Source organism: Amblyomma americanum, chromosome 7 (genome assembly GCF_052857255.1).
Source record: "Amblyomma americanum isolate KBUSLIRL-KWMA chromosome 7, ASM5285725v1, whole genome shotgun sequence".
In the NCBI taxonomy this organism is placed as follows: Eukaryota; Metazoa; Arthropoda; class Arachnida; order Ixodida; family Ixodidae; genus Amblyomma; species Amblyomma americanum.
Genome location: NC_135503.1, coordinates 93730709 through 93874887, shown reverse-complemented (window position 1 = coordinate 93874887; position 144179 = coordinate 93730709). Strand labels below are relative to the sequence as shown.

Genomic DNA, 144179 nt, shown 5'->3' with positions numbered 1-144179 from the left:
TAAAAAAAGGCAGAGAAGAAGAGCAGGTTTATGATACAACACATGAGCATCACCGGCAGGCTAGGTTCATCATCATCATCAGAGTAACTCTCAGCACTGCATGACAATGTTCTCTCCCATCTCCCTTTAATTAACCCTGTCCTTCCCCTGCCAATTAGTACTATATTCGCCATAATGAATTTCATGAGTACCCGTCAATTTTCATAGTACATTCAATGCTTTCCGACATGGGCAGGTGGCCAAGTTATCATTCTTATCCACGATTACATGGAAGCCGCCAGGCACGCCGTTCTTTGAGTCACAGAAGAGCTTTTGCGCATGCGTGTAGCGGACATATTTTTACCTGGAGGCAGATTGAGGACTCAGTTCGGTTAATCCGATGTTGCGCTACGATTTCGCCGCCTTTTGGAAAACTGTACATGATTCAAGTAAATATATCTAAAGCACTGCGCTGTTCAGCGCAGCTCACGTACCACATTCAGCTTCACTGCCAAGTGCATAATTTTAATTACATTAAAGCAATCTTTCTTCGGACGTGCCTTTTCGCAGATGAAACCACCGCGTAGTGTCGCTGTCTGTTTAGAATAAAGAAAAGGCGTCGAGTGTGCACGAAGACAGGCCCTTACAGCATAAATGCTAGTTGTAGTCGTACAGCACAGTCCTGTAGACAGTTGTCCTACAACACCACTTCCAGGGGATCTAATTCTAAGCGCGCCACTTGTAGTGTTCTTCCCGTGTCAATGCTCGTGTTAGCAAGTGAGAAGGTCAGTTGAGAGCGGCTCACCGTTGTGAACAAGCGAGGTAAGAGCCATCGCAAATGCAGAGGCGAGGAAGCAACAGGTCGTCGTGCGCCGGTGTCCGTAGCGCTCCATAAGGGTGTAGCCAACGATCACGGAGGCCATGTCGAGAGAAGCTAGCGTCTTAGCCTCCATAATACTGCGCCAGGTGGGCCCAACGTAGAGCGAAGTCAAGGCCAAGTATCCCAGGGTGCACGAAAACCTGCGATAACCATCCAAACAGCCGCCGGCTTCCAGCACATGCTGCAATGCCCGCTGTTTCGTTGCGTTATGACTCAATGGATGCAATCTTGAAAGGCCCGCAGGATGCAAGGTCCGCGGGTTTTTTACTTGCTCTGTTGACCTATGCTCTCCAATGTAACCAACAATATTCTTGTTCAGGCAACAGCGCGAAAGAAGTAAAACAGAACAAAACATGCCTTGCGCTGCTTGCTGTGTCGTCTTCTCTCCTCATCCATGTTTTGCACTCATGTTTGAATAGGTTTCACCAACATGGTAGTCTTGCTAGCGTGCCTGGTAACCTGCATGCACTGCGTTATAACCGCTTTTACAATAATTACAAGCAGGCTTAATTGCACTGCATCGATCGTAAGTAAAAGCATTCTTGTCAGGTTCTTTCGCAGTACCATAATTTCTCATTCCTATGTGATGCTAATATAATGGACACTGCATGTCGTTGATTGAGAAAGAGGACGCTGAGCTGAGCAACGGATAGCGTCTTTAATTTCAAAAATTTGTGAATGCGTTGTTCTTCGTATTTCCAGTCACTTCTTTGAAATCGAAAATTTAAAATTGGTTTTTGAGGTAAGGAAATGGCGCAGAAATTGTCTCACATATCGCGGTTGACAGCCAAACTGCGGCGGGAGAAAAGGGAGGAAGGTGCAAGTGAAAGAAGAAAGGAAGAAAGAGACGGCGCAGTGGAGGGCTCCGGAATAATTTCGACCACCTGGGGATCTTTAACGTGCACTGGCATCGCACAGCACACGGGCGCCTTTGCTCTTCACGCCCATAGAAACGCGGCCGCCGCGGTCGGGTTCGAACCCGGGTACTCCGGCTCAGTAGTTGAGCGCCCTAACCACTCAGCAATAAAACTCCCGCGTCTTTTAAATGTTCCCGGGGTGGCTTTCGCTTCAGGGCTCCACGTTGCGTACTGTGCAACTTGCTTAACAAAGTACTCAACATCTCAAGGTTCGTTCCTGTTTACTGGAGTATGATGCTTTCGAATGATGACGTCTCCGCCTGCAGCAGTACTCTAACCCGCTCAGTGGGTAGAAAATGTCGCAGGCGACTTTCCTGGTCGGCCAGCTGAACACAATGCTCTATACTTTCTATGAACGCCGAGCCGAATGGTGGGTAGGCACGCTGAGACGCACCTACCATAGCTGATGACTGAAATTTTCCTATTGCTTGAGGCTCCAGGATATAAGTCCCGGCATCGGACAAAGCTCCTCAGCGGGACCATTTCAACTGAGGCTGAATGCAGAAACGCTCAGTGGCGCCGATGAGCTCTTGGTGCCACTGATAAAACTGCAGGCGGCTGTAACTATAGTGTGGAACACTTCGTAATGGCTTCTGTCTTGGCGCTCAAGGCATTTCTGGGGCGTAAAATGTAGGACTTGTTCAGTTACCCACCTGGAGACGAACATGACCAGGACGAAGCGAAAGTGATTCGAAGACAAGAGTACGCCGCGGAATGGTGCTCGGATGACCGTGGACCAGCGCTCGTGGCTCTGCAAGAGGAGACAATCTTCACGTTTAAATTATATTTATGGTAATACTTCAGCACACCTCATTCTAGTAGGATGGACAATAGGCATGTTGGTAAAGCTTAAGTTTGGGTTCAACAGCGCAAAGGACGAACTACATAATATTAAGGAACATGTAGCACAGAGACGAGCACAGTCCAGCCTAATAAACCAATAGTCCTCATGCCTCGACAAAACTTGTGTACTCGCTCGTATACTACTGATATAGCTCGTTTTTTAACGTTTCTATATTTTGATTGAATTGAAGCCGACATTGAAGCCGAAATTCACCGCTTTCTGTGGGACCGCCCTGCTCTCAAGCCTACAAGGATCCGGCACCTGAAGGTAGCGGGTCTTTCACCAACCAACCCTGCTTCGTATATTGCCTGGACGCAGAGACCATACCATTGCTCTATACTGGACTTCATCAAATCAGCAAGAATTTTTCCATTAATTTATTCATTACTACATCTTTCATCAGACCTTCGCCCATCATTGATGCCCTGAGGCATTAAATCTCGCTTAAAAAATCAAAGAAAACTAATGAACATGTTCATTTTTATTTCTCAGGAGCCAGGCTATACGGTCAAATTGAATGCCGTCAACACAGACAGCGTGCCTTCTTTTGTAGCGATAGCTACATTATGGTAGCATTTCGAGCCTTCAACGTAGCGGAGCCGTGGCGGTGGTGGCGCCACCACCTAGTGGCTGCGCCGCCACGCTGTCACGTGGTTGCTCACGTTGTGCGGAGCAGCTGCCGGCGGCGAGGCGCCGTTGCTGGTCACCTGGTTGGTCACGTGACCAACCACATGATGCGGAGCAGCTGCTGCTGCCCAGCTGCCACAGCTGTGCGCATGCGCCGTGTCAAGTGGGACGAAGATCAATAAGGAACGCCCAGCGAAACAGAGCGGCGAAGGACTAACTTTTCAATTTAACTAGGGAAGTTCCACTCGGCCAGCTGTAGCTATCGCATCGCTCTAGGTTTAACCAGAGCTAATCCACCGCCAAGTTCTTTTAACCGGTGTTGCATTTTCAGATATAGAGCTTAAAATACACGTATTTTAAGGCTTGTTTAGGTGCCTTCCGTGTGTTGCCTGTTTATAAAACGGTGTCTCTCGCATTTCTTGAGCCCCAAATGGAGACTGCATTTATTTATTTGATGACCTAAATGCTAACTTCATTTCGGCGACGATACCACGCGTAGCGGCGCGTTTTTAGTAATATGCAATGTGGGAAAGCCAATGCATCCGGATATGATATATGTATCAGTTACGCGTCATATATCGAACCACATAGGCTATTAAGAAAATTTTTAAAGTACGTTCCCCAACGATGTTGATGGCCTTCAATTTTACAATATAATCTTGTTCCCTTTCATAATTCGTTTCTTTATTGAGCGCCACGCCTATACAACGTCCGCCTTACTACACAATTCACATTCACAGACCACGCTGACCGTACATCCCGCTGTTTCTTTAATAACAATCTGTGAAATTAAAAAAAAATACCACCCTATCTATTCTTTTTCTTCTCTTTCTTTTTCTTGGTCCAATTCTGTGGCGAATCACCCCATTAAGAAAAAAAACTCTTAGAATGAAACGTGGCTGGCTGGGTAAAGTGGTTGCCTTGAAGAGGACCTCCGCTGGCGATTTTTTACTCGTTTTCAGTCATTCATTAGCCTCGGTACCATCTCTCGGAGATCGACAGCAATAACCTGGTCCGGCTGTGAGCGCATTATCATTTTTACCAGCGTTCCAAGTGCACAATCCGTCTTTAGTCATCGGCGCTGAGTGCTCGAACCATTTCGCATCCTGTTTAGTGTCTGTTCGCCGTTGACAAATGAGTTTTCTCTGCTCGTCTCTACGAATGGTTCGCTGTCTAAACTTCAAATATCACCGCACCTATGCGGCGCCGGGACGTTGACGAAACGCTCACCTTTTCTATCTCGTTCCGGGCGTTCCTCCAGAGGGCCATGGAGCGGTAGCGGCTGATGCCGTTGACACGGGCCGCATGCATCATCACCACCTCGGCCTCCTCGAACATTGCACGGGCCACTAACCACCGCGGGGACTCCTTCGCAACCCTAAGAATCAGGGACAAGACCGGTGGTGACACGCATTAGCCGATCGCTCAGCGCTCGCAAGAAAACAGCCCCACATCAGGTTTCTCACTATTTTTAAAGAGAGCACGTTTGACAAAGTATTTCGTTAAGACTGCTAGGCTTTCAAATTTTCAATTCTGGGTGCAGCCATATTGGCACTGCGCTTTGGCCGATACGCTCTCTCATATGAATTTCAGAGGCACCCTACTGAGCATGCGCAGTACAGCAAACACTACAGTGGTAAGCCGGGAAACTGTCCGTAGTGCAACGAAGTAAATACGGCGGTCAAAGGAAGTAGGCGAGGACAAGTGTTGACCTTTGTCCGCGCCTCCCATCTTTCTTGCTCATCCTTTCTACTTGATACTCCCGTCAACATTATTGAAATATTGATGTCTAGGGTTTAGCAGCAAGCTAAATCCTCTGAAGGTTTCGAAAACCATTGGACCGAGAACGTGCAGCTGCTTTCAGGTTGAGTTCGACTTTGCGTCTTGCTAGTTCCGCTGTCATTTTTATGCATACGTTGGGTCGAGAAATTCACCCGCACAGGTGAAGTGCAGAATGAGAGCATCAAATGAACCAAATTAATTGTATATGCTTGTTGTACAGAGAGTATTTTGAGAGGTTTTTGCAAGGTTGTAAAATATAAGTATTTAACAAAGTTCACCCTGGTGGCACGCGACACACTTTTTAGCAATATGAGTTGAGGCTAACTTTGCGCGGGGAGCATAATTAGCAGCGACTTCTCAATTGACACACAAAAGTGCGTAAATCTGATCAATCATCAATCTTTGTTATTTTGTGCTGCTTTCGACCATTTCAATATAGCCACCGACAGCATAAAAATCTTTGTCAGGTGTAGAAAGGTAATTTTGCTCAGTTTGTTCTTGCTTTAAAATGATACCCGAGGCATTCGTTAAGTTAAGTGCCATGTTATTTATCTTGCTGTCACGCCGTGATTTAGCCTTAGATTTCTCCTTTCATGTAGTTTCACTGTCAATTTCAGTATATGAATGATGCTGACGCCGTCACAAGTAGGAATTTAGTCACTTAAGGCCTAAATACCAGAGCATATTCGCATATTCACTGCTTCGTCACTTTATACGACTCAGTTATACAGTAGCCTGCTCCAGAAGTCGGAATGGCAGCGAGTTAACAAACAGCATACATTCTGCGGTTTTTGCATGCGTCATGTGATCTCATAGTTGCGACGCCACAAGAGCCGACTGACTGATGAAACCTAAATAGAATCTACGCGCGATAAAAACAGAACTATAAATTATTTGCCGACCGTACACGAATTTTGCGCGGTAATCCAAGCTTCCTGTTACACATCATTGCAAATAAAAACATTCAGTGCGCAATTTCGTGTATTTACACCTTTCAAAAGAACGCGCTGACACCGGATTTTCTGTGAGTGACCCGTAGCCTGCTCGAAAATTTGTCGAGTCGCATAATTCGACACGGCTGCATCAATCCTAAATCACTTATGTTGGCAGGTGTTGTTCCTTTAGAGAAGCTCAGATATTCGACTGAACAAAAAAATATGAAATGGCGCACAGAGGTTTCGTTTTTAGTAATAAAAAAATTACATTTATACTTGAGCGACCTTCGACTGATGTTCCGCTGCTCGGTGCTCGAAAGAGAGAAAGAGGGAGAACTCACAGGAACGCGATGGCGCACGCGAAGACAGGCAGCGAGCAGCAGAGCTGGACGGCCCTCCAAGAGAGCTGGTGTTGGTCCATCACTGCCACGAAGAGCAGGCCGAAGGAGAATCCGAACTGGGACAGCATGACGTACGCGGCGCGGTACTCGCCGCCAACGATCTCAAACACTGCAACACGCGGGTCGCATACAAGGGAACGCGTCACAAGTTGTTGCACTACATCGCTTGAGGGCCGGAGGTGGCACTCAGTGCTCTGTCGCACATGGTCGACCCAGTGTTTCTGGCTGCCTGAACACTGTGTTACCGCTGTAGCAGGCCCCGCATTCTATCTAATAAACATTGACGAAAATTAAATATTTCGCATTTATGACAGTAACCACGAAGGAATCGTATACTTCACCAAAACGCGCTGGCATTGTCGTAGACTACGCACGCCTAATACTGATTACTCATGCGATTACATTCCGCCTCTTTCGGAGAACATGCAAGCTTGTGTATTCCGTTGACACGGACCCACGGCTTACGGCCAGCAGTAGCACAGTTGGCTTTCCCTGAGCGAATATATCCTGCTGTATTCGATGCCACTTTGAAGAGAAGCAATTTGGACGGCCAGACACAGATGTCGAAATGAAAACATAAGAGGCCCTGTAACGTTTGAAGCAGGTGAGGGGCCCTTCTGCATGCGTATCATTGTCGCGAGTGCGAGTGTTAGCCAAGGTTTTAGACGTCTTCTTACAGAAAAACAGAATTACCAGTGCTTATGAATTTAAATATGGGTGGCAGAAAGGCCACAATAGAAGGTTGCGAGTTTCGCTTGAAAAATAAAAACAATTTCTTTTAACTACGGAAGGGGACCCCATACCAAGACACCGCTTTATTCTCTACTTAAAACCAACTTACATGAGGTGAACTTGCACCTAGAAATTTTGGCGGTGCAAACATCAAACGCAGCGCTATGCCGTGAATTGCTCGCTCAATGCTTTACGCGAGGAAGCAGAGAACGAGCCCTGCGGGCAACGCTACCCAGCTAGGTGCAGCGTGAGATCGCCGCAGCGAGGCTGCCATTACACGAAGCGCCTGCAGGTCACGAAATATGCAGCTAAGCATAGGAGCAAATAGCACACACAAACAAAAAGAAAAAAAAGAGCCTAAAGGAACAAAGAGCGCACGATGCCCGCATCGTATCCAGTAAGTTTCGGAGTAGCAACCGGGCCGAAGGACTGCCTTAACCGCACGCTACATGGTACTTTGCTTGCCACAGGGTTCTGCTTATATGTGAATCATTAACTTTTATTTCATGTTAACCTTGCAGGGCACTATTTCCTACGAGCTGTCGAAGTGACATGGTTTTCAACGTTTATTCAGCGTTGGCCGCCAGACGCAACGGCCCGAAAAGCGGAAGCAAATGCCAATCTTTAGAGTGCGTGCTTTCGAATCACGTATGTGGTTCCACATCACAACCGAAACAAGTCAGAAGATTGTACCTAACCATCCCTTACATTGTTTGCATTACCATCCCTTACGTTGCTTGCATTACACCAGAAAAACCTGAGTCATTGCAGAAATGATAAACTTGCATTCATATCACACGAGAAGCCACATCGCTACTCTCGGCGTCGACACCTCTTTCAAGGGACGCCCCTGGTGCCTGAAGAATATGTGCTGCCTTCGATCCGATATACGGTTATATTTGATCAGAAACGTGAAGATTCACGCCAGATGAAACAATAGATTTAGAGATAACTCCAAAATCGTGTTCCAAACAGACTGAAAGCCGACGGCGGTGTGCGAGCGGATGGGTCGGAAACGCGGAGGGCGGGCAGCAAGAATCAATTCTTCGCGCCCATTGGCTCATGCCTTCCAGCGCGACAGCCGACCGTGGGCGGCGGACAAAAATATCTGAACCAGCTAGATTGAGAGTCAAGAGTATGTTTTTGAGCCGCGTAAAAAGGAAAAACGCTGCCTGGTGAAGTTGCGTTGTTCGAAGGTTTCCCGCTTGTTCAAGGTCGACCTTAACGCGAATGGTGACATCGTTTTTATGCCTCTTCAGTTTTTTTAAGGCTGTTCAAACAAGCTTCGGACACGAAGCTTTGTTTGTACTTTTGGTGCTGTGATGAGTCCGTATTATTGCTCCCATTTCGATTTTAACGCGGTAGCCTTAAAGAGCTCGCGTCGCCGAAAAGCTGGCGCAGAAAAGCTGGGGGTCACTCTGTCTCACTACTTTGCCCATGCAAGAGTTGCACTATGGGCTTTGACGCTACTGCCGCCACGGCCAGAACACTGCATGGGGTCCGAATGCTTAAAGCGGATGTGGAGTTACCCCGACGTGGAAAAAATTAAACAATCAGCACACCTACAAGATCGAGCTTGGTGCATGACGGCCTTAGTTGCCTATGTGCCATAGATACCAGCGCAACACAAAGCCTACCAAAAGTAACCGTAAGAGGTGCAACCCATGTGCATCGGGTTATGTGCCGCCCGTAATGCCAAGGGCACCCCGGATTTCGTTAAAGCTGACGAAGTAGCTGTAAAACGTTAAACAGACATTAAGTATGGTACAATTAGTGCGTACACCTTTCAGGGTACGGAACACGAACAAAATTTTCTATAAATATATCACAGAGATAACTCATGGCCTGACATTGGCGTATGCCTACGTTGATGACATCCTGGTCGACGGTACAGAACCAGTGTAGACATTAACATTGCCCCGCACCAGGGTCTTGGCACTTCGCGTGTGCTGCGTACTCACCTGAGGGGGACCTTCCCGTACATTGACGAGCTTCGACAAGGTCTTTTGTTTCTAAGTATAAAAATTTACTATTTTTGAGCGCTTCGTTTACATGACGTTTACATGACTAAGCGCGGTGTGTCGCTGTCTGATCCTCACACGTTTATCTTGGTGCCCATAGGCATGCAGTTTTCTCACAATAACAGCGACGGCATTAATTATGCCCACGGCGTGACCTAACTCCGCAAACTGCCAGTTTCCAAAAAGTTTATCCAGAATACAGCCCGCAGTATAGACCAGGCATACAAGCATGTGTTCGCACGAATACTTTCACTCAGTGTGGAATAGATAAAGAGGTCCTCTATGCACATGTTTTCCAACATAATGTAAGTGAAATATGTACACTGGGAACGCTTTGATAATGAGCTGACTCGCCTCGACGATGTCCGTCATTGCAAAAATAAATCCGGCAATATTTCCTACGCGCATGTGTGACCCGGCAATCAATCATACAAGAACCGCAATTATGGGAGAGAATATTGCAGGAATTGTAAAGAACACTAAAATGTAACAGAATGTTTTTCATTGACAGTATCGACCGGTAACAAATGTATTTTTTTAATTACACACACTAAAACGTAAGGAATATCACAAACGTGTTCTTACGGAATACTGCCAAATTGTGTGATGCAGCGTAAACTCTATCAATTTATCTCTGCTATAATGCAAAAAGTAAGCGTCGCCACATAAAAAATACTTTTTACATCGCATATTGCTTAGCTCCGACTACAGGGGTAAGCAATGGTGGCCTGCAGGAACAGCGCACCACGCACAGTGTGCGCACCCGTGAATGCTGTTCAAGGAGAGAAGGTACAGCCGCTTGAGTAAAGCGCCATTTGCTTTCAGTAAAGGAAACACGAAACATATGCTCACAAAGCACGGAGCTGGTGACGAAAGTCACGGCCAGGCAGGACCCCAGGGCGAAGCGGAACAGCGCGAAGAACATCAGCGACTCCACGAAGTAGGCGGACAGAGAGCAGGCCGCCGACGCCACGACGGACGTGAGGATCACCGGACGCCGGCCGGCCCTGCGTCAAATTCGGAGTGAGTGCAAATTTAAAGAAAAGTAGGGAGTTTTAACGCGGTAGCTTTAGAATGCATGTTCGGCGGAAAACCCTGTAGCGTGAAAACGAAATTCACACTGGTCGATAACGATGTCACTTCACAAACGCATGACATAGAACGGGTAATTCTCCCCACAATGATCACAAAGTTCAACAATGATGACGTCACTACACCATTGCTGCTTTGTCTACAGGGTCGTGACGTCCTGCCATCACCATTACGTACAGAAGCACTCGCACTGAAAATAAAAATGGTCGAGGCGCCTTGGGTCCTGAGCGACTTAGCAAGTACGTGTCATCCGCAAATCGGATATTACAAAGGTGTTATTCATTAACTATTATCTCAAACTGTTCCCAATCCAGGCCTCTGAATACATCCTGCAAAGAGGCGGTGAAAAGCATCGGCGAGATCGTGTCTCCCTGGCTGACACCTTTTATTACTAGGATTTTAATGCTTTTGTGGAGGACTACAGGGTTGTACAGGTGTTAAATATGCCTTCTAATATTCTTACATAAGGCTCCTTTACACCCTGATTCCGCAATGCCTGCATAACTGCCGAGACATCGAATGGGTCAAATGCTTTCTGCTAATCTGTGAAGGCTATATATAGGGTTTTATTATATTCTGCACACTTCTCTATGACGGATTAAAAGTGTGAATATGGTAAATCATCGAGAATCCTTTACGAAAGCCTGCCTGATCATTTTGTTGATTGAAGTCTATAGTTGTCCTGACTCTTTTAGCGATTACCTTGGTGAATGTCTTTGCGAATAGTGAAAGTAAACTGATCGGTCTGTAATTTTTCAAAGCCCTCGACGTCTCCTTTCTTACGATTTAAGGTAATGTTAGCGTTCTTTTAGGCTTCTGGTGCACTCGAAGTCATAAGGCATTGCGTATACAGGCTCGCTACTTTTATAGCACACTCTCCCTTCCATCCTTCAACAGATGGGCTGTTATGTATCAGCTTCTTTTCCCCTTTGCATTGCTCCTAAGGTTTTTCTTCTACATCTCTTTCGTGTGGGGATATCTCTTTGCTGTGTGATACTGCCTATCTCATTTACCTACTGATTACATCGGCTAGTTTATAGATTTGTGTAGAACTCATCCTTTAACTAAATCTTATTCATGTTGCTAATGACATTGCCCTGTTTGCAATGAGAACACGCTCTTCAAAGAGACCACTCACTACTTTTCCCATGCAATTTCTCGTTACGGCGCTGAGCGAAATGCGTGTGACTATTCGATCTGAGTGTATAACAACGCAGTACGCTTACGCGCCTCTATGTCGTCACGTGGCGAATAGCGAAAGAGAAAACGAGGCTGTATTTCTGCAAAGATTACTCGGCTCAATATACAAATAAGGAGCGTTTCCTTCTCGCTACTTTTCAAAAGGCGATGACAAGTGACTCTGTTGACGGGATGGAGGGAAGATGCCAGCTGAAGCAGTAGCGTTGAGTTAATGCCTCGAACCTGCACGAGTTTTAGAAGGGACGCCGAAGCAGACTCCAGATTCATTATGACCCCCTGGTGTTCTTTAACTTGCACTCATGTCGCATCGTACAAAACTCTACAGCACTCTCATGAATTTCACCGCAATCGATATGCGGCCGTCGCTGCAGCTTTTCGAACCCGCATCCTTCAGTTCAGCAACCGAGCGCAGTAACCACTGAGGCTGCTGGTCGCCAGATTAAGCCTTAGCTTATGTATAAACCGATTCCACGAAGGGACCGTTCAGTCATCTGAAAAGCGCGGACCTGTGCACAGTAGCTTGTTAAACGGCTTCAAAACCGCCTTTGGTGTCAGCAGCGTCGTGCGAAACTGTTTTATGTTTTATGTAAACTGTTGGAAAATTTGCGTGCAGTAGAGGTTGTAGCTTCCTTCTCGGGTCAGTCGTCCGCGTATCAAGGAAAGTAGGCGTGCTCACCAATCGACCAGAAAGGGCAGCACCCATGCGACCAGGCCACCGGCGAAGAAGATAACCTGCAGCAGGGGTCGCACGCGCTGCCGCGAACACACCAGGTCCCACTGAAACGGTTAGATTGAAAGCAAAGAGAACTAACTGACAAATTAACTTTTTAATAGTCGATATGGTTCGCTTATTACTTTCACGAGCGGCTCTGTGCCTCGACTCGAAACAAATATTTCCCTACGAGAACGCATATCAAGGCTTCAAAAAAGTCACTTTATTTTTTTTAGCCCACAACACCAAATGTTAATTATTTACAAACATGCATAAAATTTCTGTTAAGTGTCAGAAGGGTTCGTAGTCACGATGTCGAAATTCCAATTTGTGCCAAGTAGGCATTCGAAGTGCAAATAGCGGTGGGAGAGAAAAAACCGAAAAAACAAATTGCCACTTCGTTCTAGGATGCACTTTAAGAAAAACAAATATTTTAACTGGTGGTCACCTGCATGAAAATTTCGAAGGAAGTGGTACCATTCATTTTGACCTAGACAATGCTACCAGAGATAGAAAAGGTATAATAGTTTGACTGAAACTCTAACTCATCCTAATTATTTTTGCACTTGATTGCCTTCTGCCCTCGCTATCACTAGAATCAGTCCGGTATATTGCCGGATGGCACAACTTTAATTGAATCGAACGGTTTCTAGCCGTTTACTGATTTTGGCAAAACTGACATCGCAAGGTTCGATGCTCCTAAACTATAGTCCGCGGAAAGAGACGACATGATTGCTATCGGTTTGTATAACTACAACGTAAGAAATCATTATTCGACCTTAGAGTATCGTGTTTAAAGAAACAAGGTGTATGACTGAAAACTGAGCAGTTCGAGAGCTGGCTATATGATTTGGAACACTTTGTATTAAATTGCGAACAATTTTCTCCGATAAGACACCATTATTTTAATAAGTCCCGGCGTTTCGGAGTCGTCTTGGTTCTTCAGGGATGCCAGGGAGGAGGAAGAATTGGGGGCTCAATGCAGCCTTGTGAAGAGATCGGAAGGACGGGGGGTGGTGTAGGCTTGAGATCTACGCCTGTGAGCCACGATGCCCATTCTTGAGGTATATACGACACTGCATGCGCCGGCTGCAGTGCACCCTTCATTGGCGAAACTGAGAACAACAAAAGAAAAAATAGAGCGCAATAACGATGCTCGCAACTTCGCAGCTCGCAGAGATGAAGAGAGGAAGAAAAGGCCCAAGCCCCAACTCCGCATATCTCGCGGGAACTGGAATAGCGACTCAAAGGTATAGGACTCACGTCTGCAACCCTTCACCCCTTCCCCTTCCGCAACCTTCTTAACGCCGCAGTCCATCCTCAAGCAACACTCCCCTCCCAGACACATCCTTCAACTTACAGCTAACCTGCCACAGTGACTCAGTCGTTAGGGCGCTCGGCTACTCAGCTGGAGTAGCCGGGTGCACACCCGACCGCGGCGGCCGCCTTTCCGGAGCCATCCACAGCGCGACCTATTTCTCTCACTTTCACCCCCTTCCTCTTTTTCCTCACGCCGCTGTGGAGTTCTTCACCAAGAAGTGAGACAGTTACTGCGCCTTTCCTTTCCTCAAAAACAAACTAATTAGTAATCATAACAGTATTATTGTTATATAGTTACTAATATTATTATATTTGTTATTATTATTACACAAAAAGAGCGCACCTCCTGAATGATGTTGTTGTTGAATGCAGGCATCTCGTAGACCCATGCAGTGCAAGGCGTCACGTGGTGGAGCGTTGCGTTGTGGGCTTCCCGGACGGGCAGAAAGCAGCCTCTCTCGTCGTCCTTCGCCCATCCGTTCGTCTTCACCCAGAAACGGGGAGCCTTGGATCCGTTTATCTCGGCCGGTGGTAGGCATGCGAAGTTCACGTCTTGAGCTGGGGGAATTGATCATGTGACTGAAAACAGCACTCCGCTTAAGCACGCTACTATGAAACGTTGGGCTCATCTAAACACGGCATAGAGAATGAGACTTAATTGAGAACATCGGAAGGCCCACATTAGCGAGTACAACTGAGTTGTCGGAAAAGTGCAAACGCTGCGCGAAACTGTTGAGCAGGGGCTTGTTAAGCGGCAGAGTGTGCGTTTGCCGGTGCATAGTTGCCAGAACCGATCAGGGGCAGTGTTTCGCCCTTAATAGGTGAGGAATCGTCGCATGCAGGTACGGGTGTCTGTGCTACCGCGAGCCGCTAATACGCAGTGCTAACAGCGCGAACTCTCGTGGCCATCTGTATACAAGAGCTCAAGTCGGTGTGTAACTCGTGAGGTCGATCAGCTATCATCAAAAGATTGTTGTATTCCACATGTGACTGCTGGTCTCCTCGATTTGGCTGCACTTTCTGCACCAGTTCAGGAGGTGAAGGACTCTTGCACTCGAGTTGACAGTGTAGCTAGCGCTCCCTGCACTTCGGCACTCGATTCAACTTCGTGCTGCACTTCTGCCGCGCTTCTGCACAAGCCTCCCGGCGAGTTCTGTTCTCGTGGAAGTAGTGCAAGGTGCTTGGCGCGTTCCGTAGCAGAAGGCTCCGCGGCCATGCTTGTTCTAGTGAGCGGTGTTGAGACCATGGTTGAGACAGCCGCATACTCATACTAGACGGGCATCTGCGCCGTGCCCTCACCAAAAAGCTGAAATGACACTGCGCGTACGTGTGTGTATGCGCGCCTGCGTGTGCGCGTCTGCGTTCGTGCGTAATCGACTGCGTATAGGGCGCACTGCGTATGAGTTCTCATCTTTATGTACAGCCTCGCACGTAGCTTTACATCATTTCTCCTTTGTGTGCAAATATTACTATTGCGCGCAGCCCGACGGAGCCTTTTATAAAATGCAGATGGTGACATTGTTTAATACGTTTGTGATCGCAACGTTCGTGATGGATCGCTGCGAGATCAGTACCTACAGCAGTGACTGGCATTTAGGTCACCGTCAGCCCAAGCCTTCAGCTGCCAATTGGTTTCTAATAGTCGCTCCGTCGTCACCGTCCGCCGACAGTGAACGCGAGTTGTTGAGTTCAAATATAGCTCACGTTATCGAGACACTCTTTCATTTTGTGATTGGTCGACAACCGAAGTCACTTTTGGAATAGAACCGCAAAAGCCTGATTCACTCGTTTAAGCTGTGAAAGGTCGCCTCCAGCGGAAGTCTAAATAAGCTCTTGAATTCAAAAGTTTTTTGCGTCTTCAAAGTACCTGTTCACTCAGCGACGGTGGACTGGCCTGCGACCTTTGCACAACGCAACGGAAAGGATAGTGTTAAATTCTTCATCACTTTTGAAATTAACAAATTCCCTAGCCGCTCCACGATATGCGCTGCATCGAAAAAATGAACCGCGTTCCATACAACTAGCACAATCCCGCGCATATGCAAAACAAGGCAACAAACCTCAACAAACCGCCTCAGCCGACGAACGTTTCAACCCTGTTGCACTCGATTTGGCCATTTCACCGAGAGCAGTGGTGTCAGGCTACACTCGCGCCACAAGAACTGACAAGGGTGGAATGTCGGGCGAGTTGCCAAGAACTGGCGCTGGACTGGCACGGCACCCTTGTAAACTAGTGCAGAAAGTGCAGCCAAATCGAGGAGACCTTTCATCTGTCACCTAGGAGCATTCACCAACCTCCCCGCCTCCGACATTCACGCTTCAGAAACTCCTTCCACCTCCAGCCTCCTGAACGCTTCTTCAACCAGTGCTAGCGCAGAAGCAGAACGAAAAAGCGACTGCAAAATCGAATTCAAAGACGCAATGGGAAGGTGACCAATACAAAAGCAAAATGTGAAATCATTATTGCTAACGCAGATTCATCGTTTCGCATCGTATGATCGCCTCTGCATTAGTTTTTCATTTGAGTATGGTGCATGATGAGAAAAGAATGGCCTTAAACTGGTCAATACATCGACAGGGATCCGAGCTGGAAGGAATGGATTGCACTAGTGTGGAGCTAGCGAGGCTGCCCTTGATCTGAAAGGCGCTTTTGACAACGTTTCTCACGACGCCATCTTGAAAGAGCTCAACGCCCTCGATTGCGGACCCAAGACCTTCAACTACATCAAAAACTTTCTCAGCAACCGCACGGCCACGACTGGCATGGGAGATGTCCGCTCCGGCACAGAGCAGACACCCAAAGGCACTTTCCAAGGCTCTATCATATCTCCTCTCCTCTTCAATATAGCTATGATCGGCATGGCAAAAGCACTCGAGGCTATTGAAGGCATCGGCTATACTATCTACGCTGATGATATTACCATCTGGTCTACCTGGGGTTCCCTTGCCAACAAAGAAAACACCGTACAAGAGGCAGTCAATTGCGTAGAAAGACAAGCAGCCAATTGCGGCCTCCGCTGCGCACCCGACAAATCCGAAATTATCCGCATTCAGGGCTATGCCTACAAATCTCCCGGCGACATCGACGTTTACCTCGAAGGCACGAGAATAAAGGAAGTCCCTCTTAATCCGCATCCTGGGCCTTTGGCTTCAGAGCGACAGGAAAGCCAACCACACGTTACAGCGTCTCCGGACAACTGCCCTCCAGATCTCCCGCATGATTCGGCGCATCACCCGCAACCGAAAAGGCATGAGAGAGGAGGATACAATTCGACTGATACAGGCTCTAGTTATGAGCCGCCTGTCATACGGTCTCCCATTCCTACCACTTCTGGGGAATGAGCGAGACAAACCTGATGCCATCATCCGTACCGCCTACAAACATGCGTTAGGCCTCCCGATGTACACGGCCAGCTGCCACCTCGAGGACCTGGGACTGACCAACACAATAGAAGAAATTTGAGAAGCCATCCTAGCATCGCAAAAGGAACGCCTCCTCACCACCAAAGCTGGACGCCCAATCTTGGAAAGAGTGAGTTCCCCGGCTGACATACGCGCCGTCCAGGACAACAGAGAGCTACCCTCAACTCTGCGAACTCGCGTGTATGTAGCTCCACTCCCGAAGAACATGCACTCAGACTCACAAAAGGGACGACGAAAGCCGCGAGTGGACTATCTGCGCCGCACACATCGACAGGCACAAAATGCTGTATACGTCGACGCAGCCATGTACCCCGATTCAACAAACGCGGTGGCGGTCGTCTTGGACACCAATTTCAAGGAAATCGCCAGCGCCTCCCTACGAAACTGCTCTCCCACAGTAGCAGAAACTGCTGCAATTGCCCTCGCAATCCAGCACGGCGATGCTACGGGAAATGAGTTAAAAATTATTACCGACTCCCAGTCCGCGGGTCGCCTCTTCCTCTCTGGCAGACTTCCACACTCCGTCGCTCCCATTCTGACTACCCCACAAGTTCAAAATTCCACATGCAAGCACCAAATCACTTGGACTCCTGGGCACGAGGGTCTCGAGGGAAACGAGGCCGCGGACAGTCTAGCTCGAGGATATACTAACAGAGTGACTAATCTCCCCGACTTCACCCCTCTCCCCTCTACGTACGGCAAGCGCCTCCTCCTTCTCCGAACACAAATACAAGTCTATCCCCCACCACACCGTAAGCTAGCGGCGGCAGAGGCGAAGGAATGGCGACAACTATTCCCCGACAGATATGACAGCCACTGCCCCTGGTGTGGCGGAATTCCAACGACATATCATGTAACATGGGGCTGCTCCGGTCTCAAGCCTCCCGAACTAGACAAACATCACTCCGAGGAACAGTGGGAGTCTGCCCTGCTCAGCTCTGACTTGGCGGCGCAGCGAAAGCTGATATCCCAAGCAAGAGCAACTGAGGTGGATATTGGGGTCCTGAAATAAGGACTCCACCCAAAATCTGTATTTTCGCCTCTCTATCCTACCTTTTAGGAATAAATGTTTTCTACTACTACTACCTAGTGACTATTCCAAAACGAACTTCTCACATAACGATTTCAGCGCCCCTGCAGGGCGGATCTCTTCTTGAAAGGCAGGCAAACAACATAGCAAACTTCATATCGCACGCCCTTCAAGGCATTCATATCTCTCTTCCTGAGTAGATCTCTCAAGCTAGGGGCAAGTCTTGAGCCGAAAGACAGGTTACGATGGGTTAAATTCTTCAAGCTCTCGGCAGAAGAGGAATACTCTGGAATAGATAGGGATTTACGCTTATTACGATGCTGAACATCCAAAGAACATACCGATCACCATGCCGATGAAGAGATGTACCGCCAAGCCGAAGTAGGTCATCATGGCGAATCCGAGCGCCAGCCGCTGGTAGGTGCTGTTCCCTCCGAAGATGGCCGTGATGGCGGCCTCGCCAGTTGGCAGCCCCTGTTCCTCATACCGCCATTGCTGTTCATGGTCATCTCGTCGTGAACCAGCCGAACGAGAGCCAGATTGGTCCCCCCGCTGCGAACACAACAAGCGGCGATGAGCAAACGCCCAGGTTTGGAATCCGCGCTCGCCTGTGCCGCCATCAACCACTCAGTAAAACGCATACACAAGTTTATAGGAAAATGGGGGTTTATTCATTTGTGTAATGGCAGCCTAAATAGTTTTTTTTTGCAGTCTGTGACGAACAATTTTCGAGAAGTTTCTTCTGATGCTCATTCTTTCCCGACGCCCGAAGTGTAAAGGGGGTAGGGAGGAAAAGGCACAAAGTAGCAACAGTGCAGGCATAACATTTTTTTTAATCAAAAGCTTTATTGGCTGCAAACTCGCAATTTCGCCCTGGCGGTACTCCATCGAGGCAAGTGACGTCACAACGCGTGGCTCGCCGCGGAAGGTTACTGTGCTTGGCGCGCTCGCCGCGCCATCTGGCATGACGTCACACCGCGTCGCTCGCCGCCGCCTCCGTTTGGTAGGACGTGACACCGCGTTCCTCGTCGTTGCGCTCGCCTCCGCTCGCTTCGCCAGCTGCGTCGCATGCGTTATAAGATGTCACAGGATTTAAAAAGAGAGCTGGTGTGCACCGCAACCACAGTTGAGGTGACAGTATGGACGGCGACAATTCTGATAAGCTGGAGGAGGCCTGGAATCGACAGCGGAACGAGGTGAAGAGGAAACGAATCGCCCAGGAAACAGACGAACAGCGCGCCGAACGACTGGCTAAACGCCGCCGTGAATATGCCGCCGCGAGACAGGCATGTTTAACGTCCGGCGTCTCGACCGCTAGAAGCAGCTACAGCAGCCGGAGGAGAGACCTGAGTCCTGATTCAATGTAGACGGCCCGTGATGAACGATGGAATGCCCAAGAGACTTCAGCGGCGGACTCAAGAAACCGAATAACAACGTGCCATTAGCCTAGAGAATAGGCGTAAGAGTGACGCGACCCCTTCAATCCTTTGAGAGCCTCGGTGCTGAAATCAAACATGGACCTACAGGTCATACTGGACGTTTATGCCTGTGCTTCATACGTAGTGGAATATGTGAACAAGGAAAACCAGGGAGTTTAACACTTGCTTTCGCTACATATATCCTGGCATAGCCGAGCTAAGCCACTGCCATTTTTTCTCCAAGTTCCGTACCCTGAAAGGCGTATGCACTAATTGTACCATACTAAATGTCTGTTTAACGTTTATAGCACCTCCGTCGGCTTTAACGAAATCCGGAGGTCCCCTTGGCATTACGGGCAGCACATAACCTGATGCACAAGCGTTGTACCTCTTACGGATGAATTCCTGTGGTAGGTGTGTTGCGCTGGGTTCTATGGCACATAGGCAAATACTTGCTTTCGCTACATATATCCTGGCATAGCCGACCTAGGCCACTGCCATTTTTTACACTAGCTGCTGCAGCTGCAATGATATACGTGATTTAAGATGCCGGAGCACTGATATAACCCGTAAATGAGAATTTCCGAGTGATAACGACCTCTCAACGTTTCCTGCTCTACACTGATAACTCCGGCACTGATAGTCGCCGTGGTTGAGGCACCGGGGCCAAGTTGTACAACTAAAGATTCGCATCACCCTAGGCAATGTGAATGCCATGTTGTATGAGATCGTGCAAGTATCTCCCAACTACAGGTGTTCATTGCTGATCTTTTTGAACTAACTTCATACGGTTGTTGATTATGAGGGATGTACGGCTGCATGAATGCTTCCTCGATTTGTGACGAATTAAAAAAAGTAGAGGTGAGCCGCGCTTGAGGTTTACAAAATGACCACTGAAAAAATCGTTCCCCGACCCACCCACCTCCGCATTTTTCCTGTTGTCGGCCGCTGTCTTTGGTTGGGACGCTAAGTTCATGTGGTCCCCCCTCCTCTTGCACAATGAGGGAACCGAAAGCGTCCCGGCGTCTTCTTTATCCACAGCCGTCACCGGCGCCGTGTTTGCGGCGCCGCCCCCGTCGATGGTTGTTCCAGCTTCCAGGCCATAATTCGCTTGCTGTGTGGTCGCGGCTCCGGGTGTCTGCTTGTCGACCTTGGTTTCCTGTTTCTGCTCAGCCGAGGGCATCGACGGCGCAGGCTCCACAGCTACTTTCGCTGGGGTCGCTTGGGTGCGAGGCGTTTCGGCGGTCGACTCCACTTGTCCTTTCGCTTTCGTGGGCGTAGGCGCGGACGATGGCGTCAAGACCTCCGACGCGTCCCCAACGGAATCGGGAGCGACGCGCTTCTTTCTCTTCCGACGCCGAGAGCGACTTGGAGGGGAGACGGCTACATCTTGTCCCTCCACGTTCGTCGCTGGGAGCGAAGCCTTAGGCACAGACTTCGAGGGCTTTTTCCGTCTCTTCGGGAAACCGATTCCAGGCCGGAAGCGACCGCATCGGGTGTCTCTTCCCCTGGAGTCGGAGCCGGTAGATTGCGCGCTGGAGCCGAAGTTGTTGGCTCGTTTTGTTCTGCGGCGTTCTCCATCGACACTCGGGATAAGTGGTCTCCAGAAGAAAAGCGTCTGACCGGCAATTCTTCTTCTTCTTCTTCTCCTCAAGTAATATGGCACATACCCACAATGCGCGAGCAACTTCTTCCTCTCTTTATGATGATGTCGCGTGCTGAGGCATTTTTCTCTACCTCGTGAGAACCTTTGTATTATGCCTAATCTTGTCCACCTCAAAAATGAGTTCATAACATGAGATTTAAAATATTGAGGGTCGTTTAGAGTAGTTTGGCCAAATGGGAATTAGGTGCGTTTGCACTTCGCTTTTCCTTCGGTTCTGGGGCTTAGATGCGGTGTTCGCGGATGGCAGTTGTTCAGGAGGCATTCATAGATTCCTAGGAGTCTTCCTACTATTCCTGGTGCAGTGGTGCAGCGGTTAAGATGCGCTACTGCCCTTCTATGGCAAGTGCTACCATCGGTGGGACTTGAGTTGTTGAGTTGCTTGAGTTAGGGCGCGAACTAGTATATATATATATCATGGCAGGTTGCTCAGCACACCAGCGAGCAGGCGAGCAGCCTGCCACGAAGCCGGCTTCATTCCAACTGACGAACAAACAAACACAAAACGGCTAAATGCGAGGAATGGCCACGATAAGTGCTAGCACACTAAAAATTGCGAATAGGGGTACCTACTAAGATATGCTGAAGACCGAAAGCAAGAAAAAAAGGGATTGCAGGTACAACAGCTTTAGTAGAGAAAGCATAGTTTCCTCTGGCTGCAAATTATGCCGACAATGTTTTTATTCAATACTTTCCATATTAGTGGTACTTTACGCCGAATGCCTATCGATACGCGGACTGTTACATAATCCATGCCTGACACCAGATGAATGCAGTGGCTTTAATGGCTGCGAGCCTGAGACTAACGGGCACGCACCGCCTTTCAGAGACCACTCGAGCCCCCCCCCCCCCCCCCCCCCCCGCAACAACTGAAAAGCAAACAAGTAAAAAGTTGGGTAATAAAAGGCAAAAGCTCCTCGCTTGTAAATAACATTATAGGCGACGATAAAAGCACGAATAAATTACAAGTCGCGTGGGGTCAGACTGTCGGTGCGTGCTTTCATTGGTTCATCGTTCCACCGAGTGCATTACCTTTGCAAGTAAGTTATAAAAACGCTGTTTGGGCGCATCTTTATTACGCACTTTACGGCGCTTCATAAGCATTTTCCATTGCGCAAAATGCGAACTGAATGTGGTCTAAAATAATTGTAATTCATTAGTTTTTCTCTTTAACCGCGAGCTAACGCTAAGGTCACGTCGTCAGCTGTCGTGGCATTGATTTCACGTGAAAATATAACGGAGGTCGAAGCTTCTTGTGGTCACGTGATTGGCAGGCGGCGCGCGTGACTTTATATGATGGAAAAAGGTGCTTTCACGCAAGATCGAGTCGCAAGCATTGAGTAGAACACAATTTAATGTGACTTTGAATGTTTTGTGAGAAGCCGCCCGGAATTTACACCCGCCTCGAGTGATGTCAAGGTGAACCATTTTGACGTCACCTAACCCAGGGGCTGTTAGCAGGAACAACCAGGTCTTACCGGCGGCGCCGACGTCATCAGAAATGGGGGGCTACAGGCTACTCGGGCTCGGAACAGCAGCTGAAGATTGTACCATCGGGGCAAAAGTGACAGCCCTCCCTCCAAGCTCTGGCCTTTGCCACTCTGCGTAGGGGCGTCACCTGACAAAGCAGTTCTAGTGGCGAAACGGGTATACTGCGCCGGTCTGTACACTAGGGGCGCCACATTTGTCAGGTGGCGCCCCGCACAGAGTAGCACGGGCCGGAAGTTTTGGGGTTGGGTGTCACTTTTGCCCCCGATGGTACGTGGTGATGAAATAGTAATGGTGAGGTGAGTAGCGCAGCCATTTTTTAGGGATGAGAGCCTGACGGGCTCGTATTTAACCCACCCAGTTTAAATTGATTCCGAAACCGGAGCTACAGAAGGTGTCCGTTCTTGCGGAGGCAGGGAGCATACGAGTTACGCGGCAAAGCACACGAATGGCTTCAGCGGCGTGGATGGAAACTGCTGTGCACGCTATACAGAGTAGAGCTCACAAAGATACAAAGACAGCTAGAGAAGACAGAGCTTGAGGCGTAGCCACCAGTTTGGCTAAAAAGGAGGCAGCAGATTTCATTGTCAAAAGTTTAGCTGAACGATTAAGATCAGGCTTCGTCAGAGCACGCGCCTCTACGATTTTGTGGTCAGCAGGAGCGTAGTCATCCGAGGAAGCATCTGTCCGGCTATGAATCAACGGAGTGTTGCCACAAATGGGCGTGCGTCTCATCCCGTGTGTTGTCGAGCTTCATCTATCGTTCCTGGGTCCATGCAGCAACAGAAGTAGAGCACCGCTCGCGGCACAGAGTGCATCAGATAGCGTTCGCTTCACAAGCTGTATTATGAGAGATCATTGAGGCTGTGTGCACGCGCTCCAACAGCATACTCCAGCAGTATTCCTTGCTATCAGACCATGTTTTATGCGTTCACACTCGAGCCCACTTATAACGGCCGCTGATATAAAGAACGCTCGCTTATTACGAGCGGGTGTGGTGCTACAGTAAAATATGCATAACGGTGATGGCAGTTCGTCGCAGATACAACGATCAATTATGTCCGCATGCACCACTCGGTTATAGATTACAAGCAGGCGCCATAAACGTCCGTCGATGTTGCAGAGGTCGTGCTTCCAGAAAATGCGGAGATCAGAGAGCGACTCACAAGGTTCACGGCACCGCCCCGGAAAGAACATGTCGGCCCAAAAGTGCTATAAAAATGCGGCACTGAAACAGTGAGTACCTGCCAGCCAAGCCCGCGCCGATGGTCTACTAGGGCAGTCATTGCCTCAGTTTTCGCCGGCTGGGCAAAGCATTTTATGTGGAAGAACTGCGGTGTGCGCGAGACAAGGCAACCGTCGAAAGCGAAACCACTGACGATGGTCGTGGATGAACTGAGAGCAGCGACGTGAGCATTTTCAAAGCTTTGCTGGTCATGCTGGTCACGTGATATGCATCGCCAGCCCTTTGCGCTCCATCTTTTGAGCTGCTACAACGCGCAGACAGACAGTACAAGTGATGCACTCTGTGCCACGAGCGGTGCTCTACTTCTGTTGCCGCATGGGCCCAGGAAGGATAGATGAAGCTCGACAACACACGGGATGAGACGCATGCACATATGTGCCAACACTTGGTTGGTGCATATATGGCTATCCAGATGTTTCCTGCGATGACTACGCTTCCGCAGTCCACAAAATCGCGGAGGCGCGTTCTCTGACGAAGACGTTAAACACCAAGCACGAGCAGTCCCCTAGTGCCAGGATGTGGCCGAGCTGCCACCAGCTGCCGTGGACGCTTCAACCGCAATTGTTTATATCCCGTCCCCAAATTAGGTAGGTTGGTGCAAGGGCCTAGGCGAGGATTAAATGACCGCCTGGAGAGAGCGGCGGCAGGCTCTGGTTTGCACAAGTAGGCGTGCATAACGCAGTTTTTTTTTTAGAAATAAAAACCATTTTTGGCGGCTTAGTATTTTTGGCCGTTATACGCAGAGTCCATATACTACGAACATCGAACATAACGAAATGAATCCACGTGACCGTCAGGAGTGTTAGAAGTTGGCTCGAATTTATTACCCATTTATAAAAAGTTATCGGTGGCCTCCATCTTTTGTCGTCCTATGTCCATCATTCTCGAATCAAAATTTTGAAAATTAGAACATTGTAACACACTGTTACGAAAATATTCAAAGTAATGGTACATTCTTCTGATATATGGGTAAAATAATTTTTTTTTGAGCTTCCATCGGTCGCACCGCAGAGTTAAGGCTTCCATAGATATCCACCGTGGACAGCTTTTGACGAGAGCCAAAACGTTTATCGAAAAAAAATATTCAAGACAGCCGTCGGGTGACCTGCGGATATATTGTTAAAAAGATCTTACATGATATTAAAAATTGCGTTAATCTACGATTTGCTGAACAAAAATGCTTTTGTCCAGAATTGTTGCGTATTTCTCATTTGCTCCCGCATATGCAATTGAGATGGTCGGCAAACATAGAGCTTGTAAATGTTGTTTTCTTTCACAACTTAGCGTCGCCTATGGCTGAAAAAGTAGCGTAGCAAGCGAGAACCAGCAATGCTCAGATCCGAACGTCGAGGGGCCAAGTAAAGCGAAGTTTCCGGCACAGACAGCTTGCCGTTTGCGGCGATGCTCAGTACAGTACTGGGCGCGTCGCGGTATTTTTCCTTTTCCAATTGTCACTAAGCACGTTATACTTAGTGAAATGGGAGGGGACACTATTTTAATTCTTTTTACAGTCCCACAATATTTTTTGTCCAATTAGCACGTTGTGCCTTAGGCGTTGCGGGCTGGGCAACATCTCTCTGCCCGCACTAGAATATGCCCAGTGGCTTTGCACGGGCAGGGACACTTTTTTTTATTATTTTTACAGTACCACAATAATTTTTGTCCAGTGGCTTTCAATCAGCCGTGACGTTCTCCGGAGAACCACCGCGGGGCCGCCACGCTGTCCGAACAGTATTAAACAGGTGTGACACTCTGCCAATAACTTCGCTACTTCGTGTTCAGTGCGTGCATCTGCGTCAGGTGTGCATGATTGGATACGGTTAAACTCCACCATGGAAGGGCCCCTAATCGACATTAAGCTTAAAAGGTGAGAAAACAAGGCCGATTGAGCAAAAGAGAATCGACGTCGACAAGAAAAAGGTAACGGTAACTGTTGAAACAAAAGGCGGCCGATGCGATTTGCCCATGATGTCTTCTACGGCGGGGCACACATTCCTGGTGGTACTCAAGCATCGCTGCTGAGAAATAGAAAGCAATAAGACCCCTTCAGTTTTCAGGAAACAGAGTGTTACATACAATGCAAATGTCTTTTAAAAAGCTCCTAAAGAAATCGATTTATTCCTTCAGCACACTTTAATACGCTACTGTGGATCTGCCACTGTCGTTTCCCGATAATGCCGCTTCCTTCCGCACGCGCTGTTGCATGCGGAGACAGAGTCGAACCGGTTCGACCCGACCAGACACCGTCGCGTTAGCAGCGTGCCTTTCGACGCCCTGACGCATCGGGCGCTTCCCTTGGCGGTCATGTCGGCGAAGTACGGAAAGCGCATCTGGCGCAAGCTGCACGTGGCCCTAATGGGTGCATGGCAGTGGGACTGCTGATCGACACTGGAGGCGAAGACATCCGCGCCGTGGTGGCGCCGGAGAGTCGCGCAGTTCCTGGTGCAGTCCTCGCGAGACCTGAACGTCGTACTGCCGTACGAAGGACAGCTACCCCGCGGGAAGTGCCACTGAACGCAGCCGGTGCTGTCAAAGAACCACCATTCCTCGAGAACATCCTGCCTGCAAGTGTAAACATCAACAGTCAGAATTCGCTGGGTTTTCTCTCCAATGTCGAGGCTCACCAGGGAACGCCTTCTCTCGTTCTTTCTGATCAAAAGAAAAGAAAAAGGAGAGAACTTCTATACAAGCTCCTTCGAACCTCCTGTCGAGCTTCTGTTTAATTTTCGTGTCAATCCCAGCGACCCCAGTTATCACTCACAAATGCGTCCAGTTACAAATTGTAGCCATCCAGCACAGAATAACGCTCCCAGTGCTCTGGAGAAATATGTCACTAAAAGGCTATTTTTTGATATTCCTCCAATGTGTTTCTGTAAAATCAGTTTTTACTGGTAAAGATTACGATCAACTGAAATTATTAATCTGCTGAATGTTGTTCGCGTTTTCGCGGAGAACCCGCAGCCAGTTTTTATTTATCCTGCCCAGCTCGACGAAGGCATCGTCTTGATCATCATCTTCCTCGTACCTTTGTTAACCGACCTGCGCATACCTGTCACGCAACACAAAACGTATGGCATCGAGGTTATATAGGTGCTGCACTTCTTCTGAACATTTATCAGCGACCTCTATATGGAAGCCCTCAGCACTGAAATATTTGTTTTCAGTTAACCTCCCTGCTTTTGCTCTACTTTTCTTCCCACACCTCCAGCAGAGAGAATATAAGGGGTGGCACCTTTGTATCGGCGGTATGAAAGGTCCCATCCAGCCGGTAAACTAAAATCGTAATGTGTATTCTTTCCACCCCGCGTGGAAATTTCCTCTCTCCCGACCTCAACTTACCCCATTCATGAAACTGTTCAGGCTATTTTGATTTTCCTAAAATTTATTACACAGCAGCTGATTTTACATGCCATAGGAACTAGTACATCTATATCGGGTTACAGGGCCGTACTCTGAGAAAATGCCCAGTCGAGCTCCATACGGCGGCAGCAAGTTATATCAATGGTGCCGAATTGTAGCGGTAGTAATGCCTCATTCTCTGACACTTTTCTGTACTCTCCAAAATTGAACCTTCTTCGCATAGCATTAAACAAGATTCGTTCTAACTTTGGATTCATATTTAGATCGGAAGAATGCTTACCAAGTAGCTCAAGTCATTTCTTCGCGATTATTTTCTGAGCTTCCTAGTTTCCGCTTCTCAAATACACTACAGTCATTGCCTTCCCCTTAACATCCTTGTTGTAAGCCGTGCAGATTTCATGCGCAACACAGCATCATGAGAGCACATATTGTGCGACACCGCTTCCATGTCCGTCTTTATTCCAGGACAGCCTGGCACTAAGCGCTCGAGCCTCCGAAAAATTTCAGCGATGAAGTAAAAGTTCGCGCAATGCGCTCACACAAATTCTTCCGGCAGGAACAGGCCACCCTGGCTGCAATTAAGATGGTAGAGGGTTGGCGGGGCTATGACTTCATGCATGACATGTGAACGTCGGCGACGATCGGCACTGGTGCGGGAAGGGGCAATAGGGTATTTTAAGGGAGATTTTTGTTGTAATACCGTCTATGGCCGAATGAAGCGATGTAGAAAATTTTCGCACAAGCCAGGGTTGCGGCCATGTGTCCAAAGGAGAACTTCATCACCGGGTTGAAAGGAGAAAGTACCGTGGTGCAGGTCGTAATGGCGTGTCCGTTCTCAGTGGGCGACTTCAGTGTTGACGCTCGCAAGCTGACGACAGTGGGTCATACGAGGAGCAAACTGTTCGCCCAGTGATGCGGGCGGAGAAGAAGCTGGGGTCGAATACAAAGGAAGATTGGCGGCCATAAACCATGAAGAAAGGGCTCTAGCCCGTGGTACGCTGAACTGCGGAATTATATGCAAGGGTGACGAAGGGCAAAATGTTGCCCCTGTTCCTGTGGTCGGGGCTGGTGTACATGGATAGCATATCGAACAACGTGCGGCGAAAACGCTCGATGAGGCCATTTGTCTGAGGTTGATATCAGGAGGATGCCTTTTGGATGGTGTTGGCTGCGTGAAATACCTCCTCAAGTACATGGGGAAAAAACGACTTCCAACGGTGACCAACTAGGATACGGGGAGCACCATGGCGCAAGATTATCGCGGGCAGGAAGCCGTCGCCGACTTCAGAGGCGGCACTGCATCGTAGAGCGGCTGTTTCAGCGTGCCGTGTCAGATGGTAAATGGCGGTGACAACCCAGCGGTGGCCGGCTAGAGTGATGGGTAGAGTGCCAAACAAGTCGATGGCGACAGTCAGTAGACGCAGATGGGCAAAGAAGAGGTTGCAAGATTGACAGGATATGTACTTGGCGATAAGTATAGTGGCTCTTGATACAGTCTTACGTTTTGCGGTGACCTAAATGACCGGCTGTGGCGTAGCTGTGGTATGCCTTCAAAATTCGATGACGAGGAGACCGAGGAACAGCGGATATCCGCCGGTGACCCGTACGGTGGTGAGAGTAGTGGTAAAGTATTCCATGCTGAAATCTCAACTGGGTGAGCTGACGTCGCAATATTAACAACCAACCAACTTCAGCCACCCAACGCCTTTCAGCCACTTCCCTAGACTATCTTGAAACAAACGTCGTTGTCAACTTCTATGCAGACTCGAATTTCTTCGAGTAGATGCGCCTCACACAATTTCTGAGAGATCACAGGCACAAAACAGCAATCGCAAATGCCGAGCCTCACACCGAATCCATGCACCAGACCGAATCATGCGGAAAGGTTGGCTTATCCTTCACTGCAAGAGAACGACGACTACAATTTTCTTTTTTTTTCACCATCGCGTGGCGCCAGTGCCTGGTACAATACAAAGAGACACAATACTTCGCAAACACTCTAGATCGTGCGTATTAGGAGCGTAGAAACGCTTGCAAGAACCACTAAGCTAGTGACAGTACACAGGTAGTAAACAACCCGGGCGCGATACTTAAACGTACTTCAAGATTTTCGTGAACATTTTCGTCTAGCCACGATTACATTTAAGTGCTCCAAGACAGTGGCTCACCATACTGTTCAATATTCTGTAGACCGTATTTTTTGCCCTGTTTCCCACCTTTTAAAAATCTGCAGACACCATTTTAAGCGCCCTCCTTAATCGGGTCGCGTCAAATGCACTTAACTTTGCTGAAGAATTTAAAATTAAGTCTTGGCACGGCCTCAGTACTGTATTTATTGAACGAATATTTTTAAAGTCCGAAAATTTTTTACGCATTACAAGCCATAAATTCTCCTACAGTTTTGTCTGCAGATACCATCCCGAATCTTTTCTGTGCAAGGAAGGCAGCTGTCCTCCTGGGACCTTTAAGACATCGCTGAAGTATGCTATAAGGAAAAGTGATGGGTTCTGTTTTCTAGCATTTATTCTAATTCCTCAATACTTCCGCAAAGAAATGAACACAAGGAGCACGACATGGCAGGCTGACAAGCTGTTTGAAGTGAAGTGTCAGTGTGAGGAGTCATGTCAGACAATGATTCAATTTTGGTATATATATATATATATATATATATATATATATATATATATATATATATATATATATATATATATATATATATATATATATATATATATATATATTAAAAACATTAACCTATGCACCTTGGTTTCGGTGACCGTTAGCTTCCTTAATATATATATATATATATATATATATATATATATATATATATATATATATATATATATATATATATATATATATATATATATATATATATATATGAAATTGAGATAATACTACTTAAACTTACCTTCTTCAGCGGCCAGTTCTCACCTCGAGCAGTCGGTGAACAAGGCACTCTCAAAGCAGCGGTCGCGGGGTACACCCCGGGCGCAGGTGTCCAGGCAGATTCCCAGGTTAGGGAAGCGGTTGGTGCCCCAGTTGCACAAGCTCGCCTTATCACTGGCTGTCCAGACACAGGCGCGGGACCGGCCGCTGTAGTAGACCTCGTGCCTCGAGCGGACGCAGTACATGTAGAAGCGAGGTCCACGCCGCTTGTGCACACGGCGCTGTGCAGGCGAAAATTGAAAAGTATGCGTTAGAAGACGCAATTTCTGCTGGATTGCCCTGAATACCGCAAGTGGCGCTGCTATGATTTAAGCGCTCCAATTGCCCGAACACAGCACATGTGCTTTGAGGGTTTAAGCTCCGAAAACCATTTCATAGGCTACAAAAGCTTCTGTAAATATGTCATCGGCATCATAGGTCTATATAATCCCACTGCAGAATGAGCGCCGCTACAGATCTTTGTAATCAGCCCTGACTTGTGGTGCCTCGTAAGCACTTTGCCGGGTTCGTAGAGGGCAAAGGATAGACGGCTCTCTTCGACGTAATCATTATTCCATCTGTTAGAAGCTGCTGTCACACGTAATCTGTTTACTTTTATATATCCAAAGCGCATTCCATGCTAATGGGTACCAGTATATAGTTTTTCAAAATACAATTATCAATGTACAATTAACAGCTGCATCGCCGAATTTCTGCGCGACTGCAGGCCTAGGATTTGTCTTTCTGGGGCTGTTTCTCATTAATTTACCTCTCAAGCGCAGAGCACCGTTCTGACCGTCACCCATCAGGGTTATGGCTGCCCAATCTTATATTCCTGGATATATTTCAAGGCTTAAGCAAACTTTTGCGCCGACAAATGTGCTCATCTCTGGCGCGCTTGGAGCAGTCAAGAACACCTTATCACAAGGCGTTAGTGCAGTAACTTTGTTATCTCGAGACGTTGAGCCTGTCTCCAGCACACGACAAATACGAACTACTTCTCATCGCGAATACCCAATCACCACCAAAAAAACCAGTTCCTCTCTTTCATTATGGTGGATCACTTCATCTCTGTTGTGCAGTCCTGTGAGACTCACAGGCTCCATCTTAATCAAGCGATTGTTACTACCGCCTTAGAATTTTGACATCAGCCAATGCAACTCGTTCTCCACATCGCCTTCGTATACCATCCCCGCCACTTCCACTTGGCGCCGTGCTATCCTCTCTCCTATTCAGCAGAGACATTGCCCCTCTCGCCCACAACCTCTCCACACTCACCGACATAAGATGTCGGAGATGTCATCCATGCGTATGACATCACCGTGTGGTCCGGCCGAGGATCCCTCACCACCAAAGAGTAAGACCTACGAAAAACCATTGCTATGGTCAAATATTTTTTTAGGCCAGCGGTTTGCAGTACGTGCCGGGCAAATCAGAAATTATCCGTATTCATGGTCCCGCTATAATTTCCGCTGCCCAGTCGTGCTCTATATTCAGGAGCACTCGATTGATCAAAGATCACTCATCCGAATGCATCGCCTCTCGGGCCAGTATGATGGCAAACCCACCACGCAACACTTTCCTTATACGCCCGCCCGTGCTCGACATCGCTGGTATGATAACACGTGTCGCTCGACATCGCAAAGGCATGCGTGTAGACGACACTATCCGCTTTGTTCCGTCTATTGCCATCAGCCGCGTTCAGTATGATATCCCCTATTACAATGTTCATCGCATCACCCAGAACACTATCGATATCCTTATTCGTGTCCTCTTTAAAGCGATTCTGGGCCTCCACAAGTGCAAATCTACCACTATATTCCTTGCTCTCGAGGTTCACAACACGTTTCCAGAAGTCCGGGATGCTGTTTTGAACTTCCAAAGCATACATCTCCTCACCACCTCAGAAGGTAGGGTTATCCACTCAAGAACAGGCAACCCGCAAGCCACTGGGATTCTCTCCAGTACCACCTGCTCCCGCCTTCAAAAAACTCTCTCGCTCGTCGCATGCACGAGTGCCAGCGCCCCGCAGTCAGGCCGTCTTCGCCACTTCCATAGGCGATACGGCCATGACACTGTGGCCATGTATAAGGATGTGACTTCATTTGCAACGCCCCATAGATACGGCTGCAGTCCAGTCAATTACGCCAACAATCCCAATCTTCGAGTGTCCTTCGCGGCCTCGTGCCCGCGGCCGCAGAAGCCATTGCTATAGCCATCACCATCGAGATGAGCGGCGCCCAACACCACAGCCCCCACACTTTTAAATGATTCCAAGCAGCCTGTAAATCCTACACGAGTGGCCGCGTCCCGCGCACAGCTATTTATGTTGTGGGTAGCACTGTGCAACATAACCATGTCATAAATTTGGTCACAGGACATGCAGGTTTTAGTGGCAACACTGGGCCGACGCTCGATAATTTACCTACCGAGCAGGGCACACCCACTAAACTTACTACTCCCTCTTAAACCATTTTTCCACCCGTCTAGAGAAGCTCCGCCTGAATTGGTGCCTTTCCCGCCGCCAAACAAGCAACTTTCACCGGCAAACTCCAAACCATCAAACACATCCAAAGACTTACTTTCCCCAGTCTCCACTACCTCCAACGCTTTCGCCCAGCACTATACGCAGATACCTGTCGCTGGTGTGGGGATATTCCTACAATCACACTGACTACCTAAACCCAAACACTTAAAGCCGCCCACGCGGCCTTGCAGCAGTGGGATGTGACGCTGGCCAGGGGCAACGTTGCAGGCCAGGAGGCCCCAGTCGCCATCGCCGAGTGCAGGCGGAAGCTAGTGGAGTCCTGGACTGAGGACCCCACCCTCAACTCGTCCGGTCAGCTTTCTTGCAATAAAAGCTTATTCTCTCTCCACATGATCAATAAGCATGCTGGGCTTCGCAAGAGTAAATTCACGCAGCTAGTTGTCCAAAGTGACCTTAAACAATACCTTAAAAAGTTCATTGTAAGAATAGGTTAACAGGAAAGGAGAGTCGCAGTAACTGTTTTCCTTTGAAGGAGTCCTAGCAATTTGGAGCAGAGTTGCAGAAAGGGGTGTAAAGATGGCGTGGGCGAGAGGCGCCTGAGAGTTTTGGGTTAATTGCGAACTCCTGGAGTTATTTAAAGGGACAATGAAGAAAAAGATAAGTTAGCTGTATAAATCGTGTTGCACGTTTAATTACCAATAGGCAATTGTCACAGAAAGCAGACTTTTTATAATCTAGAAGACAAAAAGTCAAACCTATACGGCAGCTATTATATGCGCTGATACCATGAACTACTCTCTTGCTGCATTCATCTCAAAAAATTTGCCAACCCGTCTTTTCAGTAAGTATGTCACAATTTCGTATTGACTGACGTGAATATTTTTAAAATTTCCCTCTAAGTAACTGATGTTTGCTAGCGCACAAGCGTCAACACTGCCAGAAAGTGTCAGAGAAAGTCTTTAATGAAAGTATTTTTATGTGCACCTGTTGTCAGTGTCCCTTCAACGTGCGCTCACATTGAGACTTTTCTTGCGTTTCATCCCCATCTACACGTGTCCCTCGGTGCCGGCATTAGTCTTCCGTCCTCGGGTTTAGCAGCCGAACGCGCTACTCTATACATTTTCATATCTTACCTTAACCCCACACTGATAACATCAGATTTGCACTTTATACTTTTTAACAAGACCACCCTGAAAGTTCCCATACGCATGGCAATGCCCGCACAACAAGGCGGGACTCCAATTCTACAGGATGCAAAATTTCTCCTGCGAACGCCCTTGTGACACACCCCGTGCAGCGCCGCAAGGCAACCGCGCCTTAACGCTCCCTTAACAAACCCAGATGCTGCGCCGTTGTACAGCGGCGCCTTATGAAGAAGCATCGGCGAGCGACATGCCCAAACGTGCAGCAATTTGCTAGACAGCGAGGCGCCGGTTTCCCTTTCGCCCTGGAAGTCACCGTGCGCGGCAAAATTGAAGCGGGTGTCCAGCGCGGTCGCTGTTTGGACCTCTCGGACAGCCGGCAAGTGCCGGCTTTGCATCGGGCCGTTTCAGGGGCAATCGTTTCTCCGGTTTGATAAGCCCCAGCGCTGCCACTTGGAGGGAGAGACCGATCCACCGAGAGACCGGCCCACCGTGAGCCGAGTGCTACTCACGAGTGGAGTGAGATGGTGTGATGCGTTGGAGTCTCCCCGGACGTCGCTGTGCGAGAACAGTCGCGTTTTCTGTTAGCTGCCGGACCCCGTACCGATCTTGTCCTGCATAATGCCCTGTACATAGTGTATAAAATCTTTTTTCTTATTATCATCGACGCCTGACTCGGAGTCTTCGCTACCACCAAGAGAGCTTGCCGCGCTCAGTCACAAAACGGGTGGCGAGCGCAACGGGACCACCTCAATAGCACAACAGCATGTCCATTTAACGTGTGTACTCCACAAGACTTTTCATACTACTGGGAGAGATCCTAGAGCAGCATCGAGACCTGCCGATGGCCCGTGTTTCCTGCATCACTGAAGAACACTGGATACTCCAACAAGCTGCTCTCAATTCCTAAGCGAAAAATTGGTGCACTGAGAAATGATTGTTGATGTTATAAGAAAACACCATTCACATTGTTGACTGCTAGCTCTATGAGAGGCGCCATATCAGATCAAGTAACATCAGTACTCACAGATCACACGAATAAGTAGTCCTCATTCCGCTGCTGTATTCCCTGCACATAAGGCTTACCACGTTCCTGCAGCGACCAGTGCAGTCCGAGACCCCCGCTAACTGCTAGATTGGCTTACTATATCTTTGACACACCTTGCCACTTTTGTCGCCATTTTAGTGTACAGTTCTAACGCTCAAGCTCCTCATGTGCTAGGTTGTGAATTTGAAATGCATAAAGAGAATGCAAAGAAACGCTGCCCCTACCACGATAGCGTCCCTATTTTCTATCAGTTTTTTTTATTTCTTATAATCTTGAAAAGAATACCAAGAAGGACCCTTAATAGTATTCTCTGTTCATGCAGCAGAAATCACATAAATATACATACTATTTCTGTGGAATTTCAAATTCTAAGTGAACAGAATGACAAACGTTTTTAAAAACTCGTCGGAATAAAATTGAAAATAGTGAATGATTTCTGAAGTCCAAAATACTAAAATATGCCATGAATTGTCAGCCGAACTGCCTTCAGTGCAGGACAAAAGCTTCTCCCCATATCAATCTATAAAACCGTGCATTAATAAATTAAACAAATGAGTCAAATGATGCAGCGTTAGAGTCCCTCTCTTACCGCTTTGTTTCTGGTGCGGTGCTGGAAACGAGGTTGCGTCATTTTCATCACCTCCGGAGGACCTGGGGTTGTCACATTCACCCAGTGTAAAGAGCGTGTAGCGACCTTGTGTCGAATCATGGCCGGAATATCCACCGGTTCCATAGGGGCTGCCATCTTGCTGCCGCTTCCAGCCATTTTCCCAGCCTGGACAGACAATGGCGGAGCGCCACTGTCGATCGCCTCCGTCGGTCGGTCAGCAGTGAGCGCCAGAGTGAGCACAGCCGCAATCAAGGTCACCACCAGCTCACCGATGCCAAAGTTTTGCAGCCACGGCACACCAGAGCCAACGTGTTGACCTCCATCTCCTTCCCGCATCAGGTGCATCTTTGACGCGGCATTGAAACCACCTACACTAGCTCTGGGCGGTGGCACGAAGCCTGGAAAACGGGGGGGCATCGGGGGGCCTGCCCTGATGAAACTCGGCCGCAGTGGCGTTGGCGTCGTGAACAGGGCCCGCGTCGACGACGCCTTGGGTTTGGCGTCGGCGCCAACATCGGTCTCACCGCGGATGCGGGTGCCGTGCATGACGCCGCATGGACACTGCTCGGTAGGGAGCTTCTCAATGTCTGGCCGACCGAGAACCTCTGAACGATGCCGTCTGGTCTTTGTCCTCTCCCTAGGACGTGGCTCGGAAAAGGAGACCCGCCGAACCAACCAAGAACGCGTGGGTTCTTGAGGTTTCCGGCTCTTGGAAGTCGAAAGCATTGTTCACGGCGATGATTCCCGGCTCTAGGAAGGAACGAAGGAAGGAAGGCCTCAGACGTTGCTGGCACATACCCACTACGGGGGAGTGGCCAAGACACAGGCGGTTACTTACTGGATACAGGAAAGTTTTGACGGGAAAAGGAGTGGTAATAGTATGTAGCCTAAGAGATTGGAAAAGGGAAGGAAAGGGGTCCAGTTAACTTGGAGATCAAAGACGGGACAATTGCTTAATGTGCATAATAGTACACAATGCCTGTAATGTTGCAATGTCGTACTGATTGTGGGCGGGAAAAAGAAATTAGAATGGGAGTCGCTGCGTTTCTTGAAGAAAATTTTGCACAGCAGAGCGCACACTCCTGTCGCTTCGTCCAAGCAAAGAAGCGCCAATGGAAAGAACAACCGCGGAAGACACAGGCAAGCCCAGTTGATGAAATGGAATCTGCAAAATACTCTTCCTCAAATGAGAAAAGCGGCGGCAGAACAGCAGGAAGTGATCTATTGTCTCACATAGGCCTAACTCTCATTCTTTGCACGTGCCTTCTTCTTCTCTACTACACATTGGAACAAATCCTGTGAAACTTCTAATCAGAATTTCTAAGGCTGAAAGCCTTCAAAACGAAACGTAAGAGCACAACCACGACAAAAAGTCATCCATTACTTTAGAAACTAAAATTAGCCCAACAACTATTTGCAAAAGACCTCAACCTTACGTCCAAAACAAACAAAATAACCACTTAAATCAAGCGTTGCAAGGCGCATTTTCGCTTAACAGCTCAAAGACAGTGACTATTATCGCTTATGATTCACGACGGAAGCTACTTTCGCAAAACTAAAATCCTGACACAAAAAATACAACTCATGAACACCATGCACAGTTTCGCAGGAGCACGCAATACGACGGCCGAGAATTGTGAAGACGAAGACCATACAACGAAATTCGAAGAAACCCGATTCTTGGCCGATCCCTCAGTGTGGGCATGTGCCATCTTTTGATAGGCTAACAACAACAACGAAGAAATGCTACGACTTCGGAACCGAAACCAGTTACCGAAAGAGACTCCTGATGGAATCTTGGCGTATTCAAACCGCTCCAAATAATCTCAACCGCAGAAGGGAAACCTCGCCCCTGTGTCTGCGTAGGGACTTCCCTCCGCAGCTAGCAAAAGAGAAAAGATGCCAACAGACATCTGCGCACAGGCCGGCACCGTGGCTGACAGCCGTAGACTTCAAGTCGGCGCCCCAACCCCTCTCATATCCTTCACAACGCCCCACTCCTACTTCTTCACCACAATGTACTTTAAGAAGCAAGCCAACAGATCTTCAAATCCCTCATGAAGGAGTCGAGGTGGCTCCGAAACGTCAGGATTATTAAACGAATATGTTTTAGTTTGCGCTGTCTCGCAGTTTACAGTTATTAATCTCAACTAGGCAGGCAATTCTGTCGTAATATTTAGTTTTCAAAATATATGCTACTCTATCGTCTCTAGTGTCAGAACGTACATGGTTGTGGTTGGGCACTGATTATGGCAGGAAAGCGGAGAATATTTACGCAATAATATTGTTATCTACGGCTAGTAAGTCGATAGGAGGCAAAAACCTGCAAGGCGTTTCAGATTAACGACATTGCGGTAGGTCTGGTATTGGCGTGGGCGACCTGAATCAAGTTCTCTGAGACTCACAGTGACGTGACGAATGACGTCGAATTGTTGGACATGAGTATTTATATGAAATAATCACGTAACCAAAAACAACTAATCAGGTACACATACAGGTTAACACGTAATAAAGCAAATCCAATGAACCATAGCCACAACCGAAACTCATTACAATGGCTTCACGTGTCAACGCATTGCATACTTGAGTCTACAATGTATGTCATGCCATCGACTGCAGACTCCAGCGATATATTCCCTCGTAAATACCTCTCTGAAGCAATACAAAACGAAAACATTCAAGTCATAATAATGTTTCAGGCTGCTTGAGGCTTTCAGGGAAGAGCATGCCGCAAACCATTTCAAGTTTTAAGCCGGGAAAGCCTTTAACAGTTAAATTTTCACCTCTATTTGTCGAAAGCATTTTGTCCGTCCAGCCGCATGGCTGGACAACCACGAGAAAACTCGAGAAAATAAAATACACGCTGAAAGGCATAGGTTTCAGTGGGATTGGAACTGCTGTTTTTTATGTGCAAGTATCGTAGTGCCGACGCGTCGATGCGAAGACCGCGCTGCTGCGCCTTGCAAGTGACATGCAGGCCGTAGAAGCTCATGCAAAGAAAGGGCATTAACTGTCGTAATAGTTGGCTTGCAGTTAGTGTCCCACGAACAACAGCAGCTTTGATTAACCCTCGCGCTTATTTCGCACGCAGATAGGCAAAAGAATGGAAGCTAGCAAAGGTATAAATCATCAGAACGCTGGCCTGAAGAGTGCTAGGAAGTAGACTTCAGCAATATAAATGACACCGTAGGAAAGATGAATTATATCCGCTTTTAAATGCACAATATGTGCCCAAAAGATAACCAAAGAGACACACCTTCAAAACCTACCAGCTTTTCCAGAGTGAGAGCCGTATCTTCGACGTTCCGCTGAAAGCATCGGGCGTCGCCATATATACACACGCAGGTCGTGCCTCGCGCAATCTGACACAATCGTTGTAATCGGATAGGACACGCCCTATGTAAACTTTGCGGTCATTGCCTTCGAACGCTTGCAAATGAATCGCGGACGCTCTGGGCGCTTATGCGTTGTCTTTTGAAATCGTCGAGCGGGGCGAGCGTGCGTTAGACGCCGCCTGAACTTTCAGCGTTGCCCGGCGTTCGCGGCAGTGCCAACTGAAGGGGGCAGTACGAACGCTTGGATCGGACGCGCGGCGGGGTCCGCGTCCGAATCAGGTGGTCGTGAGGCGCAGATACACTGCGGCGTAGATAATTTAACCAGGGCAACTAAGACTACCTACATGCTTCGAATGTGAAAGCATTGTTTTAAGGGGAAAGCGTTTCTTGGCTCATGAGTGGCGTGGACGGAACTTGTAGGCGGAAGTTGTAGACGGGAGTTGCCCACGCGAACTGTCAATCATAAGTTGAGTCGTAAATAAAACAGAAATGTAACACTTGATTAGGCAACAGTTCTGAAGCAGCTCATATGTAAGAAATAAACCAGAAATTTAAAAACATAAAATCGAAAAGTAAAAAATAAACACTTAAAAATCAAAATTAAATAAATGAAAAACAAAACACCTAGAATTGAGAAATTAAAAAAGCAAGATTAAAAATTAAACGAAACCAAAAATTACAGAAAATAAAAAAAAAATAAAAATAAAGGATGTGGGAATCCGGGCTTCCCGCCGTTGCCTTTGCGCGGCTGTTGCCGGCATCCCGCGTTCTTCTCCTCTTTCCCTTTCTCCCGCCTCAGGCGACGGAGAGGCGGCTGGGTGACTAATCACTGTCATTCGGCCGCAGCTCGCCCCCCCCCCCCCCCCGGCTTCCCAAGGGCCTCTGCCATTGGTGCCTTTTGGCGGGAATTCGGGACCCACTTGGGCGGCCGCGCGACCGTCCGAGCGGAGCCGAGAGAGAGACTCCTCAGACCACAGCGTAAAGTGCGTACGCTGCTGTTTGTCCTGCCCGGCCTTTGCCCTTCTGACCAGTGCATACTCGAGCTCGCCAGCATGGGTCCTCGACCTGCAGCGGCTCGAGCCTGTCCAGGGGTCCAGCGACCTCCGACAGGCGCACCTTGCGTTGACTGCCCACTCTCCCTCGCAAACGGCCCAACGGCCGACACGAGCGAGATCACAGCACTGCCGCGGGGACAATCTCCTGCAGCGTCGTGCTAGCGACGCACATTGCTCTTGTCGCTCCGAGCGCGCAGCGGGGCCTTGCTCCGAGCGCGCCCCCGGGACGGGGTGACTGTTGAGTCTGTGTACCGCTGGAGGACGGCGTGAATAAACGTCTCCTTCGTGAACTTGGAGGCCTGCGTCTGTGCAGCGAGTCGCTCTCCTCTCTGCAGAGGTTGAGTGTGCCGCAGCGGTGCCCCAGGCTGCGCGTGGTGACGGCTGATTGGGGCCCTTGGCTTGCGCGAATCCTGAACCCGCGGTGGTTAGTGGCCTGTGCCCACTGAGAAACCTACAAGGGAGAATGAAGACATGGAAAGGATTTCGCATTCGCGCTCTTAAGCAGACAAGTGCCATCCTGTAATATTTTTCATTTTGATTCTCTTTTTTATTTTAGTGTTATTTATTGTTACTTTTCTCTCTTCCTTTCTAGTTACATCATCATCATCAGCCTGACTAACCTACTGCAGAGCAAGGCCTCTCCCATGTCTCTCCATTTAACATAACTTTCTGCCGCCTCCTGCTACACTTTCCATCTCTTGGAATTCACTCCCTTACCCATCAGGACCAGCGGTTATCTTGCCTTCGCATTACATGCCCTGCCCCAGCCCATTCCTTCCTTTTGACTTTGACTAGGATGCCATGAACCCTCGTTTGTTCTCTGACCCACTCCGCCCGCTTCCGGTCTCTTAACGTTACATCTAGCATTTTTCTTTCCATAGCTCGCTGCGTTGTTCATAACTTAAGCTGAACCCTTTTCGTGAGCCTGCACGTTTCTGCCCCGGAAATGATCACCGGTGCTTACTACTCATGTAAGTAAACGAGTGCATCAAGGTAACTGTTTAGTGACACTATGTGCTGTGCGTATACGGCAACGAACACGGCAAAGTACGAATGAATTCCTGGAGTGTCACAGAGTTTCTTACTAATCACTAAAGGGGAAAGCTGACGGCTCGGCACTTCACCTAACATGGACGCCCGAGGCATGCCAGGAAGACAGTGGTTTCGGATTGACAGCTGGTGGCTTGTTGAGTGTGCTAGGAATTAGATTTTAAGAGCGTTAGCTCTTACTCATCACGTTTCGAGATTTCGTACGGTCAGCTACCACCCTGAGATCACAGTGCCCCCTGTCCCAGCAACTAGAAAACAGCCCATCTGGCACTTAGACTTGTAGAGCCATATACAATAGCATTGTAGAAACAACCACCTGCCGCGTGCCAATGAGGACGTCCTGGTCCAATATGGTAGATAGAGGTGGAACTATGTGAGTACGATGTCAGGGCACGAAATGGCGGTATAAGAAGGACATGCAAAATACCTGCCCTAATCCAGCAGCTGTGGCCGACATGAATGAACCAACAGTTTATTTTGCCCTGTGCAAATCGCCGGACCATGACATTCGCTCCCCCGCTTGTCCAAAGAAGACGCAAGCGAGGAAGTTTCACAAGTAGCCTGCAAAAATGAATATTCCTACAAGTAATCGCTTTGCAGCTCTCGCATGTGACGACAACGACTTCCCTGAACTTCCTTTATCTGAGCCCACTGCTCACCATACGTCTCCTCACCAGCGTACGTATGCACAAGCGGCTCACCTTCCCGGATCAAATGGTACGCCAAAACGTCCAGTGCATCCATCACATGTGGATACCACAGATGAAGACACAGCTTTAGACAATGCAATCGCGGAGGCTCGCCGCCGACTAGACGAACTCACCCAGCGCCGGGAACAGCGTCGTTCTCAATCCTCTGGAAGAATTCTAATAACTCGTGTGCAATCATCAGAGGAATCACCTAGGATAAGCACTGGCCCACAATCAGGTGCCGACCACCTGTTAGCCGTGACTACCCCGACAGTGGATAAGATATTAGCACTGATGAAGCAGGTGACATCCCTCATCGTGGAAGCTCTTCGGCCTCGTCATGGATAGCGCATCATTATTGGTGGTGGTGCAGTGGAACTGTCGAGGATTCGCTAATAAGGCCTCTGAAGTGAACATCCGCCTTCGCGACGGAAAGCTGAAGGCATGGGCGTTCCTACTGCAAGAGCATAATGCACTACCATGCCTTTCAGGTTTCTGCGCATACCATTCACCCTCTATCCCTGATCGCCGTTGCACCGCCTCCTCCCTCAGCCCAGGTAAATCTGCAATTTATATTCACAGTTCAGTTCCGCACACACCGCTCGACCTTTCACAGTGGTGCAACACACGTCAAGAGGTTGTCGCCCTTCTCGTAAAACTTGCACGCACACCCCTTATTCTAGTTTCTTTTTATAGTCGTCCTAGCTCCGCATCTCCCAATCTGGGATGGGTTGATTTTCTACGTTCTACCAACTCGGGTATCCCTATTCTAGTTGGTGGTGACTTCAACGGCGCACACACTGCGTGGGGTTACCCATCGGATTCCTCAAGGGGTGCACACATCCAAGGGAGCTTTTCGGATCATTCCTTTCAACTTTTAAACCACCCGAATACTTCTACCCGCCCACGAGGTGGCCCGTATTCACCTGATTTGACTTGGTGGTTAGGCCCCGGTAACCATCGTTGGGCTGTTGATTCTGATACTTGGGGTAGCGATCACCGACCTATTTTTATCTCCCTCACGCCTACGCATCTACGGAGAATACGCCGCACTGTACGAATAACATAATGGGACTCTGCACGCGCAGACAATCATTTATCTACATTCAACCCCTCTTCAGCATTGTCTACTCCCTCTGCTGTTCTCGCTACTCACACTATTACCACTACTGTAAATGAAGACGACCCAAACCCGGACATACATCTCTTGAATCTGTGGGCTCTTCGTCGCCAGGCGTATCTTCACGCTACTCGTCACCCCGATGACATTTCGGCTCTTCCTACTCTTCACCGCGCTACCGCACGGGCGCGGCGCTATGCAAAGCGGCTAGGCAGGCAACGCTGGGCTGCATGGTGTGCCCGCCTGTCCTCTGCGCAGGGCAATCGACATCTTTGGAGAGTGTTTCATGCCATGGAGCGCCCTTCTCAGGTTGCAGATTACACAGAGAGCATTCGCCTCGCGCCAAATGTGGATGAGGACACATTTGCACAACATGCGGCCCGTCAATTTTTTCCAAACCATGACTGCACCGCTACGTCTCCACCTGACTTATCGGTAACAGGGTCCCCCGATGGGATTACTTCTGACCTCACCATGGCAGAGCTGCTGGCCTCCATTGAACGTTTAAAAACTACTACTACTCCCGGGCACGACGGCATACCTAACTCCTTATTCCGTAACTTGGAAGGGAGGGCTTTGCAAACCCTACTTGATACTTTTAACGAAGTGTGGCTTTCTGGCGTCATGTCGGGAGACTGGAAGCATTCAATTTTGGTTCCAATACCCAAGTCAGGTCAGCCTCCAGTATCTCTCTCGGCCCTTCGTCCAATTTCCCTTACGCCTACCATCTGCAACCTTTATGAAAACATTCTAGCCGCACGCTTGTCGTGGTGGCTGGAATCCCATGATTGTTGCCCAGATTCCCAAATTGGTTTCCGCCCTCAAATTGGAACGGAGGACGGCCTTGCTACTTTGGCTGCTGACGTGCTTGACCACTCTCCGCAGAGTCACCTTGTACGAACGGCAATCGCTACAGACATAACAAAGGCATGTGATAACATCCTTCACTCTGCCATTCTTGCCTCCCTTCAAACTCTTGGTCTCCCTCACCGGTTCCTCCTCTCCATTCACGCCTTTTTAGCAAATCGAACCTTCAGCGTGCATGTCCACGGAAAGCCCTTTGGTAATTTCACCTCCAATAGAGGAGTGCCGTAGGGCTCCGTTCTCGCCCCCACATTATTTAATGTGGCTTTAATTCCTCTTGTTCGAGCCCTAGAGACCATCCCTTCTATCCGCGTGCTTGCATATGCCGATGATATCACCTTGTGGTGCTGTCATCCAGATGCGTCTATTCATCAGTCGGTCCTTCAACACGCGCTGGATGTACTGACATCTCGCCTCCCACCTCTGGGTCTAACACTCTCTCCTACTAAATCATGTTTCATTCGAATTGGAAATAAAGCCACCCTTACGGAAAACTCCCCCTTTAAATTTTACGGTACATAATTCTCTGATTCCTCAGGTAGAAACTGTTCGTATTCTTGGTCTTCTCCTCCATACATCTGGAACTGGCACCCCGTGGCTGACAGCCATCCGTAAATCGGCTCACGCTACTCTAGGTCTGATTCGTCGCATAGCTATGCGCTCTGGTGGCGCACGTGCTCATACGGCCCGCCAGCTTGTGCGCTCTATCCTTCAGCCACGGATAGTATATCAGGCACAAATTCAACGTCTCACCCGCAGACAGTGGGACTCCCTTGAAGCTATCAATCGTGAGGCTATGCGCGTCGTAACATATCTGCCTCGTTTAACACCCATACCAGTGCTACAGGAGTTCGCCCAACTTAATACACTCAGTGAAATCATCGACCAACGGGTGGCAAATAGAGCTCGAAAACAGTCTCTCAAACTTCATAGTTTAAAGCCACTTCCACCGTGGTCCTATCGCCAGCTCACTGACAATCGCCCCACTGTTTACCCGTCGGTATCAGCAGCGTATCTGCCTGAATGGTGCATATTATACACGGATGCATCACATTCTGCACAGAGGGGAGTTACTGCTGTGTATAGTCCGTCTCATCCGCATCTCAACTCTCGCGCGAGGTATACTGCGGATACGTGCACTCCCCTGGCATTGGAACTTCAAGCCATTTATAATGTCATTGCTTCCCTTCCGCTCGTTCCAACATTCAATACCGTTCATATTTGCACCGACTACCGCGCCGCCCTTAAACAGCTTAAGGCTGTTCGACGAACGTTCCAGATTTCACAATCTATTGATCTGCGCTGCTCAAAGTATCCATGTCCTGTGCGCATACACTGGATTCGCGGCCATGCCCAGGATCCACATAACATTCAAGCGGATGCTATGACTCATCTTCATACATTAGACGATTCGCCACCTCCCCCTCTTCCCCCAGATCCGTCCCTGTCCCATGTTTCCGATTCCGAAGCTCTGCGCCAGCGAACACGCACTCTAATTCCTCCGTGTTCGCACCCTCTCCCCCGTAGTCTTACTCGGCAGGAGGCGGTATCCGTGCACCGGATTCGGGCAGGGGCGGCTCTGACACCATCTGTCCGTCATCGGTGGCGTGCCAAAGATCTGCCAGCACCTGACAGGTGCCCTCACTGTAGCGCTGCACCGGACATTTGTGATGGGCGGCACTTGTGGACATGCCTAGCGACGGGTGCTATCAGAAAACAGCTCCTGAGGGAGGTTTGCCTGCGGTGTAACCGCGAAAGTGACTACGTGAAGTGGACAATGGACAACCGTTTCATCAACAACCTCTGCGACTACCTCAACGCAACGGTTCTTCACTCCTTCTTTTAACTTTAAATCCCGTGCATTCCTTCCCCCCTTTCCTTTTTCAACTTAACCCTCATGGCACACTTCTCGAATAAAAAAATGGCGGTATAGTTTCGGTTTCTCGAGTTTAAGACGGCGGCCATTAAAAGTGCTTGTGCTTTCCCATTCCTTTCCCCCTCCACTCAAGAAATACCCTATAACGAGAGGAAGACTGTCCCGTAACGGCACCGCTATATGTGGATACATTCGCTACTGCTGCTGATGTTGCTGAATGGAAGCAAGAAAAGGAAAGTGCACGGGCCTGCCTACTGGCTCATGCCGAGCCACGCTCGCTGCCGCGTGCTGAAAGTAGGAAAGTTAAAGGAAAGGAGACCAAAGATAGAAAGGAAAGGCGCGCGCTAATATGCCTCGGGCCGATCCCGGAGGCAGTGCAATACCGGGCCGACCCGTGCCAAAGTGCTTCAAGTCGAGCAGTCCGCCATATTAAAAAATAAAGTTTAATATCTTGGGTCCAAGGACCCGCAGCAGATATTAAATGAAGCATCAGATATCATGATGGTGATGGTGTTGGTGGTGTATACATTCGTCGGTCTGTCTGTTGTTGCCAGGAAGAAAGAAAAGGAAAGTGCACAGGGCTGCCCACTGGCTCAAGCCGAGCCACAATCGTTGCCAAGTATACATTCGATCCGCTATATATGCTCCGACAACAAGGGGCCCCCATCCGGGGACAGTTGTGTACCGAATTTGGCTGGCACATAAAACCTTATGGGTTGTGATATAGAAATAAAACCACAATTAAATAATAGGTAAACATTGTATGCATGCAATTACTGATTGAAGCGTTGCCATATCGCACCGCAAGCCGAATTCTAGGCCCACCTTGATTCCCCAAACGAAGCAACTTCCGTTTGGGACGTGTCTTGAGGGCATGTAACTCGACAACGGATGCGTTCTTCACTTTCTTCCTCTAGTAAACCAAACAGCTAACGCTCATTACTGCAACGTCTTCCAGACGGTGGCGGCCTTATTTTTTTTTGTTCAGTTTCGCTTCCATCACTGTAGTTTTTACTGATGTTTTGCATGCTTTGTGGTGGCGCAGTTATCCAGCTTCGCACGCAGTTCATTTCAGATCCCCGCTCGAAGTGAGCTGAGAAAAGTGCCTGGTGCCTGCAAGGCCTCAAGCCCGTTTGCGCCATCGCTTGGAGCCATTTACGCAGCACTGGGTTCTGTCCAGCCGAAGCCTGTGCTAACTGTACACTGAAAGATGAATGAAGGGAACAAAGATTTTTGTGAATTGAAAGATGAGCAGTCTGCTCCTGGGACCACTCTGCACATTTCTCGTATGAGTCTCGGATCCACTTATCTTTTAAAAGCGCGAAGTACTTCGACAAGCGCAAGTTCTGTTATCAGTGTACTCGCCGAATATTGCGTTTGATTCATTTCGAAGACTGGCGGTGGCCACGCATTGCATACAGGACCGACTTCCACTTGATGAATTAATTCACGCAAGTACCCGCATGTTGTACTTTTCAGCGTGAATATATACGGACGCGCCACTTACGGCTAGAACAGGTTTCTGCTTGCAAATTTACATTTTTCTTGTCAAAGTCGGTAAGCGCAACGTCATAACCGGCATTTATTGCGTCTTAACTAGTTTCTCATAGAAAAACGAGGGCTCGGGCGATATCTCATGGCACGAACCATAGACTGTGCACGGACATTCGGCGCGAACCCTCAATACCTGACTACACCAATAAAACGTTTCTGTTTTTCACAATACGAAAACGAAAGCTTCTAGAGTTGAGCGGCAACAGTTGTTTTTGGCAGAATATCTTCTCTGAAAATTGTGTTTTTTAAAGGCAAAAAACTTCGAACCCGACTACGGCGGCTGCGTTTTTATGGAGGAAAAACGCTAAGGCGCCCGTGTGCTGTGCGATATCAGTGCACGTTAAAGATCCCCAGGTGGTCGAAATTATTCCGGAGCCCTTCACTACGGCACCTATTCTTCCTTTCTTCTTTCACTCCCTCCTTTATCCCTTGCCTCACGGCGTGGTTCAGGTGTCCAAAGATATATGAGACAGATACCGCGCCATTTCTTTTCCCCAAAAAAACCAATTATTATTTTTATATTATTATTATTATTGTTATTATTATTATTCACTCCCTCCGTTATCCCTTTCCTTACGGCGCGGTTCAGGTGTCCAACAATATATGAGACAGATACTGCGTAATTTCCTTTCCCCCAAAAACCAATTATTATTATAAAGGCAAAAAACTACATTTGGATCCGGAGTACCTCGGTCAGAACCCGACCACGGCGGAGGGGTGTCGATTGAGGGGAAACGCTAAAACATCCGCGTGCTGTGCGATGTGATTGCACATTAAAGATCCCCACGTGGTCGAAATTATTCCAGAGCCGTCCACTACAGCCCCTCTCTCCCTATTTATTTTTTCACTCCCTCCTTTATCCCTTTCCTTACGGCGCGGTTCAGGTGTCTGCCAGTATGTGAGACAGATACTGCGCCATTTTTCCCCCAAAACCAATTTTAAATTTTCAATTCATGAAAAGAAAGCCCTCTCGCTATTAGCAAATCCGGTGCTCGTTTACGCCATAGCTCTTCTGCTCATTTATAGCAATGTGCATTAAGCATATTTTATCACTGGACATATTGGTTGTAAAACAACGTTTCCTTGCAACATATCGTTTTTAAAAATTAGTATTTCTGCAATCGTAATCATGCTTTAGGTCAAGCCATGTACGATACGCTGTTCCCTTTAAGGAACTCTCCTAGACGGTGGCGCCAGCTCTATGTGCAGTGACAGAGACGATATGCAGCAACCCTAAGAGCAGTGGGGTAATCTAGGCGTACCACACATCAACGTTTTTAGATCCCACACATTACACGGCAACTTTCCCTTTTTTACCTGGTTGAAGATGCAACTGCAGGCTTTAGATTTAAATCACAGGCATTTCCAGAAATATGGTTGGCAGAGACAAGAGTGCTAAGGGATCGATCGCGTTAAGAGCAGGAAAGGCGTCATAAATACTCGATAATGTTCGCATTTCGGGGTTTTTACCAATCACTTACGACTTAAATAGCTAATTTGAATCGCTCGAAGAATATCTTTTCTTTAATCCGGGACGCTGTTCTCTGAGGCCATTTCTTTGCACTCAGTAGGGTGCACACGCTGTCAGTGTTTTCAGCTGAAAGCTAATAACATGCGTCCATACAATGCTATAGGAAGCCTTCATTGATTATGCCAGTAGCTGAACTTCGCTTCCGAATATCCACATCTGTTGGACCACATTTTAATATCTAGCGCATCTATACGCCATCTGTGAAAAGGAAACAGCTGGGTAAATCCGAGCTCAATAAAAATTAGAACAGTTCCTGAGCTTTCTTGTTTGCTCACAGGTGACGCGATGATCGGTAAACACCTATACTTGGCGTTTTAGCGTTTCTTTTTAACGCGTTGGTTTTGAGGGCGAACTAGGATTTGTTAAGACTGAAGAGCTATCTATCAACACGGCTGTGGATGCACAATCGCTATTCGCAATCGGTTTGGTGCGGTGCCGAAATGTCCTTAAACACCGCCCACGCACCGGGAGGAGTCCTGGTCTTCACAGGCGAGCTGTAAGTAATCTTTCGACTTATGCTTACAATGGCTCCTGCTAAAGTGTCCCATCAGCAGCTTGGCCCATTTGGAAATTAAGAAATACCCGCCGCGGTGGCTCAGTGGTTGCGGCGCCCGACTACTGATCAGGAGTTCCCGCGTTCGAACCCGACCGCGGCGGCTGCGTTTTTGTGGAGGAAAAACGCTAAGGCGCCCGTGTGCTGTGCGATGTCAGTGCACGTTAAAGATCCCCAGCTGGTTGAAATTATTCCGGAGCCCTCCCCTAAGGCACCTTTTTCCTTTCTTCTTTCACTCCCTCCTTATCCCTTCCCTTACGGCGCGGTTCAGGTGTTAGACGATATATGAGACAGATACTGCGCCATTTCCTTTCCAGATAAACCAATTATTATTATTATTATTATTATTATTATTATTATTATTATTATTATTATTATTATTATTATTATTATTATTATTATTATTATTATTATTATTATTATTATTTAAATTAAGAGATGATCTGTGCCAGTGCCACAAACCCGCTGATGCTCCGTATAGTCTAGGCTCTATCTACCGAACAACGCTAGTAGCACCGGAGAAGAGGGGAAGGGAGTGTCTAGCGTTCCGTCCAGACGGAACATTTGCTTCTGCTGCAGTTCCGTCCAGAAGGAAATATTTGCTGCAGCTAGAGTTCCTTCATGTTCCTTTATGTTACGTTCAAGCCCACGTCCCGATTGCCGGTATCGAAGTCGTTGTCAGCGAAGCCAGCAAACAATCCAGCGAAGCCGGCTGAGAGGAATAATTAAGGCGCAGTTACGTAGTTGAAACTATTAAAAAGTTCAAAAAGCAGAAATCAGCAGTCAACTGTAAAATTTTAAACTATAGCTCAATCATTCAAGACTAGTAAAAGTTATTGCTTGTGTATTTTTTAACATGCTAACCGTGCCAAACATAAAGTAACTCTTGCGCAAATTGGAGTTTCGTCTGGACGGATCTCTAGCCACAGCCAAAGGGGAAACCATCGTCGAGCTACGTTCTCCGAATGATGTTATTGTGCATGCTGCCTGGGTGGCCCTCCTAACGATAAATTAATTAAAGGACCGGGTACAAAAATTCCCAATCACTACATTCCTTCGCCTCGCAAAAAAGGAAGGTCCGTAATCTTATTACCGCAGACACGTCCACAAGAACAAATATTAAACCACACCTTTTATTAATAAATTTTCCAACGGTGTTGAGAAGAACAATAAAATGAACTATAGAAGAAAAAGCAGACTAAGTGCAGAGATTAACAGAACCGTCTTAAACAAACGAAAACAGTATTTTTCTTCTCAAGTGAGAGCCGCTGTGCACGCAGAAAAAATTGCAAGGTGAGCGGAAGGAGTTATGATGGCAGATCCTTGAAGTGGAAGCGGATGAACACATCATGCATTCATAAATATAGACCCAGATGCGTTTTTGCACAGATCTAAAAAGTTAACCTAATGAATACATAAGCCTACTCATTGCGAGCGACCTGAAGGTACGTTTCACCGCTGTGTTACACAGAGGGATGTTGTCAGTTCTTCGGCATATATGACATTGTGGTGCTTTTGTAAGATCGTTACTTAAAATTCTGCAGGTGAGCTCTTTCAGGAGCTGCTTAGGCAATATGAATTAAGAATGGTTGAAGTGAGCTCTTCTAGTGACCAACAGGTATTAACCGCTGGTTGCATGATTTGTTACCACAGCGTGGCGTGTCATCCCTCCGAGGAACATCCCGAACAATTCAGAAATCATTCCACACTTGAACACCCTGATAGACAGCTGCGAGACTTTACTTGTGGGCCACTGGTCGCGCTCGGTTCTTGCAAGATAGGGTAGCAGGGGGTGACACTGGAGCTATTTAGAATTTCACTGACAAGATTTCGCTTTCTCTCGGCACAGGTCGTGGCAGCAGGGTTGTCATTGCAATAAGCAACGACAGGCTAAAACAAGGTGCGATTGACCTATATGCATGCCGTGTTATATACTAGGGTCAAAATTTCCTCTACAAGTATCACTCCTTCGTCTGCATGCAGATGGCTGTGCAAAACGCGGAAGTGCATCGGCTACCTCGCTCTGGTATCTTTGCTTTTCGTTTTACTTACGGTGCTGGGCAAGGAAGGCTCGCTTCAGTCGACGTGCCGAAAGGGTGCGGTCGGGGATGGGTAAGCGCAAGCGTTTCTTCCCTGACGAATTTGCTGCGAGTAGCCGATGATGGGATGCCTGTGTGAACTTTTAATACGCATTTCTTTTTTCACAACATTGCGCTCACAGAAAAAATCAAGTTTTCTTTTTTTCTCCGCCTTGAACACTTTGCCCAATGTTAAGTACATGATTTTGCTGATAACTAGATAATAGTTGGGATATCACCGGACTGATATGGAACTATTGCAACAAGGTCCCGCATTTACCAGAACAATTAGTTTCGTCGAATATTCTATGAACGCTGAGAAATGGCCTGAAACAGCCGTTTTTGTGCTCAAAGCATGGCGGGAATTTCAAGTGTGGCCTTTCCAGTATTTCTTAGCCTTTGCTGAGAGGAGCCTATTTTGCTTGCCTTTTACCCTCCGTAATGGAACTCTGAGTCGTGCTGCGGTTGTCGGTCGTTCCAGCGATTCTATTTGGTGCGCTACGTGGGATTTCTTTCGGAACTACAAGTCGTATAATGATGGACTCCGAGTTAAATTCCTCGACCCGGGGTTTTTCAATGTACACTTCTATCACACAGCACACGGGCGTACGTTCAAGATCGCCTATACCCGAATGCGGCTCCCGCATCCGGCATTAGACCCTGCTACCTTGTGCTCAGCACTCAGATACCACGGCCACTGAGGCACCGTTACGGGGCGAACCCAACATTCCTTTCAAAGCTTTCTGCATAGGGTGCAGGATTTCGAAAAGAATGGCTGTGGTTTAGCTCTGGTTAAACCTGGGGTGACGCGATAGCTACAGCTGGCCGAGTAGAACTCGCTGAGTCCAATTGCAAAGTCAGTCTTCGCCACTGCGTTTCGCTGCGCGTTCCTACTGCATCTTCGTCCCTGAACGCGGATTCACTCTCTCCCCTCTCTCTCCGCTCCTCCCCCACTCGGTTTAGCCGGGGCGCCGCGCCGCTGGCACCTGCTCCGCACCACGTGACGAACCATGTAACCAGCGACGGCGCCGCCACGCTGACGGCTCGTAATGCTAGCGTAATGTAGGCGCGGGGCGCGCACACCAGCTGCGTGCTCTGACGTCACTCCGCGCATGCGTACAACTGACGAGGCGGGCGGTGTCTGCTCCGCCGTCGGCGCAGGCGAGGCGCGCGGCGGGCTATGGCGTCACTCCCCGCATGCGCACAGCTGGCGGAGCGGTGCTGACACGGCTCAGTGCGCAGCCACGCTGACCTCGCAAAGCGGCTGGGCTAATGTAGCTCTCGCTACAAAACGGCAAAACAAGTCTGAAGTGAAATAGTGTACAGTTGAACATGCATGCGCCGCACATGCATAAAAATTCCGAATGAAAATTGCATTTTTTGATACGCAAGGATAGTGTTCCCGAGTATGCTACGAAACACTACGCAGGAGTAAAAACAGTCGAGAGTGCAGCTTAGATAGGTCTTACAATAGTGCCCTTCATTGTAACGTCGCAGACTGCTTTTCTCACTACGCCAAAGTGTGACAAGCAGTGTGTGGCGCCTTATGTTTTTGATTGATTTCAGAGTCGCAACTTTAAATACGAATACTTGTTTATCCTGTGCAGGTTGAGCGTATATTACGCGTCAATAAATATTTGCTTCCATGCCAATCAAAGAGTTGTTCTAAAAAACTTAGGGATGGTCAACTGGATTGAAGCGGAGAAAATGCGATGGCATTCTTCTTTCACTCGCCAATTTATTACCATTCTGATTATATTACATTATCAATTCTATTTCACTCTTGATTCTAATTCATTAATGACGCTTTGAATTAGGCTTTCATGAGCCTAAACGGTCTCATAATTTGTGGCATAATCATAACGACAAGCTGGCGCAAACAATATTGCCGCAAATCTTTGTAGTATTTGTTCATTCTTCAAAGCTGCCAGCGCAGCGCTTTATCGTTTTGTTTGCGATGCAAGACGCGACCAGATTTATCTCGATTGACCGCATCCAGGCAGAGCTGATTCTACGTTGTTCCAGAAAGTTGTAGTGACTTTGCTCGCCGTATCTCGAATGTGCGATGTCAGCTTTAAATTGAGCAGGGCCGAGAACGGCGGGCATTCTGTTCGACGACCGCCGAACACGGTTGCTCCTACGCAGCCAACGAGTGATTCAGTCCACTGCGAGCGCTAGTCAGCCCAAATAAAGAGTTTTCTTCAGACGCCATTTTCACTGTCTTTCTGCTATCCGAACTGCAGTCACCACTTAGTGAAAATATATGGGGAAGCGATGTGAATGATCACTCTGTCAACGATCTTCCAATGTGCACTGTCAAGCGGTAAGAGCTCTTTTATGATTTCGGATTTTAGGACCATCACGCACATACACCCCAAAAAGTGCACTTTGATGTCCTGGAACTGAATGGTGCTGTTTTATGGTAATTTATGGGCAAAGACATGTCATTTTCCTTCCCATGTCAAGATCGTAAGTACGCTGCTGGCTACATCAGGCTGTGGTGCGCATTTGTATTTTCACGCCTCCGCGCAGTTTAGTGAAATAACGGCTCATAGTTGCCATATCTCTCATCTATTGAAGTGTGACGCTTGTTTGTTTCGCGTCATCATCAGTAACAAACTTTCCTGTGTAGGTCACTTGATTGTGAAGTTTTTAATACACAGACTTCGTGCTGCGTATGCGCCCTACTGGAGATCAGTGTTCCGTCCCTTGAGAGGTATAATACCATGTGCTATAGGCGCCCTGCCACAGCACCGCTGGTAGCGCTTAGCTGTTTTGCACGAATATTCTATTCTTATCCGAATCGATGCTACTATTTTTCGATCCATATTCGATTCGGCTTTTAGCTACACTAATCGTATTCGCTTTATTTTGAAAAAGTACTATTCGCACACACCTGCTACGCGTGGTTCCTCGCAAAAAGATGTGCTTAGCTGCTACGCCTGTCAGATCTGGCTACAGCACGAAAATAAAAAAGAACTGGAGGGGGCACCTAAGCTCCGCCTTAAGGGCATGGCGCAAAAGCGTATTGGGTCAGTTCTCATAAATGCCGAAAGTTATCTTTAACATTACATTCTTAGGTCCCTGGAAGTCCTCATATGCCTCCTGGCGTAGTAGCACAGCGGTGAAGCGATGTGCCACTGCCCTCGAAGGCAGGTGCTCCAATTCGTTTGCCTTGTGCGGCCCAAATGTCTCTTCCCGACCAACCAATTATTGATTTAACTGCTATCTGCCACTGTTGGAGATTGCTCACTTTCCGGTGGGCAGGTTGTTGTGACGCCGAAGGGTCACGTGACCTAGGTGGCCCATCTGCCTCCTAGGTTGCTCTCTGGGCACCGCTTTCCAGAGTCATGCTCATGACTTTTCGCTCGCAACGCCGATGCCGACAATGCCGACGCAGGATTTTATCGACAACGGGGCCTTTAACTCTACAGTATTGTCACTGCGAAACGGTTGGCGTAAGCAGGGCTGGTTTACTTGCTTTAATTAGACGCGCAAGACGTTGGAACGCGCAAGGCAGCAGGCAGCACGAGAGATGAAGAAGACGAAGCATCTAGCCCCGAGATGGCTCAAGCCTTGCCAACTGCCAGGAAATGCAGTTTAGCCGCTGTATGGCGCCACTAGAGTAGTTAGTAGCGTAGCATTGCTCCCCCTCTCTTGAAGACACCGAATCGGTGTGGTAGCAATTGCAGGCAGGACCACAAGGATAGTCGCGCGTATCTAGCGTGTGGTGTAGACACGCGCGAGGGGCTAACGGGCGTCGTACGGCTTCATCCGAGCGACGTGGACAACTTCGGAGGTCGGCCGTCTAGGAGAGCGAACTGTTCCTTGGAGGAGAACTTCGTAGGTAACTTGACTAAGCTGGCGGAGCACCTCGTAGGGGCCAAAGTATATGCGTAGAAGCTTCTCAGAGCGTCCCCTCATGCGGATTGGGCTCCACACCCAGACTTGTTCGCCGGGCAGGTAACGCACATTTCGGTGGCGGAGGTTGTGTCGCTGAGCGTCGTGAACTTGCTGGTGCCGGATGCGCTGTCGGGCGAGTTGGCGGGCGGTCTCAGCGTAACGAACAAATTGGGCAGCACCCATAACAGAGGGGGTAGCGCTAGCTGGAAGCAGCACTGCATCCAGCATGGTTGTGGCTTCGCGACCATGTACTAAACGAAATGGAGTGAAGCGTGTCGTTTCCTGGACCGCAGTATTATAAGCAAAGGTGACGTAAGGGAGTATGGCGTCCCAGTTCCGGCGGTCCGCGTCGACATACATAGAAATCATGTCAGCGATCGTCTTGTTGAGCCGTTCGGTGAGGCCGTTCGTTTGAGGGTGGTAAGCGGTTGTTTTGCGGTGACTGGTGCCGCTTGGGCGCATAACCTCCTGCGTAAGGGCCGAGGTGAACGCTGTTCCCCTGTCAGTTAAAACGATGTTGGGTGCACCGTGACGAAGCCCAATGTTTTAAATGAAAAAGTTCGCAATTTCGTCAGCAGTACCAGGGGAAGAGCTTTAGTCTTACAGTATCGGCTGAGGTAGTCGGTGGCGACCACAATGTAGCGGTTACCCAGAGAGGACTCCGGAAATGGGCCGAGTATGTCCATGCCAACTTGGTGGAAGGGAACCTGAGGCGGATCAATAGGCTGGAGTAGGCCGGCTGGCTTAGTCGGCAGCGTCTTGCGACGCTGGCACTCGCGGCAAGTTCTTACGTAACGTTTCACAACTGCAGCAACCCTTGGCCAGTAGTATTTTTGCCGTATTCGTGTCAAAGTTCGACAAAAACCCAGGTGACCAGAAGATACGTCATCATGGCTCGCCTGCAGGACTTCGTCGCGAAGGGCCGTAGGCACGACGAGTAGATAGACAGCTTCTGTTGGACTGTAGTTTTTCTTATACAGGACGCCGTCACGTAAACAGAACGGCGACAGCCCGCGCGAAAAGATTCGCGGGGGAGACGGAGCGCTTCCTTCTAGATACTCAATGAGGGGCCATAGTTCGCTGTCGTCCCTTTGGTGTTGAATGAGGATGGACGTGGAGATGGCACCAAGAAAAACAGAATCGTCGTCGGGGTCAGCTCGGTTGTTCTCAATAGGAGCACGAGACAAACAGTCGGCATAACTGTGCTTCCTACCAGACTTATAGACGATAGTGACATCGAATTCCTGAAGTCGAAGGCTCCAGCGTGAAAGCCGTCCCGAGGGATCTTTGAGTTTCGCCAGCCAACACAGCGAGTGGTGGTCGCTAACGACCCTGAAAGGGCGGCCATATAGGTACGGGCGAAATTTTGTTACTGCCCACACAATGGCCAGGCATTCTTTTTCAGTGGTGGAATAGTTCGCCTCAGACCGTCACAATGTGCGGCTCGCGTATGCGATTACGCGTTCGAGACCATCCTGCCTCTGCACAGGGACTGCACCGAGGCCGATGTTGCTGGCGTCTGTGCGTAGTTCAGTGTCGGCTGACTCGTCGAAGTGTCCAAGGATGGGCGTACTTTGGAGACGAGTGCGGAGGTCTTCAAATGCTTGCTGTTGCTCCAGGCCCCAGAAGAATGGTTCGGAATCTTTCGTGAGTCGCTTGAGGGGCTCAGCGATCTGGGAGAAGTTCTGCACAAAACGCCGATAATAGGCGCAGAGACCCAGAAAGCGGCGCGCACTGCGCTTATCGGTGGGCACAGGAAAACCAGCCACGGCAGCAGTCTTATCGGGGTCTGGGCTAACCCCTTTAGCGCTCACGATGTGGCCCAGAAACTTCAACTCTTCGAAAGCGAAGTGACACTTTTCGGGCTTCAGGGAAAGACCGGCCGACCGAATTGCTTCGAACACAGCGCGCAGGCGTCTCAGGTGCTCTTCGAACGTGTCACAAAAAATGACAACGTCATCCAAGTACACGAGACAGGACTGCCATTTGAGATCGGCAAGAACGGTGTCCATCATCCTCTGGAAGGTTGCAGGAGCCAAGCACAGGCCGAAAGGGAGCACCCGGAATTCGTACAGTCCGTCCGGTGTAATAAAGGCGGTCTTTTCCCGGTCGCGTTCGTCCACCTCCCTCGATTTGCCAATAGCCGCTTCGTAAATCTAGCGATGAAAAGTACTTGGCGTGGCGCAGCCGGTCCAGGGAGTCATCAATATGCGGGAGAGGATAAACATCCTTTTTAGTGACTTTGTTTAAACGTCTGTAATCAACGCAGAACCGTAGGGTTCCATCTTTCTTTGCCACTAGAACAAGAGGCGACGCCCACGGGCTCGTCGACGGCTGTATCACGTCGTCTTTGAGCATTTCTTGAACTTGGCGGCGAATGGCATCGCGCTCCTTCGAAGAGATGCGGTAGGGCGGCTGACATAACGGCCGTTGGTTGGCGTCAACTATAATTCGGTGCTTTGTGAGCGGTGTCTGCCTAACATTGGAAGTCGAGGCAAAGCAGTCGCAGAAAGACAGGATAACGCTTTCCAAGCAGCGTTTCTGGTTAGTTGAGAGGTTTGGGTTCACGTCAGTGTTTATGGGAGTGGTCGGTTCCTCCACTGATGCCGGGGCTCCGGACAAAGCGTGCTGTCCCGCGAATTCGCTGAGTTCCTCGAAATACGCAATAGCTGTTCTGCCAGGCAAACACTGAGGTTCACAACCAAAATTGGTCACCAAGAGTTCGGTTCGGCTCTTGTCCAGTTCAACAATTCCTCGAGCAACACAGACTTGCCAACCAAGGAGCAGCGACATGTTGGTTTCAGCAATGCCACGAATTTTGGCGCTGTTATCGCACTCTACAGTAACAAACATGCTGGATCTTGATGGGATCAAAACGTGGTCGTCACAGATGCATAACTTAGCCCTGAGTGGCTCGGTATCGTCGTCGACAGGGCCTTGGGTGGAAAACGACACGATTAGCTCCTGTAGGTTGATAACGGCACCGTACTCTTGAAGGAAATCCAAACCGAGTATGAGGTCTTTGGAGCACTCGGGTAACACAGCAAAGCAGCCAGGGAAAGTAACACCCCGGATCTGGATTCGCGAAGTGCAGAAACCGATCGGAGTTACCACGTGGCCACCAGCTGTCCGGATCTGCGGCCCAGACCAAGGGGTCAGAACCTTCCTCAAGACCGTGGCTAACCGTCTGCTCATTACCGAAAAATCGGCGCCGGTATCCACGAGTGCGGTAACGTCCTGGTTGTCGGCGGATACCAGAATTTCGGCGGAGGCCAGTCGGTCGCAGCGCGTCGTCGAGGTCGTCGGGTCAGGTCGTCGTCGGTCGGAACGTCGCGGCGAATCGTCGGGTGGAGGCTCTTGACTCGGTACAGTAGCGGCAGCCCTACCCCCGGAGGACGCCGTCTTCAGTTTTCTCGACGTGGGGACGTACCTCTGAACTGGCCAGAGGATGACGAGCGGCCGGGCGAAGAGAACCGCCTTGGGGATGGCGACCGCGACTGGCGTCGCTGCGAGGTCGAAGATTGCACGTTTTCAGCCAAGTACTGTTCGATATCCCGTGGTCTTTCACCGTAGCGTGGTCGAGGTGCGTCAGGTGAAAACCCCCTTAAACCCATCCTGCGCTAGGGGCAGTGGCGGAGGATGTGGCCAGGCTCTCCGCAGTGGTAACAGAGCGGCCGATTGTTTGGCGTACGCCAAACGTGCGCTTTGCTCACGGGGGGCATGAACTCCTCCGGCACGGAGGGTGCTGTTGCGATTGGCTCCTGCAGGTATTGCACAGGAGCGATGGGGGAAAAGGCTCGCATCGCTGGCCAGGAACTTCGTAGCGCCTCGCTGTACGTCATAACGGAGGGCGCCGGGTGTGGAGCGGGGGGTGGCTGCACAACTCGTCGGATTTCTTCGCGGACCACGTCCGTAACGGCAGCGACGCTGACCTGTGGAGCTTCAAACCGAAGTTTCGCCAGTTTCTCGCACACCAGGCTTCTTACAAGCTCACGAAGGTCCTCGGCGGGCAGCGACGTAGGCGTGTACTGGGACTGGGAAGCGGCTGCTACAGTAGCCTGACGTCCGTAGTGGGCGCCCCGTTCCTGTAAAGAGCGCTCGATACTCATTGCCTCCTTGGCGAAGTCGGACACTGTTCGTGGCTGGTCACGGACCAGTCCGGCAAACAGCTGCTCTTTTACGCCACGCATTAAGTGGCGTACCTTCTGGGCTTCGGGCATAGCAGGGTCGGCCCGATTGAACAGTCGGGTAATGTCCTCGATGAACATCGCGACGCCCTCGTTCGGCTGCTGTGATCTCGAGCGCAGGGCGATTTCAGCTTTCTCTTTTCTTTCGCTGCTGGTAAATGTCGCTAGCAGCTCTCGACGAAAAGCTTCCCATGTGGTAAAGGAAGCTTCGTGGTTCTCAAACCACGTCTTGGCCGAGTCCTGCAGCGCAAAGTAGACGTTGCGCAGCTTGCGCTCGCCGTCCCACTCATTGAAACCCGCCACTCGGTCAAAGCTGGCCGACCAGTCTTCGACGTCCTCGAACCTGTCCCCGTGGAACGGTGGCGGCGATCGAGGTGCGTGAAGGACAAATGGCGGGGCATTCCCAGAGTGCTGACTTGTCTGGCTAGCCGCGGTGGATGTCATGGCCCTTACCGGCGCTGTCAGTTGGCCGAACTCGGGTTTTAGGCCTCGCAGGCGGCGGCTCGCCTTGTGGACTGGTGTTGTAGCCACGCGTTGAGAGCTGACGTCAAAGATGTCCTCGAGGTCAGCGTACATGGGCCGTTACCCCGCACCTCCACCAAATATGTTACTGAGAAACGGTTGGCGTAAGCAGGGCTGGTTTACTTGCTTTAATTAGACGCACAAGACGTTGGAACGCGCAAGGCAGCAAGCAGCACGAGAGATGAAGACGACGAAGCATCTAGCCCCGAGATGGCTCAAGGCTTGCCAACTGCCAGGAAATGCAGTTTAGCCGCTGTATGGCGCCACTAGAGTAGTTAGTAGCGTATCAGTATTAAAATAACAGAAACTGGCTATGAAATAAAATTTATTGAGGCCATCATATCGAAAGCAATTCTACAGCACAATGCCTCCGGGGTAATTATAGGAGAACTCACGTCTCAGAAAGTATAGGCTGAGCTACAAAAGCGCTTTTATTGCCTTTTTTTAGGCTTGAAGGTGCGAGTTCTATGCATTGCGGCACAGTACACACAAAACAAGAATACGCCTATATGCAGCAAAAAGGAAGTAAGGGGGGTCTACTTGAGAACAGCTTACTTTCTTTTCTCCTTTCTGTTTACAATGTATAGAACAAAATTAAAACATAACTTTTAAGCTGTAGAATTCTAAACGTCCTTATTTAGTATATTCATTCCTCAACTGAAATGTCCTAAATTAAATGGTAAAGATTTTCGGGCCAGTACCAGTACTTATATGAAATCGACTTTTTTTTCTACTGCTCGGCTGTCACTATTTTCGTAGGTCTAACGTACAGCAGAAATGAATGTTGCTAAGCAAAGAACAAATTTGCTCCTCTGCTAATTGTTCAATTCAAACAAATTTACTTCAAAACAATTTAACTTTGAAATTTTGAATGGTGCCTACAAACCCTTATTTCGTTCAGTAGTTTGTATCAAATTATTTCAAGAAAGCTTTTTGTTTCTTTCGAGTTTTCGGCATGTCACTAATTGACATAATGCATTCACGTTTATTAGTATTTAAACTTGAGTAGGAATGGAAGAACACTACTTTTTACCAGAGTTAATTTATACCTGAGTACTGATGGTAGTGCACGACTACGTCTTTTGTGAATGAGGCTGACTGATGTGTCCTCTCTCAAAACCAGAATTCTGCTTTACTGCGATGGCGTGGAGGTGACCTTTGAAGGAGCGGATGCGAGGAAGTTCCAGGGAACCACGAAAGGGCGCATCTACCTCACCACGCATAGGGTGACGTACTTCTTTGCACATCTCGCTTCTATTGGCAGGACAAACGCCAGTGGCTTCTGTTTTACTGTTTGTTCTTGGCAGAATGCAGCCATGATCCCTAAGGAGTATAGAGAAGCGACATTTTTTTTTTTGTTCTGTCACAATGACACGGGAGAATTTTCCTGGAGTAAACGAGCATGGTAAAGGCCTTCTTTTACTCACAGAATTCCGCAAAATGGCCAGACACGGTTTCTAGACCTGAGACGGACGTTAGGTAAAGAACACACCTCTTGGATTTTTCGCGTGCGAGCAAAGAACTACTGCCCTGTGACTTCTCCCACTTCAAGACTGTGAAAAGAGAAATTGCATCGCTATTGATGGGATCAGCGCTTCGTATGTCGAGGCCGAACTAAATACACGACATTCTGACGTTACATGAGGTAACGTCGCCTTTTGGAAGCAGGCTCCCGTTGCTCAGTTCTAATGGCAGTCACCGAAATTCTCCTGAAGAAATTTGGACACCAGACGAATGGTTTCTGCAACTGAATTCACGAGGGTGGAACCTTACTTGATACCTTATATACAGTTGGGGTCAGAAGCCTCTGACCCTCCTCCAAGTTCTGAATCGTGCCGCACTACCTGCAGGCGCCACTTGAAGATGCACTCCTGGTGTCTAGACCGAAGCAATATGCTGGTCTTGACGCCAGAAGTGAATCGTGAGGTGGCGCCTGCATGCATTTCGGCACGTGTGGGAACTGCGTTGCGAATTGGTAGCGTGTCCCCGACATTCCGAGGTGGAACGCTACCGCGTGCAGGTTCGAACAAGAGAACAAGATAACAAAGAGATCAAACAAATCAAAACGAAGCCATATTTATAATTTAAAGGAATAGTTCCAATAAAGAACGGAAACGAAAACAATAAAAACAAACACTCAACACACGTACAACACTACACAATAAAGGAAAGAGTTCACCCGGTACTGAGCGTCCCACGTGAAGAGGGAATGTCTTGTAGACAGGGCGGAATGCGGGTTGATGAACTGCGACGTGTCGCTGGCCTTGCGTCGACGGAAGCGGCGAAAGAGAGCCAGGTGGTATTAGGAGCGGAGAAAACCGCAGGAAGATGTCGGAGGTCTCCAGCCAACAGCCCGAAGAACTTGGAAGCGGCACGAAAAACGTAGCCAGGTCTCGTCGACGGCGTCACGAAACGCCAGAGGCTTAAAGCCGGCTATCCAAGAGTGCCTTTCGGCAGCACGGACCATCAGTCCATCGGCTTCCACCTCCACGCTTGCAAGGAACACAGTAGGCTTGCGTCGGTGATCCATGGGAGGTCCACGGCAGCACGGACCCAAGGTCCGACGGCTGCCACCTCCACGCTTGAATGACCCGATCTCCGCTGCGCTGCATTCCTTTACACCTTGTTTTTCTCACACGTCAGCTGTCCGCTCCTCGTGCTCGCCACGCTCTTTGTCGCCGTCGCCTCGCACAGATCCTCCGCACGCGCACACGCGCAACGCTAGGCTGGCACGCGCAGCGCTCCGCTGTCCGGCGCGCCACTGACGACGCACCGCGTTCGCAAATCCCCGAGGATCATTTGTGCACCTCACATATGCCCCCCCCCCTTTCGAAAAAGTTTTTTCTACATAAAAAAACTGCTGTTGGTGCACACAACACTAATGTGCACGTGGTAAACAGACAGACGCCGTTGAAGTCACCGAAAGCACTTTACACCGTGACAAATCTAGGCACATAGTGACGCACCCAGAGAGAACATGGGGCCCAACATTGTACAACTGGCGCAAGAGAAAATATAGAAACCTTACAAATCATTGGACACACATTTTGCACACGTCTGTATTATAAAGGTTAAAATTCACACACTGAACAGCTCATAACCTCAGAGACTTTTAACCTCGTTATCTACGACAGGAGTGCATCGACAGGTGGCGCCTTCATGCAGTGGTGCACGATTCAAAACTTGGATGGGGGGTCAGAGACTTTTAAGCCTGTCAGCTACGACAGGAGTACATCGTCATGTAGCGCCTGCATGTAGGGGTGTACGATTCAGAACTTGGAGTGAGTGGTCAGAGACTTTTAACCCCATTATCTACACCAAACGTGCATCGTCAGGTGGCACCTGCATGTAGTCGTGCATGATTCTGAACGGCGTCTGTCTGTTTACCACGTGAACATTAGTGTTGCGTGCACCAACAGCAGTTTTTTCTATGTAGAAAAAACTTTTTCGAAAGGGGGGGGGGGTCAGAGACTTTTAACCGCGTTATCTACACTACAAGTGCATCCTCAGGTGGCACCTGCATGTAGTGGTGCGCGATTCAGAACTTGGAGCCATGTTCGACATGCGAGCCATGTTCGACATAAGAAGGCTCGAACCAACGACTTGCTACAGCAATAACAATGTCAACTGGTATTTAGTGAATTCAGGCACCGACTGTGAGTTGAAAGAACGAATGAGTTAACAGATTTATACGACAGGTGACCGAACCAGTTATTCGTCCATGATCAGTCCAATAGTTCTCGCGAAATTATTTCACGCAGTTTCTTTAATAGATGGCGGCTATATAGTTTAGATATAAAGACGCACTCTACTAGAAATTTTGTGGGATATCGCACAGCTGCTTGCAATAATTCGAATAGATTCATGGGCAGCAAAACCATGGCGGAAAAAAATGAAAAGTCTCTTTTCGTCCATGTGCTGCACCCTGTAGTCTATTTAGTTTGTTTTGGAAGAATCCCCCCGTGTTAGCATTGTTACTCGTAGTCACAACACTTATAAATGCGTAAACATTACTTGGGTAATGCGTGGCGTAAGCGGAAAGCGTCTACAGAAAGGTTTAGCAGAAAGTATGGATGCTTACACGGCATTACCCGAGTTTCTCGGTAACTCGGTAGTAACTGGGGTGAGGTCGAATAAGTTGCAAGGAGTTCTGCGCAAGCTGCACCCAGTAGATGAGAGCTCAGGTGAGTTCGGAGGAGCGTCACGCCAGCTGCGCTAGAAGCTTCTCGGGAAGAGCAGCATCGGTCGCGTAATTACACATGGTTCGCACAATCCCTGTGACAGGAACAGCCACCGGCCAGTGCAGTGGTGCATTACTTAACCGCTGCGCCAGTGCGCTGGTAGTGGTATGAGGACTCGCCGCCATCTATGAACGTTAACTACAGACTGACTAATTCAGTACATATGGGCTTTAACCCACGCAGCTCCGACTGGTGCGCAGTTTGGTGACCACAGGAACCCCCCCCCCCCCCCAATTTGCACAAACGCACTAACCGCAAACGCACCAACGGAAAGAGCAGTAGTGCACAATGCTTTCATATTCGTAGCACGTAACCAGACTTCAGTGCCCCCGGTATTGTTGTAGCCGGTATTGGCTAGTAGAATTCAAGCCATGTTCTTTTAATAGACGAATGATCTCAAAGAGAAATGATTTTAGCTTTCCCAAACTGTACTGAATGCAATACAAGGCTGCTACCTTTCTTACTATTTCACCGATTTTATTACAAGAAACCCACCCAAGAGGCGTACACCCGCTTCGGATAAGGCTGGGCGCTTAACCTGTGTTGGACAATATTTATCACTCGCTCAAAAATTTTACTTAGTTTTCTATTATAGCTAAACCAAAGGCCGTGGCTGGGACCTTAATTTGACACGCTGGGTTGTTGACAAACCTGGCGTAGCTTTGTACAGCATGGTTCGACTCAGTGAAGGCATCTGTGAAATGAAGTTTTATGTTCTCAGTATTAGCTTGGTGTATGGCGATTTGAAACTGCCTTGTAATTGCTCGCCACGTACAACTGCCGAGCCAGTAAACCACGATACAAAGTTCTCTCTTTTCCCTCATGACCTAGCACTAGACACAGCTGAGTCTATTGCTAGAAGCAGCGGCATTTGTGCCGATGACTGAAGGCAGGAAATAGCCAGTCGGCCTTCCCTTTAACGCACGTGCTATAACTCTTTCTCACTATAGCTTTCTTTTTATTGATCTTTTGCTCGCAGGTGGTGTTTGTCAACAAAGATGGCAAGGAGTTCCTGCAGTCCTTCAGTTTCCCTTTCTTGAACATCAGTGACCTCAAACTGGAACAGCCATTCTTTGGTGCAAACTACATACAAGGAAAAGTGACAGCGGAGAAAAATGGTTGGGAAACCTTTCCATTCTCCGGTTGCGGCTCCTCATTAGCGCTTAATGTCTGCATATTAGAATGTCATGTGTGCGCAGAGCCATTGCATTATTACTAGCATGGGAGAAACAAAAAGAACGAAAAAGAAAGTGCATTGCAGGTATGCATGGCTATGTCACATTTCATTGATAGCTTTTGTTTTCTCCTGTCTCCTCTTTCGGAGTGCAAGGCCACCACGTTTGAGGCACTTAGAGCCATCGACTAGCCAACATTCATGAAGCACATAGTTAAGGGCGGCCATGCTCGTAATGCACGGTATAAATATGCCCGTACAGGAATGGACCAAACTTGGCGGGAAATGTAGTGGAGAAAAAAAAGTTAATTCTGTGCTGGCTCACTAGACAGGCAGATTGTATTTTTGCAGCAGTTGGAACATGCACGTCTCCTCATGTTGCTATGCATTTCAGTGATTTGCTATGCCTGACCTCGCCGCAATATTTGTCCAAGACTGTACACGAGCTTAGCCATAACTGTGGCGTTGCGTAAAAGGTATTTAACTGATCAATATTTTTGGGAGGTTATTAACCTCGCACGAACAAGGTTTTGTGTCAGCATAGCTTATTAGTACCTTCATAATCAACAGAACATCTCAGGATACGGGAGATAGTGTATTATGGTTCAGAGTTCAAATTTTATCACCCAGTGGAATCTTTCTCATTAGAGCCTTATGTACTATTATCTGCCAAACTGTTTAATGGACAGCAGACATGGCTTTTGCCGACTTATATATCATATTTCCTATTTAGCTATTTCGTGAATTTGAACGGCACTACGTTTCAATATCTTGCTAAAATTCATATGGCTCTCAACTGCAGAACAAAAAGTTCTGCACATTTCAGGGAAATGCACTAGTGGTACATTAATATTTATATCTATTATGCAAACTTGGAAGCTGTAGGAACCTAATTTTGTGTGATGATGTCTGCGTTAAAAAATTTTTAATAACTGCTTGATGTGCCTAACCGCTAACCGCATTACCACAGTTTACTTCTATAGATTTTTCTTTTGCTTCCCAACCTTCTCTGCTGTTGTTTTAATGCCTTGCTTTCTTGTTTGTATACAAATATGCTATACAGTAAAGACATCTAAATAGATAAGAATGGTAGACGGCTGGAGTAAGTGTGTGCGTTCCTGCGTGCGTCCGTAGGAAGAGGTGACCCTCTTGGCGGAAATCTCGCCGAATTGTCCACGCGCGATTTCTTATCTTTTCGACAAAGGACGATCGCTTTGACCAACAGCTGTGGAAGACCATATTTTCCCTCTCTTGGCAGGCAACTGGACTGGAAAGTGCACTTTCAAGCTGAAATTCATGAAGGGTGGTGCCATCGAGTTTGGCCAGGCCATGATGGCCGCCATCAAATGTGGTCAGTGGCGTTGCACTTTTCTCCTTTTTCTAATCCGGTGTCATGAGCACATACATATAAGACAGCGGTCGGTCAATGGTTAACCATACTGCTTGCAACTTCCTCTTTTGGGGAATTTAAGACGATTTTCTACAAGCTAAAGAATAGAGACACAGTGCGAAGAATTTGCTCATAGTTCGCTCTGCTAGCTGTGCATGTGCTGTTTATGTTTTCTATATTTCATGTCTACAGCTACAAACAGAAACTGAGTGATGCTCTTGTTGCAGTTAGAGGATTTCCACGAGTGAAGGTCTTCTTTGTGGCTCAATGGCTTTGTTTTATTCTTTTCCATAGACAAGGTCGGCTCAGATTAGAACTGCCGCGTTGCGATTTGGTGTGGTTTCAATGCTTCAACAATGTTCGTGAATTTGACCGTTTGCGGTTCAAGAGAAACAAGCCTTCATGCTAATCCACAAGAATAGGTGTGTTGAATTTCTGGACTGAATATAGTTCTCCTCCTTCCCCCTTTTGTGCCTGCTTTTAACCCTGCCGCACCCGATAGCGTAATTACGTGCGCAACTGCATCTTCTGTAGACTGTGTCTCTCACTGAAAAGCTCATGATTCCTCGGACAGCACGAGTTCATTTAAAAGCCAAGTTACTTATAAATTTTTTTCAGCTTTATGTAAATTATTTTGTTAATGTGGTTACCCCGGAACACAGATACGCTTGTTTGCTGATGTGATGTGGTATTTCGTCAAATTGTGTGTACTGGGCTTCAATATGAACTTGATCTCAGTCTAAAAAATGTGCTTGACTGGTGCAGTGAATTTTCTATGGATTTTAACACTGAAAAAACAGTTTCGCTCCAGATAACACACAAAAATAATCCAATAAACCACTTGTACACTCTTGTATCGCCACTAAAGCAGATTAATAGCTAAAAATATCTAGGTTTAACAATAACTACCAATCTTTCCTGGAATTCGCACATAGATAACACATGTTCGTCCGAGCATAGAAGGCTATATTTCCTGAGGCATAAACTAAGAAATTCTTCCCCCAACGTGCAACTAGTCACATTAGGCGCATACATCAGACCAAAGCTCGAATATGCATCGATAGTATAGGATCAATTTACTAAAAATAACACTAACGAAAAAATAGGGTTCAGATAAAAAATGTCTGGTTTATTTATACAAAGTATACAATCCCCCATCCCCCCCACTTAGCTTATGGCGGCTAATAATATTGAATCACTTGAAACGGGAAAAAAATACAGTCGTGACTTTCTTTCTTCCTTCCTTAACCAGAACTTACCTTTGAACCCAGCTCAGTACTTATCCTCTTTATCCACCCGACATATGCGGCAATACCACATTCACTCATTAACACCGTATTTTGCGAAAACTGATTGTTTTAAGTATTCGTTTTTTACGCGGACAGTCTCCGAATGGAATCATGCTATGGCCTTGTTTGAGTTTAGCAACACTTGTCACTTTTCTTTTATGCATAGTTCTCTTGATTTGGTTTTGCATCCTTTTGAAGTACTCTTATCAATAAATGCCCCTCCTCCTTGAACCCTGGTAAAAGGTCTACAGTATGTACTAAATAAAATAAACAATATAGTAACTGCGTCCCTCAGTCTGACTTGTGTCGCCTTTTGCGGCGTGGCTTCGCATAGCCTGTTTCTTGTACGAAACAGCTCGACCCGTCCCTAAATTCCTGTGATATATGTTACAATCTGCATTGGGCGGTCATTTTAGCAGCAGTCCGGCGTCTTCTCGCTAAGAGTATTATTAGGTAGTATTGAAAGTTTTTGTGTCCCCGCGTGATTTCCTGTCTTCTCCTTCAAGAATGAACAATGGAAGGGAGAACAAAAAACTCTGCGTTCATGTTTCCATCACCACCGAGAAACCAAATTTGCAGATTTTCACTTTTCCCGCTTCACAGAGTAACATTTGTTAGTGCAAGAAGCAAAATCTTAGGCTCGTTTCGCACTCAAAGGTTAACTTGCAGTTATGACACTCGGATCTTCGCATTAACTCCGAGAAAGCGCTCACTCCAAGGACGTCTCTTTCTGTTCATCTTTTGTCCGTAGCTTCCCTGCTGGGAGGCGGTGCCGCACCTGGTTCGTACCAGCCACCTTCAGGGCCATATGTGCCGCTTGGCCCTGCTGACTACATGCCTGGCCAAGGCGTCAACTACGGCTTCCCTCTCCCGTATGCCGCGTTCCCAGATCAGCCACCAGGTAAGGACCCACATCGCCTTCCTGAAGACAGCTTTTTATTTGCGATTATTAGCGCGAAATAATTTAAAACAGTGCAGTGAAGGAATCAGTCGCTTCCCACCGCCTATTTCAATTCTGACGTCATAACCTCTTAACCTTTCCTTAACGACCCTAAGCGAGCTTTGTGCTGGTGTGTACAATGCTTCCGGCTAAGCAAAATTTACATAACCTTTTGCGGCTGGCTGCGCTGCGGTACTACAAGCGATCGTGAAGTTTTGCAAGAACCGCCACACTTGATCAGCGAAGTTGCAGGATGGCTGTAAGGACCACACGATAGCGAACCTTTAGGCTCGGAGAAATTTGCTACCGGAAGAAATCTCAAGCCCGTCTCAGCACAGTTGCAATTCCTAAGAATATTAAGGCTAAAGCATTCAAGAACGTTTTTGTAGGCATCATACAAACAAGCTCTTTGATTGAGCATACGGCTAATCTGCTTCTCCCTCAACTGTAGTTCCCAGTATGCTTTACGTGGACTGTGGGGTGAGTTTGGAACCAAATGCTTAACCAAGGATCATTATGACATACGGCTTTTAGCACAAAGCATGCTGGGTAGGTGTGCCCATGCTCGTAAACAGCAGTACGTGTTGGCAGGTATTCCTGCCTTAGCGTCTAATTTTTTATAATAATGGAGCTTCAGGATTCACTTATTCATGATTGAAATAGGCCATCGATGCATTCCAGATGGCCTATTGCAATAAAAATGCAAATAAATATATTCACAGGACTGTTGCAATCGTGTAAAGCAAAACTCAGTGATAGCTGTTTGCGTCTCTGAATATCAGTTCTCATCCGTCATTATTTATTTTGTTCTCTGATATAGTTCACGCGAAGCCATTGTGCTGTCACTTGTGACGTCACTGGTTTAAGACTACTGAGACTGGTGCGTTGCAGTAACGTCATGCGTGACGATTACTACCAGGAACGCCAACACCGACGCATAAGAGCTAGAGAATGTGCCCTTAACAGCTGTCGCTGTAATAGTGTAATAGCAAGCCAAATAAAGAGTGTAATAACAGATATCAGCTAGGAAATCGAAGCCGTAAGCAAGACTAGAGTTTGCAGAATTTTGTTTACATCCCTAAGTGTATAGGATGCACAGTGGCGGGGCTTATAGGCTTCTTGTTTGCACGAAAGGGCGACGCAGTCACAGCACTGCATTTTGGCAGACTATAAAGAATGAGCACATGTTCCAGTCTTTACCTGGTCTACTCGCCTAATACAGAGAAAAAAAAAGCGTTCTGCCAGCTCAAAATTTTTCCAATCGAATGTTTGCGAATTACTTTCAGGTGTAATTGTGCTGCTGGTGACAGAGTGCAATGATTCGCCGAGAAGCACTTGTAGAAGCCAGTGGCGTTTGCAGATGAATGGAAAATGGGGATCATATCTAAGCGTAATTCAGAAATTTGTATTCACTAGGAGGCTTTAAATCAGGGATGCCCTCTGAAGGTTCGTATCGCTTCAACTAATGGTTGTCCGTCTCGCGGCACCCCATCTGCTCGTGGCTTTGATAGAGAGGAGCTTGTCATTGAACGGTTTGCTTCACTCACGTAATGATTAGTTTAGTTTTGCGGGCCGACTTTTCCATTCTATGTGAGAAAATAATAGGACAATTTTTTTGTACCCAAAGTGGCTGCTCAGAGGCTAAGGCGTTGCGCTGCTCTGCCAAAGGTTGTGTGATTTAATTTCGGCCGTGGCTGCATTTTAATAGAGGCAAAATGCAAAAGAGCTTACACGCTGTGTGATGTTAGTGCACACTGATGTCATCGAAATTAACCTGTAACCCTCCATTATGATGTCCTTCATTGCCCATGTGCAGAATTTGGACTTTAAATTCTCCACAGCCCCCTCACAGTACGCTTACGATAACACACCACCGCACTGTTCGCCGCTGCTTACGCACACACTGTACCGGTGCAACATTCTTCATCTTTTGGCTCCGAAATGCTAGTTTAGTAGTTTTACCTTAAACGTTACTAGCCCAGTACCGGCCTTAGTAAAGTGCGTTTACTGCGTTTAAGATTCAGTTTCCGCACTTGCGTATTCATTACTGTAGAGGGACGGGTCTTGTTTGCTTCGACCGTGCGTGGAAGGACGACGTATGATGGTCAAACCAAGGGCTCTTGTTCTAACCGTTGCAGGATTCAAAGAGATTGCGACCGAGCGTGCCACAAGAAATTTAGTGGAGCGCCTATGAATACGATAGAAGCGCTGCTACATTTCCGTACTTCAGGCGGGTTCTTCGCTACATGCAACAAGCTTGTACAGGATTTCACAAGTATTCAGTGATGAACTAAACCGCCAAGGACTCCAATAGTCAGCCATTTGCGACTGCATCTAACTAACCAGCCAAATTGATTCTGTGAAATTAATGTGGCCACGGAGGAACACCCTCTGTCCGCCGACCGCGATGGTGCGTGGTTAGCAAATGCTACGACCTCTGCTAACGACAACGCTCCGTGCTTACAAGTGACACAGAGGTAGGCGAATCCCGTTTGGAAGGGCAGATTAGGAGTCGGTAACTTCAACATAGTCTCTAAACCAGGGATCGCGTTGTCCAGAGTGAAGCCCAAACAACATGGCAAACGAGGGCAACCTGCTGCAGGTAGATATATATATTGTGTTGTTTATGATAGATTTTCTGTCTGCCCTAGAGAAATTTAGAGAGAAAAGGAGAGAGTAGGATGAGTCAACTCCTTCACTTTGGCTGATACTCTTAAAGGTAAAGGGGAATGACAACAGGACCGTGGAAAGAAAACGCTGAAGTTGAGCATAGCTTTCGGGTTAATTGGGGTACGGCAAAGGCGCAGTATGCATTGGGGCGAAAAAGAGATAGGCAGCAGTTGGAAAGGAAAGAGAGGGAGGCTAGCCAGGGCAAAGGACCGGTTTGCTATCCTGCGTAGGGGGAAGGAATAGCAGCTTAATAGGGAATACAAAATGACCTCATGTAGAAAACAATAACAGAAGGGAAGTGAAGACGTTGCGTGCCACAAACGCATCGCCTATAGCACAGGCACAAGGCCGGCAACAAAGTGAACAGTGCCTCACTTGCATTCAGGGCCGGTGAACGCTCCAATGGCCGTACGAGAATCTTGATCTGCATCGGCGGGTGAGCAAGACGGGCAAGTGATATTGTCTTGCAGCACAAGGAACATGGCATGTGGTATCGGGAACAACACTAACTGACCTCACATCCAGTTTCCGAACCGTGCCGCACTGGATGCGGGCAACACCTAACGATACACTTCTTGAGTCGATGGCAGCGCAGTGTAATACCACCCGGTAGTGCATAGAAAATGCTTTATTATTTGGTTACACTTGCAACTAGCCAAGGTGTACCAGTGGTCGACACTCCCCCGTTATACATAGAAAGTGCTTTAGTATCTGGTTACACTTGCAACTAGCCCAGGCAGGGCCATCGGCCATGCCGAATAGTAATGAGTATCGAATCGTGCGGCCATATACAAGCAGAAGAGACACAATAAACTTTATTCTCGCCGCGGTAGGCACGGTTGAACTCGAAGCTGCAGGTCAGGGAGCAGGGAGTGTGATATGTACACAAACATCGTAACCGTGATCAGATCTGGCGGGTTTTTCTACGCAGATATTTCTGCAATGCCACATTGTTATGGTAGTCACTGATATAATATCGTGTCCTCTATTTACAGCACAATGATGTTCCTCCGGGATATCCATTACCAGCTGTTCATTGCGTCAGCGACGATGAACAGCTTGCAAGCCTTTGAGGGCCTCTTTTAAGGTGGAGATTATAAACCATCACTAAGGAATCTGTTTTTATTAATTTACCGAACTTATTTATTAATACAACTTGTCTGCTATTTGAGAAGTGATGTCCAGTGGATCAACGAATGAGTGGGCCTTTTCAGAAACCAAGAAAGTCGGATCCGCAATGTTCTCATTCTGGAAAACTTCTTTTATAAAAAATATATCCTCTTCCTGTTGTGGAACAAGTCAAGGCTTCAATTATAAGTTTCAATGTCTCGTAACCTGCAAACATGGCAAGAGAGGGATGACATTCAAAGCGAGCAGCGGCGAAATTGTGGACAAAACGTCGTTGATGTCAGCCGGTTGGTGCTTGATCATGTAGTTAAAACCAGCACAGAGACCTGAAGGAGAGCGAATCCTTTTTCTCGCCATGTCCCGCATTACTGTGATGATCACTACCTCAGGGGCTTTTGCCTATCGCCTAGAGAGCGTTTGTTGCTATTGCGACAGCTTGGCGTCCTTTACGCGGCCGCAGTCGTGAAATTGCTCAAGCTGGCGCTATATTCTTAAACGCTGCCAACCGCGTGCGATGGGGTTACTTCCACGCGATTACTAAGGGAATTCTTTCCTGGCCTTCGAATTCGGTGGCGCCGTTGCGATCTCTACCTCGGTCAGGGGTAAAACTGCTGCGCTATCTCAGACCACTACTGTGGTTGCTAAGAACGAACACAACATGGAGGGACAGCCAGCAGGCAAAGCTGTTCATTGGGGAACTCCCTAAACCAATAGAGTCCTAGGTTGCACGGGCGGCGCGCAGGCGAGCAACGCAAATGAAGCAGCGTCACCTGTACAGCTGTGGCTCCTAGCGTGGTCCCGGCCCATCCCTCTGCATCCCCGTAGCTTGGTCAAGCCAAGGCCTTCCTCCACGCTCTCCGCTGCCGGTGTGAGGCGAGGCCGAGGGAGAAGATGTTGTGTGCCAGCCGTAGACCATTGGAGCGGGCCGGAGAGAAGGTCTGGTGCCTCAGGCGGGCCAAGGCGAAAGTCGAATCACCACACGATTTAGTTCGATCAAACTTGTCGGTATGACGGCCGGTAAAGTACACCGTAGACGCACTTCAGCTCACAAATATATTCAAAACATTGTGCAGCGAGATTACACCTTGAGAATCTATAGTATCCTACCCCCGGATATGCTAGATTTGTTTTAGCCTAAGCAACTAGACTGCGCCCGTTCCGTGGAACCTAAGCTAGCGGCTGCAGTTCAGCCAATGCGGCGAGTGCAAAATCCTGCTCCGTGGCTCGCGCATTCGCGATCACCTTTCCTGACAGCTTAACTGAAATGAGAAATGGGGTTTTAAGGAAGAGGGGAGGGAGGGGGGGGAGAGTTGCGCATAAAAAAGTGATGCCTACTTTGAAAGGAAAAGAATCTTATGGCGCAGTTCTTCCAGACGTTGTTCCTGTTCTCGTTGTCGTCACGGATACCGGCCCTCTCAATTACTCGTGTTTCTTTTCCACTGTGGCACTCTCCACGAACAAAACTGGATTCCAGAAACTGTAGAGAACTAGAACTACGAGAGTACATTCAAACGCACATGACAATGAATTGAGTGTTTAATTTTCTTGTTCCTTGATGGTTATATTTACTATATTACCCGTTCTGTTTTTATTCTTCCTGCTTTACAACGCCTCCTATCGGCTAATTGCTTGCAGCCAACACGGTGTTCGCAACCAGTGCACCTCCCCCTTACCCGGGCGTCTACGTTCCACCGCAGCAGAACCAGGCTGGAATGCCATCCGCGCCTGTGGCATCCAGCTCCAGCGGTTCTGACTCTTCAGCTGCCGGTTCTTCGGCTCCGCCAGCGGGCTTCAAGCAAGAGTAGTAAAAACGAGTGCAAGAAATCGCCAATGCAATGCAAGAAATCGCTTAACTGTTATGTTGGCGGCATTTGGAGAAAATCTTTCCACAGTACGGTTGTTTCAAGTCATTGGGTAACTGAAAATTGCCAATGGCTCAAAGGTCTTCAGGCGGGTCTGCATTATTTTACAATTTATAAATCAATAAAGTTGCGCTTAATAAATCTTAAATTTGTTAGCCATTCTATGAAAGTGTGCCAAACAGCTTACGAATGCACAGCTAAAAAGTTAGCTAGCACTCGTACTGACTCGCGGTAAAACAAAATACAAGAATATGAAACGCTCTAAAAATTCCGCTGACTTAAAACAGGCTAACGCAAAATTTAAGAAGCACCCCTGTTAAGCCGATGCAATCCCCAAAACAAGCAGATGCGCACTGTGCGCTTCAATATGCAATCGCATTAGCTGAATTTCACGCATTGTTACCTTCCCAATCAATCCAAGATGCCTCCAACTGCTCAGTCGTTTACTCAAGTCTTACGGTATAATACTTTTGTTTGTCATGACTGCAGTGCCAAGACACTCTGGGAGATAGTTCATGTTGCGCAATTCTTGAAAGTTGTACGTACCTGATCTCTATACTTTGCTGATTGACTCCTTCAGCGTCACTGACCGGCCTAACTTGTCTCCCTTAACGCATCCTGTACGGTCTTATGCATGCGCGACGCGTTGCCCTTCGCACAGGCTTTCTAGCAGCCGTTAGGCATGATATGGAACACACACACACACACACACACACACACACACACACACACACACACACGCACACGCACACGCACACGCACACGCACACGCACACACACACACACACACACACACACACACACACACACACACACACACATATTGATCTCATGGCGAGCCTTCTATAATTGTCATTATGGGGTAGCACGATAATCCATGTGCGTATGATCAAACCTCTCGCCTAATCAGCTGATGGTCGCCGCTTTGCGCATAAATTTCACCTTCACTTGGAGGTATTTTCGGCATGATGTAAAGTGTGGTTATATGTGATAAAACACTTATGTTTTCACAAGTTACAGACCCCTTCTTCAATTGCATTCGGATGGTGGCCGCCATCCGCAACGCAACGCTTCTTTTTACTTATCTACAGGAGAATTAATTTTATTTAAAACTGAATTTCTTGCCTACGACGAACATACCCGACACAGGTACCTTCACTCCGGAGCAATGGTGCTTGGTCATTCTATGTTACCGATAAGCAGGAGTCAGGTTTTAATGTATAAGTGTGTTCATGCGGCTCCCAGCACCCCCCATATGTCGATTATATTCACTCTCGGAACGCTCCAGCTGCAAAGCCTCTCGCTACTATATTACTACAGCTTTGAAAAAGAACAATGCGTGATCCGAATCGTTAAAGATATTTTGCAATAAAAAGCGTATCGGTCACACTTTCGAGATTTCGCTTCGGCGGCATACACGCAAACCTGCAATGCCTAAGTAGTCGTGCCGGGAACTACACAACGAGCAACGAGTAAGTAGAGGAAAGAAAAAAAAGGAGGAAGCTTCCCTTTTTTTTTTCGGCCGTCCGTAGCGGCCGCTTCAACGACCTGGCCAGGAGAAGCGGAAGGTTTCCCGCGACAGTTACCGCGTCTTTGGTTTAATAACATCTACCTGCTCATAACACTAATCTCATAAAACTCATAAAAGTATAACTTTGCCCCACATCTCGGTCGGTGAGAGGCACGACCGCTACATATGAGTCACGGCGTCCGAAAACGGCTTCAATGCACGGTGTGTATAAACTTAAGTGACCACTCCCACGTAATGAAATTTGGGAGGCTATATGTAAGCATTATGAATGCTGCCACATGAAATGCACGGCATCGCGGAGCTGAACACTCCGTCCCTCCCCGACCGATTACGGCAGCGTGCTGTGGTTCAACGGCCTGACCACCATTGCTTAAACTCTCGTAGTAGAAAACTGCAGCGTGCCTTATTTGAAATTTGCGCTAAATATTCGAAATGAAACTCAGAGAATCTTCAATTCATTCCCAATAATTTTGTACTGGCACTCTTTCATATTTATCCTCGTACTTTATCAGTCGTTCAGTGGCTCAATACGAGGATGTTAGTTTCGTTATTCGAAGCTTTCGAACTTTCACACACCCCTGGCAGTGAGCAATTCTCATGAAATTTACCACACCTTTCGTTCTCTCATAGTCTTCTCTCCGCAGCATTCAATGCGCTCTATCACGAGTGCTCGATCCGCAACTCATAAAGGGAGACTAAAATGGCGCAGTTAATAATAATAATAATAATAATAATAATAATAATAATAATAATAATAATAATAATAATAATTGGTTTGGGGGAAAAGGAAATGGCGCAGTATCTGTCTCATATATCGTTGGACACCTGAACCGCGCCGTAAGGGAAGAGAAAAAGGAGGGAGTGAAAGAAGAACGGAAGAAAGAGGTGCCGTATTGGAGGGCTCCGGAATAATTTTGACCACCTGGGGATATTTAACGTGCACTGACATCGCACAGTATACGGCCTCCTTGAGAGAACAGGAGATCAACTACAACATGATCGAGGTCATTCCCAACTAGAGGGGCCGCAAGAGCACCTTCGTTCTGAACGTGTATCACCCCCCACGAGCAACCAAGGCCGATTTCTCTGACATACTTCAAGAGGCAGATCAGCTAGCTGTTTCGCATCAGCTTATCGCACTCGGTGACTTTAACGCCCCCCACAGGGAATGGGGTTACAAAACGAACTCGCTTCGTGGTCTGAGCGTGGTACGAGCTCGGGATGCCCTGGGCCTGGAAATAATTACTGATCCTTTATACCCAACTCGCGAAGGAAACAGCGTCACGCGCGATTCATGCCCTGACCTTACAATCGTCAAGAACATCCATAAAGCTACGTGGACAAATCTCGGAGAGAGCTTAGGTAGCGACCACTACATCGTAAGCACGTCTATCACCTCCGCAAACATTCGTCGCACCCTGGGAACAGCCAAAATCGCGGACTGGACTAAATACCGTGCACAGCCCGTTCCGCAAGACCCCATTCAGTCAATCAGTGAATGGAGTGAACAGATTCGGAAAGCACACAAGGAGGCCACCACCAAAGTACAATGCACACCCGATAATCCAGCGGTCGATCGTCACCTTCTGAAGTTGTGGCAGACCCGACGGACTCTGGTTCGCAGATGGAAACGCCAACGCCTCAATCGTCCCTTGAAACTCCGCATATCACAGATCACGGCAGAAGCACAAGAGTATGCACAACACCTCTCTCAACAGAATTGGCAGGAATTTTGCGAGTCACTACGCGGCACGCTGGGGACCTCCCGCACCTGGGCGATCCTCCGCAGCCTCGTCGATCCGCAAATATCGCGGTCTGCCACTAACCGTACAAAATCGCCCGTCTGTACCCCGGAGACGACGCGGCCCTCCTCACCGCCCTCAAAACCAAATACTTCGGCGCCCCCCATCCTCCCAGCACAATCTCGTACACGGGAGGCCCAAATGAGAGGCTGGACGCCCCCATCACCACTTCCGAAGTTTACGCCGCGGCTCGATCTGCCACACGCAACACGGCAGCTGGCGCGGACAAGATCACAAATGGGATGATTCGAAACCAGGGCAAGTCGCAGATCGAGATCTTCACTGCCTACATAAATGACGCCCTATGGGAGGCGGGAGAACTCCCTGCAGAGTGGAAACACTCCGAAATCGTGGCTATACCAAAACCAGGCAAGCCACCAAGCCTGGAAGCATTACGACCCATCTCCCTCACCTCTTGCCTGGGCAAACTATACGAGCGCGTTATCCAGACCCGCCTCCAAAACTACATAGAGGACAACAACCTCTTTCCACACACTATAATCGGCTTCAGGAAAGGTCTTTCTACGCAAGACGCTTTCCTTTTTCTCAAGGAAGAAGTACTCAGTAACACACCGAGAGGCGGCGAGCGCCTAATTATGGCACTTGATCTGAAAGGCGCTTTTGACAACGTTTCTCACAACGCCATCTTGAAAGAGCTCAACGCCCTCGATTGCGGACCCAAGACCTTCAACTACATCAAAAACTTTCTCAGCAACCGCACGGCCACGATTGGCATGGGAGATTACCGCTCCGGCACAGAGCAGACACCCAACAAAGGCACTCACCAAGGCTCTATCATCTCTCCTCTCCTCTTCAATATAGCTATGATCGGCATGGCAAAAGCACCCGAGGCTATTGAAGGCATCGGCTATACTATCTACGCTGATGATATTACCATCTGGTCCACGTGGGCTTCCCTTGCCGACAAAGAAAACACCCTACAAGAGGCAGTCAATTGCGTAGAAAGACAAGCAGCAAATGGCGGCCTCCGCTGCGCACCCGACAAATCCGAAATTATCCGCATTCAGCGCTATGCCTACAAATCTCCCGGCGACATCGAGGTTTACGTCGAAGGCACGAGAATAAAGGAAGTCCCTCTTATCCGCATCCTGGGCCTTTGGCTTCAGAGCGACAGGAAAGTCAACCACACGTTACAGCATCTCCGGACAACTGCCCTCCAGATCTCCCGCATGATTCGGCGCATCACCCGCAACCGAAAAGGCATGAGAGAGAAGGATACAATTCGACTGATACAGGCTTTAGTTATGAGCCGCCTGTCATACGGTCTCCCATTCCTACCACTTCTGGGGAATGAGCGAGACAAAGCAGATGCCATCATTCGTACCGCCTACAAACATGCGTTAGGCCTCCCGATGTACACGGCCAACTGCCACCTCGAGGACCTGGGACTGACCAACACAATAGAATAAATTCGAGAAGCCGTCCTAGCATCGCAAAAGGAACGCCTCCTCACCACCAAAGCTGGACGCGCAATCTTGGAAAGAGTGGGTTCCCCGGTTGACATACGCGCCGTCCAGGACAACCGAGACCTACCCTCAACTCTGCGAACTCGTGTGTATGTAGCTCCACTCCCGAAGAACATGCACTTGGACTCACAAAAGGGACGACGAAAGGCGCGAGTGGACTATCTGCGCCGCACTCATCGACAGGCACAAAATGCTGTATACGTCGACGCAGCCATGTACCCCGATTCAACAAACGCGGTGGCGGTCGTCTTGGACACCAATTTCAAGGAAATCGCCAGCGCCTCCCCACGAAACTGCTCTCCCACAGTAGCAGAAGCTGCTGCTATTGCCCTGGCAGGCCAGCACGGCGATGCTACGGGAAATGAGTTAAAAATTATTACCGACTCCCAGTCCGCGTGTCGCCTCTTCCTTTCTGGCAGACTTTCACACTCCGTCGCTCCCATTCTGACTACCCCACAAGTTCAAAATTCCACATGCAAGCACCAAATCACTTGGACTCCTGGGCACGAGGGGCTCGAGGGAAACGAGGCCGCGGACAGTCTAGCTCGAGGATATACTAACCGAGCAACTAACCTCCCCGACCTCACCCCTCTCCCCCCTACGTACGGCGAGCGCCTCCTCCTTCTCCGAACACAAAGACAAGTCTATCCCCCACCACACCGTAAGCTAACGGCGGCAGAGGCGAGGGTATGGCGACAACTGCAGACGAACACCTTTCCTATCCTACACAAGTACCACATCATCTTCCCCGACAGATATGACAGCATCTGCCCCTGGTGTGGCGGAATTCCAACAACATATCATGTAACATGGGGCTGCTCCGGTCCCAAGCCCCCCTAACTAGACAAACATCACTCCGAGGAACAGTGGGAGTCTTCCATGCTCAGCTCTGACTGGGCGACGCAGCGAAAGCTGATATCCCAAGCAAGAGCAACTGCGGTGGACATTGGGGTCCTGAAATAAGGACTCCACCAAAAATCTGTATTTTCGCCTCTCTGTTCTACCTTTTTGGAAAAAATGTTTTCTACTACTACTACGGCCGCCTTAGCGTTTTTCCTCAATAAAAACGCAGCCGCCACGGTCGGGTCCGACGGCTGCGTTTTTCCTCCATTTCGGTCGACGATTTTTTCGTGTTTCTAACTTAATGCGTGCAGTCCACCTTTGCTACATTGGACAGTAGCTTGTATCTGCAAAAATCTAGTATATGTATTGAGTCCTGTTTACCACTTGTACTGACTTGTTTTTGGCTTGAAGAAAACGAATTTTAGATTATGAACTAGCGGGAACCTCTTTATGTAAACTATGTACATTCGTGGATGTCTACTTAATTCTCTCTGCTGGTTTGTTCTCCGATGCTGACGAAGCAGTTCGTATAGTTGTTCGGCATTTCAGCCAGAACCTAAGTCCGCTTTTGATTACAAGTGAGGTTTCCAACAGCGCGTCATTAAGATATTTTGATACCAGAATTTCATTCTTGGATGACCCCACTTGCTGTGCATACGAGCCGAGGACAAATAAGCCGCTTTTGTCGTATTCGCCTGAGCACTAAATTCTTGTAAATAGAGCTATCGCTAACTTTTGTATCACTAACACCCTGATGAAATCGTGCGTAGACGTCATGTCATCAAGGTTTGCGCAGCAATTAGCCGTTTGTATAGCGCAGGATACGCTGTTTCTTTGTTGTGTCTGTTGCTGAGCGCCTCAAGCAGAAGATAAAACATGGCAGTACTAATTCCACTGTCGAGACCGCAAACGCCAGAAGAAAGGTGGAAGCTGTTCCATATATTCACAATTTATCACTTTGTTTAAATACAATTGGCAGTCGAGTTGGCATTGGTGTTGTTTTTTCGGCATGTTTTTTTCGGCATGTTTTTTTTTTCGGAATACACCGGTTGCACATTCAACCATCAGATTCGCTTTGTGGAATTTGGCGGGGGGTCGTGTACTCAATCCGTTTGACATTTGGCGATATTCAGATTGGTGAAACTGGGTGGCGTCCTAATGAGAGGCTCAAAGAACACCGTTACGAGGTGAATAGCGGTAACAGGCACAACTTCATGCTTCACTGCCGGAAGTGCGAACGCCTGCAAAAACGTTTTTTTGTTAGTACATGGAATTCGTGCGCTGGTACTTTCCGGTATTTTGTTGAAGCATGCTTAGACTTTTCTTTTCGGCACTATTTCTATGCAATAAAGAAAAAAGGATGTAGCGTAGTCATTAGCACGCTAGGCTGCGGAGCGGAAAGGTGGTGGTTCGCATCCCGCCGTGCACAGCGGTATTTTTTTCTTATCGCGGTAGTTTAGTCATCGGTGTGACATGACTTTAGACCGGACATGACCAGAGACCGGACAAGGTGCTGGCCGCAAGTATGTGCCATTAAAGGTTTTCGCCTTAAAATCTATTGGGCAGAGTCCGTCCGGGGTCCTTCTTTCTTAGTAAGCAAGGCAGCAATGTGGGCTAGTTGGTTGTACATTTGGTTTGAATAACGCGCTACACACTAACAAAACGACAACTGGAACGGGGGGACACAGGACAAGCGCGCACTAACAACTGATATTTATTCTGGTACGAGGGTACATAAATACATTTCATGAACATGCTGAAACAACCAATTCATTGCCAACGGCTGCATCGCACGCTCCTTCGTTTCTTGATTAGATGCACCTCCTCACTTGATAACAACACTGAGGGTGTGCTTACGCACTCGTCTTCACCGACCTCCCATATCTCAAAGGCTTCTTTTATTTCCCTTTCTTTCTTTTCCTTTGCCCGAGTGTTGTGAGGCTGCACACTGAAGCCTCCAGGCCGCTGCCTTCCGGCGCCTGGGACAATATTCTACAAGATGATTTAAGTCCATTTGTGAAGCTATCAGCGGGGGAACTTGCTAGTTATTTAGCTAAAAGAAAGCCTTCTTTACTTAATGGCTAGTCTGCTTTTTTTGTCTGAAAGCGGTAAATGTCACACTAGCAGGTACCGAAGAAGGGTATCCTATGCGCCAGCAGAAACCGATTCAGTTTAGCTTAGTTTACAATCCTTTGCCCTCGCGTGCGCGTCAAAACTCTTTCAAGTAGTGCGACAAAGTAGATGACAGTACGGCTGCGGCAGCATTCAAACTCTTCGCTCGGTGGCCTAACATTTGCGCAGAAACAAACTAAGCGGAAGACACCAAACTTTCGGGACAAGGCTCCTAATGCACTCACAGCCATCTCGAACAGCATATAAACTGCCACCAGTGATCGCATTTGTTCCAGACGCGTCTCGTCGCACCCACCGCAGCAACCAAATGCTTTGGCCGCCGGCAGTAAAGAATATAAGCAAATAAGATGAAAGCACACAGTGTTTCTTCGTTATACGCCATGAATCAGGAGATAGGCTAATTCCTGCAACCCTGTGCGACCATTGGTGACTACTGTCATTGCCACCTCAGCCTCAAGTACCGCAACACTTATTGACGTTATGTGACGATAATGCATATTCGAAGAGTACAGCCGATGCAAGTGTCACAAGAGCCGCAAAGAACAGCACACGCATGCGAAAGGATCCCCATGTGTATCTGGCGGCAGACAATGAACAGGGTGTCTGGGCTGTAGGTTGAGCGAGAGGCAAACAAAGTCCCACTTGGAGTGGACCTTGGCTGATTTTCAGTTCAATGCAGAGAGATCGCATGACATTGGTTTCAATCTTAACCGTTAATTTGTGTGGCTCGAAAGGTTCAACTCCTATTGACCGAGCATCATTTTTTTTGCTTTCTTGGTTGCACGACCTTACAATAAACCCTGCAAAATAATTATAGGTAGAATTAAGAATGGCCTTCTCAGTCCTGACCACACTACTGGAAAATTAGTCGTCGAAAAGGAACGAGAGATTCTTTGCGACGGATGGCATTTTCGAGTTAGAGAATAAAAACGAATCCTGAACGGAACCATGAGGCTAAAACAAAATGACCAAGGGGCGTATTTTTTTTTTAATGTGACATATGTTTCAGCTTCAGCTGTATGTGTATGGCGGATGTGGAAGTCTGTATATAAGAAGACACCGTGTTCAGGAGTTCAGCTCATTCAAGAGAAATGCGTCTACTTTTAATGGGCTTGCAATAATTAGTGTGTGGGGACCTGCCCTGCAGCCCCCTGTGTTTGCTTGCCTGCGAGGCTCCGTGCAGCAGCTGTCTCACCTCGAGGAGGAACGCATTCCCTTGTCAATTACATTAACTAGCAAGGGAGGGCGCCAGCGTCCCTGCGCGGGAGACTGCTGAAGCCCGCGCGCGGGAGAGGGGGCATGGGGCTCTTCGGCTCCGCTCTTCCCTGGCGGGGCGAGGAAGCGGCGGGGAGACAGGCTCCTGTACTCGTCCCGTCCAGCGGTGCGGAGTATCCTTGCCCTAGCGCGAGTGAACATTCGCTCGGAACCTTGCTGGTGAGTCGGACGACCTCCATTCATTAGCGTACCTTGTTGCTAGCTGGCGTTATTGTTGCTGTAGCAATAAATGCCTGTTTGTGTCAGCCATTGTGTCGTTCCTTTGTTCCCTCAGAGCAAGGCCCGCCGTGCTTGGCGTGCGCTCGGTAGCGTAAGCGATCACTGGAGGGGGTCCGGGCGGCTTTGAACCGTGTCAGCAGCGTTTGAGTGGAGAGAACGTATTTATATCTCCCCAATTCAACCCCATAAGTGTTTGGTATGAAAATCTATGTGTTCTGCCGCCGACGCAGCTGCATCACAGCTCATGTTATGATGGCGTCACTTCATGCTAAAGACGCAGTTCCCGCCAAAAAAGTATCAGCTGACGGCGCAAAACATTCTCATCAAAAGAATGAAATATCAAGCGCCACATCTCTCAAGAGCAATACATTTCCTTCTTGCTTTGTACTCTGAGTGATAACGCGACACTTCGTTACCGGGTGTGAACACGCCCACTAGATGGTGTACGCGCAGATTCGCACCGCATTCATGTTTAGGATGGCGGCTACTTTTTACTGCACTTTATCTTCTCCCTCCAAGCCCTAAATGGAAGTAGCAAGTCAATGTGCTGCCTTCGCATCCCCATCGTATATTTATTTCCCCCTTTTCTCACTTTATATAGCAAAACCTAAGGAGAACTGCGCTGTGAAACCGCTGGTTACATTGGCATCTTGATACATCATGGTGTAAATATCTAAGTATTCCTGTGCGAAGCTGCTGCTGATGATGATGATTGGGAGAAAGAAAAGAAAAGATCACGGGCCTGCCTGCCGGATCAAGCCGAGCCACGCTCGCTGCCGCGTGCTGAAAGTAGGAGAGCAAAGCTAGAAAGGAAAGGCGCGCGCTAATAGGAAGCACTTCTTCAACTTGGGAGCACCAGAACTAGCACTGGCGGAACACGTGGCCCCAGATATGCGTTCAAAAATATTGACACGTGTACTTATTTTTATCGGGCGACCACGTTTCGCCGCCTAACAAGTGTTATCGCACAGCGCGGGACGCGCCTGCATCTATCCGAAGTTTCTGGAAAATCATCGATGCTTCTATTCGCTGTCTGTTGTAGACGAACCTTATGTTATCTGATTTCATCGCCTGACGCGAATAGTGTAGAACTTTGCGGAAATCACGCGGGTCCCAACGATTAGTATGGAACATTCGACGACTGCTATATAACAGCCGACGCTCTTGACCCGCGGATCAGATTTTCGACGATCGCCGACCGTGTGCGCCGCTACCGTTGTGCTTTAAGTGTAGCCTCTTTTGTGGGCACAGGTTCGCCCATTAAAAGTTAGTTTTGTCTTTCACAGTATTTCTACTGTGTTCTTCAACGTCACCACCACGTGACATCTGGTGGAGGTGGTGCTTTTTTTTTTGTTCATGTACCGGACGCCCCCGACAAGCCGTGATCCAAGCCCGGACCGCAAAGAGAACACCAACGTAGTCCCGGACAATCGAGCAAGCCGCCGTCTTTAACAGCTTCCCCCGGAACACGGACTTCTACCTGCGAAGACCAAGAAGATTGTGGCCGAGGCCACCCCAATGGCAGCCCCGGCGTCCCCCATCGGACTGCAGCAGCCCAGGGAACCACCGACGTTCCGCGGTTTCACATTTGAGGACCCGGAAAGCTGGCTGGAAACGTATGAGAGGGTCGCTACGTTTAACAGCTGGGCAAGCGACGACAAGCTGCGACATGTCTATTTCGCATTGGAGGACGCCGCCAGGACGTGGTTCGAGAATCGAGAAGCCACCTTGACGACGTGGGACCTGTTCCGAAGCAGCTTCCTGCAAACATTTACAAGCGTCCTGCAAAAAGAGCGAGCCCAAGCTCTACTCGAGACCAGAGCGCAGCTGCCGAATGAGACGATCGCAATCTTCACTGAGGAAATGAGCCGTCTGTTCGGCCACGCCGACCCGGAAATGTCCGACGAGAAGAAAGTCCGCCTACTGATGTGGTGTAAAGGAGGAACTTTTCGGCGCAATGACACGAAGCCCACCGACGACCGTAGAAGAGTTCCTTCGCGAGGCCACCAGCATTGAGAAGACACTCGAAATGCGGAACCGACAATTCAACCGCCGCACGAACTCGACAAACTACGCCGGAGTTCAGTCACTGGCCACCGACGACCTGCGCGAGACCATCAGGGCAGTCGTACGAGAGGAGCTTCAAAGGATCTTCCCTTCATCGCAATCTCAAGTGGCCTCAGTTGCCGAAATTGTCAAAGAAGAAATCCAGCGATCGCTGGTAGTTCCCCAAGTACAACCACAATCATCGCAGCCCCAGCCAGAAGCGATGACCTACGCCGCCGTCACCCACCGTCAAGGTCCCCCTCCACGACCGCGCCAGGACCCTGTAAAAAGGCGCGCTCACACTAGCGGGAAGCTTCTCGCACCGGCACAGCGTCAACGCCGACGCTGCCTCGCAGCTCCTCAGAATGACGCTCACACTGCGCTTGTTTTCTCGCTGCGGTTGTCTTGGAATGTGGAGAGAGGAGGTGCTGAGGGAGGACCCGAACGACCAGAAAGAGAAGGGGATAGTCACGTGACACCAGAGAAGACTGGAAAGCGCACCCTTTTCTCGCGTCGTCGTCTTGATCGTCTGCTAGCTCCCCTCCCGCCGCCCTTTTTGTCTCGAGGATGGCTGGTTCGAGCTGTAAGCTGTTGGCTACGGTAAACGTACTTATACTTGTTTGTCGCTGCTTCTGCACCGTCGCTTGTGCACCGTCTCAAGTCGCATGTTCATGCTGGCAAAGAAGCTGCCGAGTGCCCGGCCGGCCGGCCGGCCGGCCGGCCGGACGCGCGCAGCCTCCGCCGACGGCGTCACTGAACTGGGATCGACGTCACGGTTCACGGTAGGCGCCCATTGGCTGTTCTCGTCAGCGGCACGGGAAAAATAGGTACCGGACCCATCGCTCTGCGGGACGGCACAGCAGGCTGTCTGCGGGAGAAAAACCGGCTTGCGCGGGAAGCGGCACGCGGAAAACGTCCTGCGTTGCGCGTTTTCCCGCTAATTTGAGCGCGCCTTAACGCCGCAATTCCGTCGACCACCGCCGCCGCCGCCAACACCCCCACCCGTCGACCAGCACAGCTACCCGACGAAGACCGACGTTTGGCGCGCTCCTGACCACCGCCCGCTCTGCTACCACTGCGGGGAAGCCGGCCATGTGTACCGCCGATGCCCATACCGCGACCTGGGATTGCGAGGATTCGTCGGCGCTGCGTCCAGAAGTACTGCACGCCCTACATGACGATCCGACCGCTGGGCACCTCGGTTTCTCCCGGACGCTATCAAGGATACAAGAAAGATATTACTGGCCGCCCCTAACCGCCGATGTCGCCCGTTACGTCAAGACATGCCGAGACTGTCAGCGACGCAAGACACTACCGACAAGGCCAGCGGGATTACTACAGCTGATCAAGCCTCCTTACCGACCTTTTCAGCAGATCGGGATGGACTTGTTGGGACCGTTTCCGACATCAACTCCGGAAATAAGTGGATCGTCGTGGCGACGGACTATCTCACCCGCTTCGCTGAAACTAAACCTCTGCCGAAAGGCAGCGCAGCCGAAGTGGCGAAATTTTTCGTCGAGAACATCCCGCTGCGACATGGTGCTCCAGAAGTCCTCATCACCGACAGAGGAACGGCTTTTACAGCAGAGCTCACGCAAGCCATTCTGCAATACAGCCAGACAAGTCACAGGAGGACAACTGCCTACCATCCGCAGACGAATGGTCTCACGGAGCGCCTGAACAAGACCCTCGCCGACATGCTAGCAATGTATACGTCGACGTCGAGCACAAGACATGGGATGCGGTCCTGCCGTACGTAACATTCGCTTACAACACAGCGGTGCAAGAAACAACACAGATCACGCCATTTAAGTTGGTTTCCGGCAGGAACCCGACGACGACGCTCGACGCCATGCTGCCGCACGTCACTGACGAGGAAAATCTTGACGTCGCTACCTATCTCCAGCGCGCCGAAGAAGCTCGACAGCTCGCCCGCCTACGGATCAAGAACCAGCAGCGTACCGACAGCCGACACTACAATCTGCGCCGACGCCTCGTCGAGTACCAGCCCGGCGACCGTGTAAGTGTAGCCTCTTTTGTGGGCACAGGTTCGCCCAATAAAAGTAAGTTTTGTCTTTCACAGTATTGCTACTGTGTTCTTCAACTTCACCGTCACGTGACAATAACACGAATTTTGAAAAAGTCGTTCGAAATTTCTACCCTAGCAGGCTGTTGTTAAAATTTTTGTTGCTTTATTTCTGAAACCTTTTATTTATTGAGAAACTGTTATTGATCGGAAGTTGGCGCTCTAGGTCTCGGTTCTGTGGGGCAATTTTACAAAGCGAGTTTTAGTGAAATTTATTTCTGAAAGATTTGTCCTTATTTTTTCTTACGTTATTGATCACCACGGATGAAAATACTGAGACCTTCCAAGAAGTTCCTTTGTAAGCAACTCATTTTCTCTCTTGCTAAGCAAAGCGTGCATTGTAACAAATAACGTTTGTTTACACAGGAGCTTTTAAGTCGAATTTGAGCAATATCTAAACTGCAGGTTCAAGCTCCTATTTCCATATACTGATTATCATACACTCAATGACCACTGAATTCTGGCCCAGCAACCAGCACCACACTGGCTGTAGTACGTCAGAGTCATTTGCAATGCGTGGCCTCTGCTCAAGCATTCTACCCAGGGGACCCCAGAAGTGATAGCATTTGCACTGAGGTTTCTTTGTTTATAAGCAATCGCAGCTAGAACAATAAGCATAAGACTAACCTCCTGTCAAGTTTCAACGGAAGCACTCACCGAGGCAGTATAACGCCACAGATAACACGAAGGAGTAGTAAAAGCTGGCTATTAAGCCAATCATAAGAAACAGTGAATGCGTTGCGACAAAAGCTGCTTTATTTTTGTTGTTTTTCTTCCATGGAGTGCACAGTCTCCTGAGTAGTACCCGGTAAATTATGGTAGCAAGTTTTTTAAGCCGCAATTGACAGCCGTTGACTCTTTCTTCTCAGATACTTAGGAGACTTGATTTCTGCTATTCAATACCAGGCCATACACTGATCGCCTTCGATTGCAAACGTTTTGCAATCATTAAACTCCGCTTCACATGCAGTTGTGTTCAGCAGCTCCAGTGGACACTCTCTTGACACTGGTTCCAATGCTAAGTAAGGATCCTGCTTCCAAAGGTAGCAACCTGCAAGAATTTTCAAAGTCACACATTTCACTAGTAACAGCACATAAGCCTTCAATAGTTTTTCTGAAGACATGCACCTCCATTGCTCCAGCCCTTCGCCTCTGCACCCGTAAAAGGCTTAATCAGTTGTCATTCAAAAGACAACCCCATTCGAAATGAGTATGTTGATACGAACAAGTAGCATGGTTCCGCCGAAGCCCTGCAAGCAGTCAGTGGAACTGGACCATGTGTTTCAGCTGTGATGAGCACTGCTTACTGAAAAAGTGACTGTGCGCTGGCTACTCCTTACAGTGCTACCAAACTGCCATCAATGGTGCTGCAAGTACTTTCTAACGTGCTTTTCCCTGCAGTTAGCGAAAGCGCACTCACGTAACCTCGTATTCATTAGAACGCAATCTTCAATCACATGCCCAGCTTTCCTGGACATGAGCGACTAGAGTCATCTTTCGGAGGCAAGAAGCGAGCACGCTTGACTCGATGGGGACGTTTTGAACTGGTAATGTTGAGAAAATTTCTGAGTCCCGAAAAATTTTCAGCTATCATGGTGATTATTGTAGCCGACTCTTCTACCTCGAAGAAAATTTTGTTCTATAAACTACTTCCTACAATAACATTTACTGCCTCCAACGGCCACAGAACATCAATGGCATGTACGAAAGACTCGAAATTCCCCGCCATGATTTTGAGTTCTCAATAGCGCGCGGACGTGGTTTCAGCAGTGGAAACAAGTGGTCCTCCAGACTTCCAGAGCTTGAGAGCAGAGTGTGAGGAACTATTTTTCTAATGCTTTAGGCACTATCCACTATTAGAGGCAGCATATAGATGACACGTAGGCTTAGTTTGTTTTGTTTTTTGACGCTGTGTGCTCAGTTCTGTACATCGCAAACACACAGCCCTTTCTAGACATGCTGCAGTTGGCAGAGATCTTTCTCTTTGTTTGTTTCAGACCAAATAGGGCTCTGAATATTGCGACTCGTGGGCTTTTTCAGGTCTGCAAGCGAAGACAGCAACTATTAACAATACCGAGTTCGTCGAATCTGTGCTGATTGCTTATAAATACAAAAACCTATTCAACCATTACGGCTCGGATTCTAGAATGAGGCTCTGCCAACTCCTTCGCTCGCCCGTATTTCAGAGCAGCACTGCCGCTATACGAAGCGTCCTTTGTCACGAGGGGCGATGGCTACTACTAGAACATGCCAATGCACTGACCATCCAAGGTCAAACATTTTAGCAGCATTCTATGTACAAACGTTAGCGCAAAATAAGAGACAATCACAAGAAAGGTGGACAAGACAACGCGTCCACATTTCTTATGATTGTCTCATTTTGCGCTAACGTTTGCACATAGAACTATGCACCAACTAGCCTAGCAACAAGTGTTATTTTAGCAGCGGATAATTAATGGGATCTTTGAGCTAAGCGATGACAAGAGGTTAGGTTATGGAGGCAACACCGAGAGCGACTCTTCAGTTTTTTTTTTTTGCGATAAGAATATTTCCAGTACAATGCAGACGTCATTATCATGCTGTTGATGCTAGGATGGGGAGCTGCGATGGCACCGAGGAATTGTGCGGTGAGAAAACTTGTCAATATCTACTGACGAAGGCGAAAGAACATATAGCCTTTCTGATGACGAGTTTTCGCCTACCCCAAACAAACACACTCTCTCTGTTTTCACCGATGTTTTTCTTTTGGCCTGCCTTTCGCAACACACAAATATCTCATTTTCTGGCTGTGCAAACTTCTAGCGTCATGTCCCAGGTGAAGAACACATGCACAATGCGGCAGCACAGACGACGGCGCCCGGGCTCACTTGTACGGCTCGGTGGTTAGGCATCGAGGTAGGGGGTAGCGTTCGGTTGCGGAGTTCCAGGGCGAGAAGATATTAACCGGCACCAGCACCAAATGTAAGGTGGGGCTTATTCGGACAAGCTTCTTAACGGGAGCAGGGCCAACAGCAGTCCGTGGTCAGCTAGTCCAGCCAGGAGCGTGCACCAGGCGATGGCCATGCGTCTCGCACGTATGCCCGTCGTCTTCCTTACACCAACTTTTTTTTACCTGCGATGTGAAAACTAACGGATGACAAAGTGTTCTACGGCTGACTATACCAAAGCAGTAACCTTGCGGTCGTCGATGCCAACTTCCGGGTCAGCGATTCTTCCGTAGCGTTGCACGTGATCCTTGGAGTTTTGCAGCGGCTTCGTCTGGTGTTTGTGTCATGACTGAAGGGCAACTTGGTGGATTTAGTTGATGCTGTCATCATGGCTTTGCTGGGTCGCGCCGTTGAATTCTTCGGCTGCGTGTATTGCTTTGTCCTCAGTGGAAGATATTGATCTCTCGCCGGGAAGCAATCTCAGCTCGGAAAGTTGCGGTCTGTGGTTGTCTCTACAGGCGCTAGCAGGGGTTCTTGGGCGGCCGGTGCGTAGCTGCGGGGGGACGGTGCAAATTGTTCTCCTCATCGCGATGGTGACCTCGATGGGTAGCTCGATGCGTACATGGCATGACGCAAGTACCCTTCTTGTTCTTGATGTCAGTGACCGGGTCGTGGTCGTGGTGTATAGCCTCGAAGACCCATACATTTCAACGTCCAGTGTCTCAGGACATGTACGGACTCGCCGCAATGGAAACATATGGGGCGGATGCAATCGGTTCTCCGCGTATGGCACTTTCAGTGACTAGCGCGCCCCTCGCAAAGAGGACTGGAGGGTAATTCAAAGGGGTGCTCTAGCAAAGCAGGTTGGCATAGGCGAGGGCTTGGCGTCGCTTGCTCAAAGCTCGAGCAATGTTATGCTGCAGCACAGCTCAGGCCAGCGACCGTTGCGCGGCGATCGACATCGTCGGGATGGCAACTGCTTGCTTCACCTTTTCGCGCCCACATTCCCAGGTGTTGATGCTTGGGGCCGCTGTGGCGACATCATTCGACGGAGGTGTTCACGAATTATTTCGCGGATGAACGGAGGTATGTCATCTTCACAGGTTGTCATGTAGTGCCGAGCTCAGGCTGTCGATAATGAAGCGTAGCTCAACATCTTTACATTATTCATAGCAAGTGTTCGAAAAGGCAGAACGAAACAGGCTAGAGTCGGCGTCAGAGCTGGATTTGGCAAAGAGACCAACAGAGTAACGTGAAAGGCAGTCAGCATCTTTGTGGATGCTCCCATATTTGTAGACCTCCATTTATGCGTAGTCCTGTATGCCTATCGCCGAGTGGCTTAAATTGCCCGATTGATCTTTTAAAAGAGAGCCAACAGAACGCATGGTCATCGTATACAACCATATATTATGCTTACCATCTAAATACGGGCAAAATGTTCATACAGCCTACACTGTGGCTAAGCACATGCCCTCCGTGATTTTGTAACAGCGCTGTGATGTACAGATGACGCACCAGAGTTCAACGATTGCAAGGTTGGGCCTGGATTTCTGCTGAGCAAGGGCAGCGCCTATTTCATGACCGCTGGCGTCAGAACTAACTTCAGTGGGGCGGCCACATAGCAGTGTTCCAGGAGAGTCATGCTGTTAGCTTCGAGATCAGTGCAACACCGGCGTGATCTTGCATGGGTTCCCAAAAGAAACTGATGCCATCTTTAGGAGGTCGGTGAGGGGGTATACAATGTCGGCGAAGCCTTTAATAAAGGAGTGGAAGTACGAGCACACCTCCAGGAAGCTCCACAAGTCATTGAAGGAACTTGGCACCGATCTGATCTCTGGATGGGCGCCTGCAGCGCCAAAGACAACGCCCAAGTTGGTAACCTCACACCGTTAGAAACGATATCTGGAGGTGTTCAGCTGCAGACCCGCATCATGGACGAGTGAAATAATCTGTGAGAAATTATCACGGTGAGACGAGAAGCTCGCACATTCCCAATTCTTTGCTGCTCTTCGCACCCTCACGCTGAGAATTGCAACATAAAAGGCGCATATCTCAGTCAATACGGTATGTAAGCTCATTATATAGAAAACTGTTTTCCATGAAAAGAATGCAACCTGCCGAAAGACAGTGTAATCAACTAGAAAACGCTGAAGGCCCTTTCTCTCGCGACGTAGCTTTCTATTGTAGTCTGCTGCACATCGCAAAATTCCAGCCGGCTTCCCGAAAGCAACCGGCGCAGCTGTACCAGTTTCTACCAAGTACTGAGCTCACAAACATTCAAGGTTGCTAACAGCAGCTACTTGACGTTCGTCATTCTGACCAATTACCAGTTGAGCCAGGCATCCATGATTCCCGGCAGATATTATATGGGTGAGGCATTCTTTGAGGTAGTACCCTTTCTCGTTCATCTAAATCGCCTAGAACATTTTTTTTTTCTTGGATCTCCTTCGTCGAGTCTTCTGCCTGGCGGGGGGGGACGGTGTCATTAAACTCTTCACACGAGGCAGACCTGGACGACAGACCACATTTCATGGCCGTACTTCTATTGTTATACAGTATTTCTGCAACCACAGGAATATGCAAGCCACAAGGATCTTGTTTGGGTTTGACCTCGCGAAGTACAGCTTTCGCACAAAAACGAAGGGGTCAGAGGTGGTGACGAGGGGTTCGTGACGCATATTCGCACCGCGCCATGAAAGTCACGACGAGGGAACAACGCCCCGCGGCATCTGTCACGGCGAAGCGACAGCCGGATAACCATCGCAGTCCGTGGGGGATGCACAGGACGGATGAGACCGTAAATTTTCAGCCACATTGACCTACTTTGCGAGAACCCCAACTGGCTGCAGGGAGCCTGCACTGCTCACGTGAATGTGCGATTGTGTGATTGCGCGCCCGTGCGCAGTGCGATGAGAGTGCGGGTTAAATAATCCTGGGTAGTCAAAATTTGGCCGGAGCCCTTCGCTCCGGTGTCCATCATAGCCATACCGCAGCTCGGTACAGCCCATACGATGCAAACTAAAATATCGCTCTTCAAGAGCGCATGGGTGGCGAGAATTGCGAGATTACATTCTGAACTGTGACAGACACAGTGCTGATTTACAGTTGGCTTTGGCGCGCCTGGCATGCCTTGTGAGGCGGACGCACGCTGCTTGTGCTTCGGCAGGCAAGGAACGCTCTTACCCTGAGGTTTTCTTGGGTGGTGCAATCGGGAACGAACCATGCATACTGACCAAAGCCTCTACATTCCCTCGGTGCACACTGCTATTTCACTCCAATGAAAGTAAAAACTAAAAAGTAAAGCACATAAAGACCATTTCAACATCTACCTTTCGAGCTCTTTTTAATTTAATCTTTGTGTACTCAATTATAATTCTATACCCTGGTACACTTTGATGATTGTTATGCGGGGTGAATGTTTCCTAATGGCTCCAGGTGTTCTACGCAGCTGTCATAAACCTGAAAAGAATTATATGTAAGCTCACAACCGTGGGGGGGTAACGTGCAATGGCACCGAATGATGTTTTCCTCAGATACGTCCTTACCTTGTCTTTTTTTTCTCACTGTAGAACCTAAGGCGTTTAAAATCTTTCAAGCAGGCTCACCTTCACCACTCACGGACCATAGAACGAAGCAGGTTTCGTAATCGGTGTAGTAAACATCATACACGTGTTCGTAATCTAAAAATGATAAAAAACAAGTAAGCTTGTTAGAGCTTTTGTAAAAGGCCATTGTTATTTATATTGTTACATGTCGGCAAGCAGATGAAAACAGGACTACATGACAGATGGCGATGGAATGATTTAATGGCGGTGGGCCTAGCGCGAGCGCTCCGTGCCGCACCACTGCCCACTTTGTCGTCTTCCTGTCCGTGACAATATCATACCTGGTAAAATAAATAGCACTCAACATACAGTGTTGATTCAGCGCAAATATTTCCTCTGAAATATCTGCGCAGGTTAAAGAACCACAGGCGGTCTAAACTAAAGCAGACTACTCCGCTACAGCGTCCTTCATAGGCCCTGTGTCACTTCGGATTGTTCGGTTCGGCATGTGTCGCTTCGGGTGCAGGTTACTTCAAGCTCTATTCCGGATCTCATTTTCTTAAGCGATCGATTTCTGAAAGAAAAGGTTAGCGTGAATATTTATGATGGTTTATCTAATCATAATATCGTTGTGTGCACACTATCGTTTCCAGGACGGTTTCGCAAGAGTGGTTCTACAAAGTGTGTATATGCCTTTAACAAAGCTGATTATGCAGCCATCATACCTTGCACGCGAATACCTCGACTTCCACAACCTATGCACAGAAGCCTCTGCAGAAATTGAAGTAATATGGCTGCAGTTGAAAAATCATGTAATGCACTGTATTAGGCAGTTTGTCCCATTAATAAAAAAAGACCACAAGAAAGCACAATCCATGGATAACTCGCGAAGTAATTCAATTAAAACGCAGAATCAAAAGTTTGAGAAAATACAACAAAGCAATCCCGGACTCAGACTATTCCCAAAAGGTTAATACATTGAACAAAGAACTGAGGGAAAAGACAAAAGAAGCAAAGCAGCACTTCTGTAAAACAGCTCTTCGCAACTTTATCAAACAATCGCCCCACAAATTCTGGCGCTATGTTAGTTACAAAGAAAACCCTCCAAACCCTTTGCCCTCTTACGAAGAAAAAAAAAAGTAGGCAATTGCGTTTAACGCATTTTTCCAATCCGTATATATTTACACCAGACAGTGGTATTACGCATTCCTTTAGGCAAGAAAACAGAGAGCAATATGGTGTGCTGGATGCCCCAGTCGTAGCTGAAGAAGGAGTACTATCCCAGTTGTTAAACCTAGATGATAAAAAGTGCAGCGGTCCGGAAGAAATTCCAAATGTCTTCTTGAAACGTTATGCCGAACCCATCAGTAAGTACCTATGGTTTGTGTTCAATAAGTTCATACGTGAGCGCTGCCTCCCAGAGGGAATGGAGTGTTGCAAAAATAATACCAGTTTATAAATCAGGTGATAAGACTTGCCAGTCAAACTACAGGCCTATTTCTCTTACGTGCACTGCCTGTAGAGTTTTAGAACACATTATCCTAAAATCAATAACAGAGTTCGTTGAATCAAATAACATTCTTCATCCCAAACAACATGGCTTCGGGCATGGTCTGTCTACTGTTACACAACTTGCCGAGACTCTACACTACTTCACAAAAGCAATTAACACCCAAATGCAAACAGACGTAATCTTCTTAGACTTTTCAAAGGCCTTCGACCGGGTCTGCCACACCAAACTGCTACAGGAGCTAAGTCATATATTAGGTGGTGGGTCAGTAGTCCGATGGATCGCCAATTATTTAACGGACCGTCGCCAGTTCGTGCAACTCGGCGACCACACTTCAGATACTGTCCCGGTCCTTTCCGGTGTACCACAGGGCTCTGTTTTAGCCCCAATTCTCTTCCGTCTCTTCATAAACGACATAAGCGAAACTCTTCATAAGCGAAACTGAGGTTGTTCGCAGATTATTGCATACTATATAGAGAAATAAAAAGCCGAGAAAACCAAATAAGCTTAAACAATGATTTTGGCAAGATATCAGAATGTTGTTCGAAGTGGCAAATGGCTCTTAACTTAGACAAAATAGTTTCTATGAATATAACGAAAAAGAAATTCAAACTTAGCTTCAATTACGGCAATAGCAGCACTACACTCAAACCAGTCACCGAGCATAAATACTTAGGCATCATTATATCAGCCAATCTGTGGTGGATTGCTCACGTAGATCACGTAACAAATAAAGCGATGCTTAAGCTCATGTTTCTGAAACGAGCCCTGCGGTATTCGTAGAAGCCAAGCTTTTGGCGTATGCAACTATCATTCGCCCAATACTAGAATACGCAAACGTCGCCTGGTTCCCGTATACGCAAGATAACATAACTACGTTTGAGGCTGTCCAGCAAAAAAGTGTGCGCTTTATCTGCAACAGATACAGGCGCACTGATTCTCTGACGCAGATGCTATCTGAGACTGGGCTTGACACGCTAGCTAGTCGTGCGACGCTTCACCGTATGAAGTTTCTGTACATGATTTTACATAATAAACTTGAAGTTGATTCTGCTACATACGTTACACTGAAGACTTCCAGAGAAACGCATCACAAAAATTAACTCGCCATACAAGAATATTTCTGCGCAAATAATACATTTGTTCTTCTTTTTCCCATGAGCTGTGCGGGACTGGAACTCACTTGATGATTCAATGATTGTCCAGCCAACTATTGAGAAATTTTTGGCGCTAGCCGGCAAAAGTGTATTGTCAGGAAATAAGCTGTGATTTTTATTTACTTTTCTAACCTTTTTGGGGGGTTTCCATGTATTGGTAGTTCCATGTATATGTATATTCCATGTATCTATTTGTATTTTTCGCGATCATTTATGAAGAGAAAAGGTGATTATTATTTATGGCTTATCTTTGTATTGCCTTTTCCAATGCCTTTTCTTATCGTCCCCATAATATTCACTGTCCTTTTTGCATACTTGAAATAGTGTTATGCCTGGTCTACTGTTTGTCTGCGGAAGCCACTCCTGTAAAGATCCCTCAAACAGGGATCGGCAGTATTGATAAATAAATAAATCCCACAACTTACAACTTACCCACATAGAATTCGTCGTATCTAGCTATGAAGGTTATCCTATTTTTAACAGTCCCACCATCAGAACTTGAAGTGACGGTGGTATAAAATAATGTGCGCTCCTCCCTGTACGAGAAAAGAAACATGAGATTATCACTACGTGTTCAACTTAATATATCTGGCTGGGCTTAAAAAATTAGCAGCCATTTTTGCCACCTCTATAGTCATCAGTAGCAGTCTCCGCAAACAGCAGACTTCTTTTTGCGCGAAATCCTTACTGGCACCATAAGTGCTGGGCATTTTCAGCTGCGTGGCACGACGGACACAGCGCTGTTCAGGAACGGTGTCACGCGACGCAGTGCTAGAGGCGAGTCACAGCTGGTTCGCATGCGCATCTCATTAAACCCTTTTACAGGCTCTAAACAGTGTTGGCCAGGGCGCTCTTTTTTGCAGCTGAACAAGGCGCTCTTCAAACAATATGTTCGATACAGCCAACCAGATCTCTCAAGTATGCGCATCTACTTTGCGCACGTTTCTAAAAGTGTGCTAAACATATCCTCCGGATATGCTTAAGACTTAGCCATGGTATCATTGTGACCTAGCCTTGATACGAACGCCAGAACGGTCAGCGGCATGCTCTAAGTTGGGACACGGAAAGGGTTCCCTGAAATAGACAGCGCACATTGCCGGCGGGAGATAGACTGGCTGTTCACTCCGCTAAAAGGCAGGGGAGTGTTAATCGCTTTTTACGCTTTCCGGGGCCTCCGTCGCTATGTAGGACGACTTGAAAAGGCGCTCGCGGTGTCCGTCGCACCATTGGTTCGTACAGTTGATAAAAGCTCCCGAAGGAAACGCCAAAACTGAAAAAGCTCCCGCCTTCCCCATGTGCATGGTGTAAGGCAGTCATAAATATTTAAAAATAGGCTTTTTTGAGTTATAAGAGCGATTTTTAAGGCATAGTATTCTTATAACGTAGTGCATCGGAACACAGCTGAGACGTGATAACTAGCAGGCTGGATAAGGATGCAGGCTCATTGCACAAGAATTAACATAATAAGTACATAATAATAAATACAGAAGGAGGTCCAAAATCACAGAATGAGGGAGGGGGATATAAATAGCAGCACAGTGTAATAAAAATAAGATAGCGGCAGTCACACAATATGCACTGAGTTTATCAGCAAAGAAGAACACGCAACTCCACAATTCATCAGAGAAAATTGTTAAATTAACTTTACTAGGTTATATTTGCTTGCACAAAAAAGCAAACCAGAAACTATAAAGATCATTCGGAAACACTGCCAGAAAACTTGTTTAATAATGTGCATTAGCCTCAGATCAGAATGAGAATTATAAACTACACATAAAAACAAGAAAAAATCATCTGAGCAAGAACTATTTCAACCTGCAATTAAATTAATAAACAGACGCCATTCAGTTTATTTGCAATGGTAATGAGTTCCAGGCTAATTAAGCCTGATAGTGCGCTATGAAATTTCTGTTTTAGTCTTAATATTGAATATATAACTCTGAATTGTTCTCAAGTTACTGAATGAATAACTTGCGAACTTAGTCTGCTAGACTCCTTATCTACTAACAGGCTTGTAGCCCACCACAGTTAATGTCTATATCCCTTTTCATAATTTCAAAAATGACATTCGCGTCGTCTCAACGGTGCAAGGAATCTCGCGGCCACAAAAGCGAGTCCGCGCGGTCAGAAAGAGAGCTCGCCATGTCTATGAGCGCACGTCAAACAATGGTGCGGGTGTTTGAAGAATTTCGAGTTTCGGACTGCATTTATATCCGAATGAAGTTGCTTATTAATGAAGCCTTTTGCACGGTTATAACCCCGCAATATACGGTCATTAAAAATAAAGGAAATTATGCCGCGTTGGAGATACCTTGTTTCCGCACATTTCAGAGATGCAGTGCTTTGAAGAACTTTGCAATATTTAACAAATTTACATTAACGTACAAAAATTATTTTGGGACTAAGAAGAAAATTTAAGAGAAAAGAGTCGTTGCCCGTGCCACTGGGTATAACGGGTAGCCTCGAATCGCAGAAACCGCCACGGTGGTTCAGAAGCTTTGACGTTCTTCTATTGATCCCAAGGTCGCGGGCCCGATCGCAGCCATGGCGACCGTATTTCCATATAAGTGAAATAAAAAAACGCACTGGCGTTGAGCGATGGCAGCGCTCTTTACAGGACCCTAGGTGATATACATTAACCCAGCGCTCTCTGGTATGGCGTCCTTCGTAGTCGATGTGTCGCTTCGGGACGTTAAACCCCACTATTTACAATTCCACTTACGGAGTTAAGGTCCGAGTTTGCAATATTGTGGCTGAAATTAAACTCGTCTTATTATGCAGTTGATTTGCGAATATGTAATTAGCATATTTATACCAAATTTACGTGCATTTATTACTGGCTGTTTCTTAGCTAAACATTTAATGAATGTGCGTTGCAGTTCATTCCTTGATTGACGTTACGTATACAGAGTTTATTGATGTCTTTAGGTTTTTTTCGCTTTCTGTGTTTGTTTTACAATTTTTTGGTGGCGTCACGACCATCTGTGAACAATCCTAGGCAGAGGTATTCCTACAATGCATGCTCACACGTACTTTCGACAGCAAGATAAACTGCACTTTTTTTATCTCTCGTTCACCAACGTCCTTTTTACCAACTCTGCACAGGACCATTGGATGAGCAGCTTGATGCACTGATATTTAATCAAGCTGCCAGCGCTACTCGGACCACCTTTTCTTTGCTGTTTATTACATGGAATCTGGTAACAGCAGCAATGGCCGTGTAGTCACCGATTCTCTGAAAATTGCATGTGCACCTCAAAGTGGACTGGCTTAAGCTTTGACAGAGTTTTTTAGGATTCTCCAAGTAGGTACAATCTTCCATCCATATAGTATTGGGGTACAAGTTGTATTCTTACACTCACCATTCCGTTTTGTTGGTATGATCAATCACAACCAAAATGTCAAGTGTGTATAGGATTTCCATCGTGATGCATAGCGCGTTCACTGCCAAGAATGGCGCTGCTGTTTTTGTGTCCAGACCGTATGCTGTTCTCTTTGACATTTTTAACAACTGAAAAGAGAAAACAATGCATTCTAATACTCGTCATGACGCTCATTTGTCCAGAACTGTCTAATATTGTTTTCCACGCAAATGCCGCGCTGGCACTCCACCCATACTTGAATAAGAACAAAGTTTACAAATTTAAAAACTTTGGGCTACACTTAAGCTCCGCCTTTAAGGTTATGGCCCCATAGCCTTCGGCTCATTTTCCGCACGCAGACGCAGACACTGTTCCTGTATTATGTGAAAGATCACACGGCATATATGCAAAATCCCTGTGTTATCCAAGCCATACGAATGAGCTTGCATGGCCTAGATTAAGAGAGTTATCCCGAACCAGCACCAGACATGAAATTGGTGGCCGTAGGTTCGGATCCCACCGGCAGCATGTGGTTGTTTTTTATTCCGCTTTTGTTAATTTCCCAAAGATGAAAAACGATAAATTAAAATAGAAATAAATAAAATAAAGAAGACAATATCCCCTATGCTCCTTGGTTTTGGTGGCTGTTGGCTCCTGTCATATATATATATATATATATATATATATATATATATATATATATATATATATATATATATATATATATATATATATATATATATATATATATATATATATATATATATATATATATATATATATATATATATATATATGAGATAAAGATTGGGGTCCGCCGGCGGTCTTCCTTCGGCTCTCTCCGACCTGGTGTGGTTTCCTTTGGGCGGGACGACCGTCGTCCCGTTGCATAATTTGGTGGCTGCGGTAGGATGGCGCTCACCCGCGCTCGGAAACAGGCTGCGGAAGGGGCCGAGGTCGGCGAGCAACCTCCGGCTGACGCGGCAAACGGCGCGGCGGACGGCGCAGCTGATCTCGGGCACTCCGACGGCCTGCCCCTGTCCCCGGCGCTGCAGGCCGCCTTCGAGCGCCTCCATCAGCGACTGGACCGGCTGTTCGGGCGGCTGGAGAAGGTGGAGCCAGAACTTGGCGTCTGTGGCGATGAGGCAGCGCCGGAATTACCAGTTAGGGCAATGGGTGAGAAAGTGCCAAGGACCAAGCTGGCTACAGCTGGCAACGCGCGTGAGCAGAAGAGAATGGTGAGTCGGCCGGGAGGTGGAGGCGAATTGGATGCCTGTGAGTGTTCCTCTGCCGCGCCCAGTTTTCCCGCAAACGCCCGAAGTGTCGATGCAGCCTGCTTGAAGGTCGGCGTGGGGTCAGTTATTGTCCCGCACCATGTGATGCTTGCCGCCTCGCTCAACGGAGTGAACCAAGGCGGTGTGGGACATTCTTCGGCAACTGCGGGCGTTCAGCCAGCTCACAATCTTTGAAGTCAACGAACAGTTTGACCACTTACTTTCTCCGAGCCCACGTTGCGTCACTCCAGGTAAACCTGAATCAAATGTCAATATGCCGTCTCCAACTCAAGAAGAATGGCGTGATCACAAGTTCCGAAGTGTGTCGGTCCAGACTGTAGACATGGAAGCGACCTCGTCTGCCACGGTAAATCTAGAAGAGGGCAAGCCTGGAGATGCGCCCCCAGAAGTGAACACGGAGCATCAGGAGCATATAGAAGAGGCGGAGGCCAACAGTGCTGTCGAAGCCGTAAAGCTGGCTAAGCTTGAGGTGGACGGCTTAATGGAACCACTGTCTGAAGGCGAGCAGGAGCCCTCACCGTTGTCGTACGTGTAAGAACCACCCACAGTCAGCTCCGCATCTACCTGGACAGTTTGGTATCAAAAGGGACCACAACGACATCACCACGTGTTGATGACTACCGCGAATTAAGCTACGCTCCTGAGAAGCTTCGCCCGGAATGCCGAGTGGCTCATCTGGAAGTGCTCGATGCCTTTCTCAAGGCGTGCAGCACCACTAGTAGTTTCGCAAGGAGTGCAGCGCCAAAGCGTTGACGCCCCGCTGCACTGGAGTCTGCGGCCATTGCCGTGGGACGGCATCACTTGAGGAAGCTGTACTCCCCGGCTGACCTGCCTGGACCGTCACACTGCGTCGCACTACTTTCTTTTTTCCATCCCCCCCCCCTCTGGTGGAATGTTGCTACGGGAATAAACGCCCAGGGCACGGCGTAAGCCTACCAAGTTCACTGCGCGGAAGAAGATGAGGGGATATATATATATATATATATATATATATATATATATATATATATATATATATATATATATATATATATATATTTATATATATATATATATATATATATATATATATATATATATATATATATATATATATATATATATATATATATATATATATATATACAGACAAGTTAAATGAAATGAGGGGCCCGTTTGACAAATTTATGAAGGGAGCTAACAGTCACCGAAACCAAGGTGCATAGGGGAACGTTAATTTTTTTTTTATGTGTTATGCTTATCAGTGAGATAATAATACTTGGATTAATAAATAGCTTAAAGAAAATTACTTATAAAGCAGCAGAAAAAACAACCATGCCGCCGGTGGGATCCGAACCCGGAGGTCGTGGGTTCGGATCCCACCGGCGGCATGGTTGTTTTTTCTGCTGCTTTATAAGTAATTTTCTTTAAGCTATTTATTAATCCAAGTAATATTATCTCACTGATAAGCATAACACATAAAAAAAAAAATTAACGTTCCCCTATGCACCTTGGTTTCGGTGACTGTTAGCTCCCTTCATAAATATATATATATATATATATATATATATATATATATATATATATATATATATATATATATATATATATATATATATATATATATATATATATATAAGGCAGATGTAGTGAGGGGCTTGTTTGACAAACTTATTAAGGAAGCCAGCAGTCACCGAAACCAAGATGCATAGGGGAATGTTTCTATTTTTTTCAATATCTAGTGCCAATCAATTAGTTTTTAAAGGAAATTACTCATAAAGCAGCAGAAAAAACAACCATGCCGCCGGTGGGATCCGAACCCACGACCTCCGAATATCGCGTCCGGTGCTCTTACTAACTGAGCTACGGCGACGGCTGTCCAATCTGCTGCTCTCGTGGGTATTTATGTTTACTGGGTGTAAGCGAGTCTGGAGAGTGTTCTTTGAGCGATTTATTAATCTTGGTGTATATATATATATATATATATATATATATATATATATATATATATATATATATATATATATATATATATATATATATATATACATATATATATAAATATATATATATATATAATTCACGACGTTTCGGCTGGAGGACCAGCCTTTTTCGAGAAGAGGCTCGGTCCAGCCGAAACGTCGTGAATTAAATCCTGTTATGTTTCTTCAATTTTTGGTGATTTTATATTACATTGACAAAATCAGACCAAATGTATATATATATATATATATATATTTGGTCTGATATATATATATATAATGCCATATGTATATATATAATAGTGTGATATAATGTAATGATATAATAAAGTTGTGTATAGCTGAGTTTCAGGCAGGTACCACCAGCAGAAAGATATTACGGTCTGCCCTTTACCCCGCCGATCCCTCTGACATACGTGCGGAAATACCAACTTAAATTCGTAGCGGTCGTGCTTATATTCCCCTACACGAAATGTGTTTAATGGAAACAATAGCAAGCTCAGCGCAAGGGTGCCGAAGACATAGTGCTAATTTAAAACTAGCGCTCCGCCTAACAACCTTCAATATGCAGCTGGCCTATCCCGTTACCGCTTGCACATCACTGCAATATCGAGTCAAATCAGAAACAGACATGCTAATGAATAAAATTATCATATATTGTAGCCTATGTAAAAGTTGCCAACATCCCTACTGAAGAAAACACATATGCATATGCAATTATTGTACATGAGAGATGCGGGACAAATGCGACATATGGTCCATATGGGATATATGGGTCATGGGTGATATGATGAATACGGTTCATATGGGGTGAGTATTTTTTGAAAATGTGAGAGCCATGATCATACGATTCCAATTTACGTGGCAACTCGTGGATACGCCTGTAAAATGAGCAGAATGCAATGAAAATCGAAAAAATATGACCAGAATCTCGTTTCGAACCAGCCACCTTCAGATTCTTAGCACAGCATGCTAACCACTAAGCCACGTCGAATTTTTTTTCTTTATTGTATGGAAATAGTGCCAAAGAGAAAAGTCTAAGCCCGCTTACGCCACAAAACACCGGGACACCATACCCCTTTATGGCCCCTCCTTCCAAACTATCAACAGTCTAGTAGGCACACACACATGCATCCAGATAGGGGAGCCAGCTAGGCGTCTCTTGCAGGGCAGCATATACTCCCCGCACCAAAGCGCATTGTACACGAAACAAATATTTCGACGACCATGGTGATTCGGCGCGGCGGTCCATCATGCGGGTCTTCCAGAGACTAAATAGTACCAGCAACATAAATAGATCATATGGTCCAACACAGTTTTTCTCCAGGCAAAAAACGGATACTGTACGGTGTGAATGTCAATGTCCTTCTTAATTGTTCGCTGTAATATATCCCAGCAGAACACAGCATAAATGCACAAAATGCAACAATAGTCAATTCTCTCTGGTGTGCTGCACGGACGGCAGTTCACCGACCATGGCGCAAGCAACTCCTTAGCATAAAGCCATGCCTTCACCGGCAGCGTAGATATGTGCAGTTTAAAGAAGAAATATTTGCGGCAGAAGAAACTCACATTCGCCTGACAAGTTTTAAAACGCTGGTGTCAAGAAACTCCAGAAAAGGTAGCCGATACAAAGGTGCAGGCAACAAAAAATCTGTAAGTGCTTGAGTCAGCGGCCTTCTGGAGACGCTATACAGGTAGTCTAAAGAAAAGCACACAGTGAGGAAATTGAAGATGCCAGCAACTTTCTTGAGGAATCATCATAAAGGTCTCTCACGAGTGTGTCCAGTCGGTCCGAATAGGAAAGGCAAATGAGCACTGAGACGCCTACTAAGCACAGGTACAAAAAAGGGGTTGTTTGACGATTTGAAAAATAAAAAACGCGAAACGACCTGGTGCACGAATAATTGAACAAGGCAGATTCCACCAAACTCTAGAGAAAGAAATAGGTTATCGCGACGCATGGGTTCCCGTTGGGAACACCATACGAATGTAGCAAATATTCTGTGCATCACCTGCACTTTCTTCCTCGCACAGTGGAGAACCTGCAGCACTTAGGCAAGTTTTGCAAATAAGAAAAACTGCAGACTTGAGCCCGAGCAAACACTTGCAGTTTCCTACCCAACCAAGCCTGGGCTTGTCGCCTCATGAAGACAATCTGTGAATCCTAGTAGGCTCCTCTGTTACGAATTTGGTGAAGAGGAACCCCTAGGTAGTGAAGGATCCCGCAGTCCCAGCCTATGCCACTGTAATTACCTAGCGTTGTAACCCAATAGCCCTACCAAATCCCCTTGGATTTATCTAGATTTAAGAGCCGCACCTGATACCTCGCAAAACTGTTCAGTCAAGTGTAATGCCTCAAGCACACTCTTTTTGTCAGAACAAAAGAGGGCGACATCATCTGCATAGGTTAAACTCTTAATTTCGAATTGCGCTAGCGAAAAACCACGGATAGTTGCGCAGTTAATAATACTGAGGCAAAGGTGTTGAATATATAAGGCAAACAACAAGGACGTTAATAGACAGCCTTGGCGAACAGATAATTTCAATGGAATAGGTTTCGTTAGCTCTTGGTTAACAATTAGCCTTGTATAGGACTCCTTATAACTCAGTCTTATGCCCCTAAGCAAAGCATCTCCAATATTTTCATGCTCTAAGACCGCAAACAAAAAATCGTTACTAACTTTATCAAGCGTCTTGGCAAGGTTAATCTGAATTACGGCTACTTGTCCGGTCTCATCTGGTACTGTCTCCACTACCGAACATACAATATGAATATAGGTTTGGATGCTGCGGCCTCTGATACCGCACGCCTGATGCGTGCCCATTAAGTGAGCGACAACAAGCTGCCGACGATTGCAAACAACCTTTGCTAAAAGTTTGGAATCTACATTACAGAGGGAAATTTAACGATATCCCTCAACTGCCTTCAACCGATTTGTACCTGTGATTTTTGGAATTAATATAGTACCCAGAAAAGAAATTGGAGGCCAAAAAACCTGAATCGTAAGAAGCCTGGAAAACCTCCATCAAGACAGGCGCTAGGCAAGTGGAAAATGATCTATAGAATTCGCTAGTAATGCCATGTGGCCCAAGAGATTTCTGAGCCGTCAGGTCAAAAATGGCAGATTTATTTCGTCCAAAGTGATAGGCCCCACCACTAAAGCACGCTGTTTATTGTCAAGTCGAGAAAGGGCTTTGAATAAGCGACTCTACAAAGGGGCCTTAATAAGATCTAGGACTCGTAGGTTTCTCGATGAGCAACCATCTCGTCGGGCCCTGTGTGATGAAAGGCAGACTGCTCTGGCTAAAGAATTATAGGAAATTCGGTATGGTGGTTGCATATACAGTGAGGGTCCTGGTAATATTGAGGCTTTCTTTGACTGTTATCAGAAGCTGTTTAGAGGTTGTGTGGGCACAAATGTAAGAGCTGACAACGCCACGTCGAACACTGAAAAAAAGCATTATTTTCTCATGTCTACCACAAATGTGCATTAGCGCACTTGGAACATTTTTTCCATGTGAACACATTGCAGTCGTGGCTGTAGCTGCTTACCTTGAAAATGTGCTGAATATATTTGCGGGCTATCTGCAGGTGTCACCGATGCCCTGCACCTTAATTAAGCATCGGTTGTGGTAGGAACATCTAAGAATGTCATAACTTCTCAATGCTAGCTTTAAAGTGGTGCCCTGACAACGTACAGAATTCTTGCTACGCACAGCTATCTAGCTAATCAAAGCCTGGTATAATTCGTCGTTTAGATTCACATGAGGTAAGCGGAGCAACGTCGTCGGGAATACACTTCCGACTAAGCATTCCGTGGCACGCAAATACGCAGGAAACCGTGGAATGAACCACACGCTTGTGCACGCACGGTGGTTGCAGGGTACATCATTGTTTACATACAGATATATCCAGGTCATCTAGATTTTCAGCATAATAAGACAATTGACCCAATAGGTGACTCAATTTCAGTTAACCTAACCAGGCCTCATATGGGCACATGGGGACATATACCCGTATGGCCCCTTATCACCCCCATATCAACTACACTTGCTCCCCTGCGCACCATAAGAAATGATTTGCGCCCACGTATGTGTCCCATATGTCTTCATATGTGTCCCATATGAATTCATATGGAACACGTAAGTAAAAATTTATTGCCCCTCTTCACTTTCTTCTGTCTTACTATTCTTCTTCACTTCTTCTTCTCCTTAGTAAGCATGGCACGTACCCACGCAGGGGCATTTGCCAAGGTTCAGTAGATAATCCCAATGAGCTATTTACGCGGGGAAAAATAGGCATGAGAAGACTGAATCAAGATAAAAATTAGAAAGGTCAAATGAATTCAAGAAATATGAATTACCAGGAATAGAATCGAGCATTTTTGGACATGCGAAAAAATTTTGTATACAGCTAACAAGGTAATCGATCAGTTGCACTTATGTAATCATGAAGGTAGCCGCAGACACTGCTCAACGGGAATCCTTTTGCGCTCGCACCGAACGAAAGAATAACCGGAAGAGACAGTGGGAGTCCTAACCTCGAAAGAGGGATCTCCAAATACTGTTTTTTCTGAACTGCGAACCGTCGGCAAGAGAGGAGAAAATGATCTATTGTTTCAACTCGCCCACATGATACACAAAGGTTTGTCGCAGCGAACCCACATCTGCGTAAGTACAAATTTAAGTGATGGATTCTGCATCGCAGAAGCGTCATTGTTACCTCACAAAGCCTTGATTTACGCCACCGGATATTCCATGGGAACATTAAGTAGTTAAACTCCACGGTATTGAGCAATGGATCATTCAGGTTGGCTGAAATATGTTGGAAGCGCTGGAAACATGAAGTTTCTAACAGAATCAGGTGAGGGACGGGATATATTACAGGAGCGCTGAGAGTTGACCTTGCCAATAAATCAGCCACTTCGTTAAAATAGATGCCCGAATGCACAGGTACCCAGACAAAGCGGATCTCACGCACTGTTCGCGGAACAAAAAACCTAAGCGAACGATTCAATAAAGATTTTCCCGAATTTTGGAGAGAGAGACCAGAACTGAAAGGCAGCCTGCAAGAATAAGAACCAGTGCTACATGTCTAGGAAGTTTGAGAAGAGCCAAACCAATTGCCACAAACTCTGCGAAGAATATAAGAGTATAATCTGGGATACGAACTGAATAGCTCCAAGCCAGCTCCTGCGAATATATCCCAACCGCCGCCTTCACACAGCTGCCGGAGGCATCAGTGGATATAACAGGAGGAAGAGGAAAATTCTCTAGGTGTTCAGAAAGGAGACCATTTAGGATATCTGCGGGCATATGTTTCGCGTGGGACGGGAAAATATGGTCATAATAGAAAACGGGGTCAGCCTGCGTATCTGCAACTTGTTGCAAGGAGATCAGATAAACCTGAAGCGGGGCGTGAACCTAACTTGCGGAAGCTGACAACGTGGCCAATGATTAGTGATAAACAGGTGTGATTGGGACATAAAAATAGGACTACTAACGCCGGGGGCCGGGTCAAAGTACCTGAGGAAAGTACGCACTGTTAGAAGTTGGAAGCGGGAAAAGAGATCGGGGATACGGGCTTCCAGATAAGGGACCGCGTTTGAAGCTGATTTTGGGAGCCCGAGGCATAGTCGTAGGGCACGCCTTTTCAGTAAAGCTAATGGCTGCAGCTTGTTTGCGCTACCAGAGAACAAGCAACAACCAAATTCCAGAATCGGTCTCATATAAGCCTTTAGAGCAACCGTAACGTGTCACGACGCATGCAAAACTTTTTATTGCCAACTCGTGTCAACCGGCCCAGAGCACGTTTCCCTTTAATAACATTATTCTTAATATGGTGTCGCCAGTCCAAACTTTGATCATAAGTAACGCCTAGGTATTTAACCGACTCCACGTGTGAATTGATGTGGAGCGGTATACTAGCGAGATGTACAAAGGAGTGTCGGGCGGAAATAGCACGCCACATTTGCTGACATAAAGTGATAAATTAATTTCGTTCAACCTGACTTCAATAGCTTTAGGTGCGCCTGCAAACACTCGTATAGTGCATGAATATCCTTTGCTGATGCGAAAAAAAGCTGTATCATCTGCGTATGCATAAACTGTAATGTTTGTATGAATGGGTATGTCCCGAACCAATATGCAGAAAAGCAGAGGAGACAGAACAGATCCTTGCGGCACACCTCTTGATTGACCATAGGTATTAAAACAGAAAGATCCGTCTGTACAGAAGAAAAATCTATATTTTAAAAATTCACAAATCCAAGCATACATGTAGTGCGCTGGATGTAGCTGAGCAAGATTGTTAATAAGGACCGTGTGTTCAACGCTGTCATAGGCTTCCGCAACATCAAGTGTCACCAAGGCCGCAACTTCTCTCTTGCGCATAGAGAGTCGTATTCGGCTCTCGAGGTCCACATGCGCGGACCACATGGAACAACCGCGACGAAAGCCAATCTGCGCGGAGCTGAGGCCGTTAACGTGATGAACATGCTCCTTGAGGCGACTGTGTACTACTCTTCCTATTAGCTTTACTAAATTTGATGTTAAAGCAATCGGCCGAATACTGTCTAAATGAAAACCATTCTCTGCATTTTTCAAAAGTAAAATTATTTTCGCAATTTTTTCAACTGTAAGGAATCCAAGAGTTTTCCAATGACGCATCTACAATATCCAGAAGGTGAGTTGGAAAGTCTTGCGCTAAAATCTTTAACATGCCCACAGTAACCCCATCAGGTCCCGGGGCAGCAGGCTACATAGAGGAAACAATTGGGAGAAGTTCCGACACGTCCACCTCGGGATAGTCCGAGCTGGGGGTGAGAGTGTGCAAAGGTTCCGTTTTCTGCACTTGGAAACGTAAAGCCAGCCCCTGAGCGATACGTTCAAGATGTTGCTTAGCTTCCTGCGGAGAAAATACCATTGACTTTATGCGGTTGGAGGCCGGAGAGTTGTTAATCTGCGCCATGAATCTATATAGAGCCTTCTTATTCTGTGGTTTAGAGAGATACGTGTTTAAATTTTCATTATAATCCTCCTTTGCATTTTTTACAGCTCTTTTGAAAGATGCAGAGTAGAACTTATAATTTCTCCTATTAGCTGGGCTCTGATTATAGGAAAGGCTTTTGCATGCTGCTTATCTAAGGCAATAAGCTTTTTCATACTCCTCCGTCCACCAAGGAGGCGGCTGCCTGGCAGGGGCAGTAGCGCACACAGAGAATACAGAGCTCTCAGCAGCATCTTGCAGAAAGGAAATTGCCCGCTGAGCTCTTTCTGCTCGACCTGAGCTAACTGTGGAGAGAAGCGAGGCAGATGTCAATTTTTATACGTAATGTGATTTACAAATTTCATGGTTGCACCAAATTTCTGATAGGAGAGGATATAATAATAAAGGTTATTGGAAAGTGGCCACTAGAAGTACCTGAGTCTACTGTTGACCATGCAGATACTCCAACCCCACGAGATGCTAATGTTAAATCTATGACTGAATGAGAAACCCCACGCATAAAGGTTCCTGCTCCTGAATTGCCGCAGCGCACTGCATTCATAGACATCCATGACCAGAGAAGCTGGCCGCAGGAGTCAGAGCGACTACCCCAGACGCTGTCGTGCGAATTAAAATCCCTTGCGATGACTGTCTTGTTTGCTCCGCTCAGTAAGGTATCCAAACTGTCTGTCCTGTGAACACCTACAGGAAAGTAGACGTCAGCAATAGTTACTTTGGCGCACTGTGGAAGGGAGATTTCAACCGCCAACAACTCACAGTCAGGGAGCATAACTTTCTGCGAGATTGATGCCCGGTGACATATTATTGTAGAGATCATAGTTATTAACGCACCACCCCTGTCATTAACGCGGTTACCCTGAAAACACCGAATTTTTTTCATTGAAAATGATTTAAGTGGAGAGAGCCACGTTTGTTGCAAAATCACAATATCTGGATTATGTTTATGAAGGAGTATTTCAAGATCCGTGAGAAAAGAAAGTACGGAACGACAATTCTATTGCAGAACTTTTAGACCCGCCATGATTATTGACTGATGAAAGAAGCAGCAACAGCCTCCGTCAGCACCTCAGTCTGGGGAATTAGTTTGGGGGGTCCTTTCTTTGTTTTGATTTTCGGAACAGCTGACTTCGAGGGTGAGAATGAAGCTCGACGCTCTTGGGAAGGACAGAGCATTTCAACATCAGTGTTACAGATATCTACGTGAAATACACTGCCAGGAGCGCTGTTGGCAGGCGGGACTTGGGATGTGTCAGGAGGCTACGTGGAGTCACTCTTACTAGCAGCACAATATGGGAGTGATGCAGGCGTCGCCGCCGAAACAGATGAATGAGAAGGCAGAGACAGACCTGCAACAACTTGAGATAAAGCCTCGGTGAAGTTGCACAACATTCGCTCGACCACCACAGAAAGAGCCTGTTCTACTGAGGACACTATCGAAGTAGTCAAGCTTGACTCTATATTCTGCAACACAGCTTCGCGCACGGCTGGCATACGTATTATTCTTACGATCCAGAAGTGCATACACATCTGCTCTCGAGCATCGCTTCGCTTGAATTATATCTAGCAGGCTTTGTTCGTCAGCTCGCTTCGAGCAGTTGGCATCATCAGCTGAGTGATTACACTTGCAGAGGCAACACTGGGGCTTATCAGAGGAGCAGCTGTCATCCGAATGCCCTTCTCCACAAACACGGCAGCCGGTCGCCGATTTACACGCTTTACCACTGTGACGGAACCGCAAACAGTTGGTGCATTGAAGTGGACGGGGTTGCAGAGGATCCACACGATACACTGTTGGCCAGACCTTGAACTCAGAAGGACAGGAGGAGCCAGCAAAAGTAGTTATAACTAATTCTGTCGCTACACGCACACCATTTAATTCTTTACTGCACCAGTATACAGAAAGAACCGCCACACCTGCATCCTAATACTCCTCCAGTATTTCCTGTGGGGAAGATGCTGGGTACACTCCACGAACATTACCTTTGGAGCATGCGAGCTGTTCAGGGATGAATGCTTTCACCGCTAATGACTGAAAAATTTTGCACTGGAGCAGGTCTGTGACGTAAGCAATGTCAGAGTACTTGAAAACAATGCCTCTACGGCCGAACGGTCGCACCTCAGAGATCTGGATATAGTGTTTAGTTAGAGACCTTAGCTCCTGCTGAAGAACCTTAGAGGTTTTCATCTTGATCCTTCCTTCACCGATCGGTACGAGCGCCACAGAGATGACGTTAATTCCATTTGTCCTGAAAATGTCAAGCGGCAAGCTTTTGGTGGGCAAGCTGGCAGACCAGGCTGCCGACCCTCCACCCGGGGAGTTCAGCGGCATACCTGAGCCAAAAGCTCCCTCAAGTGCACATAAACTGCGCCTACAAACTTAACCTTAGACCTGGCCAAATCCCCCACGCACAACGGCCTCACCAGAGATGAGCCCGCAGGCACCACCAGGAAACCACAGGCACCACAGGAAACCCGCTTGTTGTTGCTGCTTCTTTCTTCTTTCTTCATTCGTAGGCCCCGTTTCCTTGCTTCGTCAAATAAACCCCTCGAATTAGCCGAATTAACTGAGAAAACTGATTTAATTAAACACTTGATTACAACAAAGAGTTACAGTGCAGTTAAAATATTGACATCAGCTTAGTTACGGAATAACAGAGCTGGATCGCCCTTAGACTTTGGACAGCCCGTTGTCCTAAGCGAGCATGCGGGAGGCAGTCCGTCTCCTACCGAGCTCCGACTTCAACAGCGGCCCCGCCCAGAGCTCGCGGCCGTCGCAGGGTTTCTTCCCGAGGAACATTTGTTCTTTCAGCGCTCCCACATTCCCAAAAGCGCTTTCCCACGATTTCGGGGAATCCATGTATAGAAAACAGGGCTGGGATGCCGACGCGTCTGGGCCCCGGTCCGAAATGTCAGGAAACCCATTCCCGCGGAGAAGTGCAAATTTACGTCAAGTGGCTCCGAGGTTCGGCCAAAGAAAAACGCAAACCCAGCCACCTAATGGACGCGCGGAGTGCGGTTTGCTGAAGGCGTCCGGAGCCCCGTGCGCTAAATGATGCGCGAAGCGCCGTATATGGAGACACATGGTGCCTCCCGTGTCAGTGCCAGAACAAGATCCGACCCAAGCAACAGCACAGCTAAACAGTCGATGCTTAAACTAGCGCCCAAACTGCCGGCAAAAAAAGACCTGTTTGTTTCTAGCCTGGACCCGACTACAACAGCGTCGGGCACACAGACTCCTGGGGGATATAGTGGGTGAAAAGGTGATTACGTGCACAAGAGTGAAAACGAGGTACGACACGTATTGCTCCTTTCATGTCTCGCTCGATGAGCATTTGTTAGATCTTGTAATAAAAAACTTTAAATGTGGCCTGACGGTTGCGTGTTCCGCCCCTTCTATGAAAACCTGTGGTCCTCCCGGCACTTTGATAATCCTATCAGTGCTCTAACCCTTTCAAAAAATGGCTCAAGAAATTAGGTTATATTATCAAAACACGAGAGGGCTTCAAACTAAAAGGGAAGTGCTCTTCGCGAATGCATACAAATGTGGGTATGATATTATATGCTTGACAGAAACATGGCTAAACTCATCATGTGCTAATAGCTCTTATTTCTCAGTTGAGTATGCTGTCTTAAGAGCTGACAGAAATTACTCTGACCTGGATAAACACGGTGGCAGGGTTCTGATAGCGTGCAGGACTGTATTAGGTTCATTTAGAAGACAAGACCTGGAGACCTACGAAGAATGTGTTTGGTTGGAAATTCCAACGCTGAGAAATCTCACTGTCTCGTTGGTTGTTATTACTTTCCACCAAATCCAGATCATAACGTTCTCACGCTTCATTTTTTTTTGTATATTGGGAAAAAAATTGATTTTTCGAAGTGCAAGGTTCATAATTACGGGAATTTTAATCTTCCTAATGTTGAATGGAGAACTGGTTTGGTCGACTGCGCAGTCGTACGAGAAAAAACACGATGTCTCTTAGATGTTATTAAATTCCATGGGTTACGCCAATATAATGTGATGAAGAACTGCGCTTGTAATATTTTAAATCTAGTTATATCGAACGTGCTTGTTGGTGTGCAAGCGGCGCGTGATGCTCTTGTTTTAGTGGATAAGTTTCACTGTCCATGTACTCTCTTTCTTTTCGTCTTTTCGTCCAGCGCGTTAACTGAACCCAGAAAAATTCAGACACACTTACGGCGATTACCTGGGGCTGTACAAAGAGCTTTACAGCTACGACTGGTCTCGATTCTTCGATATCGGGAACGTTGACTAATGCGTGGAGCTGTTGACATCAAATGTAAAGGAAACAATGAAAAAATTTACTCCGCGCGGTATCGTCCGAGAGGGTCTAGATTCCCTTCCTGGTGTTCTTGTGATTTGAAACACTATTTAAAGAAAAGACAGCGGTGTCACAAACGGTACATTAAATCAGAAAGTGAGTATTGGTACCAAAGATTTCACTATGCAGACAAATTGTGAAAAAGCTAATTGCACGCGATGAAGCTCAATACCACAAGCATCTTGAGAGAACTATAAGAAAGAACCAAACTCTTTTTGGGCTTTTGTGCGGAATAAAAGTAAAGAGAAAGTTAGTGCTGCTGTGCTTAATATACGTGACAGTATATCTGTTTCAAGCCGCAAGATATATGCCAAGCTTTCGCTGCGCACTGACATGCATTTTCTACATAAAGTTGTGCTCGGCTGTATTGACTGTGATCAGTTATTGATGTCACTGCGATTTCGTGTGCCTCAGAGAAAAACCACGAAGTACTGTGATACATTTTATCCTGACATGCATACCATTTCACATATGACTCGTTTGCAAATAACATATCATTAAACTTTTGATGACACATGAATTTGCCTAATTTGCTATTTTCTTTGTTCATTTTATTATGCTTGTTTTGCTTTATTATTATTATTATTATTATTATTATTATTATTATTATTATTATTATTATTATTATTATTATTATTATTATTATTATTATTATTATTATTATTATTATTATTATTATTATTATTATTATTATTATTATTGTATTTGTGATCATTTTTCTGTATTATGTCTGTTCACGTCACGGCGTTTGTATCCGCTTAGTGTTCGCTCGTTTAGGTCAATTGGCTGTTGAGGCCCACTTAAAATAAAATTATTCATATATATCTATCTATGTATCTCTCCATATATATATATATATATATATATATATATATATATATATATATATATATATATATATATATATATATATATATATATATATATATCCATACATCTATCTATATATCAATCAATCAATATTCATCCATCCATCTATTTATATATAAATCCATCCATCTATCTATATATCCATCCATCCGTCCGTCTATCCATCCATCTGTGCATCCGTGCGTCCGCCCGTCCATCTGTCCGTCTGTCTTTCTGTCTATCTATCGCAGGGCAGTGGTGCATAGCGTAACCGCTACACCACTGCCCCAGGAGCAGTACGACTCCCAGGGTTCCATAATGTAGACAATGACCAATTCCGCATATATGAGCATTAAGCCATTGTCTCTATCCGTACAAAATCCCATCCATGAACAATGGATCCGAACACCAGAACCGCAGCGTGAACTGAAGTTCTAGCGCCAGTAATTCGCCTTTGGCCTAACTACGTAGATCAACCGTCAATTTTTTTATTGTTCATTTTCATACAGGCAATTACTTTTACCTTTACTAATACTGCGTTGCTAAGGATCTCAAACTGCGCTGCATAGCGCATCCAACTTTCCAATTTTTTTAAAATGTTTTTCTCTGTGCCAGGTCCGCAGAACGCGTGTCATATTTCAAACTGGCCTCTTCTTGCTGGAATATCAAACTGCGGTCGCAATGTCGCAACGATCTCATCGAAATCTGGACGTCGTTGTTCACTCTCTGCAGGCGCATGGTTCTCGAAAAGAACGAGAAAAGGTCAAAGTTTGTTGAGCCACGGCGGTGAAGGTAACTGCGTTTTCGAAATTCTAAAACCTGATTTGGATATTACTTACTGTGGTATACACGCCTCTAAATGTTTAAGGAACCTAGCAGTAACAGTTCGTAAGTCATCTATCAATATTAATAAGTAAATGTTTATTCCATTTCTAATGCAAGACAAAGAGACTCCAGACAAAAAGCTTCAACTCAGCAGCTCGAATGTGTCTAAAGCCCCACACACGGGCATGGCAGCAGCACGTGGTCAGGCGCAAGGCAGATCAACATGTGCACATGGCGACATATATAATCAAAGTACACACTGCTAATAATATGAAAAAATGACACCAAGTTATTCTTGCGCTTGTATTAAACAGAAAACAAAACACTTTCCGACGTAACTTCTACTTCTTTATCTGTAAAAACCGCATTTTAAACTCTTTGGGACGTAAGGTATTATCATTTGTATTGAATGGGTTGTATTTGTTTAAAATGGTTGGCATAAGGAAGTGCACTGTCTGATAGGCATAGTTTGTCCTGCTAGTTGAGGCTGCCCATTGTTCTCGGACCTTGCAAAAACAACTTTCTGTGTCAGTGTAAGTTTGCTCTTTCAGTGCAACTAGTTAATCAGCCAGTTATCACGTCCCAGTTGTATTCTGATGCACTGTACCGCTGAGTATGCTGTAGCGAAAAAAAAAGCGCTCTTCTGACTCAAAAAGCATATTTTGAGAAATTGTAGAACGTCTTAGGTGAAGCAGTCTGCATAGCTATGGCGCTCTGTGGCGAAGACGTTTTGATCTTAAGTATATTCTAGTAAATTGTTTGGCTCTGACTGTAAAACAGTTGTTAATGTAAAGTATAATAATGTTTCTTTTTTTGCACTAAGTGCTAAGGTCAAGGTGCCTGAGGTATATCATGCCCATTTGGGTGAGCAATCTAGTACAAAATGACGCAAACATACAAATAAAATATCAACTCTGAGAGTGCGTTCGTGGTGTCCGCTTCTTTGGGTGACCTGGCAAGTTTTCCACTTCAAGAATCAGCTTACCCTGTCTGCGTCGTAGAAGGCAAAATCCGCCACGCATATTGCAAAAATGCCGCTTAGTGATATAAACCAACAGGATCCGTAAGGTAGTGGCATCTGGTTTCTGCTTCCGAAGCAGACAACTTGCGGAGAGTGGTCGAGGTGTACTGAAGAAATAAAAGTTGAAAGATATAATACCACGCTATTACACGAAGCTGTTACACGAATATACATACACCTACTTCGCAACTGCCGTCCGTAAGTGCTCCTCTTCGTGTTACAAGTGAGCTTTACAGTAGGCCCTGCGCCACGCTTCCTAAATATATATAAATAACAAATCAATATTGCGACCAGTTTCAAAAAGCTCCTCATCAATCTTTCAGTGGCATGGTGAACGTTCAGCTTTTGCCCTATATAGAATACAGCGCGTAACTCGGCAAAGAGCATTAGCTTTACATATCAAGCAGAAGCAGCTTTACGAACATGCGACGTTCAGGCATTATAAAGGCGCCTTTCTGCTTTATGTGAACTCCAGAATATTTCAACGCACTTTGTTGTTTGAATGCCGAAATACGCACTGCGATTTTTTCTTCTGAACTAACATCGTCCTGACTGCCCACCCACAAGTATTACCTCAAGTGGCTGAGCAGTAACAACAAAAGCCTGAATTTCTATAAAACATTAATCGGGCTTTCACTTAGCTGAAGCCTCGATGCAGAAATGCAGTGTTGAAGTATATCACATGCAGAAATAAATAAAGAAGAAAACAAGGAATAAATGTATTTCCTCGCGAATTTCAGTTGAACCTCTGCCTTCATTTTTGGCTGAACTTCAACATTCAGATTGCGAAGGAGTGACATGTGATAGCTGAAACAGAAAATGCAAAACATCATCTAGATAACGTTAGCGACGTAATCTGTAGATGTTTCCGGTGTCGTGACAAATATTTGAGGCTTATGAACTATGGCTACATTGAACTCCAGTGGCACGTAGTCGACAAGCCAACTTCCCGCTCCATCTCTCTTTGTCCTGTCAGCGATTCTTGCCATAAATATGAAGGCTTGGTTGCTAAGAAAGTATCTTCACGAAGCTTATTCGTGAAAGACATGTTCAAAACAGACCTTTCGCCTTAGAGTGCATGTAAACATGTTATTCACTGCGTAGATGAGAATAGTCATGACAGCTGGTGAGCCTATTCCGAGTGATAAATGGCCACGTGAGAGTACTGCTGACGAGTGACACAAATATTTGCCACGAAAAACACCAGCCCCATTATGCAAGCTCAGAAAATGTGATGTGCATACCAAGAGTGCACTTCTGCTCAATACGGTAAGACTTCTAAAAATAAGACCAGCGCTAGTTGAAATTCTTTTTTTTTTTCGTACACGAGAAAGTGAATTTTCTTCAAATACTGCTGCCATACCAGCAGGATGCCGTGCCATGCAATCCTTTCAAGATGTAGTCTTTAGCGACATTTCAAGACGTTTGGCGCAAACTTGTTTCGGCCACGCGGCCAACCTGACAGCAACAACGTCAGCGCGGGGCGCGGGGCATCGGCTGTGTGCAAGGAGGGGTGATATGATAGCGGGTGCTTTTTTGCGGCGAATGCGACAAACACTTCTGCGTGCTTGCCGTGACCTTGCGCCATAACATCTGCAGTTTTAAAGGTTTCTGCTGTGAATATTCTGTATTTAACGTTGCTCACAGCGAAGAAAGACATTGGTTTCTAATTGTGTATGAATGATATTCGAAAACAACCACCTTTAAAAAGTGCAATTTTTACCCATATCAGACAGCGAAAGACGTGCTTTCAAGACGGAAAACTATGGCGCCGAACAGAACAAGAAACTTGTAATCGGATCTTACACAGTGCCTCTCCGCTTGGTCCCTTGACTTCATAATTTCTCACTGCTTATTAGTTCGCACTACGTCGCAGCGAGCTTTCAGCTGCTGCAAAACGATCGAAGATATCATGCAGGCAAATGTCAGCCTAAAGCAGCCGCTTCTCTTTAGCTCTACGCGTAGTGTGACATTTTGTCCGTGGACGCTTTTTTGCTCGCTTCGTTTTTTTTTGCATCTTTTGCTTATTTTTCTTCCTTCTAATGAGTCGTGTTGAATTTCACATTGCCAACTGCCTCGAGCCCACGTCTGCTGCGCTCCTCGCGCAGCCTAATGCGTATCGGCAGCTCACCAGCTTGGGATGAGCGTCTGCAACAACTTTGCCTTTCGGTTACATCCTGGATCATTTTTGCGCCAAAAAAGCGCGTTCATTCCACTCCTTGCAGATCATTACTTGATCATTTACGCTTTGGTTTATAAGGTTAGCGTCCCAGTGCGACTTAGGATGATTGACGCCGGCTCGTGGTAAATTCGACCAACTGTGGCTCTTTAACGTGCACTGGCATCCCATAAAACACGGGCCTGTAGCATTTCGACTCCGTCGAAATGGCCCCACCGCGGCGGGGACCGAAGCGCATCTTTCGGCTCAGCAGCCGAGTACCATAACCACTCAGCTACCACGGCAGCTGAATAATTAATTCAGTCACGTCATAGGCCGCAGGTGATAGCCATCGGACTAATCGAAAACACACAAGGCTGGCAGCAAGCCAAAAATCAAAAGACCATGCTGCCCGAGCTTTGTCGGAAGTTAAGCGCACGACTTATGCTGAAATTTAAAAAAAAAACGTTATTTTGTTGCCGTAAAATGCCGTAACCACCTGGAACATTATTTAGTGACGCACAAGTTTTTCCGCCTTTACTATAGCCAGAAGAGCACAGTTTTAGAAACGAAGTATAGGTCCCGTACAATCGCTCACCGGCATTTCGGCTGTAAAAAATGGTGTGCAAAACATAACTGGAAAACAGGACTGGGAATAGAACTTCAAAACAGAAATAGGATAAAGCAGAACTGGGATATCGGGATCAGCTGTTACTACCTGCCCTAAATAGACGTATTCCTTTACCACTTAAAGCTACTGCCTACAAATTGTCAACTGCTGTTCCCTTGCAAGACTGTTGACCGTTACTTTGGTTTTCTGCGTGTTAATTCCTATAGTCACCTGCATGCTCTGGCTTTCTAACTCATTAATCATACCTTGCAGCTCACCTCCTGAGTCACTTAGCAATACAATGTTAGCAGGGAATCGCAGATTACTTAGGTATTCGCCACTAATTCTTATCCCCAACTGTTCCCAATGCAGGCCGTGGAATATCTTCTTTAAACAGGCGGCGAATAACGCTGGTGCTTTCTTATTGGAATTTTATTGCTGACTTTATGTAGGACTATTGTATCTGTTCAGTCGACATAGACATAATAATAATAATAATAATTGGTTTTTGGTGGAAAGGAAATGGCGCAGTATCTGTCTCATATATCGTTGGACACCTGAACCGCGCCGTAAGGAAAGGGATAAAGGAGGGAGTGAAAGAAGAGAGAAACAAATAGGTTCGTAGTGGAGGGCTCCGGAATAATTTCGACCACCTGGGGATCTTTAACGTGCACTGACATCGCACAGCACACGGGCGCCTTAGCGTTTTTCCTCCATAAAAACGCAGCCGCCGCGGTCGGGTTCGAACCCGGGAACTCCGGATCAGTAGTCGAGCGCCCTAACCACTGAGCCACCGCGGCGGGGCACATAGACATCCTCCAGTTTTGTTTTTACACAAGACTCTTAGACACCCTGATTCCCCAGTGCCTGCATGACTGCTGAGATTTCCACTCAGTCTAATGCTTTCTCGAAATCAGTGAAGGCTATGTATAGGGCTTGGTTATATTCCTCACATTTTCAGTCCCCTGATTGACAACGTGAATATGGTAATCGGTCTCATAATTTTTTCAAGTCCTTGGCGTGTCTTTTCTTATGGATTCAGATTATGTTAACGTTCTTCCACCCTTCTGATACGCTCGATATCATAACGCATTGCGCATACAGCGTGGCTATTTTTTCTAGCACAATCTCCCTCACGCCCATCACCTGATCTGCTGCTACCCAAGCAGCACAAGTAATTCGCCCAACATTGAAACTGTATTGGCAAAGCTGGCCCTACAAAGGACCAGGATGGGACCATCCTTCTGCAATATTGGGCCGATGACCTGTGCTGCTTGGGTACCTGATCCCGCTTTGCACCGCTCCTAAGGCTTTCTGTACTTCTTCATTCTTTGCTGGCGGGATATCTCACTGCTGTGCGTTAGTGCCTTTCTCACGTGCGGATTGCATTGGTAACTGTATAGATTTGTGCAGAATTCTTCGGCTATTATAACTATCTTATTCGTAATACTAATGACATTCCTTTCTTTGTCTCTTAATGCATGCATCTGATTTTTTTTCCTATGCCTGGTTCCCTCTTCACCACATTTAGGCTACCTATATTCTGTAGAGCATGCTCGATTCTCTCCGTATTAAACTTCTTGATGTCGGTTGCCTTGCGCTTATTAATCAACTTTAATAGCTCTGCCTGTTATATTTCTGCGTGGGGCTAGATGCGTTCGTGCTTTGGTGTTTTTTAATCAGATATTTCGTCTCCTGAGAGAGCTTGTCTGTACCCTGTCGAGCCATCCTATCGCATATTTCTACTGCTCACACCGTAGTGGCAGCTATGCGATAACCGTTCATCGTTTGATCTAATGTTAAGGTCGACGCCCTCAGTTAAAACCTAATATCTATTGTGCCGCAATATAATGAATTCCTCTACTTGCCTTCTTACCGCTAACTCATTAATGGGCTTCCGTTACACTAGTTTCACTTACGGGGCCTCATTCATCGACCGGACGTTCCCTCAGCTCCTGTTATTTCATTGCTTCAATTCATTGAGTGACTTCACATACCATTCAGCATCTGTAACTCCCCAAAAAAGAAAACATTGAAAAATTTCTTTACGCACTGCCCCGAGCTCTTTCCTTCATCATCATCATCATCATCACCCTAACCCTGACTGCGCCCACAGCACAAGGAGGATTTAAGATATCTCTCCAATTAGCCCTGCCCTGTGCCAACTGCGACAGCACCAATTCCCCAACCAATCAGCTACCCGCGCAAGCTTCCTAGTCTCTTCTTGCCATTCCTGCCGCATTGCTCACTCACATATATGCGCGGCTTTCAAGTGTGTATGGACAGCCTCCAAGCGATTGGTGGTTGGCGACTGGACCTCACAATTGGCTGGCATTGACTGCGATATGCAGTCAGTGGTGAAGTGCATAGCAGCGCTCTGTCAACATCAGGCGAACGGACCTGAACACTCGCTGCCAATTGGCTGCGATATGCATATCGCAGTCAATGCCAGCCAATTGTGAGATCCGGTCGCCAACCATCAGTGGCAGGGTCGCTTTCTGGAGGCGCTTGAAATCCGCGAGTATATCTTACTGACCAAGGACAGAGAAGCAGACGCACGCGCATTTGAGATTTTAAAATGAACAGCTTATAGAATACTGTCTCTCTTGTAGCAAATAAAGTTACAACCGCTAGTGTCAGATGTATACAATATTTACTGCACATTTTAAGAATCAAATTAAAAAGATATTTTTTTGGCACCAGCTTCAATACTTCGATTGAGATAAAACAATATTTTCAAGAAAGACCTATAATTTACTGTTTGTGCCTGTTATTCAAAAAACATTTACCGCAAAATTGGTCTCATACATTGAACGAACGCACTAGATCACAGGGAAAGATCGAACTTTTGCCATTTATTGAATGACAAGTGCGGTTCCAGTCATCCGCTGTCATGCTGCTGAATGGCGTCAATACGTTATTGCGAAGGCTATGTGTTTAACGCTAAATATGTAATTCAGCTGCTTTAAGATTTCCTCGGATTACCGCCAATAGTTTGATTATTGTCGCTCCCTGTGTCGCTTTTGAAAGTCTCCTCTTTTTGTTACCTGTGAAATGACATGCTAGGCGAAAAAAGCAACTGGAGGAAATATCATAAACGGCGTCAGTTTTCTGCAGGTACGACAAGGTGGTAAAAAGGATTCTTTCGCAAGCGTAAGTGACAACTTGCGCAGGAACAACCTCAAGCTGGCAGTCATTTTTGTTATTTTTGTTGATGCCCTAAGTAACGGTAACACTTGCTGTTGACTTGGTTGGCTATTTTCATGCCTGCAGAAACAAGCGCCCAAAAAGACACGACACACAAGTACAAGATGGACGACACAATCAGCGCTTGGTCCTGTGGCCGTTCTGGTTCTTGTGCTACGTCTCTGCGCGCTGGTTCCTGCAGACACGGAAATTAACGGTGTTCCGACAGAAATACCTGCTACCCTAAAGCAGGAATTTTATTCTGCTAAAGTGATCTAATTATATGTTGTCAACAGAGCCATATCTGATAAATTATTGTTACGTTTTCATGTATTTAACGTTAAAAATGAAATAAGGCAGAGACAAAGACCTGGAATTAAATACTTCTTATTGAAGGGATCTTCATCCTCAACGTTTCAACAGGGACAGAAGAAAGCCTACAAAGAGTCCACAGTTGATTTAAGCAGTTGAAGAATATTATTCAAATGCGGTGAAACTTCTTTGGCTGAGAAACCACGTAGTACGAGACCATCTACTGCAACCAACGCTCACAACGAAGCCTCAGTTGATGACATGATCCGCTTTGGCTGAAGAATATAAAGTTCTTAGGAAATTGTGTAGAACAATGTTATCGAGCCTTCTATCAGTTCTTGGGCGTCCCCTGTGTTCTTGGTTAAAAAAAATATGGCCTTTGGCGCTTCTGTGTCGACTACCGCCATCTTAATCAAATAACAATGAAAGACGTCAATCCTCTTCCAAAAATTGATGGAGCCCTCGACTGCCTACACGGTGGCAGCTGTTTTTCTTCTATTGATCTCCGTTCAGGCTACTGGCACATTGCTGTTGATGAACAGGATCATGAGAAGGCTGACTTTGTCACCCCCGATGGCCTGTACCAATTCAAAGCCATCCCTTTCGGCTTCTGCAACGCTCTTGCCACCTTCGAGCGTATGATGGAATCGCTCCTGTGCGGCTTCAAATGGACGACGTGGTTGTGCTACCTAGATGACGTTGTCATTTTTCCCCAACTTTCGAAAGCCGCCTACACCGTCTTTCCACTATCCTTGCCGTCTTCCTCCGTGCCGGTCTCCAAATGAACTACAAGAATAGCAGGTTCGGCCAGCGCCAAATTAAGGTCCTCGGCTACTTGGTTGATGCTTCTGGTGTCAAGGCCTGCCCTGATAGAGTTCATACCTCAATCGATGGGCGCTACTCCTATTTCCGGCGGTTAAACCCTCCTGAAGAAAAATGCGCCTTTCTCATGGGACCTTGCCCAAGCTCGCGCCTTCACAGCCCTTGTTGCGGCCCTCACTGCTCCAGTTGTGCTGGCCCATTTCCACCCTTCTTGGCCTACGGAACTTCGCACCGACACCAGTGGCCATGGTATTGGCGCCATCCTTGTGCAGCGCCAGCACGAGTACTATAGTGCGATTGCGTACGACAGCCACCGGCTATCTCCCTCCGAACGTAACTATTCCATTACTGAAGGGGAGTATCTTTCCCTTGTCTGGGTGTTAAAGAAATTCTGCCTTTATTTGTCTGGGAGCCCCTTCTGTGTAGTTACGGACCACTATGTACTGTGCTCGCTGTCCTCTATTAAAGACCCTACAGGCTGTCCGGGTCACTGGGCCGTGCGCTTGCAGGAATGCACATTTACTGCCATCTACAAGCCCGGCCAGCTGCACCAACACGCTGAGTGTTTGTCCCGCCATCCTGTCTATCATCCTGATTCCCACAACCGTGATACCGACGATAATGTTTTGTCCGTGTCGGACTTCCTACACATCGCCGACGAGCAACGCCGTGATCAATCTCTGCGCCTAATATTCGACCGCCTCCGAAGCGCCCCTTCCGATCCTGCTCTGAATCTATTCGTGCTGCATCACGATACTCTGTACTGTCACAATATGCACCCTGATGGCGCCGACCTCTTGATCGCCGCCCCCATCCATCTCCGCTAAGCAGTACTTGTCCAACTTCATGACGCTCCTACTGCAGGGCACCTCGGCATGTCACGCACGTACGATAGCGTGCGCAGGCGGTTCTTCTGGCCTGGTATTTATCGCTACGCTCCTGCCTGAGATCAATATCAGTGCCGGGAAACGCCCCCGCTTCCGCCCAGTAACCAGCATCAGCACATCAATATTCCGACTGACCCCTTTTTTCGTGTTGATATCGATCTGCTTCGGCGTTTTCCCACATCAACTTCAGGGAACAGGTGGATTGCCGTTGCGACCGAATACACTACCCGGTACGCTATCACGCGCGCTATCTCGACCAGCTGTGCCGCCAATGTCACCGTCTTTCTCTATGACGTCGTTCTGCTTGATGGCGCTCCTCGTCAACTGCTTACAGATCGAGGCCCCTGCTTTATTTCCAAAGTGGCCCACGACCTTCTGCGCTTATGCTCCACCCATCACAACTTCATGATGTCCTCCAATCCCCAAACAAACGGCCTTACTGAGCGTCTTAACCACACCCTGACGGACATGAAGTTTATGTATTTCTCCGACCACCATCGTGACTGGGACGTCAATTTACCTTCCTTGACGTTCGCTTACCATCTCACGCCATGACACCACCAGATACTCCCCCTTCTTCCTGTTCTTTGCGACCCATTGCTGCCCTTTGACAGCTTACTGCCTTCTGACCCTTCTACTAGCAGTTACACTTGTGACGCCATTGCCCGTGCTGACGCCGCCCGCCAAATCGCTAGGGATCGTCTCGACGCTTCTCAGACCGGTCAAAAACGGCGTTACGACCTTCATCATCGTAACGTCCACAACCCTCCCGGCTCCCTGGTAATCCTCCCTGGCTTCCTGCACGCCGTGTGGGACTGTGTGAGAAGCTACTGCCTCGTTACGTCCGTCCTTACCGCGTCTTGAGGCAACTGAGCGATGCATCCTACGAACTCACGCCCCTGCACAACAACTCCCCTCCCGTCGCCCCCTCCAAACAGCTTGCGCACGTCGCCCGTCCTAACCCCTACCACTCACAACCACCACCTTAGACGCCTAGGGACTGTGCTTCCTTCCGCGGGGCGTAGGGGGGTAGTGTTATGGTACACAGTCGCGAGGCAAAGAGGACGTTGTTCTTTTTTTTTATTCGAGAAGTGTGCTATGAGGCATAAGTTGAAAAAAGGAAGGGGGGGGGGGGGGGAAGGAATGCACGGGATTGAAAGTTAAAAGGAGTGAAGAACCGTTGCGCTGAGGTAGTCGCACAGGTTGCTAATGAAACGGTTGTCCATAGTCCACTTCACGTAGTCACTTTCGCGGTTCCACCTCAGGCCCACCTCCCTGAGGAGCCGTTTTCTGATAGCAGCCGTCGCTGGGCACGTCCACATTAAGTGCCGCACATCACAAATCTCCGGTGCAGCGCTACAGTGAGGGCACTTGTCAGGTGCTGGCAGATCTTTGGCGCGCCACCGATGACGGACAGATGGTGTCAGAGCCGCCCCTGCCCGAATCCGGCGCACGGATACCTCCTCCTGCCAAGTAAGACTACGGGGGAGAGGGTGCGAACACGGAGGAATTAGAGCGCGTGTTCGCTGGCGCAGAACTTCGGAATCGGAAACATGGGACAGGAACGGATCTGGGGAAGAGGGGAAGGTGGCGGATCGTCTAATGTATGAAGATGAGTCATAGCATCCGCTTGAATGTTATGTGGATCCTGGGCATGGCCGCGAATCCAGTGTATGCGCACAGGACATGGATACTTTGCGCAGAGCACATGAATTGATTGTGAAATCTGGAACGTTCGTCGAACAGCCTTAAGCTGTTTAAGGGCGGCGCGGGAGTCGTTGTAAATATGAACTGAAATGCTGGAACGAGCGGAAGGGAAGCAATGGCATTATAAATGGCTTGAAGTTCCAATGCCAGGGGAGTGCACGTATCCGCAGTATACGTCGCGCGAGAGTTGAGATGCGGATGAGATGGTCTATACACAGCAGTAACTCCCCTCTCTGCAGAATGTGATGCATCCGTGTATAATATGCACCCTTCAGGCAGATACGCTGCTGATACCGACGGGGAAACAATGGGGCGATTGTCAGTGAGCTGGCAATAGGACCACGGTGGAAGTGTCTTTAAACGATGAAGTTTGAGAGACTGTTTTCGAGCTCTATTTGCCACCCGTTGGTCGATGATTACACTGAGTGTATTAAGTTGGGCAAACTCCTTTAGCACAGGTATGGGTGTTAAACGAGGCAGATATGTTATGACGCGCATAGCCTCACGATTGATAGCTTCAAGGGAGTCCCACTGTCTGCGGGTGAGACGTTGAAATTGTGCCTTATGTACTATCCGTGGCTGAAGGATAGAGCGCACAAGCTGGCGGGCCGTATGAGCACGTGCGCCACCAGAGCGCATAGCTGTGCGACGAATCAGACCTAGAGTAGCGTGAACCGATTTACGGGTGGCTGTCAGCCACGGGGTGCCAGTACCAGATGTATGGAGGAGAAGACCAAGAATACGAACAGTTTCTACCTGAGGAATCAGAGAATTAAGTACCGTAAAATTTAAAGGGGGAGCTTTCGTAAGCCGGCTTTATTTCCAATTCGAATGAAACATGATTTAGTAGGAGAGAGTGTTAGACCCAGAGGTGGGAGGCGAGATGTCAATACATCCAGCGCGTGTTGAAGGACCGACTGATGAATAGACGCATCTGGATGACAGCACCACAAGGTTATATCATCGGCATACGCAAGCACGCGGATAAAAGGGATGGCCTCTAGAGCTCGAACATGAGGAATTAAAGCCACATTAAATAATGTGGGGGCGAGAACGGAGCCCTGCGGCACTCCTCTATTGGAAGTTAAGTTACCAAAGGGCTTTCCGTGGACACGCACGGTGAAGGTTCGATTTGCTAAAAAGGCGTGAATAGAGAGGAGGAACCGGTGAGGGAGACAAGAGTTTGAAGGGAGGCAAGAATGGCAGAGTGAAGGATGTTATCATATGCTTTTGTTATGTCTGTAGCGATTACGGTTCGTACAAGGTGCCTCTGCGGAGAGTGGTCAAGCACGTCAGCAGCCAAAGTAGCAAGGCCGTCCCCCGTTCCAATTTGTGGGCGGAAAACAGTTTTGGAATCTGGGTGACAATCATGGGATTCCAGCCACCACGACAAGCGTGCGACTAGAATGTTTTCATAAACCTTGCAGATGGTAGGCGTAAGGGAAATTGGACGAAGGGCCGAAAGAGATACTGGAGGCTCACCTGACTTGGGTATTGGAACCACAATAGAATGCTTCCAGTCTCCCGGCGTGACGCCAGAAAGCCACACTTCGTTAAAAGTATCAAGTAGGGTTTGCAAAGCCCTCCCTTCCAAGTTACGGTATAAGGAGTTAGGTATGCCGTCGTGCCCGGAAGTAGTAGTAGTTTTTAAACGTTCAATGGAGGCCAGCAGCTCTGCCACGGTGAGGTCAGAAGTAATCCCATCGGAGGGCTCTGTAACCGATAAGACAGGTGGAGACGTAGCGGTGCAGTCGTGGTTTGGAAAAAATTGACGAACCGCTTGTTGTGCAGATATGTCCTCATCCACATTTAGCGCGAGGCGAATGCTCTCTGTGTAATCTAAAACCTGAGAAGGACGCTCCATGGCGTGAAACACTCTCCAAAGATGTCGATTGCCCTGCGTAGACGACAGGCGGGCACACCATGCAGCCCAGCGTTGCCTGCCTAGCCGCTTTGCATAGCGCCGCGCTCGTGCGGTAGCGCGGTGAAGAGTAGGAAGATCCGATGGGTCATCGGGGTGACGAATAGCATAAAGATCCGCCTGGCGACGAAGAGCCCACAGATTCAAGAGATGTATGTCCGGGTTTGGGTCGTCTTCAATTACAGTAGTGGTAATAGTGTGAGTAGCGAGAACAGCAGACAGAGTAGACAGTGCTGAAGAGGGGTTAAATGTAGATAAACGATTCTCTGCGCATACAGAGTCCTATGACGTTATTCGTACAGTGCGGCGTATTTTCCGTAGACGCGTAGTCGTGAGGGAGATAAAAATAGGGCTGTGATCGCTACCCCAAGTACCAGAATCAACAGCCCAACGAGGGTTACCGGGGCCTAACCACCAAGTCAAATCAGGTGAATACGGGCCACCTAGTGGGCGGGTAGAAGTATTCGGGTGGTTTAAAAGTTGAAAGGAATGATCCGAAAAGCTCCCTTGGATGTGTAAACCCCTTGAGGAATCCGATGGGTAACCCCACGCAGTGTGTGCGCCGTTGAAGTCACCACCAACTAGAATAGGGATACCCGAGTTGGTAGAACGTAGAAAACGAACCCATCCCAGATTGGGAGATGCGGAGGCAGGACGACTATGAAAAGAAACTAGGACAAGGGGTGTGCGTGCAGGTTTTACAAGAAGAGCGACAACCTCCTGACGTGTGTTGCACCACCGTGAAAGGTCGAGCGGTTTGTGCGGAACTGAACTGTGAATATAAATTGCAGATATATTTGGGCTGAGGGAGGAGGCGGTGCAACGGCGATCAGAGATAGAGGTAGGGTGAATGGTATGCGTAGAAACCTGAAAGGCGTGGGAGTGCATTATGCTCTTGCAGTAGGAACGCCCATGCCTTCAGCTTTCCGTCGCGAAGGCGGATGTTCACTTCAGAGGCCTTATTAGCGAATCCTCGACAGTTTCACTGCCCCACCACCGATGATGATGCGCTATCCATGACGAGGCCGAAGAGCTTCCACGATGAGGGATGTCACCTGCTTCATCAGCGCTAATATCTTATCCACTGTCGGGGTAGTCACGGCTATCAGGTGGTCGGCACCTGATTGTGGGCCAGTGCTTACCCTAGGTGATTCCTCTGATGATTGCTCCCGAGTTATTAGAATTCTTCGACAGGATTGAGAACGACGCTGTTCCCGGCGCTGGGTGAGTTCGTCTAGTCGGCGGCGAGCCTCCGCGATTGCATTGTCTAAAGCTGTGTCTTCATCTGTGGTATCCACATGTGATGGATGCACTGGACGTTTTGGCGTACCATTTGATCCGGGAAGTTGAGCCGCTTGTGCATATGTACGCTGGTGAGGAGACGTATGGTGAGCAGCGGGCTCAGATAATGGAAGTTCATGGAAGTCGTTGTCGTCACATGCGAGAGCTGCAAAGCGATTACTTGTAGGAACATCCATTTTTGCAGGCGACTTGTGAAACTTCTTCGCTTGCTTCTTCTTTGGACAAGCGGGGGAGCGAATGTCATGGTCCGGCGATTTGCACAGGGCACAAGGAACTGTTGGTTCATTCATGTCGGCCACAGCTGCTGGATTAGGGCAGGTATTTTGCATATGTCCTTCTTTGTGGCAGTGATAACAAAAAATACGACGAGGTCGGAAGGGTTGTGGTTTGACGATCGCACCGTATTAGGTAAGGTACTTCGGGAGTGTCAACGGGCCTTGCAGGATGAGCAGGTATGAGCCCCGGCAACCCATTGGCCGTGCTTACAGTACAACGTTAGTTGAGCAGCGAATATTTGCGCGCACCTCCTCGGGAGGGCTCGTGCTGTCGACATGATAAACCATGCAGCGGATTGTGTCAGGACCAGATGCAAATATATATTTGCACCGGGACATGCTTGCTGTCATCCAGGGGGATCCGTGTAACTGCGCAAAGTTTCTGGGCGTCCATCAAGGATGACAAGTTTACCGTGATGGTGTTCGATGGGCGATGGACGACAAACACGCAGTAGTTCGAAGAGCCAAGAGCGTGATCAATTGTGGCTTGAACATTCCGATCAAAGCGCAATGTAGGCTTGATGGTTACGCGGAACGAGTTCGCAGCAAGCGGAAGAGAGCCTTGACTCACGGGAGGATTCTGTGGAGGAGGCTCAGACGCTGGTGACGGCCCTTGGTGGGAATACTGAACTGGCGCGACGGGCACAGTTTCTTGAGGGAGTGCGGTGGAGCAGTCCATGTCACAGGCCAAAGTCGTAGCATCGGAAGACGGCGCAGGCTGGACGCCCAGAGGCGCTGAGGATTGCGTGGACGTGGAGGCTACGTCAGGTGGCAACATAGCGGGCATACGCGTAGCTGTCGTAGACAACGCAGAATCCATGCAGACGCGTAGCGCGGCCTCGCTCGGCAGCGCCGAGCTAAGCCTAGCTTGCCCCTGGGAGTTCCGGTTGGGTTTTCTCACTTGAGAATGCGCCCACCTTGCCGGGAATTTCTCCGCAGTGGCGTCGTCAGCATTCGGTCTCACGGAGGGCACTGTGCGACCCACGCCACACGCGAGAAGACAGCGAAAAGCGAAAACACAGACCTAGAAGCAGACACGTAGCCACCCACTAGGTCTTCGTCTTCTTCCCAACCCAAGAGGACGTTGTTCTGTCGCTGGGCGGTTGACGACGACGAGGACACTGCGGCGTGTGCTTGTGGAGATGTGGAGATGTGGAGATGTGGAGATGTGGAGGCGTTCCTCGTCTCTGTCTCGACGCGTTCGTCCTGTTCATCGCTGCCCCGACGGATCTGCTCTGCTGGGAACGATCGGCTAAGTTTCGGGTGGCTGATTGTGGCATTTTCTCTCTGCGTCTTTGCGCGGTAAGGCAGTAAGTCTGGACTATGTCCACCCAGTCTCCCGGCCAGGGGAGTTCCCTCTGGTCGGCTTCTCTGTCAACTGATCTCCTACCGTTGGAAGCTTTTTTGCGCAGTGGTGTCGGCAGTATCCCTGTTGCGCTGGTGCCTAAGGATGGTGGTGCTATCAGGATGAACAACCCTGGTGCTGTTCGGGCTGCTCTCCAGTCGACGACTTCTCATTATGAGTCAATCTCAGAGGTTCGCCAGTTTGGACGCGGTGGCATTCTGTGCAGATCGCCAGACCTCGCCTGTGTAAGAGATTTACTAAAATCCTCATCCTTTGCCTCCCTTCGGGTAAGTTCTTTCATCCCTTCTCATCTGGCGTGCACGAAAGGTATTGTACGAGGTGTAGACTCTTCCCTGTCTCCGGCAGAGACTCTTGAGCTTCTGTCGGCTGCAGGTGTTGTTGCTGTGCACCGCTGTAGCCGGGATGTAAACAACGTGCGGATGCCCACTGAATCAGTGATTGCTACCTTTGCCGGCACTTCCTGCCCATCTGAAATCAAGGCATGGCCTCTAATTTTTCGAGTAGACCCATTATCATCTCGGCCTCTGCAGTGTAACAACTGCTGGCGCTATGGACATAGCGCTGGCGGTTGCAAATCCAACTTGAGGTGTTGCAACTGTGGGGATGGTCATTCAACAAGCACCTGCACTGAGAAGAATAAGAAGTGTTGCCTTTGCGGTGGTGCGCACTCTGCAAACTACTCAAATTGTCCCTCTCGAGCTCAGGAAATTCAAATTCTGGAAATAATTGACAGGAAACGCTGTTCGCGCCGTGACGCTATTTCAGAGGTCAAAGAACGTGCCCACGGTTATGCCGGTGTGACCGCTCGGCAAGGTGTCATGTTAGACTCAACGCTGTCCCAGGCAATTGCGGCTGCTGTGGAGGCTTCGATGTCTAAAATGGTAGAAAAGATTGTCGCAAGTGTGTCGGAGTGCTTTACAAATGTTCTAGCGACTCAGATTACACATGCCGTGCAGGCTAGTTTGGCACCTCTTTCGACAACAATTCCCTCTCCTCTTATCCGGTCTCAAATTCCAGTAGCATCACAACCCCAGCAACAAACTTCTGTCACTTCCGCTGTACCTACCTCGGGTACTTCGAGGGATGTTGATATAATGTATGATTCCGAGATGGTGGAGCCTGATGCGCGGCTTCTTAAGCGCAGTGGGTCCCCCATGTCTCATTCGTTGTCTTCTCAGGGCGCCCAGCCAAAATCAAAGAAGAAGCAGCTTGGCACTAAACCCAAGGATACCATTTTGGAGCAGGCAGTTGCTGCTGCTAGACTTTCGCAACCATAGCGTCGTTGCGAGTTCTGCAGTAGAACTGTCGCTCTATTCTTTCCGCTTCCACAGATTTACACTGCCTTTCTACTCAGCTTAATCCTGATGTCATAATTCTGCAAGAAACGTGGCTTTCAACTGACAAACATTTTCATATAAAAAATTACCGGTCATTTCGCCTAGACCGCCAGTCAAGAGGCGGGGGTTTACTAACTTTAGTCTCTTCAAAATTTTGCCACAGGGCTGTGGTATCTTTTCAACAAATGTCTCCTGACTGTGAGATTTTAGCAATAGACTTTGTACTTCCTGGGTGCTCTCCATTTTCAATAGCAAATTGTTATTTCCCCAATGGAGTCCAGGATGTTAGACCTCTGGATTTTTTACTCGTAAACTGTAAAAACCCAGTTCTCGTGGCTGGGGACTTCAATTCTCACCATGTGTCTTGGGGTTTTAGGACTAATTCATGCGGCAAGCGCCTTTGGGACTGGGTTTCTGATCACAACCTGATGTGCTTAAATTCAGGATCGGCCACTTATCTTCGCTCACACACTCAATCTGTTTTAGACCTCACGTTCATTAGTCCTGGAATTGGCGTAACGAATTGGTAGACAGTTGATAGCGGCACTTCAAGTGATCATATACCTATTCATTTTGACATCATATGTCGTGTTACTCCGGCGTCTTCTCAGTTGCGGTCACATGTAAATTATGACAGATTTCAGACGGCGTTGCGCTCTGCCCTTGCTCCAGTGTCTAACATCGCCGAGGTCCACCAGTCAGCAAGCATATGTCTGGCTATTGAGGAAAGCCGTAAAAAGTCGGAGTTCCTGGTGAGGCCAACAAAAGGGAATTCTTCTAACTGGTGGAATTCGGACTGTACAAGAGATTACAGGCGGAGGAAGGCAGCATGGAAAAAGCTTCTTCATAACCAATGTCCGAATAACTGGAGTGATTATAAATTTATTGCAGCCACCTTTAAACGCACAGTTTCTCGCGCAAAGGAAAAATATGACTCAGAACACTTCGATTATCTTTCAAAGGCGGGCAACCGACGTGCACTATTCGGTTTTCTACGGTCTAGGAAACATCTCATGTCCTCTCATAATTGTCAGTCATTGGTTATGTCACCTGTAGAAGCTATCCAGGCGGTTGAATTAATAGCCACAGGCCTGCAAAAGCGGTTCTCGTCTTTACTACCTATGCGACCATTGTTGTTTGCACCAGTCGTACAAAATGATAATTCCTCACAAGTAAATCTATCAGAGCTTTCACAAGTTGTCCAGAGATTGCCAGCTGCTGCTCCTGGCCCTGATGGGGTTACCACAAAGATGATCAAGATTCTATTTGAAGAGTCTCCCAACTCCTTATTGCACCTAATAAACTACTCTCTTAAACACGCTTGGATACCTTCTGAGTGGAAGCTGTCCAAGGTGATCCCTTTACTTAAAAATCAGGATGGAGGCTATGAATTGGATAATATTAGGCCAATTTCTTTAACATCAAACGTGGTAAAGTTGATCGAAAGGTTGTTACTAATTCGGGTGTCAGCCATTGTGGACCGCAAAAGTATACTCAGCCCGTGCCAACTCGGTTTCCGGCCACGGTGTTCGATATGGAATGTACATGCTGATCTTGAGAGCAGAATTCTCCTTGCTCGTCGTCAACGCCTGGTCGCGGCTTTGGTTACGTTAGATGTCGCCAAAGCTTACGACAGTGTAGAACACTCCATCCTGATACATAGGCTACAGTCTCTTCAATTTCCAGATTATATAGTTGCATGGATATCTGCATTTCTTCATAACAGGGAATTCTTCTGCGTCCATAATGGTGTTCATTCAGAGAGGTATAGACAAACGCGAGGTGTACCGCAAGGAGCTGTTCTTTCTCCTGTGCTCTTTAATATTCTGTTAAGCTCAATTCCTCTCCACCGCCATGTACGCACTTACGTCTATGCGGACGACATTGCGTTTTTTGCTGCTGCGCCGGATATACATTCTCTGTATGGTCTGTTGCAGTCATATTTGAATACACTTGAGCACTGGTTGAGCGCATTACACCTGAAGTTAAATGTTGGCAAGTGCGCCACTCTTGTTTTCCCTCTATTCACTCCTGTAGTGGTATCTCTCACTTGCCAGTTAAAAATAATACCGCAGGTTCAATCCCTAAAATACCTAGGGGTCATTTATGACAACAAACTCACCTGGCGACCTCACATTGACCATGTCGCGGCGAAAGGGGCTCGTGCCGTGGGCATGTTACGGAGATTATGTCATCACCGGTACGGCATGCGCAGAGATGCGCTAATAATGATCAACATAATGTATGTCAGGCCAATTTTAGAATTTGGATCAGTGTTGTTTTCAGGCTCGGCTACATATAAACTTCGCCCTCTCGTCCTTTTAGAGAGGGAAGCACTTCGCATGTGCCTCGGCCTTCCAAAATTTGTGGCTATCAATGTGCTGTACCTTGAAGCCCGCATTCCGTCTCTCTTATCACGACTTCAATTTTTAACTGTGCAAACTTACCTCAGGATCTATGAATCCCATTTCCACCGTTCCCAAAGCATTTTCTGTTCTCAGCCGACCTCCTTTTTTGGTGTCCCCTGGTCTCGTTTCAATTCCCCTCAGGTAGTGTTTGTGCAAAGATTACTTCAGCCTTTAGATGTAAACATTTATGATATCCTTCCTGCGCTTCGGAATGGGCCCACTATCCACATTGTTTTCGACGACATATTCCCAAAAAATGCAAAACTTTTGCCACCGAGTATTCTAAATGGTCTTCTAGAAGATCATCTGAAGACCCTACCAACAGATATAGCAATAGCCACTGATGCATCGCAATGCAATGAAAAAGCAGGTGTGGGAATATTTTGCTCGCATTTAGGCTGGTCCTTTTCTCTGCGCCTTCCAGATTTCACCCCTATTTTTCAAGCAGAGTTCCTAGCAGTTGTACTTGCTCTACGCAAGCTAGACCCCTCTATTACAGCAGTTGCAGTAATTACTGATTCTTTATCTTTGTGTTCGTCTCTCGCTGCACAGGTTGACGGTCCCATTTTATCAACTTTCTTATCCCTACTTCCTCCGCATTTGAGCCTTGTTCATTTAGTATGGGTTCCCGGCCACAGCAGTGTGACAGTAAATGAGATTGCTGATAATCTCGCAAAGGCTTCCCTCAGCGGCCCCGTGTTGCCAATCATCCCGGCTACAGCCTACATTACAGCATCTAGATTTCGGCGACGTGCGTTTTTAAGCACGCAAGACACATCACTTTTAACATCGGTGGATTATGAGCACCTTAAATATTATTGGAACAGGAAAATTTGTTGCTCTCGGCAGCTTGAAGTATCACTGACGAGGCTTCGCTGCCGCATCCCCCCTCTAAATTTTTATTTACACAAGTCGGGTTTGGCGCTCTCTCCCCTTTGTGCATTTTGCCGTGAGCCAGAATCTATCGAACATTTTTGGCTGTATTGTCGCCGATTTAACTCACTGAGAAAAAGGTTGCTGGAGGAGCCCTTGCAGCATCTTGGCCTTAGTTTGAGCAGCCCGCTCTTGCTATCATTTGGCGCCACCACGTTTGGGTTCAGCCACAGATCTGTTTGCACCGCTGTTCAAAATTTCCTGATAGAATCTCACCGACTGCCTTGCTAAGTGTTCCAACCTTTTCTTTTGTATGAATTATTACATTTTGACTAAATCATTAACATTTAATCACTCTCTTTATTATTATTCTTACAATTTTAAAATCAAAACACTCATCCCTTTTCTGTTCATGACGAAAAATTCACCGGTGTTGCGCTCCCACGTGCTTTTCCTTTTTGTAAACTGCTTTCATGTGAACAGCCACCCGATTCTTGGCCGATCCCCCAGTGTGGGTATGTGCCATCTTTTGATAGGCTAACAACAACAACAATTTTGTAACCATAGCTACATTACGGTAGCATTTCGAGCCTTCAGCGTGGCGGCGTCGCCACGCTGTCACGTGGTTGGTCACTTGATGCAGAGCAACTCCCGGCGGCGCGGCGCCGTGGCTGATCACGTGGTTCGTCACGTAGTGCAGCTCAGCTGCTGCTGCTGGCGGCACTGCGCCCGGCGAAACAGAGCGGCAACAGCTGGACGCATGCGCCGTGTCAAGTGGGACGAAGTTGAAGATGGAACGCCCAGCGAAACAGAGCGGCGAAAGACTGACTTTGCAATTCAACTTAACAAGTTCTCAGACTGTTGAACATTACTCGGGTTTCTGCATATTATTTTTAGACCCGCCGTTCTGCTCTTCCTGTCTAACTCAACGATCATATTTTGCAGCTCATCGCCTGTGTGACTTAGCAAGGCAAAGTCATCAGCGAATCGCATATTATTTGGGTATTCTCCCTTACCTTTTATCCCTAACACAATTCCCAATTCAGGCCTCGGAATATCTCCTGTAAACAGGCGGTGACTAGCATGGCCGAGTTCATGTCTCCTTGTCTGACGCCTTTCTTTGTTGGAATTTCATTGCCGACTATATAGAGGGCAATGGTAGCTGTAGAATTGCTATTGCAATCTTCCAGTATTTTCACATTAGGCTCTTCTGCACCCTGATTCAGCAATTCCTGCACGACTGCTGAGGTTTCCACTGAGTTAAATTCTTTCACGCAATCTGGGAACGCTATATATAGGGGCTAACTATATTCTGGACATTTCTCTATCGCCTGATTGAAGGTGTGAATATGTTCTTTTGTCGTGTATCCTTTACGAAAGTCTGCCCGATCATTTGGTTGACATAATTCTAAGGTTGTCCTGACTCTATTAGGGATAACCTTAGTAAATACCTTACAGGCAACCGACAGTAAGCTGCTCGGTCTGTAATTTTTCAAGTCCTTGACATCTCCTTTCTAATCGATTATAATTATGCAGCGTTAATCAAACTTATGGCACACTCAAGGTCTTAAGTCATCGCGTATGCAGGGCGGTTAGTTTTTTCTAGCACAATCTTCCCTCCGTCCTTTTAGAGATCTGCCATTATCTGATCCTCACCAGCTGATTTTCTCCTTTGTATTGCTGGTAAGGTTTTCTTTACTTCGCATTTCTTTACTGGCGGATTGTCGTATTCATGTGTGGCACTGCATGCCTCTCTCATTTACGTCTTGATTACAACAGCTACTGTATAGTTCTGCGCAGAACTGTTCGACTACTTTCCTATATTATCCTTGTTGTAATGACATTGCCCTCTTTCGCTCTTAACGCATGCATCTGGTTTATACCTATGCCTTATTTGTTCTTCACCGCTTTTCAGCTACCTTCGTTCTTTATAGCATACTCGATTCTATCCGTATTAAACTTGCTTACGTCAGGTACCTTTGCACTTAGTAATTAACATCGAGAGCTCTGGTAGTTGTATTTTGACTGTAGGGTTTGATGCTTTCATACTTTGGCATTTATTATTCAGATTTTTCGTCTCCAGAGAGCTTGCCAATAACCTGTCGATCAACCGTACCGCTTACCTCTGCTGTGCACTCCGTAACGATAGCTTTGAGGCTGTCGTTCATAGATTGAGCATTTAGGTCGTCGTCCTAAGTTGAAGTCGAATATCTCTTCAGAAGCGACATCCTGAATTCCTTTACTTTCCTTATTACCACTACCTCCTTAATGGGCTTCCGCTTCAATAGTTTTTTTTGGTCCCTCTTCAAGTTTAGGTTAATTCGAGACCGTATCATCCTGTGGTCGCTACAACTCAGCTTTCCGAGGACCTCTATGTACTGCACGATGCCAAGGTGAGCGCATAAGTCGATTTCTTTTTAGTCCATCACTGGGGCTCTCCCACGTCCTGTTGTGTCGTCTGCAGAAGAATTTAATCATGATCCATAAGTTATTTGTGTCTGAGAACTGTACTAATATCTCCAACTGCTATTCCTATAGCGCATGCCATAGTCGCGTACCGCTTGGTCTGCAACATGCTTCTTGTCTACATTCGCTATGAAGTCGCCCATTAGTACTGTGTACTTTAATTTTACTTTGTTCATTGTTGATTCCACGTCTTATAAAAGCTTTGAACAATCTGGTCACCAGGGTTGGATGTAGGCGCGTAAGCTTGTATTATCTTCAGTTTGTATCTTTTATTAAGCCCAATTACGATACCTGCGACCCTCGGTAATGCTATAGCATTCCGCTATGTTGTCAGTTCTACCCTGATTGATGAGGAATCCTGCACTTAGTTCTCTTCTGTTCGCTAATCCACGATAACGTAGTACGTACCCAACCCTTGTGTACTGGGCCTGTCGATTGGTCTCCACGAGTTCCCCGATCGTGTTGTGGAGGCCCAAGCCTAGTAATCTGTCTCTGGGGGTGTTGAGGGGAAGATGAAGTGCGACTTTGAATGCCTTGCGGATCAAGGCTTCCAAAGCATCTATGTCGTGTTTGGATAATTATAGGTATGGGGTAGTGAATCAGAATACCGGCCAACGACCCAACCCTCCTCCCCATTCCTCGATCCCTTCGCCGAGAGCTGGTCATCAAGCCATTGCCAAAAAATAAGCGCCCCTCCCACCACGAGCAGCGCCGCAGAGCCCGTGCGAAGGCACTCCACCGAGTGTACGGCTCCGAGCCGGACGCCGTATGGGTGGACGCCACCTGCACAGGTGACGAAGCAACCGCAGCCGTGGTGGACCCTTCATCCGCCCTCCTCGCACTACATCTCCCCCCAGACACCGCCCCATAAGCTGCAGAGGAAGCCTCCATCGCAATTTCCATCACCTGCACGGAAGCCCAGTACATTTTAACAGACTCTAAAACTGCAATTCTAAATTTTGCGCGAGGCTGAGTCCACGTCCCTGCTTTTGGCATACTGGGCTCGCCCGATGCACCCCCCCCCCCCCCACCGCCATGTAGAGCTTACATCAATCAATCAATCAAAGGAAGCTTTATTTCATAATTCAAAAAAAATTGTACAAAATATTTGGACCAATAGCCTACATGGCTAGTGTCCGGTCCAATACAAATCAAGTCATTTAGGCATTTAGGCAACCACATAAATATGTAAAGTGAGAAAAAAATGAAAACAGCGAATTAACACAGCAAAAGCATCCAGTGTCCGATCGCATGCAAAAACAAGGCATTTTGGCAAACGTACAAGGAAGGTATACACCGGCATTTTAAGAAACACAGAAACACAAAAAGGAAATCACATGATTACTTGATTATGCAAGAAATATAATTTAGAAGAGAGTTTAAAATTTCTGGCAAGCTAGCTTTATTTCCAATGGCAATGTATTCCAGACTTTCGTCCCAATGAACTCAATTAATCTCTCACCGTATGTGTTGTGATGGATCGGAAGATTAAAATTACCATTGGCAGCATGTCTTGTGTTGCGAACAGGCAAAGTGAATAAGCTCATCGGGAGTGGAGAGTTAGTTCTTAACATGCAGTTTACTAGAAGGGAGATTTTGTAGTCGCGTAGGGCGGAAAATTTTAGTACTCGAACTTCTTCAAACAGATTGTTACTTGGATGATGCAATGGAGAATATGTTATAATCCTTAGTGCTCGCTTCTGTAACCGTTGCAGAGGTGTGAGATAAGTTGAGTATGTGTGGCCCCATGATTCGCAGCAATAACTCATATGACAATGAACGAATGAGAAGTACAAGCTTCGTAATATGTTGCGAGGAAAATATTGTCTAGCCTTAATAAGGACGTAGCAACCAAACGCAGCTTTATTACAAACGCTGTTCACTTGATTCTTCCAGTTAAGGTTATTGTCAAAGATAACACCAAGATATTTAAATGAAGGAACTGATTCGATTATACAATTGTTCAAGGAAATCCTAATATGGTTAAAATCAACGTTTCTTCTTCTTGTATGGAAGACGACATATTTAGTTTTCGCAACGTTCAATGTTAATCTATTGTTACTGAACCAGTTGGAAACAGTCATTAAATCCTGCTTCATGTCGTCTTGCATCGCAGAAACCGATTTACCTGTGAATATGAGGGCCGTGTCGTCTGCATACATGAGAACCTGCGAAAGCGAGACTGAACCTGGAAGATCATTTATATAGATGGAAAACAGTAGAGGCCCCAGGACAGATCCTTGGGGTACTCCGCATTTTATATAGCTATATGTAGATTCAAGGTTGTTAATTACCACTTTCTGTTGTCGACCTGATAAGTAACTGGTGAAAAATTGCAGTGTGTCATCAACAATCCCATAGGCGGCTAGTTTCCTCAGTAATATTGGATGTGATACAGTGTCGAACGCCTTCTTCAGGTCTAAAAATATACCAATTGCGATTTCGTTTTTATTAAGAGCTGAATTTATCAACTGGGAAAGCGTTAGAACGGCTGTAGAGGTCGACCTGTTTGGGACGAAACCGTGCTGCTGGTGACAGATGATGTTATACTGACTAAGGAATATTTTTAGTTGAATGGCAATTAGTTTCTCAAAAAGAGTATTTAGAATGCTTAATACAGATATTGGACGATAACTACTTGGGTTGTTTTCGTCTCCAGATTTATAAATAGGCACAACTTTCGCGATTTTTAGAATGTTTGGGTAGCAACTAGTCTCTATAGCATGGTTAAATATATGGCATAGTGGGTTGGACAGAATGTCGATATTATGCTTTAAAACTGCAGTCTGAATACTGTCGTGCCCAGCCTCTTTATTAACTGGCAGTGCGCTTATTACAGATGTAATTTCCTCGACAGTGACTGCATTTAGATTAAAATCGGTGTGGACAACTCTGGGTAGGGTAGTAGAGGCGGACTGAAAAGAGAACTGGTTTGCAAGAGATTCACCAACATTGGAGAAGTAGCTATTAAAGTCATTGACTACCTGTACGGAGGGGTCGTTAGGGGTAACGCGTTTCTTCGGTCCAAGTCCTGTGACGTCCTTAACAATTTTCCAAACTTGTTTCGAGTCAAGGCCAGGTTTCGTGACTAAATTACTGTAATACATTTTTTTCGCTCTCCTCATCATCGTAACAGACTTATTCCTATAAAGCTTGAATTGACCGTGATAATAATTGTTTGTTTTGTTTTGCTTCCATTTGTGATAGAAGGATTCTTTTTTCTTTAGAACCGCAAGTATGTGATCAGTTATCCACGGACACACAGCTTCTTCGTAGTTACGACGTGTGCATTCGCGCTTGGATTTCATTACGGCATTTGATACGCAGCGGATAAAATTTTCACACTCTATATTCACATCACTGCCGTACAATTTCACAAAATCAATGCTCTGCAAGAAGTTTCGAACGCAGGCGTAATTTACTCGAGTTCTTTTGTCTCTAGAATACGTTTTGCAATGCGGATATAAGTAAGTGCGTGGTAAACACATGAAAGTCGGACAGTGATCAGCAATAGCTATATCACAAACGCCAGCGCGTACAGTCATTTCATTGTTGCAGAACATATGATCAATAAGGGATGCAGATGTCTGTGTTATACGAGTAGGTGAGGAAATAACGTTTTTAAGGTTAAATGACTGCATGAGAAGCAGGTAGTCGCACTCGGAACATCCATCTTTTAAAAGATCGATGTTGAAATCACCGCATATAACAAGTGGAGTATTGGTTGTCATTAGTGGGTTGAATATAGTTTCCATATCCGAGAGAAAGTCCTTTACGCTTGCGTTGGGAGGCCGGTATACCACACCAATGATAAGACCACAGCCGAGGTGTACAAAAAGAGATTCGACAGACTGCTTACTACATGAGCTATCTTTTACAACCTGGTAATCGACACTATTCTTTATGAAAAGCGATACACCCCCACCGCGTGATTGGCGGCACCTTGGTAAAGATATCATGGCATATCCGGGTATTTCAGCGGTTTCATTTTCCTTTAACCATGTTTCTGTAATTGCAATAATGTCATAATGAAAGGAGAATTGTGATAAATAGGAAAGAAGAAGGTCTAAGTTTTTATGTATGCTGCGGATATTACAATGCAAAATAGATATGTTTTCCCTTTCAATCCAGGTTTGCTCGATTTGCTTTACACAAACAGCCATTGTGTTAGAGAACTTGTCGCAAGTCTTCTGCACTTGTCACGTGAAAAACATGTGAGTTTTCAACTTTGCGCATCAAAATTTTTCCGTCTGACACCCACGTGAACTTCCATTTTTTCTTTTTCTTTGCTTTCACCGCCATTCCCAGCAATACTTTATTAGCAGGACATAAGTGCTCATTCACAAAAACGGGCGTATTGCCTTCAAAACCCAACAGAGAAACATTAAGCCTTTGCTTCTTTGCAACTTTCAGAATTTTATCCCGCACTGTACGGGAAAAAAATTTGACAATTATGTTCTGTTCATCTTTTTTCTTTGTAGGTACACGATGAATAACTTCAATGTCAGACTCGACCACTTCAGTGTTCAGGCATCCAGAAATCGTTTTCATGGTGGAGATGAGGTTCTCGTCCGCAACCACAGGAACACCCTTTATCTCCAGGTTATTTCGGCGACTGTATTGTTGCATATCAGTCAACTCTCTCCTGACTTTCTTTAATTCTGATGTCAAATGGGCGTTAGTACTCCTTATTGCCTCATTTTCTGCTTTAGTGACAGCAAGTTCTTTCCTCATCTCCACCATTTCCGATCTGAAACCCTCGAACTTTTCATTGATCAAGCTCATAGATTCTTTCAGCGATTGTAACTCTGTTTCAATCACCGTTTTCACCGTATCTTTCAGTTCTACATGCTTGGCATCAAAAAGAGCGGATAACTCATTCAGGGCCTTTGCTAGTTCCTTGATCGTTGACGGCGCTTTATCAGACATGATTCTCGCCAAAAGTGGAGCAATCCAGCAGCCAGAGATACGCTCTTTAACCTAACAGGAAAAGACTTCCAGCACGTACCTGCACAGAAGG

The 144179-nt window shown here is 47.3% G+C and overlaps 2 protein-coding genes and 1 pseudogene across 4 annotated transcripts; 2 read left to right on the top strand and 1 right to left on the bottom strand.

Moving 5' to 3' along the window:
• The first annotated feature begins 48753 nt into the window (after positions 1-48753).
• LOC144097341 (WW domain-binding protein 2-like) lies at positions 48754-74409 on the top strand. Its single transcript, XM_077630084.1, has 6 exons — positions 48754-48859; positions 60730-60832; positions 64827-64965; positions 66280-66372; positions 68452-68601; positions 74074-74409. Exons 1-6 carry the CDS (start codon positions 48762-48764, stop codon positions 74241-74243), a joined length of 753 nt encoding a protein of 250 aa, XP_077486210.1. The 5' UTR covers positions 48754-48761; the 3' UTR covers positions 74244-74409.
• A 10537-nt stretch (positions 74410-84946) lies between these two features.
• Positions 84947-88215, top strand: LOC144097939 (uncharacterized; annotated as a pseudogene).
• Positions 88216-88446: 231 nt separating this feature from the next.
• Positions 88447-119470, bottom strand: LOC144097340 (uncharacterized). 3 transcript variants are annotated; one of them, XM_077630082.1, is made up of 7 exons: positions 119336-119470; positions 117706-117785; positions 117494-117636; positions 100224-100372; positions 97294-97397; positions 94255-94329; positions 88447-88773 (listed from the first exon to the last, which is right to left on the bottom strand). In XM_077630082.1, exons 3-7 carry the CDS (start codon positions 117584-117586, stop codon positions 88619-88621), a joined length of 576 nt encoding a protein of 191 aa, XP_077486208.1. In that variant the 5' UTR covers positions 117587-117636; positions 117706-117785; positions 119336-119470; the 3' UTR covers positions 88447-88618. The 3 variants fall into 3 exon arrangements, with proteins under 3 accessions (XP_077486208.1, XP_077486207.1, XP_077486209.1); XM_077630081.1 differs by having other exon boundaries at positions 117712-117785; XM_077630083.1 differs by lacking the exon at positions 117706-117785.
• Positions 119471-144179: the final 24709 nt, after the last annotated feature.

Coding starts and splice junctions, on each gene's coding strand:
- LOC144097341 (XM_077630084.1), top strand. CDS start 48,762: ATGCACAATCGCTATTCGCAATCGGTTTGGTGCGGTGCCGAAATGTCC. Junction 48,860..60,729: donor CTGGTCTTCACAGGCGAGCT/GTAAGTAATCTT, acceptor TCTCAAAACCAG/AATTCTGCTTTACTGCGATG. Junction 60,833..64,826: donor TCTACCTCACCACGCATAGG/GTGACGTACTTC, acceptor TTTTGCTCGCAG/GTGGTGTTTGTCAACAAAGA.
- LOC144097340 (XM_077630082.1), bottom strand. CDS start 117,586: ATGCCACTACCTTACGGATCCTGTTGGTTTATATCACTAAGCGGCATT. Junction 100,373..117,493: donor CCTTCTACGACGCAGACAGG/GTAAGCTGATTC, acceptor TTCTCTTTTCAG/TTGTTAAAAATGTCAAAGAG. Junction 94,330..97,293: donor ATACGACGAATTCTATGTGG/GTAAGTTGTAAG, acceptor TATCATTTTTAG/ATTACGAACACGTGTATGAT.